This window comes from Pezoporus occidentalis, unplaced genomic scaffold (assembly GCF_034315485.1).
Source record: "Pezoporus occidentalis ecotype Australia unplaced genomic scaffold, CSIRO_AGI_Poc_V1 ctg3, whole genome shotgun sequence".
Classification (NCBI taxonomy): Eukaryota; Metazoa; Chordata; class Aves; order Psittaciformes; family Psittacidae; genus Pezoporus; species Pezoporus occidentalis.
In genome coordinates, this window is record NW_026914940.1 from 13624784 (window position 1) to 13768962 (window position 144179).

At 40.5% G+C, this 144179-nt stretch overlaps 2 protein-coding genes across 2 annotated transcripts; one reads left to right on the top strand and one right to left on the bottom strand.

The window, feature by feature from the left end:
• Nucleotides 1–2477: 2477 nt before the first annotated feature.
• On the bottom strand, nucleotides 2478–6794 carry UTP23 (UTP23 small subunit processome component). The gene is made up of 3 exons (XM_062627135.1): nucleotides 6548–6794; nucleotides 3876–4050; nucleotides 2478–2975 (listed from the first exon to the last, which is right to left on the bottom strand). Exons 1-3 carry the CDS (start codon nucleotides 6733–6735, stop codon nucleotides 2589–2591), a joined length of 750 nt encoding a protein of 249 aa, XP_062483119.1. The 5' UTR covers nucleotides 6736–6794; the 3' UTR covers nucleotides 2478–2588.
• A 13190-nt stretch (nucleotides 6795–19984) lies between these two features.
• Nucleotides 19985–105287, top strand: EIF3H (eukaryotic translation initiation factor 3 subunit H). Its single transcript, XM_062627137.1, has 8 exons — nucleotides 19985–20142; nucleotides 40080–40236; nucleotides 88103–88270; nucleotides 89782–89881; nucleotides 91255–91404; nucleotides 99778–99898; nucleotides 102415–102547; nucleotides 105027–105287. The coding sequence occupies exons 1-8, from the start codon at nucleotides 20023–20025 to the stop codon at nucleotides 105122–105124; spliced, it is 1047 nt and encodes a 348-aa protein (XP_062483121.1). The 5' UTR covers nucleotides 19985–20022; the 3' UTR covers nucleotides 105125–105287.
• Nucleotides 105288–144179: the final 38892 nt, after the last annotated feature.

Below are 144179 nucleotides of genomic sequence, written 5' to 3' on the forward strand. Positions count from 1 at the left end.
GCTGTTTGCAGGCAGCCAGGCTGGTGAGCACCATGTGAGTCCAGCCTGGACAGAGCCAGCACACAGGACTCTCTTAGCATCACTGTTTTAATGATACACATCCACCTGGCAGGTTTGGTGGACTTGTTTTACTTGGAAACCAGGGTGAGGCTTTTCTTCTTCCCAAATTTCAGAGTGGTAACAACACAGGGGTTGATCCCTCTGCTTGTTGCCTGGGCAGAAGCAATCATCTTCCAAAACTGAAAGACAAGTTAGCTACCTCTCTGGAGAAGAACTGCAGCTATGCTGCACACAAATTCCACAGCTTTTCTCTTAAGAGCTCACTCCCTTTGCATTCCAGTTCTTCGCAATGGCAAAACTATGACTCAGTTTGTGTTAGCAAAATACTAAGGAAACATGAATAAATATTGTCTTAAATTCCTTAAGGTGGGAGTCATTAGAGGACTGCTAAAATATTTCTTTTTTTTTTTGCAGTAATTAGTTTTTGTCTGTCTGTAGTCTTCAAAAAAAGTTTATTTAAGATTTTTGTTTCAATGGCACTGAAAGAAACCATTGTAAATAATTAGGGTGTGTTTTCTCCTCATTTTAAAACCAATGTTTTAAGTAAAGTTACTGGGTTTTAATACACTTTTGACTCAGAATGAGATTTTGATGATGAACCATCTCTGCTGTCTGCTCCAAGCTTTACTTACAGCAGTGCCTTCTGTGGGTGGGTTTGGTGAGGGGGAGGAAGTACAGGGAATATTTTAGAGGGAATGCAAAGCAAAACTACATTAAAATGCGACTGTGCCCAAATAAATGAAGGAGAAGGGAATATGACAGCTTGAGAAAGGGGTTATACATTAATCATATATACTGCAGAATTTCTAGGATTTGTTAAAGTTCTCCTCAGGACTCACTATGAGCAATCAATATAGGAACAATACCATGATGAGAATGACTGGCTTAACTAAAGCTTTCATCTTCAGTACAGCACCCTTCCTTCCTACTTCCCTCTCTCGTGGTCTGCTCCCAAGGTGCATGAGGTCTCTCATATGCAACAATGAAGGCACAGCCCACTCCTAACATCTGTACTGCAAGAACAGCTTTGACCCAGGCCACAGCAGCAGTGTACTATGCTTCAAGCACTTTTAAATCATTGTATCCTGGGATTTGAGTTGCATGTCATGAGAATTGTTATAGCAAGAACCACCTGAAGCAATGGAGTAGAACCCTTACTTGGGGTAAGCAGCGCAGGTGCAGCAGTGACCCAGCTGAGCTGGTTTGCTGCCCAGTAATGCCACACAACAAACCACCTCTCCTGTCCCGTGGGACCACCATTACAGATGGAACCCAAAGCCATGGGCTAGATTAATTCAGAGGACATTTTGTGGACATTTTACAGATTTCTTATAGAGGTGGCCCATCAACTTAGGGAATCGTATCTGTGTATTATATCAAAGGATGGGAAGGATGGTGGCAGTGTTTAATGAGGATGCGTTGGATAACGTGGGACCTGAGCGTGATACAAATGGCATGAATTAAGGGGTGGAGAATGTGCTTGTCTGGGATAAGAGTTAATTTTCTTTACACTCTCTGGTATGGGGCTGTGTTTTGGATTTGTGCTGAAAACAGTGCAATATCAGAGACGTTTTAGTCACTGCTGAGCAGTGCTTACACAGGGTCAAGGCCTTTTCTGCTCCTCATCCCACCAGTGTGCAGGCTGGGGTGCACAAGAACCTGGGAGGGGACACAGCCAGGACAGCTGACCCCAACTGATCGAAGGGATATTCCACACCGGCATGTGAAACAGGGGGAAGATGAAGGAAGGGAGGACATTCAGAGTGATGGTGTTTGTCTTCCCAAGTAACTGTGACACATCACAGAGCCCTGCTTTCCTGGAGATGGCTGAACATCCGCCTACCCATTGGAAGTGATGGATGAATTCCTTGTTTTGCTTTGCCTGCGTGCAAACTAAAGATAAACTAGATACACTAGAGATACTATTATAATGTCAGGAGTATGAACCCAATTCCATGCCCTCTGGATCTTCTTAATAACAAAGATCATAAACAACAGACATACCGGTTCACATGGAATTTACACAGTAACTTAGACTGGAAGGGACTTCTTGAGAGCATCTGATCACTTTGCAGAAGGGTTAACTTTTCTATTAAAACAACAGAGATAAAGAAGATACTCTGCTCTTTTATGTCAGTTTCACATTCTATACCAAAACAAGCGTCAGATCTAGTTTTAGTGTGAATAGCAACGTAGATTTAGGAAGAAGTCTAGTATCCCACCAAAATCCATATGGAACACAATTCTAAAGAATTCTCATTGATCACATGAGCTCTCTTGACAGGAATCAGGATGCTGAAGAGAATAATGAAATATGAGAGTTCCTAAATATTTTGTCAGAAACCCAGTTACTAAACAACAGAATAAATTGCAGGGACAACCACCCACAGAGATGCAGTAATGAGCTGTACCACCTAATAAAAATAAGTTTTAATATTCACAACTTAATTTCACATGAGTGCATATTAACCTTTCTTTTTGCAAAGTTCAAACAAGGTTCAAGTCCTGCATTGTTTACAAAGCTGGGGTTACTCTTCTTCATTCTTCTGCACTGACTGCACAGCTTCTGCTTTAACTCTATTTCGTTTTCTTTTTCTTCTTTTCTTCTTCTCAGAAGAAGGCTCCTGACCCTCCTGTGTTTTCTTCTTTTTCTTCTTCAGACAGCTGAGGGGATTCGGGCCGCCTGCCCTTTTACGTTTTCTTCTCTTTTCACCCCCTTGCTTTGCTAGTCCTTCTTGCTCTTTAAGCTGCACAATACTTTGTTTTTGGTGCTCTGGAACAAGCTGATTGGTCTGCAACTTTTGAACAACTGCCAAAGATTTAGTAGAAGGTTTGTCTAGCACCATGGTGTTCTGAATAATAAAGAGGAGAGGAACGCCAGCCTTCTTTTTCACCTTGTTTGCTAAATCCTGGTCCTGCAAAATTAAATACTTTAGTCAATATTTTAGGATTAAATGATATTTGCAATTCAAATGCACCTACTTTCAATACAAAACTATGAAGATAAATTACATTATGAAAAAGATAAGAAACTTAATCTATCAGATATACATGGCAGTGCATTTCAGAGCAATTTAAATTTCGATTTCTCTCCTTCTGATAAGCTGTCCTTCTGATGGAAAATTTATTAACATTTCCTTTTTTCATGCATGTGTAAGCATACGTGCATTTTCTGAGGAAGAAGTACCAGTTCATTGGTATGCGCTCCACCACTTCACAAGAAGTAACATCATTACTCATATAACAAGAATTTTAGATTCCTTGTGTCTTACGTAAGTATACAGCATTCTACTGTAAACCATTATATACATATTGTATATAAGTTAGACATACAGTCCTAGTAACAGACCCAAGAAAAAAATCTGCCCATCTTATTTGTACACAATTTCTACCTTTATTCTTATTTAAAATGTCCCAAGTTTCTTAAAATGAAAGTTATATGGTCATTTAACACTTTATTTTCAGACTACTGTGCAAAACAGGGGCAGGGAATGCACACACAAGCAATATGTAAAGTAACATTCATCAATTGTTTGCTTACATGTCAATAGGTAGTCAGCATGCTTTCTACACCTGCTAAAGTAAGCAATATCCTTCTAGGGTAAAAAAACCTAATTTTTCAAGTAGACGAAAGATTCCCTACTTCATAGTTAACAAACACATTAAAAGCCAGTAAGGCTTTACAGCTTTACAAGATTAATTCCCATAAGCTATTTAGAAGTCTCATAATGGAGGTTTCTTTTAAGTTTCCTTATCCTTATGTATCAAAGGATCACCTGAAATGAAACAAAGTTACGTTCTCCATGAGCATTTACCTGTGTAGCAATAAAGAAGTGATGAGGGTTGCCTTCTTCAATCATGGAAAGTAAACAGCCCGAACCACTGACAGGATCCTTGTGGTGAGAACAGTTTCGAACTTGAAAACTTTGGGCAATTAATTTTGCTCCATAAAGAGCTTTTCCCAATGACTGCAGTTCTTTTAGAACACATCTGAAAACCAAAAGCATCAAATTTAATATGAAAGAGAAAATAACTACACATTTTTTACAACAGCAGAAGGTTGACATGAGTTAATTAGGAACAAGCAATGCCTAGTTGTTCAGGCTTTACGATTTATAAATGGCACCCAGTAATCTGAAAGGAGTAGCCCATCTGAAGACGTCAGCAAGATTTTTTTGGTTCCAAACAAGATTAAGAAGCAACAAGTTATATTAAATGATTTAAAAATATTTCCTATCAGTGGCAATGCTGAGTCCTGACATTTATGTTTAGATATCACCCAGCATAGGAACTAGTACTTAACAAATAAAATTACTTGAATTAGCAAAAACTGATTAATCACTGCATACCAGTTAAATTATTAGTGTCCACCACCCTGCTTCAAACTTGCTATCAGAATCCAACTGACTCAAGCAGAAGAAGAGACTGTCCGTCTAATTAAAAATCTGGAAGCTTATGGCTCCACAACATTCCAAATAGACAGTAAGATGCAAACCCAAACCCCTCCTCTCAGCAGAGATGAGCAGATGTTCAGAAGTAGCAGTCTAGGAGGATGCTGCCTTCAGGATATTCAGAAATGAACAAGGGATGAAACCCAACTTACTCCTGCCATCGAGTCTTACTATTAAATATGGCCAGTGGTAGGAATGTATGGCCTTAAAAAAACAACTTCAAGGATATGGTAACAACTGTTTTTCTTTCCAGAGAAGAAAGGTTAGCCTTTGAGGACAGTCTTTGTGGAGATCTGAGCCTGTTCTTTTTGCAAAGACTCTCACAGTGAGACAGCTCATTTCCGCAGGGAACCTCTGGTCATGCCACTTGAGGTGCTGCCTCACCAACTTAGCATTCTGACAGCAGAGAAAATGAGTCCATTCAGCTGCCCTACGTGAAAACAGGTCAAAAAGATGAACAGATACTGCTGAAAGAAGGAAGCAAGAAAGGTCATTTAGACATGACTGCAATACAGTTTGGATCAATGTGATTCACAAAAATTTCACAGCTAAGGTCATGATCTGATACTTTGTACTGTTTAGAAGTAGAGACCAGTTCTGTATGCTTTGCAAGATGGCTCAATGTTCAATTTTTGTAGCCTAGGGTATACATCTTCATCTTTTCAGTACTTGCCTCCATGATGGGCAGTTGGCTGTTCTGTCATTGCAGAAATCCAAGTGAGGGAAATCTTACCATATGCAATATGGAAAGTAAAGTACAAACAAACGCAACTTCAAGGCAACTTAGGTATTTAGTGTGCATGCTTTACTTCCTCACCTTTGTCTAGCATACCCTTGCTCTCCCTTGAGAACAGCTACTTTGGAAACAATCCCTTACTGGCAGGCTGAAACTCCAGACAGGCAGCAATTCCCTCCATGCACAGGAGATCTGACCTTGCCTCTGTTCTTCTCACTTAGCCAAGAAACTGGGAGTGGGAAGAGGCCACTCCAGATGTCCCTCACTCACTGTGGTTACTTCTTGCCCCACCACCACATTCAGCTCTGAGGCCCCAATGCGAGAAGGACATGGACGTGTTGGTGCAGGTCCTGAGGAGGCCATGAAGATGCTCCGAGGGCTGGAGCACCTCTGCTACAGAGACAGGCTTAGAGAGCTGGGCTTGTTCAGCCTGAAGAAATCTCCAGAGACCTTAGAGCAGTCTTCAGTACCTGACAGGAGCCAACAAGAAATCTGGAGAGGGACCTCTTACAAGTGCATGTAGGGATTAGACAAGAGAGAATGGCTTTAAACTGACCATAGGACAACACTGACTTTAGGACAAGAGCTAACAGCCTCAAGCTGCACCAGGGGAGGTTTAGATCGGATATTAGGAAAACTTTCTTCACAGAGAGGGTGCTCAGGCATTGGAACAGGCTGCCCAGGGCAGTGCTGGAATCACCGTCCCTGGAAGTGTTCAAAACCCGTGTAGGTGAGGTCCTCAGTGACATGGGTTAGTGGTGGTCTTGGCAGTCCTGTGGTAATGGTTGGATCTGATGATCTTAAAGGTCTTTTCCAACCTCACTGAGTCTATGATTCTATGGCAGAGGGTAGATTTAGGTTGGCTAATGGGAAGAAATTCTTCACTATGAAGGTGCTGAGGCGCTGGCATAGGCTGCCCAGAGAAGCTGTGGCTGCCCCAGTGACCTGGTCCATTGGAAGGCGTCCCTGCCCGTGGCAGGGGGTTCGAACTGGACCAGCGTTAAGGTCCCTTCCAACCCAAACCACCCTGTGATTCTGTAACAGTTTGTCCCATCTTCACAAGGGCAGCCGGTACCGAGTGCAGCTCCCGTCCCCCTCCAGGTTAACCACAGCGCTGCCTCCCCTCCACAGCCACCGCTCCCGCCTGGCACCGCGGCCACGCAAACCATCCCCTACCCCCCCACTGCCTCCCACCTCCGGCGGTGCCCAAGGGGCGGCTGAGGGAGAGGACCCGCCCCGCCGCGCATGCGCACGGCAGCTGCCCGCCGGGCCCCCAGTGTCGGCGGCGGTCCCGCAGTACCGTGTGGTGCAGAGCTGCACGGCGCCGCCGAGGTAGCCCGGCAGCTGCTCGCGGATCTGGATCTTGTTGCGGAGCGCGGCCTGGCAGAAGGTGCCGTCCAGCAGCACCTGGAACGGCTCGCGGAAGCTGAAGTTGTTCTTGTAGAAGCCCATGTTCTTCTTGGCATGCTTCTGCCGCGTCAGCTTCATGGCGCCGCCGCCCGCACGGAGCCACCGGCTCACCCGGAAGCTCAGCGGGGCGGGGCCTTGGGGCCTTCCGCCCCCTCCGGTCTAAGGAAGCGGGGGAGTGGTGAGGAAGGTGCTGGGGGTGTCCAGTGCGTGGCTGCTCCTGCCTCACCGCCAGGCTGCGGCCGCCTCTCCTGAGCGCCACCCGGGAGGCTGGGTGCTGCTCGCCTGGCGCAGGTGAGGCCAGCGAGGGCTCTCCCACTGATTAACTGAAGGCTAGTCCATTACCCTGTGTTTGCAGTGCTGTGCTAGCTCCTGTCTTTGCTGAGATCAGAAACACAGTTTTAGTTTGTCTAATTCACCTGGGGGAACTGGGGTTGTTTAGTCTGGAGAAGGCTCAGGGGAGACGTTACTGTTATGACTACGTGAAAGGAGGATGGACAGAGGAGGTGGCTGGTCTCTACCCAAGACGAGTGGTAGGACAAGAGGAAACAGCCTCAAGCTGCACCAGGGGAGGTTTAGATCGGATATTAGGAAAACTTTCTTCACCGAGAGGGTGGTCAGGCATTGGAACAGGCTGCCCAGGGCAGTGGTGTAATCACCATCCCTTGGAGTGTTAAAAAACTGCGTAGATGAGGCCCTCAGTGACATGGTTTAGTGGTGGTCTTGGCAGTGCTGAGATAATGGTTGGACTTGATGATCTTACAGGTCTTTTCTCACCTGGTTGATTCTATGATACTATGCTGATTAAATTACAGTTACTGTCCCAAAGACTGTAGTTTAATCATGGATTGACATAGTTCTCTTAGGAAGTCTTATTCAATGCCTAGTTATGTTTGCGTGTATTGGCTACATTAGTGTAAACTCTGTATGCACAGAATTGAAGTTCCAAAGCATATATTCTACATTTTAATTATACTTTTTCCATGACCAATAGAAAAATCAGTTTCACTGTAGTCTGGAGAAATGACTGTCATTCAGAAACCTAGACTACACAAACCCTTGTCCAACAGAATACATGAGCACATCAGACATTTGGCAGCTAAACTGAACCTAATGCCTGTATTTTAGGCAGCAAAGGGATGTGGTACCTTAACATGATCAGATATGGAGACATCTGTCTTAGTATGCAGGTATTGTGGGGAGACATCTTTCTGCCAGGGACAACCGTCTTGCAAGCAAAAAGTTGCTGGTACCTTCCAGTTAGCTGTAATCAGTCAGAATACTCTAAAGTCTAATTTAAGCAAACATTCGCCTGTAATATTGCTCTTTTTGGTAGCAATTTGGTTGGAAAATATCTGCTTCCAGCAGGTTAGTTAGTGATAAGAGAAATTGACAAATATTGCATTTAACTACTATTCTAGAAATTCAAATGTTTAAATGGGAGTGATGCAGAGGGTTGACCAATGTACAAGGGGGTTGTACAAGGGGCTTGTTTGTACAAGGGGGTTAGATGAATTCGATTGCTTAAACAACTATTGCCTGTACCTGTCATGCCTACTAAGCAGAACAAAGGCACTAACTATTGATAAGGAAAAGCAGACACCTGGTTCTATTGACAAGGAAAAGCAGACGCCTGATTCTGCTCATAAGCAGCTATTGATAAGGAAAAGCAGATGCCTGAAGGGGGTGAAGCAGATGGTTTATGGCTGGGACACTGACCAAACCCTAAGGCCATACATGAAGACTAAAAGATGGAAAGTTCAAGAAGAGGAAGACTCATTTACTTCATCTGAAGACCCCTACCCACAGGAGGAAGACTCATTTACTTCATCTTGAGACCCCTGCCCATGACCAGAGGGGGTACTGCGCAGGCGCAAAGGACCTTCTAGCTCATTATAATACGAAGTGGGGATAGGACGTGAATATGTATAGGCGTATTGTGCAACCTTATGAATATATATAATTTTAGAGAATAAATATAGAGAGAAACAACACTGAGGCACGCATGACTTTGAGGAATTATCCCCGTGCGTCTCAGCGCTGAATAAAAGCATACCTACTTTACAGCTTTTAACCAGTTGTGGAGTATATCCGTGTATCAGAAGGATATTTAAAAGTACTTACAGGATGAAAAGTGTGAAGAATGAGTGATTCAGAGTATTTCCATGGGATCTCACACTGTTAACAGTATTTTTCTGTCATTAAAACCTTTCCAGCTGCCTTCAGGGGACAGTTGTGTGTGTTTATGAGTATCACAGACATAGGTGGCCACAGGCCTGTGAGCCAAGTGATACACTGAATTCATTGGTCTTTATTAACCTTCCGTCCCATGGCCAGTGTATTCACGCAGTAGTGTGGAGTCCCACTTCCTCCATCTAACTCTTAACTATAATTAATAGTTTTAATTATTTAAAAAAATAGACAGGAATACTTAGCAAGAGGAAAACTTTAGTAGATTAATTATTTTTTCTTCATGTAGTTTTTTTCTTTTTTAGGAGGGAGCGGTGGCAACTGATTAAGTGCCCAAAGACAGGCAGTTATTCCTTATTAAGAACTCTTTCCACATCTCACAGCTAGAATGGGGAGTCTGCAGTGATAACAGCAGCTATTGCAGATTGGAGATAAAAAGGACAAAAAAAAGTAAGTGAGAGCTTGAACTAGCCATCATTTGAACTAATTGCAAAGTAAGAGATAATCCAGAGCAGGGTGTCAAATACCGCTGTGAGGAGATAACTCTTTTCCTGTTCAGCTGGTAAATAATACCATCACAGACAAGTTGTAATGCAATTGGCATGGTAAAATAAGTTCAGGAGGCTGGCCAGAAGACAAAATGACAGCACAGACTTCTCCTTCTTCATCATACTGAAGACAGCATTAACTGTAGGATAAACTACTTGCAGTACCATTCTGTAGATTGTATTTCACTTCTGTACAATTCTTTTAAATTATGTTAAATAATTTTTAAATGTTAAAAGAATCCCGTCACAGTATAGAGAAGTACAGGTTTTTTTTTTGGCATTTTCTTTGATACTTTGTCAGTATTTTGCATATAATAAAATTTGCCATATTCCTTTCAAGTTCAGTTCTTTTGCTATTCCTATGATCCATCTGTAAAGTGGACTTTTTAACAATAAGCCTAAGGATCTCATGGGAGCTGCTGGATCCAGTAGTCTCTGGGACCTGGGGATTGCTGCTTCAGGCTGCAGAAGTCCATCTACTTATGCTGTTTGGATTTGGGAGGGTTCCTCAGCTCGTGTGTCCTGGATAAGTGTCTGCATATGCAAGCATGCATGGAGGACACTAACACAGCCAGCCATGCACACCACAACAGCACATACAACTCTACCAGAAATCATGTACAGGGTAAGCATGGATAGTGCAGTCCTGCTCCCCTCTCCAGCTGATCAGCACTGAAATTCCCAGGTGACTTCTCACATGCCCTTAACTCCCTACACTCACCAGCACACCCGCATTAGACGTCAGCATGGCCCCTCGGTCTGTGTGATACCCATGTCTGGACCTTGGGTTCCTGAACTCCTGCTAACTGTCTTGGCCAACTTAAGTCTGCTAATGGATTACACATCCACAGGATTAAAGTCACTGGGGAAAGATAACTAATTAAGGAGGGTAACTAATCAAGAAAGGGGCTTAATAAGAAGACAGGATAGGCTGCTGTGCTCAGGCAGAGAGCTCAGCCAGGCAACTGTACTGACTGCTGCCGGCTCATATGTGAGACTCCCTCCACCCCATTTTCCCACTCATCCTCCTAGATCCACCCTGGTCCTTCCCTACCTTTGGCCAGTTCCATGTACATTCCATACAAAGTTTTGCATAGTCCCACAAGCCCATGCAGATATCCCAGAAAATGTTTTGCACAGTTCCATCTGCCTCCTCAAATACTCGCAATAATTGTGTTTCCCCCTTCTGACCAGAGACAAAGCCTGGTTGACCCCTTCAGGGTGGCTTTCTGGGCATCTTCTTTAATGGCCTGGAGAGTTCTGCTCTTCACTCTTGTCTTTGTTACCACCTGCTTATCTGGCAAGTTTTGTGTGTTTAATATATCACTTCCTTTCTCATTTCTAATTTCTTTCATACTGAATAGTCTTTAACCAGATGACTTAATGAACCAAATGCTCTCATATTCCACATACTCTTACAGAAACTGTCTGTAGCACAGCAAAGCTTGTCATAAAGCTCAGAGAAAGATACATTTTTGAAATTACTTGTTATTATATTTTTAATGAATTCATTTTCATCATGTGGCTGCACCATTAAAAGACTTTGGGTTTTTTTTTAAGCGAGCATTTTTTTGAAGAACTAAGAAACCACTTGCATTATCAGCAGATTGCCTGCCAGCAGTGTCACTGTGGAAGTGAGCTCAAGGAGGCGTGGAAGTTGTTGAAGCACCACTTTTGTTAATGTGACTTGTTTTTTCCAAAGGTATTTGAACTGGGGAGCTTCTTTTTCTGAAACAGAAGTCCTTGATTGCTGCTGGACGGGATACAGGTCTAGGGTTCAGTTCTGACCTAACAAAACTATTCCTCTGACTTTATCCATAATGTTAATACCTTGTGTGTAAATATACAGTATTTATGGAAAGGTGTCACTGAAGGAGACCTTCTGTATATCCAAAGTGGGAGGAAAGCTTCATGCTGCACTTCTCATACCTGCACAGAGATAAGCCAGGCACTACAAGAACTTGGGCTTCCCCAGTCACATTGCACATGAAACCTGCTCCAGCAGAGTATAGCTGTTTGCAGAGAAGACTGTCTCTTGGCCTGTGAGTTCAGCTCTGTTTTTGAGATGCTAGGTGATGCAGAAGTAGAATTAAGTAACATGAAATTGCTGTGACATGTGGATTACTTGAAGTGAAAGCCGTTCTTTATCAAGAGCTTTGATGAAGGCCTGGTAACAAAAATTTCCCTTAATAGCTGGCACTTGGTAAATGCTTGTAGCTTGGCAAGAAAAACATCTCAGCTCTCGATTATCCCAAAGTTGTCCTCTGTCAGACCTTTTTAATCTGAATGTGTTGCTTTTGGCCAAATCTTATGCTCTGTGGTTATCTGCAAAAAGTCTTAGCACCAGACACGCTTAAATTTGAAAAAATGAACTGATTTAAAAGGAAGGGTAGGGTTTTCAATTACAAGATTTGGAAACAAACATATAATAAACACAAGACAGTAACACCCCGTTAGAGTGTGTCTCAAAATACTTTTCTAGGTGTAGTTTTGAAATTTTCTGAGCTATGTATAGGCCACAGAAGCATTTAATATGCTAAATTATATTTGTCAGAATGTTTATTGTTCATTGCTGCCCCTTCCTTTCATTGTCTGGTTTTGAGCTTTTGAATTTTAGCCTTCACCATGTATGTTCATCTTTTACAGCACCTGCTTTTCTGGCATCTCTTAAGAATGTGGCAGCTGAATGTATAATGAACATGGCTGTGACAAGCTCTGTTCTTTATGGATTGGTATGAACTCAGCAGGTGAGAATTTTGTATGTGATAAAGCTTTCTGCACCTTTCTGGCTCTCCTGTTATCATACTCCTTAGTTAGAAAATTACTTCTGGCTTAAATACCATAACTGCCCATCACAGTATGTCCCATAATAACTATCTTTTAAATTGTATATTGTAAGAAGAACACATTTAATGTAGAGGTTAGGATGCTTAGTTTTGCTACACACTGGTGGCTTTTATGGGTAAGAAATAGAATACAGGAGATACCTATACAGGCTTTTAAGTGACTGCTTATAGTAGCAAATACTTTGAGATTTGCAGGCAACTTCAGGTTTCTTACTAGAGCTGAAATAAATTATAAGGCTGAAAATAATCAGTGGGATTCTCAAATGTTATACCAGCTTTTCTCTCTTTTTTGTCCTCAAGGACAAAATTCACATGAATGATGAACAAAATGAGATCTTACCTAATTTAACTAAATCTTTTCTCTTGCTGAATAAACACACTGATACACATTATTTAGTTTATGCAGCATTTTTGGTTGATGCAGCTCTAAGAAACGCATGTTAAACAACTAGTTTCATGCTGCTGTAAGGACACACAATGGCACTCTTTAGGAGCAGTCTTTCCTCCCTGCACTGTTCATCAAGATCTGCACTCGTTAGTTGCCATCTGCACATGTAACATGCTGCAGTACTGCTCCCTCTGTACTTGCAGAGCTTGTAGAAGCTCCTGAGTGATGCAAGAGTGCCATAATCTAGGAAAATAGGAAGTATTTGCAGAGTTCCCAGGACTGGAATTGTAATTTCAATCTGGGGAGTGGGAAGAACACAGAAGACAAGAAGATATCTTGCCAAACACTGATTATGTGGTAGTTGATGTGCTAGGTAGATAGAGGGGAAGAATGGAGTGATGCTTCACATCTTGTCTCCTATTATGCCTATGGAAGTATCTGTATTGTGTTTTTGTGGCAAGGTTTTGGTAGTGGGGGGCCACAGGGGTGGCTGTTGTGAGATGTCCAACAGAGCCAGTATCAGGCAGCTTCAAAACAGACCCACTCATGGCCAAGGTTGAGCTCATCAGCAACAGGGGTAGATCCTTTGGGATAACTTAGTTGAGAAGGGAGAAAAACTGCTGTGCAGCATCAGCTGGAAGAGAGGAGTGAGAATATGTGAGAGCAAGAGCTCTGCAGACGCTAGATCGGTGCAGAAGGAGATCAGGAGGGGCAGAAGGTGCTCCAGGTGCTGGAGCAGATACTTCCTGTAGCCTGTGGTGCAGCCTGTGGTGCAGCCCATGGAGGCAGGCTGTGCCCCAGCAGCTGGTGGAGGTCCATGGAGAGGACATCTCCACCTGCAGCCTGGGGAGGACCCCACGCTGGAGCGGGCGGATGCCCAAAGAAGGCTGTGACCCCATGGGCAGCCCACGCTGGAGCAGGTTCCTGGCAGGACTTGTGGCCTCGCTGGAGAGAGGAGCCCATGCTGGAGCAGGTTTGCGACAGGAGCTGTGACCCTGCAGGAGACCTGCGTTGGAGCAGTCTGTTCCTGAAGGACTGCACCCCATGGAAGGGACCCACACTGGAGCAGCCTATTCAGGAAGGATGCACCCCATGGAAGGGACCGATGCTGGAGCAGTCTGTTCCTGAAGGGCTGCACCCCCACTCCCTGTCCCCCTGTGCCACTAGGGGAGGAGGCAGAGAAAATCAGGAGAGAAGTTGAGCCTAGGAAGAAGGGAGGGTGGGAGGAACGGGGAAGGTGTTTTAAGATCAGATTTTATTTCTCATTACCCTGCTCTAATTTGATTGGTATTAAATGAAACTGATTTCTGCAAGTCAAGTCTGTTTTGCCTGTGACAGTAACTGGTGAGTGATCTCTCCCTGTCCTTATTTCTCTCCCCTGTCCAGCTGAGGAGAGCAGTTACAGAGCAGCTTCAGTGGGCACCTGGCATCCAAGGTCAACCCACCACACTAGCCATTGCTTTTTTTTGAACAGAACATCCCTCTCCCCCTTTTAATATTTCTAAGTAAATATATCAGGTCTATTTTAGTTCTTTTAAACAACTACATGGTTTTACTTTGGAGATCACAGGAAGAAGACAAAACGGTTTGGATTTTTGGTATGCTTACTTTATTTGTTTCTCCTTAGAGAAGGTTGTTATATTCAGCATGTGATACATTCAGCATGATTGTGCATCATCAAGAATCAGAAGATGCATTAGTTGATAATGAAGATAAGGCTGAACAAATTGACATCAAAAGAAAAATGACATGGGAAGCTATCTCTGACAAGGAATTAACTTCATGGCCAACATTCTGATTTGTGCAAGAGAATTCAGTTCAGTAGCCTGAGATGTGTCTTTTGTGTCTTTACACCCTTTCACTGATTTCAGGGAGAAGTCAGTTAACTGGGAGTAGACAAGTGGAATCTTTACACTGTAGTGATAAAATGATAATCTACTCTCTATGCTTACGTAATTTTCTAACTTGATACTATAGGAAGAGACTGGCTTTGCTTAAAAGCATACCATAACTCTGGGCAAATAACTTTTCTTAGAAGTTTCACAGGCCAAAATTAGCACTTAAAATGCCAGTCTTTTTCATCAAATGCATTTTCAATTAGGCAATTTTATTGCAGTTCCTCTTTTTTTTTGTGCCAGTTAGTTGTATCCTGAAGGTTTTGACGTGCTGTAGTAAATGATCCATTAATAATAAAAATACCTATAAGCACCAGGAATGTAAAAAGAGTGGATAAACTACAAACATGCATTGGAAAACAGTTACTGAAGAAAGCCATGAAAAAGTTAAGCACTGGAAAAAAACAAGCCCACCCTTCCCATGAGGAGAGCTTACATTTTTAAGTATCTCCTTCATGTGCAGAAATACCTTATTATGATACTGTCCAGGATACCTGTTCCGTTTTTTAATATAATGCTTTTACATGTAGTCAAGCAATTGCTAAAAGGTTGCCTGTCTCAGTGCATGGCTGAAACCACGCATGGCCTCTGAAACCTCCATTCTTAACAGAAAAGAAATTGAATTTTCCAAGCTCACATTCTGGTCCTGTAGCTACTTTATTGCATTTGATGTTTGTCCCTGGGGGTTTTTCTATGCTGTTGCAGCTCCCACCTTTACCATTCTTCTATCACTCCCGCACCTTATTACTTTCAGTTTCTTATTTCAAATAAAAGAAAAACCAAAACCATAAAACCAGTCTCCTCACTTTGATTCTCTTGAAGAAAATTAGAAAAAAATGTGGAACGGAATTCAGTATTGGAACCAGTAACTTCCAAAATCACAATTAGCCTCATGAGAAATACTAGTAGTTAAAAAGACTTTGGCACAAAATGCCTGCAGTTATGTAGCCTGATCTTATGTCCTCACATTGAGCTCCTCTGTGGAAAGTAAGATGGATGCAGTGGATTAAAGCACTGGATGAATATTTGACACTTCAGAAGATTATTATTTATCAGTAAAACAGAATGTTGTATGTGCTGTAGAAAGAAGTGCACAAAGGGCCTTACTTTAGTGACTTGCATTTGATGATCAGTGGTATCTGAACACAGTGGGTGTACAGTGTGACCTCATTTATAAGGAAGGACCTTTGCTAACGTGGGTTGATAGGCCAGGGGATATTTCATTTCCTTTTGGCTAACAGTGCTGTGGTCAGCAGAACACAAATGGCTGAGATCCTTGAATAACACAAGGCTTACACAGAACACTGCTTCCTGAAGCTGTAGTGAGTATTACGAATTGCCTGTGCAGGGCACACTGCTACTGAAGATGATCACAGTTAACAGTTGTATATAGTTATTCAAGTGTGCACTTAGCAAAACTGTCTGCTGGAGAGACCTGAGGGTTCCTGTTATATCTTCTTCTGACCCCCTTGTTTTTGGGGCATAGATGCACAAAAGAAATAAAAGAATGAGTATTTAAGAGATTGCATCTGTTCCATTGCTTCTGAAATGTGATGCACAAGTCTTCTCACTATCATTCTGTTTTCTCTCCATCCTGTGCAATGGGAGTGAACAAGAGGTGAAATAGGGGCTTGGCTATGGGCTGGGGTCAGTCCACCACATACCTTCACAGATAAACACAGGGACCTTGTTATCAGGACTTTCACTCTCCCTATGGGATATGAGAGTGGGATGTGAGAGGCTACTATTAAAGATATCCTGTGAATAAGAAAGTAATTTCAAAAGGAGCAAAGAGGCCATGCCATGTGTGGAATCACACAGAGTAAGCTTTTACTCGAACACAGGGATTAAGTACAGCCTTGTATTCACTATCACAGTACACAGTATGCTAGAGACTGGAAGGGACCTCAAAAGATCATCTAGTCCAATCCCCCTGCCGGAGCAGGAACACCTAGATAATGTTACACAGGAATGTGTCCAGGCGGGTTTTGAATGTCTCCAGGGAAGGAGACTCCACAACCTCCCTGGGCAGCCTGTTCCAGTGTTCTGTCACCCTCACTGAGAAGAAGTTTCTTCTCAAGTTTAAGTGGAACCTCTTGTGTTCCAGTTTGTACCCATTACCCCTTGTCCTATCATAGTTTGCCACTGAGTAGAGCCTGGCTCCATCCTCATGACACTCCCCCTTTATATATTTATATACACTAATAAGGTCACCCCTCAGTCTCCTCTTCTCTGAACTATAAGGACCCAGCTCCCTCAGTCTTTCCTCATAAGGGAGATGCTCCACTCCCTTAATCATCTTAGTTGCCCTGCGCTGGACTCTCTCCAGCAGCTCCCTGTCCTTCTTGAACTGAGGGGCCCAGAACTGGACACAATATTCCAGATGCGGTCTCACCAGGGCAGAATAGAGGGGAAGGAGGACCTCTCTCGACCTACTAACCACCCCCCTTCTAATACACCCCAGGATGCCCTTGGCCTTCTTGGCCACAAGGGCACAGTGTTGGCCCATGGTCATCCTGTCATCCACTAGGACCCCCAGGTCCCTCTCCCCTACACTGCTCTCTAACAGGTCGTTCCCCAACCTATACTGGAACCTGGGGTTGTTCCTGCCCAGATGCAGTACTCGACACTTTCCCTTGTTATAGTTCATCAAGTTATTCCCTGCCCAACTCTCCAGCCTGTCCAGGTCTCGCTGGATAGCAGCACAGCCTTCTGGCGTGTCAGCCACCCACTATAGTTCCCCCAAACACTATAGTTCCCCCAAACACAAGCCTTACTTTACACAGAAAAGATACTAGATTCTTGCTTCGTTTTTAAGCAATGCACCTGCCTGCTAAACCAGAATAGGTACACTGCATGTAATGGCACCTGGAAAAATGTCAGTGACGCATTCATATGGCAATGGGCCACATGCCTGTGTTTCTTGCTGTTTGAAAGTTTAAGCCTGAATATTTCATGTCTTTGAGAAAACTGAACTTTTCTGAGCCTGACACTTGTAAGGGCGTGGGATATTACAAAGGCAATTTAAAGTTTGTGTTAGGAGAATCTGCTGCCACTGGAGTTTTGGAGATTATTTTACTGGAAACAGTTTTTTTTTGTAGATAATTAATGTTGGTTTAGGCAGCTGTAGTTATTACTGCAAGTCTGCATTTGGGGCGGTCTGTCTCAGTGCAAGTAGAGACTGTTATATGTGTATCCTAAGTGATTCTTCCCTATTCCTCTACACTCTGTGATAATAAAATTAAGGTATTCATTATGGTTAGAAATATTTGGAATTGCTGAGAGGGTAGGGAGGAAAAACACAGAATTAAGACATGACCCATTTACCAAGTGGTAACAAGTCACTGCAGGTTAGCCCATCTCTGGTAACTATTCATGTGCATGGTCTTAGCCTGCAGCATACACAAACAAAATTCAAGTTGGTTTAGCCCTTAAGGTAAAGACAGTCTGACAATTTGGAAGGAATTACATCTTTGAACTCTCAATCAGACGATTTCCACTTAGCAACACTAGTTCTGCTCATAGCACTGACATGGAGCAGTGGCGCTGTGGAGGGAAATAACACATCTCAGTTACAGCAAGCTTTTTACTTAGGCAGATCTTGGGAGTAAAAGGGTTTTGTTTGGCTCCAGCTGTCTTTTTAGAGTATAATTTAAAAATGATTAATGGAGTTTGTGTGCTGCTTGAATTTTTAAAGTATTTTGATGGAATTCTTCAGTTTTGTGGTTTTCCGGAGTAGCTTGGGCAATGCTCTTAAAATTCTTCAGTCTGACATCCTTTTTATGGCCTCCTTTTCAAGAATTCAGTATTTTCAATGCTGAATTTCTGTACGACCTCTTGCCTACAGTGATCTGTTGAGTTCTGTAAAGTAGAAAGTTGGTATTTGTGTTTTGTCTTTCATGTTAATAATAATTAACCAAATTCACTGAATTATTCTGGCAGTGCATTAAGTAATGTGAGCCCTGTGCCAGTCCCTTGAATAGGGCTATTTTGGGTGCCCACAGCAACCTCTTTGAACATGCTGATGTTCTGTGCTGTAGCTACTTGTTGGTTTGGGATTTTTTCCCCATCTCTTTTAAAATTACATTGAGTTTCTGTTCAAAAGCTGATAGGCAGGAATAGTGTATCACATTGGTCTGTCTCATTCCTTTTATCCCTATTTCATTCCTTTTCAGCTACCAAAGAATTTGCCAGTGGTAAAGCATTGTGCATTTACAGACAGAAGGTTATGTTTTTTTTCTATTTAAATACCTTTCAGCAGTATCTTCGAAGCAGCCCACAGATCTCCAGTTGAAAACCACTGTATTACCATAATACTGTTTCCTAATCTTATTTTTCTTTAATTAAAGCTATTTGATTATATTTGTAAATTAAAATATGTAAATAACAGAAAAGTGAAATACTAACGTTGAATCAAGCAACTGTGTTCTCTAGAAAAACTTCAAAAGGCAGTGACGGGGTGGGGGGGGAGTGCAACATTAACTCATGGAAACCCGCCAAGGGTAGGACTCAAGTTTGCAACACAAACATGATGGCAGAGCTCACTGACCACAGCATGCTGCCCTGAAACTTGGGGTTGTTACTGCATCTGCCTCCCTCCAAACTTACGTTTCACATCAGTGCCCTAATCCTGTTGCATATGCACACTTCAGTCCGTTTGGGGCACAAGGCATGTCTGACATCAGCTATGCTGCAATTCCGAACTTTCCCTTTAATTTCCATTTGACTTCCCCCCTGCCCCCCTCCCCCGGGAAAATGAAAGTGGGATGTATCTCATAGAATTATAGAATCACAGAATGGTTTGGGTTGGAAGGGACCTTAAAGCTCATCCAGTTCCAACCCACTACCACAGGCAGGGACACCTCATGCTAGACCATGCTGCTCCAAGCAGTGCCTCACCACCCTCATAGTGAAGAATGTCGGCCTTACCATCTATCGTAAGTCTCCCCTCTGTCAATTTAAAGCCATTTCTTCTTGTCCTGTCACTATCAGCCTCTGTCAAAAGCCCCTCTCCAGATTTCTTGGTGGCTCCTTTAGGTACTGAGAGCTGCTCTAAGCTCTCCCCAGAGCCTTCTATTCTCCAGGTTGAACAACTCCAACTCTCTCAGCTTGTTTTTAGGCTGAGGCCCTCTCATCATCTTCGTGGCCTCCTCTGGGCTCACTCCAACAGCACAGGGCAGTGTGCTTTTTTAAAGGTAAAACCCAACACTCTTAGATCTGTTCTCTCCTGGAAATGTTTCTCTGTGTTGAGCTGGTTTATAAGGTGCCAATGCTCCGTGAGCTGAGCCTCCCTCAGCCCTGACAGCAAACCCTCTCTGCAACCACTCTGACCCCGAAGTATGGCGGTGATGCACATGCCCGCGAGGACCTGAACCGCCACGGGACGCCATGAAACTTCCACTCCGCGTTTCCGCCCGGAGCCGTTACCCATCGGACCGCCGCGGCCGCGCCGCCGCTTCCGGTGTTTCGCTTTTTTCTTTCCGGTCGGTGCGAGGGGAAAGATGGCGTCGCGCAAGGAGAGCTCCGGGGCTGCCGGCAGTGGGTTCGGCGCCTCGAAAGGCAAAGGCAAGGCCGCCGCCACGGGTGACTCGGCCGTCAAGCAAGTGCAGATAGACGGGCTGGTGAGCGGAGGGGTCGGGGCGGCTGCTGGCGGAGGGCGGGCGGGGAGGGGCGGCCGCGTGGAGCCGCCGGCGGAGCTGCCTCCGTGTGTGGGGCGGTGTCGCGGCCGGGAGCCGTGTCCGTTCTGGGGCTGGGGCTGCACTGGCTTCCCGAGGGGCAGGAGCGGTTCCGTAGGGTCACGGAGTGGTTTGGGTTGGAAGGGACCTTTAAGATCATCCAGTTCCAACCTCCTGTCACGGGCAGGGACACTTTCCACTAGAGCAGGTTGCTCCAAGCCCTATCCAGCCTGGCCTTGAACACTGCCAGGGATGGGGCAGCCGCAGCTTCTGTGGGCATCCTGTGCCAGTGTCTCACCACCCTCACAATTTCGCCCTCCTCTCAACCTTCCTGACTCATGCTCATCTCTGGGGAGGGAAGCAACTTGTACCCTTCAGCAAGTGAAGGCTGGGTCAGGGCAGAAAAGAATTGCTTTTAAATATTCCCTTTCATTCTTCAGTTCCACTGCTGTGTTGCCCAGATGTTCTCTTTCGGGCTTTCATACATCAAGCTGGTGAAAGCTACACAGGTGTAAGAGATGGCGAGCATAGTGGGTTTTCCCCTTATCTGTTGCACTTTTTCCCTTCTTTGCGCTGCCCACAACTATTTTGTTTTCTTAATAAATAAACTGACGAATGGACTTAGCAGAGAATGGGGGCACCCTAATAAAGGCAGTCCATGCAGACTTTTAATGGAAGAGCGTCTGCTAAACTTGATTCTTGGCTTTACTGCTGTTTCTTTGTGTTAGTATACATCTTATGCAGTTGGTAATGTTCATAATGACACAGAGTGGGAAAAGACATGGCTACTTAAACTTCTTAAGGGTAGAAGCATTGTTTGTTGCCTCATTATTTTTGGCAAGTGTCACCAGAACACTGTCCAGCTGAAGCATGAAGGAGAATGGATATACTGGTGATGAGAAGGAAGAGCATAATTTTGAGTGAAGCTTTGAAGCTTGCTTGGCATTTATTAGTCATAGTCCACAGTCATTATCCTGGAGTTACACAGTATAGTAAATACTTGTGAAGAGGAAGAATAACTTATTTATGTGTAGTGGTTCTTATGAAAGACTCCAACTCAGATTCTCTCTTTCTGCAATACTCTGTTCAGCAGTCTGTGTATCTGTGGTTTTCATGCACATAGTGTCTTCAAAGAGTGGTGAAAAATGACCAGTTGTGAAATGTAGCCGTGAAAATATGGCAGCTGACAGCAGCCTGCTGCTGTTGCAAGGTGGGTAGTGCCAGATGGACAGTGGTGTATGTGTGTGTGTGGCTTTTTAATAGCGGGATTGAGGGAATAATGAAAAAGTGAATAGTTAAGAGCAGGATACAGGTTAGCACCATTAATTTGATTTCTCTGGGTGTAAAACCTATCAGATTTGGACTTAACAACTGTTACATTTGATTTCTTTGTTTTTCTTTTAATGAAATAAAAAGAACAGGTGTTTTAAAACTGTTCTCCATTAGATGTGTAATCGTCTTTGTGAACTGCTATGAGTTATGAGTAGCTCTGATGGTCAGCTTCCTTTTGCTTTATGCTTCTGGTTTTCTACCCTGTCCTTGTGTAATCTCCTGGTACAGCACAGTGGTGCCTCTTGCATGGAGTCTGTGTGGAGGAAGGTGACTTACTGGAAACAGTTGAAAGCTTTCACCTTTCCACCTGCTGAAGATGTCTCCCAGTGGGTCTTATACAACGTGTTCTCAGGGCACTAACAATATGGTTCACAAACTTCCATGACACCTGTGGTGAAGAGAAGCATTGGCATAAATTTGCTTCATTTGTAAACAAAGTGACTCCTATTGGAAGTCCTGGAATTCTGCTAAAACATTTCTAATATCTTCCTGATGTAAATGTGTGGTCTGTGCTCTCACAAAGTAACAAGACTTTGTCAGTCGTCTTGGTGATAACAGGGTGATTATGTGCCAAAATCTGGGGTGGATTTTGGTGGGTGTCAGGGAAGTTGGTGATCTCTTTCCACTGGTGCCTTGTCTCCTGGCAGTGGCACAAGTAACCCTTACAAACGAGGCTGTTTTGAAGGCAAAGGAAGGGTATGTAGGTTGCTTTTGGATGTGTGTATGCAGAGCAGAAGATGCATCAGTCTTCTCTGTATGTGCAGATGTGAAAGTAATTTTGGAAAGCTTGTTATTTCAGAGGACCAGTAAAGTAAAAGAAAACAATATTGGTAAGGAAGAGAAGTTCTAAATATCAGTATGTTGCCTTAAAATACATAATGATGTAGGAATACCTACTTTTATGGCCTCCTTTTTAATTTTGGTACAAGTAGAGCAACCTGTAGTTAACTTCTTTCATATTTTAATCTGATTAAGTCCTTATTTTGTTATGTAATGGTGTAATTTGAGTTTAGATCAAGTTAGTTGTATTTCAGGTAACACTATAATAAATTATAAAGTGCTGCCATGGCAGGAGTAAAAGCTAACAATGAAACCTGAACTAATAGGATGGACTAAAATCACATAACTTGTTAAAATGTTAATACTGTTAGAGTATTCCACAAAAATAATAGCACCAAAATTTGGGAAGACGGGGGATGAACTGTGTCACATCGTAGACACTTGATAACTTGATTGAGCTACCTGAATACTTATTTATAAAATGCTTCTGAAATGAAGAGTGAATGTAGATTTCCAATCTTCACAGTTTGACAAAAGGAGAAGAAAAATCCAAGTCTGTACTTTTCCTATGAGCTTTCCTGCTAGATACTGAGGTCTCAGTCCTCAAATTATATGTGTGCCTAGCTACTGTATCGGCATGATCATGAGATTCCAAGTATTTTATTCTGTTTTTAATAGCTTGAGCATGGTTTTGTTTTCTGATACATTTTTGAAAGGTTTGCAGCAGACAGGTATTATATATCATATGGTTATATTGGCAGTTTTGAATTAAGAATGTCTTTTGTAAGGTGTGATAAGCAAAAGCGGGTGGTATTATTCATCCAGCTCAGGAATACAAGGAATGACTGCAGTATCAAAGAAAATCGACTCTATCCAGTTGCTTTTACAGCACAGTGAAAGACACTGATTGCACGTGGATTCAGAGCCACTGATGTTGAGGAGGCTTATTAAGGCATCTTTGACGTGCTGTCTTTTCGAACTTGTCACCTCCTGTATTTTTAATTGAATGGGTATTGTGGTTTTGGCTATATGCTGAGTAGAAATGTGAGATTTCTGTTACTCCTTTGAAGACGATACTGTGATTTTCTTTGGGTTTATTTAGCTTAAAGATTGTGGCAGTATGTGCTTGTTTTACAGATCACTGCATTTTAACTCATCCCTAGTGAGAAGATATGTGTAGTCTATGTAAGAACTTGTGTAACTCTAGGGGATAACACAGTTGTTGCATGCCGTGGAAAGTCCTAATATGTCACTGCTTTATGCCATCATGAAGTGCTTGGACTGATTCAGCAAACAGACTATGCTGTGTGTTTAAGTTTTTACCTGGAGATTTTGTTGATACAGCAGTGTGTTGGAAAAATTACAGGCTTGATGAATAAATCTGTAGTGAAAGCAGTTTACGATGTAGGTAGTCTAGTCTAAGAAATTAGAAATGGCAGGGAAAAAAACAACCCTCCAGAAACCTGGGTTTATAATGTGCATTTTCTTTCAGATAAGAAAAAGATCAGCAGTTGAGTGCAGTACATCACATTTTGTTGTCTTTGCTTCCTGTTGTAGAAATCTGAATAAAAATTCCATTGTGTTCTCTCCAGTCAAGTAGTCCAAAGAAAACTTGTGTTCACAGTAGCTTTTAATATAAGAGCTGAAAGAGGAGGGATGAGGGAAAAAGCATGATTGGTTTTTTGCAGCTTGGTTTGCAGTAGGCTTTTGGACCTAATTAGAGCTCACACCTTCTTAAAGCTGTGTGTTCATTTGGAGTACCATAAGCTTTTTAGCTTGTGTGAATTGCTTTGTAAAGGCATTTTTTAGAAGGTGAGTGAGCTTATTCTTCAAATAGTCTTTTTACTCTGGTCAGATATATACTTGCATGGAGTCCATAGGAAGGAGAGCTTTCTTGAAGAAGTAGGTTTAGTTTCTGAAGTTTAGCAGTATCAGCAGCAGCTTTGGAAATATAAGTGGAAGACCATGGACATGATTAAAGTTTTCCTTCTGTAGAAGAGAACTAGACTAACAATTCTACTGACTCAGTGTTTTCTCTTATTGAAATGTATCTGATGTGGTGGCCTCAACTGTTTTGTAGTTGTGTTTTAAAAGAAGTACAGATCACCTTATGATCATCTGTTGGTATTTGAGAATGTGTAAACAGTGTTCAGACATATAAAGACTAAAAATGACTTTGGTTTATTATTAACTCTGGGGTCCCACATACTCTCACCTTTCTGGTGGTATATCAGGGCAGCTAGTTTCAGGTGTACTGGATGCAGTCACAGTTGATTGCAACTGTATTTAACTGCAGGGACACCACTTGGAGATCAGAAAACTCTGACCAGACATCCAGGAATCCCTCCTTGTAGATAAGTAAATGTTGTCTCTATTCACTTTTTCATTGAAATAGAGGATACATAAGACATGAGTTTTCTAAGCTTTATATGTGGAGGAGAAAGGGTAGCACAGCTCTGATGTGTGTGTGCAAGGAATGCATGTAAGGAAAGAACATAATCTTTCTTCTCCGTTGCTCCTGTGGCACAGATTGTCCGATCCCTTTTTCCTGCTGAATGGGGAATTAGCAGCAGATACAACAAATACTGTAATTTGTAGCTCTTACTACATGTGCTGGAGAGGTCCTTCTGATTTTCTGTGTAACTAATGGATTAATGCTAAAGATACTTGGACTTTAAGTAAGAGCCACTATAATTGTAGAAGCAAGTATAATGAGCAATTCTGATCACTTGCATTCTCTTGCGTTTATTATCTATTACAGTTTGGTGTTTGTTTGGTTTCCCCCAAGTTACTATTCTGCTGTTGCAATTTTTATTTGGCCTCTTACATCTGCACTGGATTATAGCCTTTAACTGTGACAGCTCTGCTCTGTAGTACCTTTGCATCCTTCATCTCACACAGCAGAGTGAGTAAATGGACAGAGAAACTGGTGCTGAAGTAATTGTGCTGTGTCTGTGAGAGCAGATGGAGTCAGTTAGTTTGTCACTGAAGTGTCTCGCTTCCAGTTTGTTGCATTATTACAGTGGAAGCTGCAGGGTAACCTTGTTTCATGTTTGTAGCAACTCTTCAGCTTTTGCTTTTGCAATATTAGTGTTCTCTTCAACAAAGCCACCGTATGCATGGTAGTGTTATTAGGCTCAGTATCACACTGCTTTACTGGAAGTAGCAGGTTGATGGCTGCAGGGTGTTATGAGACTGATAGTTCTTCATTTACAGGCTCATTTCCCATTGCTGTGTAGCCTAATCTTGCAAACTTGTGCTCATGGGTAAACTTATTCCTGGGAAACCTGGAAGTTTAGTTTTGTGTAAGGAAGCAGTGTTAAGATTCTCCAGTTTCTAAATTGTCTACAGCTGGTAGTACTGGGAAATGGTGTAGTTCTATTAAGAGATTCTGAATTTCCATCAAAGCTTGGAGACTTTGCTAGACTGTTGTTCGGTGAAACTTCTAACCCTGCTCAATTGATACGAGTGATATCAGGCAAGATATAAAGCTGTGAAAGCAGAGATGAACTGATGCATCACTCGGAGATGTAAGGTCAGGCAGGGTAAGTAACATTTTTAGTAGATGAGCATGAAAGCTTATGTAATACAGAAATTGAACTAATATTAAGAAACAGAGTTACTCCATGTGGTAGACTGTGGGTTGTGTCTGACCACTGGTATGTAGATAATGGATATATGGAAACTTTCTTCTGGGAAAATAACAGCTGTGGGTTGGGAGATGGGGATTTTGTAGCAAGGCAAGTGTGCTGCCTGCTAGGCCAAATAAGTGTTTCTTATTAATCAGGTTTGCCTTCAGAGTAGTCACAAGGAAATATGTTGTTAATGGGAAGCTGTTTACGTTCTTTGCAAATCTTTTGCATGAGGATACTCTAGGAAGGAGTGTAAAAGTAAAGGAAAATGATTCTCATCTAATTAAATTCTTAAGCACTGATATGACTTTTTTTTTTTTTAAATCCTAATCTTTTGAATTTGTGTATACATTCAGAAAATTATAGCCATAAACACTTTTGTTGAGAGTCAAGTTTTCTTATAGCTTATTCTTGTATAATGATACAGCTGGAGCCTTAGCAATACACTAAAGCATTAATATGCACATTGCTCTTAGTATTTCATTAGTGGGAATGATGTTTCCATTTTTATTAAATCTCTGTATGAATTCTTTTTACACTTATGCAATATTTCTACAGCATTTTGTATGTTTTAGATGTTAGCAAAAGTTATGTAGGCTTCTCAAAACAACTGTAAATTTCTGTTCCTTTATCTTCATAGCTGCTAATGTGGAAAGATGCAATAGTAGTAACAAATTGCCATTCTGTAGTTAATGAATATTGCAAGAGCTTTCAACAGAAGCCTTCATGGATAGCAGTGGGTGAGGGATACCTGAGTCCTTATGCTGTCAGACTCTGACGTGAGGGTTAGAGGCCATGGTACTACTGAAGGTGTTTTTCTAATGCCAGGTGATGTTCGAGCTACTTAATTCTATAAATCTTTGAATATATATATATATACACATATATATATGTGTGTGTGTATACTTCCTAAGGTTTGTATAGAACTTAAACTAAACCCTAAGACATCCTCGTTGATGTGTTGAATATAAACATACATTGGCTAAAGCATATGTCAAGAAGATGGTTAGAAGTTGTAGGCCTTTTCTGCATTTGTGTTTACACCAGTATGGCTATAGTGCAGATATTTCTCTTGTGTCAGATATGACTGATTTAATCAAAGATTGTTACTTTAAACTTCATTATATCATCCTTGGTTTGGTGATGGTAAAGTCTGTGTAATTGTATTCTCATCTATGGTATGTGTAAAGTTTATTTATTTATTTTAAACATAGATGAAACCACATAAATTTACGTTTTTTTAAACACTCTAAGGTTACTGGATTGTTTTTAGATAGTTACTCTGCTCATAGTTGTGGTATTTAAGTTGTCTGTGTCTTGTATTCTTTACCAGCCATTTTTGCCCTGAAGGTGTAGGATAGACAGGATTGTATCCCCAGCTGTTAATAGGGAAAGTCTAGTTAGTTTCTTGGGTGAGGAGTTCTTTAGGTTGATAGGTTTGATCATAGTAATTGAAACAAGATACCATGTTTACTGAAAATCAATTTTTGAGATTCATCTTACAAATGTTTGTTTAAGCACTTTTTAAAATGACAGCTTTTGACAGTCTTGGAAAGGAAGCAATCCACTTCTGTAGTATTGAGTAATTTGTAGTAACAGTGAAGCCTGTATTGAACTGGCTAAAAGTCTTTCACGTTTCTTAAATTGTGAAGATTGTGCTTTTCCTAGCTTCTGTTGTGGTTTCTTCCCTCCTTTATTACCCTTTTTGAAGGCTTTGCATGAGTGCCCAGACTGTGTGTTCTGCCTGCTGTTCTCTGTACAGCTTCCTGACATTGCAGAGCTGTAGAATGGGGTTTTCCAACATAATGTCCTTCAGGCTCTATTTTGTTTTGTGTGTCCTCCAGAGGAGTTCAGATGGAATTTTGAGTTTTAATCTTTTCCTTGATCTTTTTCCCTAAAAATTTAGATCATATTATGCTGGCACGGGGTTAGTGTGTGAATTGAATACTGGCTTGATGTGGTGTTCATGGATACCTTAAACCATGGAGAAGACAGAAGTGTTTTATGTTACTTAGGTGATATGCATATACTTTCTATTAATTTTCAGGTACAGTGAGTTGCATGAATCTGACCCAGAGGGGAACTTCTGACATATAATCCATGCTTACATTCAGAAGAGGAAGCATTGATATGTACTAGCAAGTTGAAAGGGCAAGAACCTCCTTGTAGTATAACACTTTTCATGCTCAGTGCATATTCCTTTGCCTGAAATGGGTAAAGTACCCACATTGTGGTGGTCTGGGGATTAAAATTCTGGTGTGTTTTGTCAATGAATAGCAGGTATACTTGCTAACAGAGCACAAACTTCAGATAATTTATAAGGGTGCATTGGTGCACTCAGCATCTACTAAGTGTCGTGGTAAGTATACTCTAGTGAGGCATTTAAAACTAGAACATCTGGTATCACTTCATACCGTGAAACTTGTGTGCTGTCAAAAGGAGTTAATCTAACTGTGGAGGTGACTTAAATGTGTTGAGCAGCATTATACTTCAAAACTTGAAGGGAAAAAAATTATTTCAAAACAGCCTTTTTTTTTTTTTTGTGCTGTGTGCAAGGAGAAATAATGTGTTGCATTCTGCACTACTGCTATTAACAGTTAAACTTCCTGTTTGTTTGTTTGTGTTATGTGCATATTAAACTATTCTTTTGCCTTGTACTATCTATGTGTAGCTGTTGAAAGCAGTAAGTCATGCTCTTGTGATACCTATTTGGCCGTTAATGCCAAGAAAAAAGAGCATTTCCACCAAATACCTGTTGAGTAACGCACTACATTTTAATGATTAAAATACTACATGAGAAACAAAACAAGATAATAAGTGTTACTTTTGCTATTCAGGTGTTAATTTCGACTCTAGTATCTATAAGTGGGGAAGGTGGCAGTTGCTGGCTTTGTTGCAGAGACAATGCATTATGTCCCCTGCACACTGAAACATTCTTAAATATTCTCCTTTGGTTTTCAGTTTATTGTAACAGAATTAGACCTGTGCAGCTGACATGCAGCATGATGTAGTTTAGGGAGGCATACAAGACACAGCAAGCCATGGACAGAAAGCCAGCACATAGAGATGCTGAAAGGCCCTTTGTGGTATGTATAAAATGAGCATCTTTTATGCCTTATTATGTGTTAGGACCTCCACCTTTTAAATCTTACAGACCTTATAAGAGACTTTGTAAGAAGAGGAACAAGACTTGTCCAACAGCCCTAGTGGATTTTCAGGTTATTGTTGCTATAATATTTTTTTATTAATCTGTCCTTGTCAGAGACTGTTTTTGGATATGATTACTTTGTGTGCTATTTTTCTATGTATACACACATGCTCAAAATACATTCTCAGTGATGGTACAGTTTTGAGCGTGCTGTTCTTTCATATTCTTTTTTGATCTTCAGGTAGCGTTAAGATTGCAGAGATACGATGCTTGCTCCAACAGCAGTGCTTAGCAGTTTGATTATGTTAGCACATAGCATAACGGTATAATCTTAAAGGAAAGTAAATATATTGTTAATGTAATAAATTGGAAAATTTCTTGTATAATTGTATACAAGCTTGTATAATTAAGTATTCTTGTTAGTATTTTGTAAGATAAGTCAATCTAAAATCAAGAGGGCAAAACGAAGACAATATAACTTATTTGACTTTGATAATATCTTTTGTAACATGCATACACGGGATTCTCTAGGCATAAGAGTGGGAATATTCTTTGGTGGCTTTTATGTTGATACTTATTTCAGATAAGCATTTTATTAACTTCTTTTGGCTTAATCTAATTTCCAAGTTAATGGAGAGGCTTATTTACTTACTGGAGTTTGAAGATGCACCTGAATTTTGCTGCATGCATACAATAATAGGCTAATTCTTTTATAAATATTTGATCTTTTACTGGAAAGAGGGTCAGGATTTTGCTTTGAGCATACAAGGCTTGTCAGTCTACCTTTGTTCTGCTTAAACATTGTATCCTGCTTTGCAGCCCATTTGCTTTACATCCTCTCCATTCCATGGAGCCCTGTATCAGTGCAATACATATGTACTTATTGGTGTTAAGCAAGTGTTATACCCATTTGGCATTTAGGAATTAGTTGGAAGTGTCAGTTCTTGCCAATGTTTGGGGGTTTCTTATGCAGATCTGAGGAAAATAAGCAATCTTGTTGCCAAAATTCCTCATTAACATAGAGCCGAGTTTTCTGCATTTAGGACTCAGTTATTTTTTTAATATTACATTATTTTCAATGCAAAAAAATAAACTTTTAAGGCTTTTTAAACTTCAGATGACATACAGTGTATTTACTGCAGCTACCATGTCACTTGTTGGGAGCAACCTGAAAGTGTATTGTTTTATCTATTGGTGCTCTCAGTGATAAAATTAGAATGGTGGTTTTTAATCTTACTGTTACAGCAGCTATTACTAGAAATGGAGCTCTTCTGGAAGTGATTTCACATGGCCATGTTCAGATGGTGATACCAAGACAAGTCCTATCCCTGTCTGAAAGATAGGGAAGCTGAAGATTATCACCAGCAATTGACTTTCATTCGCTTTCCTGAATTTTATACTTTAAGCAGGAAAACTGAGATTCAGCCCAGGCTTGGTTCTTTGAATTGCACTGCCTGTTACTAGGAGGATCTGTCCCTTAGCACATAACCGAGCATTTGCCAGAGAGGGTAAGTGCTTGAATGTGGAAAAAATTATTGCACAAAAGCTCATAAATCATGAAAATGACGTGGAAGTCATGTCCAGTAGGGATTTTACTGATTACTTGTAAGCATCTGTTGAATGCATATGGAAGTCATGATTTTTTAAGACACACCCTTAAGTAGTATATGTGTTCCAGTTCTGCTGTGCAGGGTATGGCCTTTGAAAAGGATCAGTAGTCTCAGATGAGCCCCCACTCCCTCCTCCCCTCATATCTGTGCCCTGTTTTACTAATTTCTGAAGGTCAAATAGATAAGGGTTATTGTCTTGCAGTTTTTCTTCAAAATGGTAAGTTTGGCACAATCTGATTAAAATATAGGCTGTTAAATAAAATTTGCTGCTGCTGCTTTTGGTGGTCATCTTTAAATCTATTTATAGGAAGCTGCTAGAAGTTGATGCTCAAGAGAAATCCTTTTATGTGCAAATACGCTACCAGCTCAATGAGCCATGTGGATATGTGAACGATGGTGACTCACTAATACATAGAACATACATATCAACTGTGTGTTGGAGTACAGTATAGAGCGGAAAATATTGAAACAGTGCCTGCCTTTACTTCTTCTATGTAATTTCCTTATGTTGTACTCTACTAAAGGAGTATATTCATCAGCTTGCGTTCTTGAAGTGATGGTTAGGTATTGAATTCATTAAAAATAACAAATATAAATTGTATTTGCAGTTTGCAAAAATTGTCCGAAGCACTGAATGTGTTCAGAAAAGATTTGAGTTCCGTGAGATTTGTGAAATAGGAGAAATAATACACTAAGTAGTCCTGGGGAAATGCTCCATCCCACTTGTAAGTAGCAGTATTTCGGACGTTAATCTTATTACAGCCCTATTGCTGCTTCCTAACAGTGTGCTAATAGCAGCTAATGCCCTGCTGCTTGCATGATTGAAATCCTGGGGCTGCCTTACAGAAATGGTTCTACAAGGAAGTGATTCTGCAGTGCCTGTGGCCCTGTTGGTTTCCATGGCAATGAGCATGAGTCCGTGTACTGTGAAATGCGTTATGAAACTTTGTACTGGGGAGAAATACGTTATTCCAATGTGCGAACAGGGCAATGGAGAATTTAAATACACAAATGTAACTGTTCGTTTTTACTGATACTGGGGCAGTATTTGAAGCGTACTAGTGGCTTGAGAACAATCATGGAGATGGTTGTTAACCTGACCTGTTGTGCAGTCCTAAAAAACCCAAACAAATGAAAACGTAGCAGAGCAAAAATCAGGAAGAGATTTTGTTCCATTTGGTAAAACGCACCTTAATATTTGATGGTTTTCTGTGTTTTAATAAGCTTTGCTTTTCTCCACTGTTTAATGACTCTTTCCTTTGCACGAACAAGCAGCTCACTTGGACAAGCTTAATAAATGACTTGAACAGATGTTTCGTGGTACCTACAAGACATTAGCTGATTGACTCTGTCAGGAACTTATGTTAAGGAAAACCAAAGCCTATGAAAAACCAGCAGGCCTCTAGGCCTCTAACCAAACTCCAGTAATCTACCCTTCTAGTGTTGTGTTTGTACAGATACAGGCTTACTGTATCTACTATTTCAGTTCTTCAGGCTGAATTCCACCTTCTGATTTATGTCAGTCGCAGAACCTTTTTTATTATATATATTTTTAGGTAAGATATTTACCAGTTTTAATTCTGGGTATTAACTAATGGCTTATTCCATTTCTGTGTTTATTTTTATATAAAAGCAGTGATTTTTATAATTTGGAATAGTTTTGTTTGTGTTTTTTTTCATAGGCTTAATGTTTTTGTTAAATCCCTCCAGCTTGTGAAGTATCCCGGTAATAGAATGAGGAGCTAACCCATGCATGCAGCATCTGGGTGTGCTTCCAGTAAATATGGTGTGGGTGTCAATCACTTGGCAGTGCCTTTAGTGAGCCTGGACTCTCACTGTGTGAACGACCACTGTTACTGGAAGACTGAGACTGTTAGAAGGTGCAGACAGGCTGTAGAGAAATGCCCTGGTCTTGTTAGACTGGGTTTCCCTTTTGTTTGAAGGGCAGCTGTAGAGCTGCTGAATTACAGTAGTGTGGAGGTGGTTCTTAGAGAAATAACAAAATAACAAAAGAGTGGATGCTTATGAAGTATGTTATGTGGTCATTTCCTAGTGGTTGTTTAAGCTCTGCATTTTTTTTACATTGCATGGGTCGCTGAGGTACGCATAGTCTGTGTAACAGTTACAGAAAGTGAAAAATGAACTGAATGTCTTCTTCAGGGTAAGTAAGGTGCAGCTCTTCTGGCCATGCCCCAGAAACTGCACATTACCAGTTAATGTTCAGGAAGGAGGGACAAAATGCTGCTTGGCCTGTCACTGGCTTTGAGTTGTGCTTTGAGTCAACCACTTGCTGAGATAGTCAAAGCGGCAAGGTATATTATAGCCAGCTTAATGCTGTGTATGGATATTATCACTTTCTTTGTCCTGTTGGGGGAGACCCCACCAAAAAAGCCAAACCCTCCAAACCCCACAGGAAAACGTTGTTAGATGGCTGTAAGTACTTTATGAGGCACGGGATAATACTGTAAACCACTTAGATCCCTATAATTACAGGGTAATATGTTTCCTAAGCCAAGTAGAAGTGATAGAAAATACTATGAAAATAGTCAGTGACCTGTTATGATTGTTTTAGTTTTCTTCAGCCTAGCTTACATATTGTGGAGCTGCATACTTTTTGAAGTTTACTGATGTTCTCTTTTGTAGTTAAATCTTGGGCTTTACAGACTAAGCAGGTGACGTGTTACCAAGTGATGCAGTAAGTCACCCAGGGAACAAAAAGCTTTGGTTGGTTTTCATATGCTTCCTTCTATTCAAAAGTATTTAAATAGTACTGAAGCATGTAATGTCCCCATCCCATTTTCCCCCAATCCCTACAGTTCAGGATGTAGTATCTTCCCTTCAGTTTAACATGGATTGCCAAAGTGATTTGGTAATCACCTTAGACCTGCATGAGACAAAACCAACAAAATCCTTTGATTTCCAATTTCTGTGTGAAATTCTATGTAGTATCCCCTGCTTGAGGATCTCAGATCAACATGCCTTGATTACTCATAATAGTTGAATTTGGGCTCAGCTCCAGGAAACTTCCACTCTCGTGTCAGAAAGAGATTTTGATATTTGCATCTGACTGGGTTGATATGAAATGTCGTGTATCATTCTGGTATGCCTCCTATATAATTATTGTTTTTTAAGCCCAAATTTTCTGTCAAGTTCAGATTTTAACTGAATCAAATATGATTTTAACATTGGGTGTTTATTAGCTGTTGAGTGACATAAAATGTAAGCTTACTATTCCAAGAATTGTATTTTCAATGTTGGTGTTAGGGCTCTAGCCAGTCAAGATAAAGGTAAAATATTGTGGGTGTTTGAGGTCTTCTGTCCAACTTGCTAGACAGAAGAGTGAGGCCTAAGACTTGCTGTTTCTGAACAGCAAGTTCAGAAATCACGTTCTTCTGGAGTTACCTTGCTTTCAGGTCTATTCAGTCTTGGCCTTTTGGCCTTAGATTTTGAACAGTATGTTCAGATTAAGTATCCTTTTGGTTACTTGTCAGGGAATCAAAATAAGTTGCTTTTTTTTTTTTTTTTGGCCACCAGTCATACTTCGGATTGAAGGTATCTGTCAAAACAGTTCCTTTAAAATGTTGAAGGTCTTAATGGAAAACACTGGTGTTTTTTTTTGTTGTTGTTGCGTCTTCTTTTTCCTCACAAGATAAAATGGATCTAACAGTTGTAAGAGTTTTTATTCCAAAGTTCAGCATAAGGAAGAAAAGAATAAATGTTTAGACATCAGTCATATCAGGAATGGTCAAAAAATCAGCAGTGTTAAATAGGAGAATCTAGAAAATCCTCACAGTTGGGCTGGGATATGCACATAAGTGAATTCAGTGTTTGACTCTAGAGATTGTCACATTTCTCAAGATTAGTACATAATGAAAAACTAAGTTTCACCTCAGATCTTCAATTCACTCATGCCACAACTTTCTGTGGTGGCAGTCTTGTGCTATAAAGCTTCATATCCAGCACCTAAAAGACTAGGGCATCAACCTGTTGATGTCGTGCTTTTGACACATAATCTGTCAGACAGTGCTTTCTTTCTAGAACATGTTTCTGTGGACTGCTCTGATTAGGTTGGAATTTTTCATGTGTGTCTCTAAACATCTGTCTCCTTAATCATCTGGAGGAGAGTGTTATGTGTATTAGGCACACGTTTTCTTACTCTCAACCACTGCAGTGGTATCTCTAATTTGCTTCAGAGTTCCTTTTCTCCTGGCAGGAAAGTTGAGAGACTTTGTTACCATCTTAACCAAGTGCTGTAGCCAGGAGACAAGGCAGCTGAAGGCAAGTTTTTGCTTGGTCAGCTTCCAGAACATGTCTTTGTAACTGTAGGATAAGCACTTATCTGTAGTGTGTAAAAACCTCATCTGGAACTATTAAAAAATGTTAACATTGCTGGTGTCTCACTGTATACTGCTCTAGTTTTCTCTTTTTTTTTTTGAAGTTTCTGTTTAAAACCAAAGCCGTTCAGTGGTTACCTGAGGATTTCAGACCTGTGTAACTAAATTCCATTTTTGTGTAGCTAATAGGTTAAGTTTCAGCATGATACAGGTTGTACATTTGCTTTTGGTGTAGTGCGAGTTGGGGAAGCAGGCAGGGCCACTAACTTAGTATAAAATTTGATGTATAATGTTTACTATGGTTTTGGATATTATTAAAGAGATTAACACTTTTTCCAGAGGTGACACGTACACATTTTATGTGTATCCAATAGATGTTTTGATTCTAGGCATCCTTGAGGTTAGCACAATTCAAGCTCAATTGCGTGCCTCATTGTTAGTAGTAGTTAATACCTATGCATTTACAAAACAACATTACCATTTCTCTCTTGAACTTTGTCTGTACTAAGAATTGAAGTAAAGTTGCTTATGCTGTAACACTTTAAAGTTCATGGTTTGAGTTTTAAAAATACATATGGAGAAGGCACCATATGCAGTAGGGATGTATTCAGAATGTATCAGACACTATTAGTGATAATAACTTTCAAGACTCTTTTACCAAGATAAATATTGATCAGAGTTTCATTAGTGTTAAATATTGAGAGGATGTGGGTGTTGTGGCACCTTCCACATTTGGTGCCCTTGTTGGGTTTGCGAATGCCTACATAGCAGTGTTACTCTCTCTGTAGATGCTGGTAGTTGGTGCTAGTGGTTGTGCCCACAAAGCTTTCTTGGGTGGGAAAAAATGTTAAGCATTCCTAAATAATTAAATGTTTTATTTAGGACTTTAAATCGGCTTGTTGCATCATGTATCCAGTGGGCTAACAGAAGCTCTCTTTTGTCTGATATCCCATCTGTAAGACACAGCACAGGTACTGGAAACCTGGTTTCAATGCGGCAACTCTCAGCTCTCTGGAACACAATCATAAATGAAGCTTCAGTGCTTTGGTTTGCTATTGTCTCTCTTCGGAGAGATACAGAAACATGCATCTTGGCATGTTCACGTCCCTGCAGCAGAATCTTCCCAAGGCTCCCCAAGGTTTACAATACTTCAGCTGGTGGTTCATGTTACAGGTATTTCTGTAATGAAATACAAAAAATGATGTCGGGATGTAGCCAAGGTTAGAATTTGGCACTACACTCCTGCAGCTAAAATATGTATCTTTAAAGTTTTTAATAGTTTCAGAATGGTTCTTTTTTGTAGTATGACTTAATTCTTAATGTCTGAGCAGTGCTTTGAAGTTCTTAAGATTAGAAGCACTTCTGAATTAATGACCATTAAAATCTGACAAGTGGCTACTTTGGTATTCTGAGCACTAAATTTACAAGGCTGTAAGACTCTTGAGTTTTATTTAGGAATTATTTGTATATCCTTTAGAGTCTTAGTGTACCTGAATATTTCTTACATACTAATTGTATTTACTAGATCCAAGCTGCATGCAGTTATTGTCTTGCGTGTTCAGAGGATCAGAATTTAGAAGTCAAATTACTTGATACATTTTTCTACTTGAGTACGTAGCCTTTCTTGGTTGGACAGCAGCATTACTTAACAAGAATAGTTGGAATGTGGTTTGGTTACTCTTAATTTCATATAGCAGTGGTACAGCAGTGAAGGATGAAGGATGGGTTAGATGGTGTTTATTTAGATTTCCTTGGGATTTTTCTTTTCCTGTGTCATTTTGAAAAATTGTTTTGTATTTCTCTGTGTTGTTACTTGCATTATTTATAGTAAACTTTCTTACCTTTATTTTCAGAACAGTAAAAGTATTCTGATGCTGTTATGATGCTTCATAAACATAACGTCTTTTTGAGGAAATGTCTAAATACAAGCTAGTGTTCATTTTTTGGCTGTGTGTGTGGTTTAGTCAGTATGAAATATCGATTTGTGTAGTCAAATGCCATGGTGTTGTCATGTTGTTGTATAGTGACCAGCCCTTCTTGCTGTATCTAGACTAGCAAATAAATGGAAATGACGTTTTTAATGTTTGAAACTGGTCTTGTTATTGCCAGAGAAATAGTTCTACTTCACAGCTGAAGGTCTCCTTTTTAGTACTGAAATGCAAGCTCCAGTGCACATTTCCCTCGTAGTCATATGGTAGTTTTTTGATAACAGGTTTTTCAATCCATGTTTAAGAGCCTGCTATACTTGTGTGTTATGTGCTAAATAGAACAAAGAACAAGCAGCCTTCCAGTATCTGAAGGGGGCCTATAGGGATGTTGGAGAGGGACTCTTCATTAGAGACTGTAGTGATAGGACAAGGGGTAACGGGTTAAAACTTAAACAGGGGAAGTTTAGATTGGATATAAGGAAGAAATTCTTTCCTGTTAGGGTGGTGAGGCACTGGAATGGGTTGCCCAGGGAGGTTGTGAATGCTCCATCCCTGGCAGTGTTCAAGACCAGGTTGGACAAGGCCTTGGGTGATATGATTTATCGTAAGGTGTCCCTGCCCACGGCAGGGTGGTTGGAACTAGATGATCTTAAAGTCCTTTCCAACCCTAACTATTCTATGATTCTATGAAAATGTAAAACAAGAATGGTGTTTCAGTGGGTGCATTTCTCAGACTTGTTAATTTATCTTTTTATAAATTATTTTGGTGGCTAATGCATTTTTCAGTTCAGTCATAAACCTCAACTTCAGCAGCTTGCTAATGGGTGTGAAATAGAGAGTTCCTGACCTTCTCTGCTACCTTTCTCAGACTCCGTTAGAAACAAAGCTTGCAGGTAGGCCCAAATACGGGTCTGTACCTCCCTGAATAACAACTGTGGTGGTCTTCAGGCTGGAGATTGAAAACTGCGGACTTGTGTAATAACTTCTTTGTACATTGGGGTATTTGATTAGCATTTAAGAGTTTTGAAGTCCTGGTTTTATCTCCCTGAAAAATCACTAATACTTTATGACGGCCGATGCTCATTTCATTTGCATCTGCCTTCTGTGAGCAGTTATCATCAGAAATGCTGCAATAAAATTGATGCCATGTCACAAATCTCCTAGAGTGGAATTAGAGGCAAACAGGATTCACGGTAACAAGGACAGTCAGTGTGCATGGAAAACTCAAGAGCAGATGAGGAGAAAAATACAGGAGAAGGTAAGGCTTACACAAATATGAAGAGGTGAGAATAGTTATATAGTAGGTTGAGAGTATGCTGTGCTGTAATCTTTCCAGTTATGGATTCCTTAACTGTGCAAGACAGAGCCCATGGCAATAATATGGTAAACCTTAATTTTATACTAGATTCAGGTTGAATATTATTTATGTTCTGGCTATATGGTGGAAGACATCCCTCTTCTACATCCAGGTGATCTCAAACTGGTGTTTGCTCTATAGTCTTCAGCACTGTTAAATTTTACTTCACTGTCTGATCTTAATTTCCTTACTATATTCCCATGAAATGAGATTTATATCACCAAAGTGTGTCTTTGTCTCTCTGCTCTATAAATTTGCTTTAATAAATTGGATAAAAAAGTAGAGCTTCAAAAGTCTTGAGGGACAGATGTGAATGTGTATTGGGGTGAAATGGCGTTACCCGTCCGAGATTGAGGAGCCCTCAGTGCAATTGTATTTAGGTGCAAGGGAAAGTTTAAGTGAGTGATGCTGTGAATAAACAAGAAATCAAGTGGGTTTTAGTTCTGTTTGATACTTACATCCAGCTTTGTTGGGGAAAGGTATTTCTTTTCCATTCTCTGACACTTGTCATCTTCCAGCAGGTGGAAGGTCTTGGTTTTCCCATTTTAGCCCAAGAAGACAATGTATTTGTAAAAAGTTTATTTTCTAGTCACCTTTTCTTCCTTTTAACCTACATAGTGGTGCTTTAATTCACTGACAGTATTTTTAAAATTGTGACATAAAGTTCTGTGAAACAACCAATGGGAAAGCTAAGGCCAAGTATGTGTTCCTGATGTGTGAATATGAACTTCACGTTATTTTCCTGCCTCTCTCCCCTGTAGAATGTTTAATAAATGCGAGCGTTTGTACAAAATCTGTTCTCAGGGTGGTTGAGCTGTAATCTATTAGGCTAGTCTGTTTGCCAATAGACATTAAAGTAGTATTGCTTTAATGACAATGTAGTAATCAGATGATTGCTTGCTGGCTGGATTAAGTATTAGTGAAATAAAACCTGCTTAAGCTGGACAAGGTGTAAGTTCTTTCAAGTCTGTGTTTGTGGTTAGTGTCTTAGCTTGTTCTGGTTCTTATTGTTAAGCATAAAATGTTGTTTAAGTATAAAGTATTTCTAGCAAATGACTGACTATTTTTAAGGGGTTTTGTTCATACTATTCCAGTTTACAGTATCACCTCATTAGAATTATTCATTGTAGAGTGCAGATTTAGGGAAGGAAGTTAGAATTACTTTATTAAAAATATAATGAGTAATTTGTGCTTCTTTTACCATTATTCTGAAGTATCCTATGACACAGTTTACAAAATATAAACTGTCACCTGAAGTAAAACTGCAATGAGATGTAATTTTCAAGGTTGATGCAACTGAAACTTGGTGTATTTTGTACCTTTTAAAAACTTCCTACCAGTTTCAACGTAGTTACTTTTAAAGTGTTTTGTTAGTTTCTTGTGCAGTGTTTCCCTCAGGAGGGAGCTTACTGCCCCTGCAAAATAGCTTTTAACAGTTACAGCAACAAGGTAAAGTAAAAAAAATCAATATCTCATTTTACAAGGGTGTTTCAGCAAATTGGTTTAGAGCTGTTTTGACCTGTTTTGATGTTTTAGAACATTTTGACCATTCATGTAGTTGTCTCTTTTTTAATTCTCCTGTAATATTAGAATGGCTACATGTTCTTCAACTTGCATTAAAATTGGTGGTGTTTAAGCCAGTAGCTGTCTTGGTTTGCAGCTCTAATTTATGCAGTGCTTAAACAAATTCCAAATTCCGGATACGTAGTTTGAGGACAAAAAAAAACATTGCATGTTATGATTTACTTGTTTTGTGTTCTAGGTTGTGTTAAAGATCATTAAACATTACCAAGAAGAAGGCCAGGGGAATGAAGTAGTCCAAGGAGTACTGCTGGGTCTTGTGGTGGATGACAGACTTGAAATCACAAATTGCTTCCCTTTCCCTCAGCATACAGAAGATGATGCAGACTTCGATGAAGGTAATGGCTACAGTGTTGAAAAACTTTAAAAGAATATAAAATCCATATGTGCAAAAAATGATTTATTTTTTTCCACAGTGGCTAAGAACCTTGTATATGATCAGAGAGTGTTTTTGTTTGACTTGAGGCACCAGTGGGTTGCTTGCTATGCCATACTGAGTATCCAGCTGAAAGCTTGTCTGTATAAGGAAAGTTGTACAGATAAATACTGTATTATGTGGACACACTTAACTTTGGATTAAGACTGTCCACGCAGGAAGTTGCATTAGTCTCCAGTCTGTAATTCATACAGACTTTAAAGCTTTTTATGAAAATGGCTTTGTGTGTGTGTGTCTATATGCATACATACACCTATGTACATTGTCAGGTATATAGATTGCCTCTCTGTGGATTTATTTGTGTTAAGTACTCATTGAAAGCCTGGAGAGCAGAGCTTTGTCAATTTAATAGTCTCTGGTTAACTTGAAATCTGGGTGATCTTTTCTCCAAGGAAGCTGGAAGTAGCATCAGTGGTTTCTGTCTTGGTGTTTCCTTGCTGATCCTAGTGATATTTTGTTAGTGCCATTAAGTCAGTATAATTGGCTTGAAACAGAATGATACAAAATTTATAAAGACTTTCAGTTCTAATCTTTGTAATGTAGATGTGTGTTAATGATGCTAGTAGAAGTGCTTCTTTGTTAGGGCTTGAAGAGAGTTTAACTTCAAGAGTAACTAAAGAGACAATATAGTCAAAATAGTTGTGGTTGGAAGCTTGGTTCGATCTAATTTTGGTAATTCAGTTTGAGCAAGATTACTTAATCTTTAAATATAAACTGCCTTTTCTTGCTTATAATGAGATTAGATATTGTTCAATTAATATCTTATTACAAAAGAATCTTCGGCCCTGCCTTTTAAAAGAGAGACTATTTTAAGAATTCTTTGCAACTCGGTAAGGTTTCTGAGCTGTTTATTGCTTCTGTTGTGGGATTATACAATTTGCTATATGGAAAAAAAAGGCAAAACACAAGGGAATCTGAATTGTCTTAACGTTAATATGGTGCTTGAGTCAGAGCTATATTTTATTAAAGCCTAAAATATGTTTTAAAGATTCATTCTTTTCTGGAGCTCTTCAAAGGGTTGGAATAATGTAAATTTTTAATTATAGCCCATGCTTCAGTTCTTCCTGTAGAAAATGGCTGAATTATTTCCATGTAGCTGATAAGCAAGCAAGGAGTGAATTAAGTTTTTCAGAGGTGGATTCATCTCACCGTATGGGGATTACCATGCTGAAGCTGTAAGTCTGTGATCTGGTATGCAGGGTTCAGCTGTTCCTGCTTGGGAAGAAACTTTATTCTGGGAAAGAGGCCTTTGTTACTGCTCTTTGTTTTTCCCTTTTTAGCAAGTAGGCAATAATCTTATTGTTAATAATGTGCAAAAGGCAATGCTTGTGGAGATTCTCTCACCTGGATGGTATGCTAGAGGCATGCATCAGTGTCACTATGCTAGTTTCACTTCTGCTCTGGCTAGGGTTTGCTCTTCTTTCTGTGCCTTCATCTTCCCCAGAGGTGTTCTTTCTGTATTTTTCTCAGTGAAATACAGTTAAACAGGCTGAACCATTTGGAAAATACACCAAATCTTCATTCTGCTTTTTCTTTACTTTGGTCAAAGGGCTGAATAGGCCCTATGTAATAGAGGCTAGGGAAGATGAAAACCCAAATAAAATGGCTCTTGAGGTTGCCAGCTTGAGCATTAGATACCTTTTTAGGCTGTATATGGAGTTGTTTTCTGTCTTGCCAATGTGAGAAACAATGTTTTAAAAATGCTTCTTGTTTGTTTTCCCTGGAGCCATGTTTCCCTATGCAAGCGTCCTGCCAGATTTTCAAAAGCTTCTTTTTTTCTTCTAGATACAGGTATTCCAGTTGAGAAATCTTTTGTTACATGCCAGAACTTTCAAATTCAGGATGTTAAAAACCAAACCAAGCAAGGCGTCTCCCTCCCTGCAAGACTTATATGTTATATCAGTATCATAACTGGCTTTATATATTTGCACAAATTCAGATGTAGAGATGTGGAAAGAAAGTATAAGGGTGTGACACTTCAGTGCCTCTGTCACCCAGAATGATGCTTAATGTTGTTGTCATTGGTCAGAAGAACATTGTATCGGCATCTTCCTTAGTGTATTCCCCCTCTGCCTTGTCAAAAATTCTGGAATACGAACGATCCTGTTGAGATTCCAAGTTTTTGGGCCTGCAGGAAGCATTTTGCAGCAGGCTTTGGGCATACCTGATATTATGTTAATGCAGGGACTGTTGTATTGGCTGAGGGGCCACACTACCCCAGCTGCCCTTCTCCTGAAGGGAGGAAACGGTGAGCGACTGTGGTATGGTTGTCTATTGGCAAACTCCTAATCTGCTGCACTGAGAACTGAATGGATAGACCCCAAAAAAGCATTTCTTCCATATCATTTTGCAAGAACTCTAGGAACAGGTCACCCAAAAATATTTGTTTGCCTTGTGGTCTCGAGGTGATCATTGTTAAGAGAATTGAGCTTACGTTCTGGAGAGTGTTATTTGAGCAAGCAAACTGTTGAATAATTGGCAAGATGCATTTAAGCTAATGCTTTCGTTTTTCAAACTGAGCAAATCTAATATAAACCACATTTTTGAGAGTGCTGAGAAAATATCCTTAATTTGAACTTGAACTAGGTATGCATGACATTTAAGAATCAGTTTGATAAACATGCATTTTTAACTTGTTAGCAGCAACCATTTCTTCTGATATGCTTAGATATGCTTCTGTTAGGATCCCATTTTGTCTCACTGCTAATGTCTGAGGTAATATTAATTTTGACTACTTGCTGGAACAAAATTGCTTCAAAAATTAAATTTTTGATTAAGCCCCCCCCCCCCCAAAAAAAAAAAAAACACCCAGACTTGTTCTTTTAACTCAGGAACATTTTTTAGTGTACTTTGAATTGGACTATATCTAGAAACTGCAAAAAACATGAAATACTTTTTTTTAGCTTCAAGTAATTCTCATTACAAATCTGGGAGGATTGTCTACCATTTATGTGAATCCACAGGTGTTTTTCATCTTACAAAGTTTCTCCTACAGTGTTGTCTTCTTATGATCCTTTTTACAAAGTGTCATTGTTTGGTAAGCTTTTGCTGTCAGGGAAGTCTTAAAACACTTTGGCCTGTTGCAGCATGAGATTTTTGGAGAGGGTGAGAAGGTTCAACCCAGCTTTCTGTGTTAGAAATCTGTAGGTGAAATTTGGTTGATGATGTGTGAGCTAATGGAGGAAAATCACAGAACAGGGGTATGTTGTTGAGTCTTCAGCAAAAGATGCTTCAGCACAAATGTTTTGGGGCTTCACTCTGGGCTTTTGTCAGACATGTGTTTTTCAGATAACTGTGTTTCCTTATTACTAGTGCACTTAAATCTTCATAGGTATCAAATTTATTTCTCAAAACACAGGTATTTTATTTTAAGGACATACTCTGTTATGTACAGATACAGTCCCTATTCCCATGCACCTCCCTCCCATCCTCCAGCTGATGGATTCAGCTCTTGTTTACGGAAAGTTGAGTTTCTGCTGTAAGGATTTTTGGCTTAGGCATTTCTGTGAAATGATGCAGTACCCCAGTTCTGGTGGTAGTTTTCTGAGAATTGCTTTCACTTCAGGATGCTTGTAAGCTTTTTCTGAGCATAGTTTTGCTTTCTTTCAGTTGAGGTTTACATAAAAGGTGTAATGCATGAGGTCTCTTTTCTGTCTAAGAAATAAAATGTATTATTCTTGACTGTAAATTTTGTATCTAAGTGACAGGTGAAGTTCAATCCTTTGCACTTTGTTGTTTCTATCTTCAGTGCTGTTCACTGAGTAGCTCTTCTCCCTACTTAATGGAAATTTATATTCCTTTCATGGAAAGCAACTGTTAAAAATGGAATATACATATTGTAATTCATTATAGATCTTGAGACATTATTTTGATAAAGTATTTCAAAACAGATTTTATATCAAGCTAATATGTTTTAGAACCTTACTTAGAAAGCTGAGATAATAAATTAAGTGCTGCGGTAATTATGCCAATAGAAACTTTGAGATGGCTGTGTAATTATACATCAGAATAAGTTCTAGAAGGTTGTAACTTTTTCTTCTTTTACAACTATGCAGAGTTTTCATTACATTCACTCTGAAATGCTATGGATGAAAAGATGAGTCCACTTTCTACATACCTCCCCCAGCCCCCAACATGATTTTTATCTTCTTACCTGAGAAGGTTAATTTTTCAGTTTTCAGGTTAGAAGTATCTAGATGATTAAAGACTCCAGTGTCTGCATTTTTCTGTGCTGTAGGCTGTATTTAGTTGTATTGTCAGTCTAGCATCTAGAAGTAACATAATGCAACATTTCCACAAAACCACCGTTTTCTTTACCCTCAAATGCAGTTGCATATGGAAAAACATGTCATAGCTCTTATATAGTACTTTTACATGGGTTTCATTGGCAAGGGGTAGTAACAGCTACGTTATACTGCTGAGCCTTGCCTCTGGTGTTGTCAGTACAGTGACTTGTGATATATGGCCCTTGCAAAAGCAGAAGGCTTCAGGTAGCTAAAAGGAACATGCTTAGAAAAGTTAATTTAAGGTAGAGCAATGAACTGAACGTGTCCTTTTGATCTGCTGCTTGTTGCAGTGAGAACTCAGCAGGTGTTGGCTGTGTTGAAGCCTCTTCTGTTTTATTGGAGGCCTTGTTCTTGGATATGTTTCTTGAAGCTGGTGGTTTGCACCGGTTTGGCATTATAGGGACTTAGGACCTCAGTCACATGAGTTCTTATGTTCCCAGCATACTGTGTCTCAGTGCAGAGGTGTGGTGGTGTTTACAGGACTGTTTTGGCTTTTAAAAACATCGTCAGAAAACAGACTTCAGTCTTGTGGACCCACATTTTTGCTTTAATAGTTAATAGTGTAGCTCCACAAACAGCCTTGTGAGTACAACCAGAGAGGTAGTTTGAAACCCCTATATGGTCAAACCAGGATCTCTGAGACAATGCGTAGGCTGATTTCTTTTGCTAGCATTGCTGTAGAAGTCCTGATGTCATTAGATCACAGCCCCCTATTTCTGTTGATTCATGTCCTTTCTGTAAAGGCTTCTATCAAGGCTAAATTCTGCCAGTTTTTCTTGGGAAAACAACTTTCAGTTATTCCCATTTTAAATCTGCTAGTGTAACTCAAAGCTTTATCATTGTAGGCAGGTCTTTTATTTCTCTCATACTGTTTCAGGACAGAACTTGCTGTAACTGTTCTGAATAGGCAGATGCAATTTCAGCTGACAAATTCCTTGCTGTTTTCTTTTGTTCAGGTTTATTCTCTTTAGGTATCACAGTTGGCTAAAATAGAGGTGGTCATGTGTATTGCCTGCTATTGTAGGAAAATGGAATGTTTATGATTTGCAGAAATCCAGTTATATGAAATCAAAGTTTTATTTCACTAGGACTGGAACAGATGATCCAAAAGCACCTAAATCACAGCCTTGGTTCTGGCTCGAGTTATAGTCCGTTTATCTGAAGTCTTCACCTGTATTTTTCCTACGTTCCTGTAATAACTTAGGAAAAAAAACATACTACATAAATGTTGACTTATCAGTTGCAAAGTGCTGGCAAAAGCCCATCAGGTTTGTGTGTGCATTTATGTGTTTCACTTTGTGCTATATGTAAAAAGGACATTGAATTCCAAGTCGTTTTTTTTTTTTTTAATTTATCATTTGTGTGTAAGGAATTAATGAAGTAGTCTGTAGACTTGGTGAGGATTAATTTGTGTGAGGAATTCAGGTGGTTGTGGCAGAAGGTGGGTGGTCATTTGCTAGACACTCGGAATTGTCTCATCTAGTCTTCCATGTTTTGGGTTTGTTTTTTTTTTAATGTGAGCGGCCAGAACTGATACTGGAAAATACTGATTGGCAGAGAGTTTGGTTATTACGTGTGCTTAATTGTCGTGTTATAAGATGTATCATATAACCAAGGTTCTTTAATAAAGCTGCTAATCACACCTTTCTGCTTTACCTGTCACTAGTGCGAGTTCTTGATTTGTTTCCTAAAGGGAAGCTAATATCGGCACTGTTTGCATAATTGTAATGGTTCAGTGGAGTAGCAGGCATGCAGCATGGTCATGTTTTGTTAAGTTTTCATATTGTGCTGACTTATCTCTACTGGGTTTGTCTTTATTGGGCAAAGAAGAATAAATTCAGATAAAAGGCTAATTTTCAGGGCACAATCTAAAGTGCCCTGTATGTACAGATACTTGGACGTGTCTGCGTCACAAGCAGCAATATACTCCAAAGTATGCTTTTGTGATAAAGCTCTAGGAAAAAGTGTTTTTAATTATCTTGAATATGACAGAGAAAGGTGAAGAGTACGTGTGTGCATCCTCATCTCCATTTTAAAGCTCTTAACTCAGCCTGTGGACTGGTAGCAGGCAGTCTGGAAGGAGCCCCCGTTAGAGGGCACTCGTACCCAGCATACCAGCTCCGGCTGGCTGCTGTTGAGCCAGGGGACCTGGGGCTTGCAGGCAGGAGGGGGATAAAAATCATTTTCATCTGATAAGGTTCATATAATCTTTTATACAAGTGAATTCCGAAAATATGTTACAAAGTGCATTGAATTAAATACAGCTCTACTGACTCGGTAGTGTTTTGTTTCTGAAATCAGCCTAAATGTGCTGCATGTTCTAAGGAACCGTATAGGTAGCTAGAATTGGACTCAAACTTTTGTATATGTACCTAAAAGCAGAACAGGAGCTTTCTTGTTTTGGAAGTTCTGTCCTTCGTGTCCCAGTTCTACCACCTGTAACTAAGGAAGAGGAGATAGCACTTGTGGTGGAACTTCTTGAGGTTATTTAAGAGGGGTTATACTACTGAACTGTGCAGACGTTCCGAGGATGTATATAAACTATTCCTTTTCTGACAGTATTGCACGAAATGCCTGAAATGCTGTGTTTATTGCATTTCTGGATTTTGAAGTTAATTTTTTACTATAGAGGCAATGCTTTAAAATGGTAGGTAAATCCCATCATTCAACATCTAATTTTGAATAAGAAAAAGAGAAATAATTTTGCTCTTTAAAGCACCAGGCATATTGATGTTTTATTTAAATTCAATTCCATTAAAATTTTGTTGCAAAAGGAGTTTGTGTTATTGGCTTTTAAGTGCAAAACTTTACTATGTGGTGTTTTTTATTTTTTTTAAAGGAAAATATATTTTTATATTTAAAGGAAAATGGCATTTTTACTTGAGTAGTTTTAAACATAAAAATCTTATGGTTGCCTAGATTCGGATAAATCCAGGCATAGTTTGTTTGATTATTATATTTTTTTAATAATCCACAATTGCAATGGATATTATTGCCGTATCTAATAACTTCCATGCTGAAGTTTACTGAAAATTATGCTTAAGAATACTTGTTTAGTAATTCTAAAAATGAAGTTAGACAAGCATCTATTTTCAGTGGTAGGTAGTTCGCTGTATGTAACTGTCTTCTGTCGGCATTGGAATGAGCTGGAACATTGTATCCAGCTCAGTTTTGCATTTAACTATTTCACTTTTTGCAAGTTTTGCCGTTGAAGCTGGGAGATTTTCACTTCAGAGTTTGTGCTCTACCTTAGTTGTGTTCTTTATTTATAATCATGATATATGATCATTTAGTTTGCTACATGAGTATTTCATATAGTTTTGTAACACTTGCAGGAACTCATTAATTTTTATGTAATCAGCAATATGAAAGGCCAATTTATTTTACCTGCAATTTGGGTAAAATATTACAAATGAGCTATTCTGAATTTGATTTTTTTTTGCTAATATAATGAGTTCAACTTTGACTGAAGACAAAAGTGTATAGAAGAGGAAAACCAATTAAATAATAAAGTATGTTCAGATGTTTAATATTTGTTCTTTGATTTCATGCATCAGTCTGAATTTTATGCCTCTATTACAGTTTGTGATTTGAAAACCTTAAGCCTTATGCTTATTGTTTCTTAGGGGAGAGAAAATGTTCAGGTCATGTACCCCAAGTAGTCAAAAGTTTTAAAAATAATTGTTAATGAGTTACAAAAAATCTGAAGGTTATTTGTTTTTTTACAGATTCATTTAATGTTTAATTTGCTCCATTTCGGGAATATGCAAGAACCCTGACATATGAAAATATTTTGTATTCCCCCACACTTTAAATCACACAGATGCAAATGACCGTGTGTTTTTATTTTATCATCAACTTGTGGAAATATTATGGTAAACACTGTCTAATGTGCTAGTTCCTGTTAAAAGCAGAGACTCCCAAGTAATTCTTTTAGCTGTTCTACTACAGATTAGTTTATGAGACGGTATTGCTGTGAGCATATGGCAAAGATGAAATCTGCTGGCTTCCTCCCTCCCCTCCCCAGATGTAATGTATCTTTAACTTAGCATTTCAGTTTTACTGTACTGCAGTTCAGGAAAGAAGTCAGGGTATAACTGTTTGTATATTAAGGAAACAAAGTTTTTTCAGGCAATTACTATTACATTTAATAGATATCATGGTAGATCCTGTATCCATCTTACCCAACCGAGATAGGTGTTGCCTTGGGTGCCTGAGTTAGAAAAGTAGTAGCTTTACACTGCTTTGGAGGAAATAAACCTTCATCGAGAAGGAAGCTCAGACCACGTAAAGATGGTTCTGTCAACTCTGCTAAGTTTTCATCTCTGGTTATGGTTCTTCGGTGTCAGACAACATGCTACAAGAGTAGACATTTCCATTGGGCTGCCTGGGTCACTCTCACAGTGCTTTTTGCATGTCTTGTTTTGACCTGTTTTCTTAAGAGACTGATTGCTTGTGGTTCCTCTCTTCCCCCAAAGCTTTGGCCAGTTATTTTGCCTCTGCACTTGTTTGCTCTTTTGGTAAGACTTCTCCCAGTGTGACTGGATCAAGAGGAAGAGAATCTTCTTTAAACACCTTCTTACTACCTCTTTTCATTCCCCGTCTTTTGCTTTTAGCTAATGCAAGTATGTAGCCATTTCCTTCCCTGAAGAATGCTGCAATAAACTTGAGGGAGCTGTAGAAAAGCATGGCAAAATGAGGAAATCCTACATGCTGGTATTTTTTTTTCTGAGAGCCAAAATGAAGGAAATGCCTATAGTCCTATTGAACAAGTCAAATCCATACATCTGGGTGAAAACTTATATAAACTGGTTGAAATAAGTAATAGTAGTAAATGTAGAAAAATATTTTTGGTTCTTGTTTCTTGCTCCATAATGTTATGTTCTCCACTGCATAGTCTGGAAAAATTATGGACCAGTGTTCTCTTCTGGAAGAAAATGCTACATACTAGAGGTATAGAACACAATAAACCTAAGCAACTTTTGTGTTTATAGCATTTATTTTCTTGATTGAAAGACAGATATGTTATTGGTCCAAGGTTCTGTACTGAATATTGAATTGAATACTTAAGAAACAGACTTGAAATCCATTTTGCTAACAGGAAACCAACTGCAGCACTGCAGTAGAAGGGATAAGAAATTGATTCTCAAAGATTACTAAGCAGAAGGGATTTTGTAGAGAAATACTAGTCTTTGATAGAAAAGAGAAAAATCCTTAGTGAATTTTAAGTTGATGTCTATATTTTAGCATTACTTACGATGAATATATGTTAACTCCAGTGTTGTCATAAAAATATATGAAGAAACTGCAAAAGCTCAAGCTGAGCAGATCATGCATTTTGCTGTAGTCTGATAAGCAAGTGTATTGAATCTTAACAGAGGCAAAATGGAAATAACTTCTTTAAAGCTCTACTGAAGATGAGCAGGGTGTATGTAGCTGCACATGCCATAGTGCATAGTAGCTTAAATTTATGAAACTCCTTATTGACTGTACCTACATATGTATTTATTGCAGATAAGATTGTTCTCACCCATCTAACTTAAAGGCATTTACTATATTTTGGTTTGTGGTGTGTTGGTTGAAAAGTTGCTGTAGTTTGCAGCACTTTTGTTTCACTGTTTGCTGAATACACAGTTATTGGATTACATGCTTCAGTTCAGTGTAAATTCATGCAGTAGGAAAATACACATTAAAATAGATTATTTACTTTTCAGTAGAATACTTGTATGTTTTTGTAGGTTTAGTATGATAAATCCTTGACGCATGTATTTGTAGCCAACATGAAGATGCAGCATTGGGGAGTCAGTAATAGAAAAGGGAAGATTTAAAACTTGTTTAGAAAACAAGATAGGCATGTTCTGTGTGTGATATATTTAGGTCAGAAGGGACATCTGCTAAGGATAATTTTTTAACACTTGCTAACAATCCTAATATAACATGGTCTATTCATCAGTCATATTGTTCCTGAATTGGCTAGTGTGGATTTTAGTGATTCCCGATGTGCATTCAGACTCTCTTAATTGCTCGTTTCTTGCTGTTCTATCTTATTGTTTTGTAGGACAATGCATAAGCGGGCACAGAGTAATCAAAATGGTTTCCCTGGCCATATTAGGCACCTAACAGGGATATATTTGCTCTGCAGTGTGTGCATGTTTTTTGCAAGTGGAAGTCTCATAGAAACAAAATAAATCTTAACAGGGAAGCAATTCAACAAGGCTTGAACATGCTATTCAGTATGTGTCTGTGAATATATATATTAAAAATATATATTTATACTTATACATGTGTGTGTATGTATATATTTATATATAAAAGCCTAATCTGTGTGATGTATCTTGGAGCTTTTATAGTGTGCATTTATGCAGCAGAGAAATTTAGAGGGGGACGTTAGGGAGACACTGCAGGCACTGAACATCACAATTTCAGATTTCTCGATAAAACTGTTGAATTGTGCCAGTTTTGTGCCTTTGGTTGCAAAAGGAAAGCTGGTTCAGAGATATTTGCCGTGTAACTGAGATCTAATCTTTCACGTTCACACGAAGTCAGAATTTCATTTAGCTGTAAGGCATTTGACTCCTGGAGAGGTGCATGTAATGTTCCTTGAACTAGCATATGCAAGGCAGATAGCAAGAAAGATGGGCACTGCTAGACTTTGTTGTTTGAGGGGAGAGGGGTTATGGTGGGTGTTAGATTTTGGTATTACTGAAACAGGAAAACTGACCAGCTGAAATCTGGCAAAATTACTGAAAAGGGTATTCGCAATTTGACTTCCATGTTTAAATGTAAACAGTTTTGTTCCCCCCACCCATGTTGTTGTTGTTTTTTTTCTTTTTTAATTTTTAACAGTTTTTACTGCTCCATATTGCGTTCTTACCTACTGGTAGTTTAATAGCTGGTTAATGCTTTAGGATAATCATTCTAATCATTAAGTGGTTTAGTGCAGTTATGCAACTCTGATTTGTTTCTGATAGTGGAATAAAAAAAAGAAAGTAGAAATAGTAGCTTTTATAGCAGGTTGGGAGAAGCTTACTTTAAGGCTTACTCCAGGTGCTGAATCTTGTTTAAACCTAAGTCTTATCCTTCTGATAATTTTGGGAGGAAACAAAAGGACTTTATTTGCTAGATTTGTTACTCTTATGTTCACTCAGTTGTCTTAGCCAAGCACAACAGATGATCTTTTAAGTCCTGCGTAGCTGCAAAACATGAATATAGGGACTTTTTTTCCCTAATTCTTTAAGTGATTTTTAGTTCTCCTCCAGCAAGGCATATTTAGGAAAACTGGCTTGGGCTATTAAAGCATTACCAATGATTGGGAATAAATCAGCTTGTGGCTGTTAAGTCAGTTGTTGAGTACAGCTGAAAGACCATAGTCTACACAAATGTTGATTTCATTCAGAGTTTAAATGCGTAGATGTATGGCTTAATTGAAGTATTTTATTGGACTTGATCGTTGTTCTCCGCATTAAATAGTTGAAAACTTGATTCATCTATGCACTGTTGATTAAAACAGTTTGGCAAAAGCTTTATGTAAAGTGCTTTACTTAAAGTATGCTTTTTGAAATGTACAGTTTAAACATAGAGCCGCTGATTTTCTGTGGCTGAAGCCTGGGAGGAAGGAATGAGGGAAGATCGTTTGAAAAGGGAATTGAAGACACTGTTGTAAGGATGCAGTTTGGACACTGGGTGCCACTCCTGGTACACAGTGAGGCTCGAAAGCCTTTCTCACGCAGTGGAGCAACAAGCACTCTTAAAAATGGAGGTCTTTGTTACTTGGGAAATTCTGAAGGTCTTCGTCCCCTGAGCCTACTGGCTCTTACAAGGAATAACTAATGCTACAAGGGTAGGATTTTTTTAAATTCTGTTATTATATTATGAGGATAATTTACTAGACTTGATGTGTTGCTCTCTGGTTATGTAGCTCCCATCACATACATAAAGGACAAATTCGCAGTGCCAGTTGCTCAGGAACTGGATCAAACATTGCAGTTCTCAGGAATAGGAAGAATAATTGCAAAGCAAAACAGGAATGAAGTGTCTCCCTGGAAGTGCTTCTTTTTTTCTTGTAGCTTGTTAGGATAGTGCAGTATTAAAATCATTGGGTAGTGTGTTAACTAATGGAAGACTAGAGGAAGGGACTGTTGAGGATTGGTTTGGGATTAATCAAGTTATTGAAACTGGAATTGAAAACATAGCGATAATTTCCAGTGGGCACCAAGTGCTGAAGATAAGAGGAATACTGAGGTGATGGAGCGAGGAGTGGGCATAAGAAAGGCTTAAATGTAAACTGGAAAAAGGTTAGTGTTCCCATCCTGAAAGCTGTGTAGGCCTCAAACTAGGACGCGCAACCTGATTTATACGTTACTCTGCTCATGCCCAGAGGCGTCAGCTGGCTCTGGTTGTCCTAAACATTGTACAAATACATACTTGCTTAAAGAGTTTAGACACAGCACAGGAGTTTGGGTGTCCAGGTCTTAATGGCTTTCAATGGAATATTGGCATCTCTACTTGCCTAATTTTGAAACTGAAATTACAGTTACAACTGAAAGGCAAACGGGGGTTTGGAAGGCTAAATGCCATAGCATTTTAAAAATCTAAAACGGATTTCCATGCAAAAATTTTATCCATTCATTTGTTTGAAAAGGAATTGAAATAGTGAATATTGAATAGGTGAGAAACGAAAATGCACTTGGAGGGGAGGGAAAGCAAGACACTGCTTGAAATAATGGATGGCAGGGTGAGGGATGAGGGAGTCCCTTCTAAAATCTGACTTTGATGCAGTGGTGTACAGTTAAAAGCAAAAAGTCCCTCTGTCCTCAAATGTAGGAATTCAAGCTCTTGGTTTTACTTTTAAAAATGACATTTGCAAACGGGTTCCTGTTATTCACAGTGCTCTGTTCTGTGATGCTTGACTGAATCTTCCAAGCCATTTTTCTTATAAGGACGTTTCGAGCAAAAACTTAATTGATGTATTTGGATGCATAAAGCACAAAGTTAAAATGAAGAATAAATGTCAAATAAGCATTTTTTTTTTTTATCTGTTTACTGTCAGAGCTTATACTCCTTTTAAATGTAAAGACTTCCAAAAGTAGTTAAAAATATTAACTGTCGTTTTAATTAAAACTTTCAGCTTAAGTGTCTTAAAGTTACCATTAATTTTTTTTACTTTCCAGGACAAACACATTGGCCCACAGAAAACTATGGCAAACATGAGTCATTTGGTATCTCTTTTGTAATTAACTAAGCTTTGTGTAGACAGTGAATAATACAAAGCCACACTGGTTTCTGTGGTTTTGCCAACTGTGGCAAAAAGCCTGTCTCCTCAAATAAGTATTTTTTAACTTTTTTTTTTTTCTTTTTGAAATTACACCTTCTTATCAGAAGGTGCCAGATACATAAGCAGAGCCAGAAATGAAAGAACTGGCAACAAAAGGTTTGTTGCCACCTGGAAATCTATTAAATGGGCCACTTGAAATAATAAATGTGGCATGTGATAAGCTGGAGCCACCTGGGTTTTATTAGGCTACTTGATGCTTTGATCACAACTTTATTTCAAGAGATATCTGTTTATAGTGTCAGTACATCACCGTGATTTAGATTTTAATCTGCCACAGTACAAAGGGATTGCAAAAACCAAGACAGTACTCAAATCAGAAATTAGTATGGGAGAGATGCTGGTTCAGTGTGTCAGAGTTGGAACAAAAGCACCTGTTAAACAAGACCTGTAATCTGAAAGAGCAATAGATGGTTTTCAGCAGATGTGAGACATCTGCATCACGCCATGGAGAGCAATGGCGACACCTCAGGTGTGCTGGGAGCAGGCAGAAGAGTTCACAGGGAGCAATGCGCTGCTGTCTCGGGTGGAGGGATCAGGGCGGACATCATTAAGGATGTGTGTATGTTGACATGCTGCAGCCATGTCCCTTAGGAGCTTGTGTCAAGACTGTAGGTCATGTGCACAGGTCTACATTGCACTATGAAACACCTGAGTTTGGTCCAGCTTCGGGCTCCCAGTGCTGCTCTCTATGATGCAGATGCACTCTTTATGGTTTTCCTTTGCTTTCCCTTCCTGCATTTAAGTGGTACTTCAACATGAAAGAAGGAACACGTAGGTCAGTCCTCTGATCCTGCTCATTGTTGTTGATAAATTAATAAAATCTAATCCATCTTAACTTGAATATACTTTGTTCTTAATAAAACGGTGTGGTTTTGCAGACATGAAATAAAATTATCACTACATACAAAATGCCTAGGTTGTAACTTCCTGAGGCTTTGCTGATTGGCAGAGTTAAGAGAGCTGCTTGTTTCATGGCATCTGTGCATTTGGTTTGATCATGGATAATTCAGCATATCATTTATCCTCTAACAATGCTACTTCTCTTGCTTACTTACCTGCTACTGAAAATTCACCCATCCCATCCTTTTTTTCCCCACCAGTATATAACAGAGTAGTGCTTAATAATAAGGATAGTCATAGTTCTTAATTGGGGTTGTCTTTGTTTTTGGACGTGTTTGGGGTTTTTTAGAGTCATTGGGGTGAAGGGACATTTGATTAAATCTTCATTAAGAGAAAAGGTTTCTGCAAAAGAAGAAGAAAGTATTTTTTTCCGGTGTCCCATCTGGCTGCAAGAAACAGCAGTTTATCAGGGTGAGTCCTGAGGAAAAACACTGTGAGTGAGGGTGGTGGTACGCTATGGCAGGTTGAGGGGAAGTCCGAGGAGGGCTCGAAGGACACGTTAGCCAAATGTTTGCCACAAACAACGTATAATAGGAGGAAATGGCTATCAAATGACTTTCAGCTCTGTTCCTATGATTTTGATATCCAATTTATCCTGAATTTGAAAGAAACTTTTAAATTACTGCAATGTATGCATTTCAACATCTCTAATTCGATCAACTTGGTTGTTAATATTTTCCACATCCCTCCCTATACGTGGAAGTCATCATTTGTGCAGGGATTGATGTGAAGGTGGTTTGATTTCACTGAGAGTATTTAGGGTTATGAAATGGAAAACTGGAGTTTGCTTGAAAACATCTCAAATGCTGTAGTTCAGGTATCTCAGAATAGAAGAAATAATGGTTTACTTTTATTGTTTAGCAATTTACTCAGTTGTATGTGTTGCAGTTTTTTCTCTTTAGACGCAGAGGAAGGTAGTTGATACGAACGCATTATACACAATATAATGTCCAAATGTCTTTGACATTGTAAAATGAAACAGGTCATCTGGGGAGGATTATTGGGGTGGAAGTGAGGGAAATAAGGCAAATCTTCCCCACTTTTAAACATTTGATTATTATTTTTTCCAGATTACATATGAAACTTAAAGCTTACTTGTAAGTTATGGTTTATGTGCGCTGTTATTCCATAGGGATCTGTAGCTGAGCCCTTGCTTGTACAGGTGTGAACTGGAAAGTGCCATAGAAATGGGGATAGATCTGGGACTGCTTGAGGTTATCTGGTCCTAGCCCAGATATTTAAGGGACTTCCACATACCTTTTACAGCGAGTCTGTTTCTGTCAGGATCAGTTCTCAAATGTGGTACTGAGCTTAATGGTAAAAAAGGTATTGGCCAAAAAAACCAAATGGTAGCGGTCATTTTTATATTCAAGTGTCAAAGTATATCATTAACGTACACTCCCAGTCCCATTAACTCTTCTTTAAAGTTTGCTAAAATAGTGCCGAAACTTCCACCATACTCTAATTCTTTCTGCCAAATATGTGTGTGTTTAAGTATGGAAACTAATTGATCAAATGATTTGTTTATTGTAAAGCTGGGTAAAAATAGTGGTAGTTACTTTTAACTTTAACTTTGTATAAGCTGTTGTAGGCTGCTAAATTCTGGGCCTTCAGCTCAGGTGGACTTTCTTGTTTTCATTTCCTAGTCAGGCCTTGGCAGATCTTTGGCTTGGTTAAAGGCCCATCCTCACTTTCTTGAAAACTACAGGAAAGTGTTACGGGAATGTGATTCTATGATTCTGTGAATAAAGTAATACAGGTTCCCCTCTCATGAAAGATCCCTATCATATCTTGATAGAAAAAAGAACACCATTCTGGGTTTATCAAGAAATGGCTACAAGCATTCAGAGAACTGTGTATGTGGCTAAATAACTAAAGTTTTCACTGAATTTATTTATTAATACTAAATGAGTTTTGTCTATGAATCCATTCAAACTCTTGGAAGTTAATGAAACCCCCCATTTTGTTATGTAGGAATAGAATTAATATGTCATGACATGAACAACATAATTGATTAGGTGTTTTTAAACATTTCAGCAGCCTTGTAATTTAAAAAGCGTTAAATATGTAGAAGTGCCATTGGTATTTTTCTTCCCAGGATACTTTACTTCTCCAGTCAGGACCTCAGTAAATGGATATGCGTGCTTTTTCTCTCCATATAGCAGAAAGGTGTATAGTGCACTGCACATCTATAAAACGCTATTGCTGTTGGCGCTGTGAAAAGGGAAAAATACTCAAAAGAGACTTGGAAGAAAAGAATGGAAAGGGACCTCAGTTTCAGGCCTGGGGAACTGCAAAGCACTTCTGAGCTGCTGGAAGGAAAGAAAAGGCTTTGTTTATGCTAGTAAATCATAACTAGAAGCTATAGTGAATGCAGAACTAAAGTGTATTTAGCCAGTGTTGTGTAACTTTGATCATCATTATGGTTTGTTTTGCATTTCCTTTGCAGTGTCCCACCAGGCTGTCTTTGAATCGGCTTTGTTGTCATCATGTCATCCACACGTGCAGACTCCAAAACTGCTATTCTTCCGTCCTATCTGGAATCTTGCAAATGCTGTATTTTCTTTAACTTTCTGAAGTGTTTTGCTTTTTCTTCCATCTTTTTGTATGGAGTATTGCTTTATGATAAATTAATTTTTACTGTTACCTCTTTTTCTAAAGTCTTTCCCTTCTCCCACCAGATTATGGCATTAGAGTAACAGTTGATTTACGGCTGTTTTCATCTCTCTCCTTGATCTTTCTCTTTCCTTCCCCCAGCTTGTCCTGTTAACATAGAGCAGATCTGCCCTTGCTCCCTCCACTGCTCTTTTTCCTTATACTTCCTGCTTTGAAACCTTTTCTCTACTTGATCTTCTGACCTGCAGACCAGACTGATAAAAGCACTATCTCTTTGCTTCACTGTTCTTTTTGCTGCCTTTGCTGGAGCCACATCACTGGTGAATCATGCCTGTGATTTTTTTTCCAGTGTTCGTGTTACTGCCTGCTCCAAACTTAAGATCGTTTTACTAGTTTACAAGGAAGTCTTCATTTAATATATTATTTAAATAGCATTATGATGAGTCAAGTGTAAACATTTTGGCTGGTTATAGAACCAATGCATGTTTTGAAAAGTATGCAATTAAAAGTTAAATTTACAAAGATGGCCAGTTTTCCTTTTGCTCCCTGTATGCTACTGCTCTTTATGCAAGTTAGATGGTATGTGGCAACATGTGTTACATGCAGCTGACAGGAGTTCTATGGATCTTGTAGTACTTGCAGCCAAAACCTCTCTCTCTGTATGCAGCTCGCAGGCTGTGTATTTGGGCAGTCTACCTGAAGCTGCAGATGTCCTGAACCAAATTCCCTGTTTTATGCAGGAAAGTGTAGGTAGCTGAACCACAAAAGTGTACTGTGTAAGATGTCTGCTCTAGGGAACTTAGCCAACATATGTAGCAGGGAGTTTTGGTGGTTGTAAAGCTGCCAACACTAGGTGGAAGGTGGGATAAGAGAATGATTTGTACCTAGAGTGTGAGATTAATACCCTGCACTTGCATAGCACCTTTCATTTGAGGATCTTGGCACACTTTATGATCAGTTAATTGCCTCATAACCTCTCTGTGAGGTAAACTATCACTAGTTTACAGTTAAAGAAACTGATACATAGAATAGTTTCAGTGAATTCTTTGGGATGCCTGGGTAGCTGTGGGAGAAACACATGGTTTCTCATGCTAATTTTGAGATGTCTAACATCACAGCAGTTAATTTCCCTAAACAAAAGTCAAGAAGTGATTCTCACTCTTTCTTGCTTCTCCAGCTTCTCAGTTGTGTGGGTTCCTTTCCTGTGTTTTTCTCCTGTGGTCCTTTGAACTGTAGTCTTACAGGTGGTAGCTGTAGGGAGCTGTTGGAACGGGAAATGAAGTGCTCTTTTACTTGTGAGTTGCAAGCACTGCAACTTGTCCATCTTTGTTAGATGCTGAAGCGCAGAGTTTTACCGTGAAAGGTTTTGACTTTCTTCCCATTTTCCTCAACATAGAGCTGTCTTCAATCTCCTCCCTGTGTTCCCCATTGCTCTTGTCCTTTAGAGAAATCATAAACTGTTAATCCTGTAGCGCCTGAGGTACCATGCTCCTTCGATAAATTCCTGGTGATGTTCTAGCCATGCTGCGTGAGCCAGACACTACTAACTAGTAGTGCTCATGTTAAGGCCTGGCTTTATCTCTGTTAGAACATACAAGCATTAAATAAAATTGCATTTCTGTTTTAGTGTATGAATGTACCTCTCTGCCCCAAAGAAAGCGTTTATACTTTATTCCTAATTGGCCTGTTTTCATGTTAGGAATAAAATAATCAGAGCTATCTTTTTAATTGTTTTGACTATGTCTGTATAAAATTCTTGCTTGTCTATACTGGTTATAAAGACAGGAGTAAGTAGAAGTTAATATGTGCCGGGAGAGGATACGTTGGGTATTTGGTTGAGGAGGTGTTAGAATATGAAAATTTATCTTTCAGGAAGACACTGCTACACCAGGCTGCATCCTTTGTGGTAGGATGTATGTAAAGTTAGCTCTAGAGAGGTGACTGAGATTAGTAAGTAATTCTAAAGATTGAAAAGTACTTCAAGATTTCTTGGATCTGTGAAAATTTTTATTCTGATTTGAAGCACACAAGGATAAAAATGGACACTGCATATACACCCTACCCCCCACCCCCCAGCACTTAATGAAACTCGATTTCCTTATTACGTGTATTGGCTCATGTTAATAGTGACTTCCTTCTGGTTTTAAGACACTGGACAGTGAGATGTGGTGAAAGAAAGCTGGTATTAGCCATGTGCTCAATAACCAAAACACATTTTTTTGACCTTGGCTTTGGAGAAGAAAAAGAAGAAAGTAAACAGGATTTTCCTTTAAGATACTGCAGACTTGACAAGACTGATAATTGGTTTTAATCTTTCATTTCAGCTGTTGTTGCCTCATGAGATATTTTTTCTTCTCCTTCTTGAAAGGCAATAATGCATCTCATGCTGCAAGGCAGAATCATAAGGTCAAGTAATCAAGATAGATGAAAATTGGTATTTACATAGTTTTTATCCCAAACCTACTGTTTAATTGTTCAACTTTTCTGATCTGCATCTCATTTAACAAAGCTGTGCAGTACTTCTTCCTTAAAATAAGAACAGCTAGAGCTGAACATCGTTTGACTAGTTTCTTAGCCATCTTTTGAAACAGATGGACAAAGCTTGTCTTTGTTATACGAGGCAATTTTAGAAACTTTTTAGATGGCACAAGGATGACTGTTGTGATGGGAAAGGTAATGGATCGTTTCCAGGGAGGAAACTTTAAGTTCAGAAAACAAGCTGAGTGGTTTTGAGCTAGATACATCTGCTGATTCTGTTTTTAAAAATGATGCTTTTACTCCTGTCATGTATTGCACACGTGTAATGTTAACCAGCTCTCTCTAGCTTATCGTAACTCGAAGAGAGTTAATTATGATCACACTAGGTATGTTACAAATTTCAGAGATTTATACTGGTAAGTGTTTGAACTTGCATGATGATAACTGAGCAGAATGAATCCCTTGTTATATAAGGGTACCTGGAAACCTTCTGACTATAGCTGTTTTCTCGTAGTGTTTAATGGTACTTAGTCTGCATTTGGGGTGTAATTAAAGAGTACGCATTACTGGAGTACCTGTTGCTTTAGCCTTAGTAAAGTTATGGTGGTCTTGAAGAAAAACAAACACCTTTGGTTGTTTCTCTTCTAAGTATGGTATAGTGGGGGTTTTATTAATTTACATACTCCTCTTGTGTGGCGTTTCTCTCCTGCCTGGCCTGTATGCATTTTTCATTGTGGAAATGGTACTGGTGCATCGCCCATTTTCAGTGCTCAGTTAATTTGTCATACAGAAGATAACTGACTCTGCTGGCCATAAAATCTGTTTTATTGCCAATACATTCAAACACTTCTGATTAACTTTACTGGGGTCATTTTATTAAATTTGATACCTGCGAGTATCATGCTGAGGTAAAGATTGCTACTTCAGATGCCACAAATTTATTAAATTGTTATCTGAGAGCATGGTGGTTCTTTGTTCCTGGCCTGGACATCAAGTTGATTGGGAATCTGGCAAAAGAACATGTTGTTTCCTTCTTTTAAATTGGTATCATGCGAAATAGGAGGGCCTCCCAAATGCTTTACACAATTATTTTTAAAAGATGCAGAAAAGCCCAGAAATACAAAGAGACTTCTTTTAGAGAAAATTGGATGGCTCATTTGAAGGACAGATTTATTTGCTTTGCCTCTTCTACAGAAGGGTGCACAAAATAATAATGCCCAGAAAAACGTACCTCTTTGCAGGTAGTTTTATTGTCTTTACAGAAAATAATCCAGCTGACCTACTCGAAACACATACTTGATGTTACCCTTCACAGTGGGCTGGAAATGAAGTTTTTAGTATTTAGTGATTCAACCCTCGAGATCTGTTTTTTTTTTTTGTTTGGTGTTTTTTTGTTTGTTTGTTTGTTTTTAACTGAACTGACTACTTTTAGTGCAAGTTGATTATACTCCTAAGAAGAGTAAGACAGTAGTGATCTCACCTGCAGCTCAACATAGATTTGAAGATTGTTTTGTTAATTTAGACTTTAAAAATATATTTTCATTATTTAAGAAACACTGCTGTGAGAAGTAGATGTTCTTATTTTTATTGAAAAGAAATATTTTCTATATAACATAATCGTTGCAATGAGGTTATATGATTCCATATCATGAAGACTTTATGTGGTAATTAATTGATATTATAACAAATAATATTACAGATCCATTCTGCTGAGGAATAGAGGTGTGCCAAACAGTTGCATACTGTGACTTGAACAGGCCAAGTAAGTTATTAATTTTAAGTAGTAGGCAAACATTATCTAGTAGCCTATTTACAATTTATACTGGGAAAAAGAATGTGTTTAATAGGCTTTCAGATAAAATTTTAGATAGATTAGCCCTGGTCCCCAGCAGTAAATAGAAAGGCAAAGAAGGATTAGCAAAACATACTGGAGAGTAATGCTTAAAAGAAATGCAGATGATGATAGCTTACTACTTTTATGTTTGCGAGATGATAATTTACTACTTTTGTATTTACTCAGTGGGGATTGCGTAAGTAAACAGGCAAGGCTTAAGCAGCAGGGACAACGGAAAGAAATATGGGCATTAAATTGACTAAGATCACAGCAATAAGTGGAGAGAGAGACTGGGAAAGAGGAGGAGAGTTTATACGTGAAGAAATAATGTGTTTATTGTGGTGTGAGTTGTAATTTGGTATTACTTGGAGTGAAATGGTGGTGGGAAGTAGAAGTAACAGAGCAAAGTATTGGTCTGTCTTTCTGAGCGTAGTCTCTCTTTTCATACAGATAAGGCTAAAATGGGTGAGTTTATTTCCTACATTGTAAAAAATCCAAGTATTTGATTCAGTGCATAAAACCAGCATTTGCAAAATTTGATGAACTGTGTGCTAAGTGATTATTTTACCTCCAGGAGAGACCTGAAGACCTTCGAGTTTTTGACACTGAGGGAAATGTGCAATTCTTTAAAATAACTCCTGCTGCTAACTTAAGTAAAGAGAGAACTTTTGCATGGAAGCCTAGCATGTGTTCCCTTAGTTATGCCAGTAATACAGATAGGGTGTTTCATGTAGGCTTTGCTGTGGCTCCCAGTAACACAACTGCTGAACATCTGACAGTAATGAATGTACTTTACCATAAATTGGTAATAATCTGTTCTTTGGATGAGAAGAGGATGGTAATCTTTTGCCTTGTGTCACCTCATCTGATTTTCAGTTACATAAACACTACAAAATCAAAGTGTGGGCCTCAGTTCTAGAACATTTGGTGATTTCTTTTCGTAATAGTAATTTCTGTTTTCAGTTTGGCTTCTGTTTAAAAAAGATTTTTTTAAATTTTAGTTTTCCTCAGTCTTTCATGGACTGATCTTCTCACTTGATGTTAAATCATGTCTTTGCTGTTCTAAAAACGAAGAAATACCTCCGAAACATCTAATTTCTTGAGTATTTATTAGTTGTTCTTCATATGAAGAGCTAAAGCATACCAGCTCCCTCCCTTCTTTTCAGAGGAACATTCTTTGTTTGCTTTCTAAAAATTGCTAAAAATACTTTATCATTGTGTGCTTCATCGTAGTAGACAGTATGTCATGATAAAAACATATAAGGCACAGATTACAAGAAGTTAGTGTACTGTATAGATGTTATGGAAGGTGATCTATCTACATACTAGGAAAGATGTTTGCTTCTACTCAACAAAACCAGATTATTTTCTTAAGCAAGAGATCTGTTTATACAAAATATTGTCACTTGAGTATACACACAAAGTTAATGACTAGATGAATCTGTTTGAGGTGCCATCAGATGGTGGTATGTGTTTTTGGCATGCCATACTTAGTCGTATTCTCATGTTTTGGGCCAGATTTTATTTTAAACATAATTTATCTGAAAACTGGGCATGTAAATAGTGCTCTCCCTTCCCCCTGACAGAAACACACTTCTCAAAAATCACCCAGGATGTTTAACTGTGTCATTGTGAACCCAGCTGCTGAACAAGACCTGAACAGATACCAGAGTCATGGCAGTTGAAGCTTGCTCTGCCTGCTGGTTTTTGTAGGAGTATTTTTAATTCACAAGTAAGAAGAAATAAATTGCAGCAAATGACTATAGCTGGATGGCCTTCATGGATGTTGAAAAAGAAAGAAAAACAGTTGACTTGCTAATAGATTGTATAATTTGTTACTGAAAAAAGGATCCTTCACAGCTATTAGAAGACAGTGGACAATACTCTAAGCAGCTAGAAGAAAATGGGTTGTAAGTCATTCAAAATAAATACAGTTTGTGGTTCTTACTATGATACTGAAGGGGAGGAAGAAGTAAAATTTGTAGAAATATTTTAATGTTCTGTTTTTGTAAGTGTAATTAATTAATGACTCCAAAGTTTTTTCAGTTTAATTTGTGTAAGTCAATTTTGACTAATGGAAGTGGGGGAGGGAAAAAAAAACAACAGATTTTCAGTTATTTTAAATAAATTTCCACAAAAGGTGATGAACAAAGCCTGGTGGCTGCACTGTTCCTTGCAGTGGGCAGATTGAGCAAGATTTTTTAAGCATCTCTTTAGAGTAAGACAGCTGCCTACCCAGTTCTGAAAATTTTAATAGATAATTGAGAGAAACAACACTGACAAATTGCGTTGACCCTGATCTGCTCACATTCAACACTTAACACTTTGGACAGAAGGAATCCTGTTTCTTAGACTCCTTTTTGACTTTCTTAAATTACATGAAAGTATCATGTAGTTTCTTCTCATACTTCTAGTGTTTTGGGTATCTTGGTGGCTGTAGTTGCCATGGAAGCGGTGGGCAATTGCAGACAAAGGGAACAGCTCACAGAGGTGGAGGAAAGATGGGGTAGTAGCTTGCTAAAGTCCCTTGACAATGTCTCAGAGGTCAAATTTGACACAGATCTTCCTAGTCTGACTCTTCATTTCTGTGACGGAGAAGCTCAAAAGGAGTACCTGATTTGGTGGCAGGAAAGATCTCAACTGACATTTCACTCCAAAATGAGGAGGTATCTGTGATCTGGCCATAACAAAGGCGCATCAATGAATGGAACTGAGCAACAAATCGTAAAAATAAATATTTGAATCAGTGCATAACTAAGCTGTTAAATGTTGAAAGTACTTACTGAAAGAGGTAATTTTTCATTCCGAGTTTATAAGGCAGTACTATGTTACACCCTCACAGAAACACCCAAGTGAAGAGAGGATAAGGTGAGATATCCTGTATTTTACTAGAGACAGAATTACTTTTCAAGGTATATAAAACAAATGGTGTTTCAGTGTAACACCATTTGTTTTAAAAGAAGGTACTAGCTTTTAATCCGTTTTTTTTTTCTCCTGTGCTTTAGCTGATACATGTTGATTTTTTTTTTTTAAAACCCATCATGAGTTCTTTGTTTAAGCGCATTCTAAACTGTAATTGAACTTAATGTTCTGGTGAGATGGAGGGGACTGTATCTGTGAGTGTTTTTTTTAATTTTATACTGGATCAGTTCTTAAAAAAATATTCTACCATTTGTGTCCTTTTGGTACCTCAGCCTTCCTAGTATGCAGTTTAATGAGCTGTCTCTGTTCAAACACAAGCATGTTTCTTACGTGCCTAAAAGCTGAGTGTCTCAGAGGATTTTGAGTCATTCAGAAGCTGCTCACTATTTTTTCACCCAATTCCCGTAAATTACATTTAAATGGCTCAGAAGTTGTAAATGGGTCCTCGGTTCCTAAATGTATAGGAGTGTCCTCCTCCCTGCAGCGTTCATTTGGTGGTGTAGCAGTTAAATCCTGTATTAGAAAAGAGGGCCCAAAGGGATTGCTACATGTTTGCTTATTTATGTGAAAATATTTATCAAACCAAAATGTGGTCACCTTGCACTAGTGGGATGCATAAACTCCCATGTTTACCTGCTTGGAAGTGTCAGCAACCTGAGCGTGGCTATTAAAATAGAACTGATAAATTAATAGACTTCTTTTGAGTTTTCTTAACCTTCCTGACAGAGGAGTGGTTTCTCAAAGAGTAATGAGAAGGATTTGCGGCTCTTCATAAGCAAAAAGGGCAGTGTTTGTGCATTTCTTAAGTTTTAATTAACTACTGCAAAAAGTAAATGGGGATGGGGATGGGTTGTGGGAATAGTGAAAAGGAAATGAGCCTTTCATTCTTTGTTGAATAGAATTTTACATGCACAAAATGGGAAGGCAGACAAAAGCCTTAAAAGTGGAGAGATCAACTTACATTTGTTGTAACTAACATCTCTTCCTTTCTGTTCCAGTTGTCTTTATATACTGCATTAGAGTGGAGTAAAGGAGTTGTATAGAACTATCTGTATCAGCTTGTGAATTGATATGAAGAAAGTATTAGTATTCTGGTAAAAGCAAATGTGAGATGCACAGAATGGCTGTGTTTTAAGTTGTGATTGACTTCCTTGCGGAAGGGTCTAGGATAGAACTTGAGAGGATCTTCACGTGCTGCCTGTATGAAGTATATTTACTGAGCTTTATGTGTCAATAAAAGTAGATGGTATTCCAAGGTGGGATTTTCTATGCAAAATAAAGTGGGCTTGGATTGACAAGAAAATGAGCCTTAGGGAATGTCAAACTAAGGAAGAAGGCCAGCTAGAAAGAAGAAGAAAATACACTGTCTAGTTGTTATCAGCTTTCCTATTTAGAGATGAAATTGAGAGGTTTTGAGGAATGGGGATAAGGTGATTCAGACTGTTGGTATAAAGCCCGAACTGGTGAAGTAACATTCATTCAATATGAAGATACTCAAATATGTCACTTCTCTAGAAAGGGCATGGATGTGTTAGCTGGTGCGGTGGGAAAACTCAGCTGTTGTGATCTAATCCGAAGGATCAAACTTAATTTGGGGGCTTGATCCTGCATTTGCTGCAAAATTGAACATATGCTTCAGTCCTTTTAATTGCATCAGTCTCCCAAGAATAGAAATCACTCTTCTTTCTCTTTCTCACAAGAAATGCAATTCACAGTTGGAATGTGAATAATGGTCTTTGTGATTCATCTTGTCTGTATAGAGTTCTGCAGAGGGAAAGACATTCCTTTGATGGTTCCCATCTTGACTAATTTCATGTAATTGGTAATTGATCATAGAGTGAAATACAATATGTACCATTGCATCGTCTGCACAATTTGATCCTGCTTGACCTGCTGACAGCACCACAAAGCTATGTGTATGCGGGAAGCGGTTTGCATGCACTGCAGGATGGGCAGAAGAATATAGAATGACTTAAAGCAAGATATGTCAATGTTTCCAAGACCTATAACTCTACTTGGTGATACAACTTTTCAGAGACTATTTCCAAATAATGTAATTTTGTATAAAAATACTCAAATCAGTAATTCTAACTCCAAGCAGACAGGCGACCTTGAGTATTAACAGTTTTCTGTTGCATGTTTTTTCTATTTCTAACTGTTTTGGAGTTTTCCTTTATTATTAGAGTACTTTCTGTATTGATACATACTACCACCAAAATACCTGTTCTGGCTGATGAAGCAAATGCTTATGCTTCAGACAGCTTTTTACACAGACTTTTTTTTTTTTTTTAAAGAAAAGATTTATTGTTTTGGAATTCCAACACTCCTTTTTTTAACCATTTGCTGCATAAATCCTGTTTCCATAAGCAGGGTAGTCTGAATATGCATTTGTCCAATGTTAGTGAATTGAAGTTTCCAGTTAATGTCATAGGGCTTTTGTCTTTGAGTTTTGCAATCATTTTTTGGTTTCTCAGAAGTGAAAAACAAAGTAAAGCATATATATTATTTGATAAATCCTGTAAGTTCTGATTGGCTTTAATCATTTTAATGCTGTTTAAGTTTCTTGTGATACTCCTAATGAGTTTTAGCTCTTGTTAGGGCACGCATTACTAGGAGCAGACCATTTCATTGCACTGCCATTTCTGAAGCAAATGATGGTTGTTACAGGGAGACCTTTGGAGGTAGTGTTTAATTCAAGTATATTCTTACAGTGGTCTCTTGGCTGTTAGATTTTGTAATTCAAGCATCTGTCATTTGGAGCTCACTCCCTGGCAAAGCAAATCTTAGGTAACAGAGGCATTTATATTGCGGCCTGGAAGCAGCAGTGTATTGATTAGGTTGGATGGTTTCAAGAATGGTAAATTAACTGTAACATGTAATTTACCCCTTCTTTGTTATTTTATTAGGACACGTTTTAGATGATGTATTAAAAAAGAAAAAGAATTGATTGGGTGTTTCTAGTTACAATACTGTTCATTCTAGCAGGAGTGATTTGTTGTCTGCAGGTGAACTTTCATAATATGTGCAATCAAAGCTAACAGCCAAGGGATGGGAGGGGTCCCGGCTGTTTCTCTGTGCGCTTGGCTGCGTGTTTCTGCCTCCTCCCTTGCAATTGCATGGCCACAAAGTGATTCAGATTAGTTTGTTGGTCCACTAGAGAGTGAATCCAACAAGTTGATGCAGCTCACGGAGCTGGAGGAAGAAGGGGAGGGACCACCTGTTTCAGCAGCAATTCGGGGAAAAGGATTGAGTGTAACATACAACAGTATCATTTTTGTTCTTATTTCTGTTGTCTGTTAACACACTGGAGTTTATTTTATCATCAAATGATCAAGAGTGTGAGCATTATGGAGGTGAATTGTTTTACTCTTTGCGGAATATCTAGATAACATGTCAGATACAGTAATTCTGAAATAAACCTGAGCAAAACATTATCTGTCTCACAGCTTACGTGTGAAATTGTGTGAAAAGCTGAGTAACTGTTGTGTCTATCATTAAGGGAAGAACTACTTTTGAGCTCACAAAGAACGGGTAGCTAGGGGTTTATTTTTAAAGGATGCTTTACTTTAGATTCCTCCAAAGGGCTGTATGTGGACAAGGTAGTGTAAACAGATAATGATTTATAGACCCTAGCATACAGATATCATAGGGCTATCCATGTCAGAATCATGTTTTGGTGATTTGCACTGGTTTTGTTTTTTGAGCGTTTAGGGTGGTTTTTTGGGTTCCCCCCCGCCACCTTCCCCAGCTGATTTGAGTTATGAAAGCCTTTTGCATCACACTTACATTCAAAGCATTTCAAAATTACATTGCAAGGTAGATTATTCCAGCAGTTATTTGGAACAGAAATTGAAGCTTGCTTGCTTTTTCTTAACAGCAAACAAGCACAAGTGCCCCCCCCCTTCAGGTTTTCATTATGTCACAGGTGGTCTCTTTCTTTATCCATTCTTCTCCTGGACCTTTCGTCACTTTTCTGCAGGGTGTCAAGGGGCAGGACACAAGCTGAACATCAGCACCTAATAATTTGGTATGCTTGGTATCGCAGTTCTATCTCTGCATGATAGATTCTTGGTATCATGCATGATTTATATCATGACATGATTCCCTTAACTTTCATGACCAGCTCTTAATCTGTTTCCCTCAGTTGACCACTTTGCATTCATCTGTTCCCTGTTTTTGCCTCATGTCTTGCATTAAGTTCATGTCAAGTGTTTTTTGTTATAGTAATAAAGGCTATTATGCAAAGGTAGGTGGGAGAAAAGGCCTTTGTACTGAGAGAGTTCTCTGCAGCACAGTTGATGCTAACATGTGGTCTATTGAAAAAGTCTCTGTTCCTATGATGGCATTAAACATTTTACTCAGTTCTACTATGAAATTTGTATCTGAGAAAAGTGAGTTTGGGTCTGGATATCACATCTTTGTCTTCCAAGTTTGAAAAGTCAAATGCCCACAAAGGGTATTTATTCTTTCTATTTTTGTACCAAATTTGATGTCAGAATTCCAGAGTGTCAAGAGTGACCAGTTCTCTTGGTCACTAACCATTGTTTAGTGACTAGTTTTGTTTCTACTGTCAGTAATGTTCCTACTATTTATAACACTTTGTAAAATCCAGCCTCTCTTTCATCAGTGCTAATGGAAGTGAATGATAGGATGAGGTGATGGAAACATTTTATTTCCTAAACACTTCTTGGTTTGCCATTGATTTCAGTTACTCTGGAGGACTGATCTTTCACAGCTGTTGCAAAATGTAAGTGGATTTTTTTCCCTGCTGTGCAGATATCTTCTTTTTTCTAAACTCTCCCTGGCACAAAAGGGTCTTTTAAAAATGTCACAAATACAAAACAATTTATGTTGGCATTAAATGTAAACATTTTGCTGTCATTGTTTATGGAAGAAATTGAAAGTTTAGGAATGAATGGGTAAAAAATAAGATAAATACTGAGCAACCTTCTTATAGAAACAGGAATGCAAGTTTTATAGAAACAGGAATGCAAGTTACACATAGTTTATTCCTTAGAAAATATCTTAGATACAGTTTTATCAGTTACTACTTGAGAGTACTTGGGTGTTCGCTTTTCTGTAATTATAGTAATTAAGCCTTTTGTTCTTTCCGAATAAGATTTGTCAAATGCAATGGCATATGATGAATTAATTGTAAGTTTGCTTGTGGTCTAAGTCTAGTGAAAACTATATATACGTATGTAGATCTCATTTTACGTAGGTCGCATTCATCTGTATATCTGTATATAAATGTGTCTAGGTAAATGGTTGTACATGCATAAAACTGTCTAAGCCCCCCAGTGACATAAAATAGTAGGGTAGGTTTTAAATGGGACAACTCTGATTTTGGAAATTATTTTCTGCTGAGGGTTAGTGCTGGACATTAGCGCATACATATGGAAGCACAATGTTGATACAGATGGAAGAGGAAATATCAATTTAGATTGAGGAATGTGTTCCCTATAATCCTCCCTGTTCTCAGTTATTCTTCTAGAGCTTTGCATAGAGCTTGTAGCTATGGTGCGGGAATACTAACTTCAGTAGCAGATGTGAGCCTGAAGCTTATTACATATTTCACCAGATGTTTCATTTATCTTTAGGGCAACCTTCTGGTTTGTTTTTTATATCAAACACTGTAAGAAATGAAATTCAGAATGTATTTTAAACATGTTATGGACATTTGGAGATAAAGGAATCCTTTTATAACCTGGAGAAGCATTGTAATGTCTCACATTAAGTATATTTTCTTTTAAACTTTTAAATATAAAGTTCTTTTAAACTTTATTTCAACAAGGCACTTTATAGTATCATGTATTGATCCAATTTGATTTACACTAAGCTTGTTTGTAAAGATAATGTAGCCCTAAACTGAGCAGATTTTGTTCATTTGTGTAAGCTCATTGTCTATTTTTAAATTTCTTTGTTAATAGCTTATGTGATTTAATATCTAACGTATTTGCTGTTAAAATTCATTTACAGCTTAAAATAAACTTTTGGTTGAAGAAGCTTCAGTATTTATTTTCAGCAATAATTGCGAGTGTCAAAAAGAGATCCCTCAGAGAGGGTAGTTGTAGAAGAAAATTGATCCTTGGGACCCTTCTGTGTTTCCCTGTCTGTGTCTTTGCACAGTCACCTCTGTGCCTGACAGGGTGTTAGAAATTCATCTTCTGTGTGCCTCCACCCTCTCACATGCCCGTGAAGCGCATGGAGTAAAAACGTGTGCTGTCCTTGCCATGTGCGAGTTACCAGATTGTCCTAAAGCTGATGCATGTTTGATGTCTGATAAAAAGTTTAGTACTTGTTACTCATGGTTCAGGAATATTAACAGAACCACATTTTGGAAACTTTTATCAGTGAAAATTGTAGAGGATGTTAAGTTTAATGTCTGTAAAGTCTGTTTAGTGATTTTTTGTTCACAAAGCACATTTAATGGCATTGCTCATTGGGCACTATCTCTGCTTTCTGCTTTTTCTTTCATTGTATCAGTTCCATGAAAAAGAAATACTGTGTTCACAAACTTAAAAAGGAAACCTCAGGGTGAATTGTAAGTCTCCTTCAAGTAGAAGGTCAGTAGGAACCAAGTAAACACTTAAATCTGACCCTGTTCCGTAGACCTGAATATGACGCTTGAGTTCTGTAGAAAAGTTGTCAGACTTTGCATCGAGTGCAGTTCTTGTACTTGCAGTACTGGAAAAGAATTCTTTATTGCTCTTGTCCTTGAGAGGAGAAGTAAGAGAGAGACATTTTTAAAATCACTTTGGATCAAGAGTTTGTGAACTCTTGTGTAACATGGAGCAGGACTTAACAAAAGGCTCTTCTATGTACACGCTCCTCCGTCTGTGGATCTCTCCTTTGTGGCTGTGCAAGTGTCTCTCCCCTTTGGGACTTAATTACATAGCCTCCTTGTGACAGCTACAATTGCTTACATAAAGTAGTATCAGGAGAGTATTTCATGTATTTATAGCTATCTTTTAAAACAACAGCTGGCTACCAGAGCCAGCGTGATGTGATCAGCATTTCTCTCCAAAATAGAATTTGGAAGTCTATCTTAAAAGCAAGTTGGCATGTCATGAAGTCTGGGGTAGTATTTTTGTTCTTCCTCATGCTTCCAACGTAATGCCTAAGAAAGGAGGCCTTGAGGATAGACTTTCATTGCCACATGGCTGTGTGGCAGTAGAGGAGCAGAGAACAGCCTGGGCTCTACTTCTCCTTTAAAAGACAACAGTGGAATAGGCAAATTTTCAGCTGTGTTGAAGTGATCATATCAGTAGTTTAGACAGTTGCCAAAAAAATCTCACTGAAGGATTGTCCATTGCAAATGCGGTGTGGTTTACCATGGACTGGGTTATGCTGAGTCTCTAGCGGAAACCTTGATTTGTGGAATCATTTTGGATTCAGCTCTCCCACACTGAGGTTTTGGTAGTGCAATTGTCAGTTTATTGAGTGTTTCTAACACACAGGATTCTGGTGAGACCATTTTTCACACAGAATCTTCTTTTTCACCAGCCAGAGGAGTGGGACATGGTTTCCAACTCCCTTCAACTCTTAGGTGTAAAAACTCAAGAAAGATTATTTGTAGGAAGTGTGGTAGACTCTTAAGCTAAGCAGTAACTGAAACAACTTACTAGGTGGAAAAAAACCTTTTTTGTTGTACAGCGCTGTGGCTTGCAGTCTTCCTACAGAAAGAAGATTGGGTTATTTACTTTCAGCTTCATTGAATATATTCCTATGATAAAACATGAAGGAGGTGTTGGAAACACAAATTGCACTTTTATGTGGCTGGTTGGTGATTCTGAGAATGTTATAAACATATTTCTTCTGAGGCAGAGAAAACTTCTGACAAAGATTGCAGTATTTCCTGCTGGCACCTGGTACTATGATTGTGATATATAAAATACATTGAGAAGTTAAAAATAGTTATTATAAGTAAACAAAAATTGAGCTTACTTTAATTGAATTATCACCTTCCAGATACCTCAGAGTTGTCACTGCCAGCTCATTAAATTTCTGTTATTCTGAACTGTTTTCTGATAGGAATGTATAACTGTGGTTTTCAGTGAAATACTTCAGAAAATATCATTCTTTGTAATATCTTACAGAGGGATCTTCAGCAGTTTGTCTAGGATTTTTTTCTGATTAAATTATTATTGAGGAGAATTTACCGACTTTGCTGTTGATGGCTGCAACAGTATTTCTCAATTTTCTTGATTTAAATGTAGTTTTAAACAGAGGTGATCATGGTCAGTGTGCTAAGATGCTTTTTAATCTGTATTTCTTTCTGCCATGGTTCCCCATCTGTTGAATAAAACGAATTCTCTAGGCCTCTCTTTTCAAGTCCTCTTGACATAGCAGTTCAGTGTTATTCAGTCCTTGGCTTTGTTTCCTTTCTGTCCTTTGACAGTTCTGTATTTTCATGTTTACTTACTATATTGAGCGGCAGTTGCAAATCTAAGCACAGTTTGTGAAGCAAAATATTTTTGGACTGGCTTACCCTTGTTAATTTTTTGAATCCATTTGTGCTACATTTTTAACATTCAATGAGAGTGGGTAAAATAAATATAGTCTGTGGCCGTTAACCAGAAATTTTGTACCTATTGTAACTAGTATCTTGTTTGCATTTGAAAAAGTATTTAGGCTGAATCCTTTGAGAATTTATATACTGCTCTGCATAATTGCTTTTAACGTTTTCAATAACTAACAAAAAGATGAATGCAGAATGAAAATACTTTTCAAACACAAAAAGTCTCCTTTGGTGAAATTTCACACTATGGTTGGTTGTTTCTAAAAGCGTGTATTTACTCAAACCAAACTCAGAGTATTTAGATTGCCATAATTTTTCTTTAGTATTTAGCAGAACTTTTGTTATCTTGGCCCTTTTCAAAGAATAATCAACAATGCCTTATGTGACTTGAATTAAGGTTTGGTGGGGTTTTTTTTAGTTTTTTTTTTCTCTTTTAGTTTACTGTGTTCTAATTTACTAAGCCATCTTTTCTAATCATAGAATCATTGAATAGCTGAGGTTGGAAGGGATGTCTAGAAGTCTGTGGTCCAGTCCCACTGCTCAAGGCAGGGTCAGCTAGAACAGGTTGTTCACTTGGCCTTTGATCATCTCTGAGGATGGAGGCTTTACAGCTTCAGTCTCCAGTCATCTTCAAGAACCTGTCCCATCACTCTCTCCAGTAAGCCCGTGGTTCTCTTGAACTGGGGAGTCTGTCATGGGATGCAGCACTCCTGATGTGTCTCACTGTTGCTGAGCAGAGGGAGGGGTCACCTTCCTCAGCCTGCTGGCAGTACTCTGCTTATTGCAGCCCAGGAGGCTGCTGGCCTTCATCGCTCCAAGGGGACATTGCAGGCTCCACCAGGACCCCAGAACTTTTATGCAGTTTCTTTACAGCTGGTCAGCTTCAGCATGTTCTGGTGCCTCAGGTTATTCCTCCTGAGGGGCAGGACTTCGTGCTTCCCTTCACTGAACTTTGAGATTCCTGTTGGCCCATTTCTCCGCCCTGTTGAAGTCGCTGTGGATGGCGATACAGATCTCTGGTGTAACAACTAGTCCTCTTAGTTTTGTGTCATTGCAGACTAGATGAGGGCATACTCTGTGCCATCATCCAGGTAACTAATCATAGAATAGTTAGGGCTGGAAACAACCTTAAGATCATTTAGGTCCAACCCCCCTGCCATGGGCAGGGACACTTCACACTAGACTGTGTTCCCCAAGGCGCTGTCCAACCTGGCCTTGAACGTTGCCAGGGATGGAGCATTTACCACTTCTTTGGGCAACTTGTTCCTGTGCCTTACCACCCTCACAGTAAAGACCTTCTTCCTTATATCTGACCTTCTTCCTTATATCTGACCTTCTTCCTTATATCTGACCTTCTTCCTTATATCTGACCTTCTTCCTTATATCTGACCTTCTTCCTTATATCTGACCTTCTTCCTTATATCTGACCTTCTTCCTTATATCTGACCTTCTTCCTTATATCTAGTCTAACCTTCTTCCTCATATCTAACATCTTCTGTTTTAGTTTAAACCCATTACTCCTTGTCCTGTCGCTATAGTCCCTGATGAAGAGTCCCTTTCCTGCATCCTTATAGACCCCTTCAGATACTGGAAGGCTTCTATTGGGTCTCCACACAGCCTTCTCTTCTCCAGGCTGAGATGACTAATGAATATGACAGAGTATTGGACCCAGTATTGGCCCCTGGGACATATCACTAGTGACTGGCCTCCAGCTGGACTTTGTGCAGCTGATCACAACCATGACATTGTCACTGTGTCTTTTATCTGAAGTCTGTTTGGATAGCGTTAATCTTGATGAACTTATTTTTCCTCCAGCTATAACTCAGACTTGTAAATATAATTTATTTACAAAAGCATTTTGGCAGTCAGTGAAACAGATAGGTAGAACCAACTGATCCAGTGATTCATGTTTTTCTCAAACAAGGCTATTTTGCTTTGGGGCTGTGTTCAGAGTAAATGGTGAATGCTGTCCCAAGGGTTTATAAGCTTCAGAGAAGATGCAAGAATGGAAAGAATTGACTTGTCCAGCCCCCCAACAGAGTCCTTCAGCCGAGCGAGCAGCAGAACCGCAGCCTCCTGCCTCCAGCTCTGATGCACTTTACACTGTGCTTTTCCTCTTGGTAGAGAATTGATTGGACTGGATCTGCCCCTCTGCTTCCCAGCTCATTTCCCATGTAGAAAACCTACTTGAAGTTTAAAACTTCCTCCTTGGCACAGAGCACTTTTTCTGCCTGTTTAAACAGGGTGTGAGTTTAGTTCTTGGCTACTTTAAAAGAACAAGCCACACTTCAGTATAGAAGTTGCAAGTGCTGTGTTGCTGAAATACTGGCTTTGGCTTGCAGACTCCTGCCATATGATGTTACAAGCCCTTGAAAGGGGAGAATTTCACCCCAACTTTTGTCTTGTGTAGCTTGATCTAAAAACCATGAGCTTTTATTTTCCAAATTTAATGTTCTGAAACTGTTGTGGGTTTTAGTTTTCTTTAAATTAACTGGTATCTTTTGTATTTGAACATAGTGCATGATCTTAAGTTGTTAAGATGCCAAAGGCTGCTTGTGAGAAGGCATGACTGTCTTCCACCTCAAGTATCTAACCACTCCTGGTTTTATTATTGATCTTACTGTGCGATGGGAAAGACTTTTTGAAGCTGGTCTGAATTCATTGTTTCTTTGAGGACACATTGAAGAAGTTATATTAATGACAAGTATTGCTTGTGTTAGCCTGGGCCTTAGAAACTCAACTGAGTAATAGCAGTAGTAATGCCATTCAGTAGATACTGTGCAGTGCTATAGCTCCTAACTGCAGCACTAGTGCACAATGAAATTGTTTGAGTTGCCTTGGTCTGGATTCCCTGTCAGGTTATTATCTGGGCAGTGGTGTGAAATCATAAACTGGATTCTTCTTTTGGTTGGTTGGTTGTTTTTGTTGAGGAGGGGGTTAGAGATTAACCTTGTAATACTGCAAAGAAACATGCTGTGAGGCTTCTGTGTCTTGTTTGTTGCTGAGAAGTTGCCTTTCCATTACTTGTTGCTGAACTTGCTTACAACATCCTTTTTCCAAGTATATGAAAGTGGCCATGTGTGTTAACATTTACCATTGTGTCCACCTTGATTCTTAGTTAAATGTGTGCTTAATATGGGGGGAGTATACTCCCTCCCCCACTACCTCCCATGCCATATTTATTTGTGTATATGTACATACACATACACACGTGAAAATAAAGAAGCAGTAAGTGATTATGATAAATCTGATTTCCTTGGGAAGAAGGAGTATGATAATCTGATAGCTAATTATTCAGCTCGGAAGTCTGATATAGAAATAGTTTGGGGATTAGGAGAATGCTTATGCGGCAACACAGTTGGGCTGGATCTGTCTCAGCCACTTGAAATGTCACTTAGTTGTACCAGGTTTACCGGGTTTACTTTTCACACCCATGTGGAAAGCCTTTGAAGACTGAACCATGCTTGTTTAAATACTTCTGTAGATTCTTGTATGTTAAAATAAGGACTGGGTTCCCCCCCTTCAAATATGACATGCTAAATTGTGGTTGTCTTCCCCCAGTTAAGGAGTGAGCATTCTGGTAGAAAGATGGCGAGAACTGGAAAAAATGACTTTCATGGTTCTTACATCAGAAAGGCTCACTGGCAGCAGCTACACCATTCAAAACTACCTCCTGGCTTTCCGTGGCTAACCCTGTGTTAAAGCATCGTATTGGAACTGTTTAGAAATCTGTATTGTTATGCCTGAAACTGTATGCTTTTAAAGTGTTAAGTACCTTAAGACTGTTTCACTAATTGAATGTTTCACATGCTACTTAATTGATAGCTGTTGTGGCAGCAGTCACAAGGAGACAGTGCAACGGTATAGCAGTGATGTTCTTGATCATCTCTGTGTTGGAATTTGCAGAAGACCCGATGTTGCACCTAATGAAGCATAACACACTTCTTAGTTGATCAGCTCCAAAATTCTTCACACATTGTTTTTCTTCTGACATCGGTGCTTAACTGTATGGAATGAGATGTGTTCAAAATTTGGTTGCCATCAGTTCTGGATGATGATTTTCTGGTCAGAATGTCATGTCTCTCATCACTGGGAGCTCTGGCTGCCTGCTAACACCCATGATCACTGAATAACTATGTGCATCTCCAGTACCATGCTAATGCTATTGCCTGTCCCGGTGACATTTACATAGTACTGTTTGGCTTCAGGAGTTGAAGGAGGCTAGTTTTTACATGCAGGAAGGGACTGCCTGTATCGGAATTTGATTTAAAATGCTGTTTCTTGGTGTAGCCAGCAGTTTCCAAAATGATTGTGCCATGGCCTTTGACACAGGTAACTTAATAAAAAGGCATAGGTTTCATGAGATGTGAAAGTGTGTCATCATGTAATTGCAATAACTCAGGAGTCTTTCAAGCCAATTCTCTCACAAGCTCTGAACCACTGGTCATATTCTTCCTTCAAAATTGTGTATTTCAAGCACTGTGGGAAATATTAACCAAGATCTTTTACTCTTGGGCCCACCTACAATCAGTTTCCTTGATGCTGTTTCACAAACTCTGAACTACCCTAAGTGAGAATTGAGAACAGCTCTTGGTAACCTTCATACTGCAGTAAAATAGCAGTGTAACATGTATCCTCGTGAATATTTTAATATATATCTAAATATAAAAGGAACAATTATTTCAGATAGTTCTGGCTGTCATTAGTCATCAGCTAAGTGTGGATCCACAGATTCCACATGTGCCACACAAGCCTTTCACTTTGTCTATAGAAATGTTTAGGTGGAGGGGTGGTTTATTTATCCTTTTGGAAACCTGCATGTTAAGAACTTTTTGTATTAGCACTTGGATAGTAAAAGCTGATTCCCCCCCCCCCCTTTTTAAAAAGTTGCCCAGTGGTGAGAAGTAATGTTGAATATGTCTGTCTCCTGTGCAGTTGGATCTGTAGCTCAAGAGCTAAACCAGCAGGGAACCCCTCACTCTCAGATCTTTCTGTCTGCAAACTAAAGAAAGACAAAGATGTTTATTATGGAAAAGATTGCAAGCAAGAGGGCTTGAGTAAGTTTATATGAAAGTCAGTGCTTGGTAAAGCGAATGTCTTACCCTGGGTCTCATAGTGGAGAGATGTTTTCTCATCCATCTACTGGGTAGGACTTTGCCTGGATTCTTACTCGTACCTTGTGTGAATTAAAGTTATGTTGCTGCTCATGGCTTGAGGACCTTGCTGACAGCGGTGAGGAGTGCACACGGACGGTACTACAGCTGAGATCTGTGGAGCTGCTCTTGATTGGAGGTTTCATACGGTTTAATCATTGCTCTTTAAGCTAGTTGATGGTATGTCTCAGGCTTTCTTTATGTCATGGACAGTTAAATGGCTCCCTGCTCAATGGGGATGTGTTACAGAAAAATGTCAGGTGGTGTTTTAAGAGTGTTGCAAGAGATACACTGAAATGTCCTTGTGACATTTTGTTCATCTAGGTATTATACAAAAGTCCTAGTTATTGCTTTAAATGAGGGGTGAGAGTTAAGTGTTTTTTTTTTTTTACTGAAAAGAAAGAAGTGAACATGACATTTTACTTCTGTTTGATCAGTGAGTAACAGCACCTGGGCTAGATAAAACTGGTAGACTTTATAAAACCAATGTGAATTTTGAGGATTATGTGGGGTCCTCCTTGCTTCCATAAAGGAGTTGTAGATGTTAACTGCTTCAAGCCTTGCTGGTGCGTAGGGAGATCCTGCTCTGCACAGATAGGCCCTCAGTGAAAGAAGCTGGAAGCCTGAGGCTCAAAACACACTCGTCTTTTTTCCAAGTGCATGTAACACATTTGACAGCTATATGCCTGTGTAATTTTGATTCAAAAGATGTGTTTATGGGGGTAGCTACCATGTTGTTGTTCTGTTTTGCCAAAAAGTAGAACTTTTCTTGGTGATTCTCCCTGCCAAATGTTTAGCAGTGTTATCCCTACATGATGGACTGATGCAGGTCACAGAAAACAAATAGCTTGTGTAACTTTAAACTGAAGAAGCAGTCTGTAGCAATGATTTTTCTTTTAATGAATCCTGATTTACCATAAGGACTATTCAGGAAAACTGTTGTATGTTGGCTATGTCTGCTACAGAGTATAGACCACATTTTTGTGAGCTTGAAACTAAAGAATAGTGTGAGAGATTCTTCAAAACAGACGTGTGGATATTTAATACTAAAGCATCAGAAAACCACTCACTATTATATGTGGTAACAGAAGATGGGTGTTTTGGCTTTAAGTAAGCTGTTGAATATGTCCCTCCTCTTCCCTCTGCCCTTTGAATTTTTGCAATGCAAACACTCAAGAGTGGTACAAGATACCCAAATTTTGAAGCTTTACAAAAATCCTTTTTCTGCTTTTCAAGGGGAACTGAGCATTTAAAAGCCCCCAAACCTCTTCTGTGAAGTTGTTATTGTTTTTCTTCACTTACTGAAAAGTTATTGACACAATGAAACTGACCTCCTTGTAGTATGTACTGTATGATACTGATTTTCAAAGCGCAGTGGTTGCTGGGCTGTTTCCATTTCAGTGCTTGTCTCCATTCTGCTTTCAGATTGTTTAGAATATGAAAATCTGTGTTAAATTAAAATAGCAAAAATGACCATGTAATTTGTTAATCTTTAAACATTTCCCAATTTTTTCTAGATAATTTAATAACTTCTCCGAGCATTTATGTAATATAAAATGCCATAAAAATACATTAATCTGATTAACATTTATGTAGGAAAGTAATTAGATTTTCACTATATATTTTTGTGTTAGTGTATGTTTGATTGCTTTGTAATGTGTAGCATTAAGGTAGATACTTTGTAAAGAAAGAGCTTTTATCTTTTGATGTAGCCTCACATTGTAGAGTAAACAAGAAAAAAATCAATGGCCACTGAAGAAACTTAAGGAAATATTACTAAATTTTTGAAAATATATTTCTTTTTAAGGAGGTGCTTGGTCAGATATGAGGTTACTTTAACATATAGTTGGATTTTAACCGTGCCGATTCCTATTCATGCCTTTAATCCTGCTTTGTAATGACATTTATTGGACAAAAATTGTGTAAGTAGAGGCTTCAAGGTGCTGAAGTTCATGGGAATGCATTCCTAATAGAAAACATTTGATGCTTTCATTAGGCAGTTGATATTTATTATGAAATGAGATAGTCTCTTCTTGCTGTTTTAAAAGGAAAGCAAGAATTAATTTGCTCAGATGGCATTTTTAGTGATACCATCCACTGCTGTCGTGACAATGTAGGCTGGCTGGAAGTTTTTTTTCCTTTATAAAGATTTTGATTTTGTATCAAATCCATCTTCAGTCAACATTAAAATAGCACTGTAGTAAGCCAAATGAGTGCTTAGATATGGGTGATGTTTACCTGCAGTGTAGGAGGAGATTGAGGATTAAGTGATGAGTTTTTGTAAGGTACTGTGAAGATGGAGCTTTCTATATAAGTGCCAAGAAAACTCCTCCAAATAGATGGCAGAAAACCCTCAAAATAGGTTGCGTTCTCTTCTGGCAGTTGCTTCTTGAAGATCATTGTCAACCAAACAGGGAAATGACATCGCTTGGTTTCTACTTCAGTTTCAAGATTTTAGTTTAAAATGGATTTCTGAGTTAAAAAATGCTTTAGAAGACTCCAGGCTTATAATATTTTTTTAAGATAGTATTAAAATGCTTTTATCCTTTGCAATAATGTTGCATGCCTTAGAAGGCAATTTTGCAAGTTACCTTGACTGTCCTCTTTAGACTATTATTGAAGCTCCAGTGTTTTGTTTAAGAACAGCTCAAGTTTCCATTATCTTGAGTTGCATAGAGAATTGTGTGGTCAGCAAATTTTATTTAGTCTGCCAAAGACTCATTGGTATGTTTTGCTCAGGTGTTAATAAAATGATACGATAGCTTGATTGGTTTGATTGCCTCCTAATTCAGTGGTTATGTGCTTAGACCAGAGCCCTAAGCTTGCTGTCAGAAAACACTGGGCGAGTGCCAGCACATGTGCAGGAAGTGGTGTGCAGGAAGTGGTGTGCTTCCCGTTGTCCTGTCACGCACATCCCCATGCTACCTCGTCCCTTGCTTTACTCCTTACCTCTGAAAACTTGTCTTCACCCTCACTAGTGAGAGAGCTACCTCCTTGCCCTGCTCTGGAAGGAGATATGTCCTGAGGCTGGCCCATGTCTTGGAGCCCCCTCTGTAAAGCAACAAGGAAGTGATGGGCAGTTACCACATGCAATAGTGTGGTTTCATGTCCCAGATGTGAAGACAGTTGTCTGCCTGGACTTGCCAAGCTTCTACCCATCAACTCTGGTGGATCTTATGCAGGGGCAACTGCTGCCTGAATTGGTAATAAATAACAGTCTGGAGATACATGCTTACGTCTTGGGCAAGTGTCTCCAGACAGAAGCACTCCAAACATGTTTTTATTATGTTGCTGTTATTTTTCACCATTCACCTGCTGATAGTGATACCCCCTCTGGGTGTCCCATACCTTTTTCTGCAGAGCACAATTAATACCACACAGTGCTGTAGTAAAACTAGTCTTGAATTGTGATCAAGGTTAAAAATGAGTGAGTTCATTGAACCTACACAAGGAGTAGTTACTTTAGAGTTTTCCCTTTTCTGTTTCTCCCCTTCTCTCTCATAAAATGAAGGACTTTTTCCTTTAGAAAGCATCAGGGCACTAGCAAAGCCTCAGTCATGGAAGACTGTTGGCTTCAGTCAGGACATCAGTACTGACTACAGCAGTAGCATCAGTAGCCTAACTGAAGGTGATTTAGTAAAGCATGGTTTTCGGATGGTGTGCAGTTTTTCCACCAGAGTGGCTAACTTATTAAAATAGAACAATTCCTTAAGAAAATTCATGTACTTTGGACAAATATGTTCTGCCCTTTTTTAAATCCTTGAATTTAGCGATTAAAATGGAGTTGAATTAAGTCTTTTGACTTTTTTGGTTTTGTGGTCTTATGACTGACTATGGCTCTTGGAATTCTGCCTATTTTCAAGTGATTTTTTTTTTTTTTTTTTTTTTCCCCCCCCCCCATCCAGCTACTTACAGGCCCTGGTCTGCTTAGCCTCCAAGTTTAGAGGAGATCAGGTGCTTTCAGCCCAGTACAGCAGAAGTGCATAAAATAGAGTACTGTTTTGTAACCCTGACTCGATATTTCAGAGAAGGAAATGAATATTATTGAGGAAGGCAATATTTACTTTTAATTTTTTTCTCCCTGAATAGGAGAATTGTTGAGTTCCTGAGCTTGTGCATTTGTCTCGGTAGAAGTGTGTGGGGGTTTGGATATAGATAAAAATCTGCAAATATGTGCATGCCTTTGTTCTGCACACTTAAGGCTTAAGAAATATATTTCAGCAGTATCTAAAGTCTTTTTGAGATAAAATATTGCTTTTGCCAGAATTATCTCTGGATTCTTATTTCTTTTTGCCCATCCTTTTAACTTTTTAATCAGATAAGTTGGTTGTGGTAGTAATTATATTTGTATCCTCACAATTGGAATTGTTATCAATAGATGCAGTCATGATGGTTCACAATTTTTTAGGCAATTAATTGAGATTGTGTCTATGGAGGGAAATGAATGAATCTGTTGTCTCCATAATTCTCTGTGTTTAATTAAATAAATTGATTTTCCATCTTTTCAAATGCATATGCTGGTTCCTTGAACTAGCATCTGCTAACTTGTTCTCGTCATTGAAGATACTGTCTGAAGCATACATGTGGTTTGGCAAAGCTTAATATGTATAGAAGACCAGAATTTTTTGTGCTAAGTGTATCGCACTTGTTCAGTACGCATGCTACCACATGGTAGCACTTCAAAAGAAAGAAATTATTGCCTTAAAAATACTATCCACATTAGTAGTGTTGCCATACAAAGAATATTTTGGCTGTTTTTCAGTATAGTTTCACCAGAAAACCTGAAATTTGTGATGTTCATGTTGCCAGTTAAATTCAGGCAATTGCTAGCATGGAGGCTGGATGTTTCTTCTGATGGACTTTTGTGTCCCTTGGAAAACACGCACAGTCTTGGGTAAATTTTATTTGGTGACAACCCTAAGTTTTAGTTTATCTGTCTTCTGCATGCCCAGGGTTCTGCAAGGAAACACAGCTACTCCAAAGAATCTTTTTGAGGAGGCTGCTGTGGGTGAGGGAGCAGTAAAGGTCTGCCTTGTTCTTGAATCAGTGACTTGCCTTATGAAGACACGTGTAACTCCTGGTTGAGCTCATAGTTAAACGACAAATTTGTGAACTGTGAGTCAAGACAAACACTTCACTGTGAAATCCAGACTGAAGGCTATGCAGATGTTAGTGGTTCCTAGCATAGAGTTGTTCATTACCTCCTTTGGCAGTGCTGCCTGTGTCCACCATAGGCTGCAGTGAGCTGGGTGAGCAGCAAGGTAAAGCCAGGCTATGGCATATGGTACTGGGCATGAAGTTCTTCCACTTTGATGGGGCTTGGCTTTTTAGGAGCTGTGTTAGTTGCTGCTCTTAAAACCAGATTTCTTAAAACATACCAATTTAAAACACATTTTGAAAATTAATGACTTGAGCATCTGAGGTGCCATCGACCATATTGCTTCCAAGCCATCTTCAATCAGGGATTCATATATCATAATATTTACTAGCAGTCTCAATGAGCCAGGCTGAACTGTGTCTCACCTGGTGGTAATGACAACTATTTAAGGACTAAATTTCAGCAACATGTACATTGATATGTGACCTCCTGGGAGCTGGATTTTATGACTTGTTTATAAAGAAATACAGATAATACAGTTTTAATGACAAATAAACTTGCAGCATTTATCAGGTTGGTACAAGAGCACTTGCTTTGGAAGTGTTTCAGAAATAAACTGTAACTTCAAGCAGGATGTGAATTTGCCAGTTGTTTGTAGGCTCTGGTGTCTTAGATTTGCATTTTGAAATCATCACGTGGACCTTGTTTCTGTTTTTCAGTGTCTCAGTTGATTTGACCAATTATTAAAATAGGTTTTCAAATAGTGAAGTTATTCACTGAGGATATCTTGAGGTACTTGGAGAACATGGCTGAGTTGTCGCATTGTTGAATGGGTCATCACATTAGTGTTCAGTTCTTGGCCTTGTCTCTGATTTATTATGTAATTTTGGGTATGTTATTTTCTTACTGGTAAGGTAGGGTATATACGTCCTTTATGTTAAAGCCCAGATAAAGTTTCTAATGTTGCCAGTGCTTTTTGCAGAAGGAAGATGTTTTTACATTATTTTAATGTTTTCTTTAATCTTTTCCAAGTTTGTTAAAATGTAGCTGGATTCAGGGGAAAAATATCCACCAAGTTATTGTAACAGGTTTTACTGTTTTCAGTCAAGGGATTCTATTAGTACAAATTCACACAAATCAGTCATATTCAAGCAAAACACTCATACTGTATAGTTTTGCACTTTATCTGCTTTAGACAAGTTATAGTAACACTTTCTAGCCTCATTAATTCCACCCCCACCCCCATCTGTTTGCAGACTAACAAAAAAATTGCCCTTTTAGAGGCAGGATTTTTATTTTATTTTATTTTTATATTTTAATAATAGCAAAAGAGAGAATCTTCTGTTTAAAAAGAAAAAAAAAAAGCCCCTGAGAGATGTTCAGGAGATGATGATGGCCCAGGAGACAGAGGCTGTACATTCTCAGTGCTGGAAGCACACTAAAGAGAGCAAGCATGGCTGTTGGTTTTCCTCATCATAAGGACACTCCTGAACAAATAGCTTGCTTAAAAATGAAGGTACTGTCTAAATGATAGGGAGAGGAGAGAAGCTTCCTAATGTGGCTCTTCTCCTGCCTTTTGCCTTTCTAACCTCTGTTCTGGGCGCTGTCAGGTTTAGTGGCACTGTTCGGTTGCACCTTTGCAGTGTGGCTTGGAAAGGGCTATTATTGAGTCAGTGAAGCCTAGTTAGAAGCACATGACTCTCTCAAGTCCTAACAGATTGAGGGATCTGTAGGAGAGCGCCCTTGCCTAGTCTGTGCTAAACTCTAGGTAAAAACGTGTTCTGTAGATTGGGCAACAGCTGTAAAGAAACAGTGGTAACGATATCAATAAAAGCAGCTTGGGGGCTGTTACCATTTGTGCAAGTTGGCAGCTTGTTGGAGCTATCTAGCTACTAATATATGTTATAAAATATGTATGTTTGGTTAAAAGAGTTTCCATTTCTCCCTGGTGGGGACTGCATCATGTTCTAATTTCTGCAGTTGTTTTCCCAAGGCAGAGATGTTGGCTTTTGATGCTTTATTGGTTCTTTGAGATTTTTTCCGCTAGTGCCTTCATTATCATCTAACTGCTAACAGTCATGAGAGGAGGAATTGCTGACTTGAAATCTGGATGGTTTTCAGTGAGTCCTTTTTCTTCTGGACAATATCACTTACATTTATGTTCAGTTACATATTGCTGCTTATTCCATATTAAAGAAAATAAGTTGTCCTGGAACTTGGTTATCAGTTACCTCTCGGATGAACACTTTCAAGAGCATGATATACCTTTGTTCGAGTTTGTAAAAGATCTGGATGTAATCTTTGGCTATTTCCTCTCTTTAACATTACATCTCTTAAGGGAGAAATTATCTGAATGGGTCAATCACTTGATTTCATAGGAATCTAGATGTGTCTTTTTCCCAGTATTACATGACTACCTCTACTTTGACAGTATCCTCTATTATAAGAGAATTTCCACTGCAAGGAGCAGTCTAGCCTCAGCCATCTAAAATTCACATTTAAATTAATTCTCAAAAAAATCTTTTGTCTCTTTCAGTTCCTTTTGAAAATCCCTTTCTAGTTTTTCCTTTTCATAGCTTCATTTGGCTTGAAAGGATCTAGCCATAATTTCATGTTTTAGCATGTCGTGAAAGCAAGTCTTTCTTTCTTTCAGAGATATCTCTGAAAAGCTTCTTTAAACCTAAATAGTTTATTCTGCCTACATTTAATAAGTAGATCATATGCTTTTTCAATTCAAAATTGTGGTCACAGCAGGAGGCTTTTAGTTTGTTCTGGGGAGGTCTTTGTTCTTTGTTTTCTGTTTTAATTGTAAAATTCAGTAACTTAGCATCTTCTCTCTCCCCCCCCCCCCAAAAAAAAACAAACAGCAAAATCTTCAAGTTTGAGGACTGAGCTTCTTTGACAAGCTAGATCCTAGTTTTGCTGTTGTGAGCAACATTGGGGTGCTACCTGCTTGAGTATAGGGGTTGCTGTGTAAAGAGCGTGCTTGCAACACCAAAATGTGTTTCTGAAAGTTGTGCAATAAAAGCAGGCTTAAGATTTATTTTGATGTGGCAAGGGGGAAGGTTTTCATACTGACTTCAGAACAGCTGATTGACCAGTTCTGCCACCTGGCTGTCCTGAAGTGTGCAGTGGCATCTTTAGGTTTGCCCAAATGGTGCAGGTCTTCTCTTTTCGTTGCTGTGTGTAACAGGATTTCAGACTGTAGCCTGGATGGATTTGCTGTATTAGTTTTGGGGCACTGTATTAGCATGGTGTTCTGGATGAAACACAAATTGCAAGTCATTTCCATCAAGATACTGTGAACTAGAATACAAGCACCAACATTTGCTGGTGGAAAAAGTCTGCAAGGGTTTGTATAAGTGTGCATAGATTACTTTAAAAATACAGTCAGTAAGATATGGCAGTTAAATGAAAAGGGCCAGCAGGCTGCAGAATGTAGATTGTGCTGAAAGGGTGATAAGCTGGAAAAATATTTGCTCAATCTTGAAAAATGTCTCCTCATATCTTTATGGAATATGGTTGGATTTTTATTTTGCTCTTGAAAGGATATGAAGTGGGGGTCTGAAAATGTAGCGTGTTCTGTCCCTTAATTTATGTTGCTTTCTTTTATAATGGGTATCATGTTTGCAGCAGCAGACAAAATTTAAGGATTGTGCAGTGTTATTGCATATGATTTCCTGTCACTTGAGCGTTGCTTCATCTGATAATCGCACTGCAATCTGTTTTCTTAAATTTAACTAGCAGGCACAGTGTCTTGTCTGTTTAAAAGGTCTGGTAAGTGATAAGGTTGCTGATCTGCTTAGTGGGATTATGCTAAACATTCCTGAATAGAATTCTGTTCCATCAAGGCAATCTGTTTGAATGAAGCATTTAGTAGAAATAGGATTTATGTGTTGGTACAGTGAAACATTACAGCTGTTGGTATAAAAAGCATGACAAAAAAATATTCCCTGCAGTCTAAGGTACCTTAGTGTATATAAATATGCATGCCTGTTATGTAGGATATATACATACATGCAAACTTATGTATTTATATACATCTAAAAAGAGGAAACTGTGTTGAAAAATTGCAGATAAATGCAGTCAAAACTATCTGACAGCTATAGCTGGTCCCCTAAACTCTAATACCAAAATGTAGTTTTACATTGTGAAAAAGACATAAATAGTTTATCTTCTATATCACATACTCACTACATAATTTGCCTTTGGATTCAAAAAGCTATTTTAATTCCAGACAGTATTTCAACTTAAATCACAGTATTTCTTTGTCGCTGAATGGTAAAATGTTAGTGCTTAATGGAACCCAGTATCCAAATTATTTTTTTTTTTATGAATGAGCAAGGTAATGCACATTGTAAATGACGTGTAACAGTTTGTTGATCACTTCAGCAATTAACTGCAGCTGAAAAAAGTCTGCTTACTCATTCTTAGTCTTACTCTAATTCTCTGAGGAAGCTCTGGATTTTAATGAAGACAGTCCAGCAGTGAATAAACAAACTTAAAGGCTTTTGCAAAAATGAAACCAAAATAGAATACAATTTACTCATTTAATATCAAGCTGTCTCTCAAAATAGTACAGATTGTGTAATTTTACTTTTTAACCATACGTTTTATTTAACCTAGTTCAATACCAGATGGAAATGATGCGAAGCCTTCGCCATGTAAACATTGATCATCTTCACGTTGGCTGGTACCAGTCCACATACTATGGCTCTTTTGTCACTCGTGCCCTCCTGGACTCCCAGTTCAGTTACCAGCACGCAATTGAGGAGTCTGTAGTTCTCATTTACGGTTAGTATGAGGTTTCCTTTATTATTCTTTTCCCCTCTTAATATTATTACTACTATTTTTGTATTCTGTCTTTTGCCTGTAAGAGTAGCCTGGCAGGCCTTTTCAAGTAAATACCAACCCTGTGTCTACGGCAGCCTCAGCAGCAGCTAAGTCTAGACAGGGTTTCCTTCTTTCTGTTTATTTTTCTTGCTATCAGAGCCCTGATGTGTACGTTTTGGAATGCTGGAGTAGCTGCTTCATTTTTATTCCTTCATCTCCCCTCCCTCGTTGAAGGGGCTGGTGGAACCCGACCAGATGTCTAACAAACCCCGCTTGCTAGCGTGTCTGGCTCTGTACGTGACTGACCAATCATCACACGAATTGCCAAGTTTTTTTTATACCTCTGACAGAAGCATACAAAACCTGGACTGTTTCTTAGCACAAAGATTTTTTTCTTTTCTGCCTATTTAATGGTGTTTCCTCAAGCTCTCCAGACCAGATGTTCTGTGCTGTATCAGAACCGTAGGCAATTTAACAGCTTTATAGCCTCCCCCTCCCCAAACACTCACAGTTTGCCATATCTGGCAGACTTGCATATAGTTTCCAGCTGAGAAGTAAATGTAACGTCCTGAGTATCTGTCAGAAAAAATACTAATGAATACGATCAATCTTATGAGCTGCCCCAAAATTGTTTCAGTATGTTAACAATTGGATTACAGTAAAGAACAAGTTGTTAAAGTATACTTATATTGGCTGGAAACATTGCATCATCAGACCTTGATGAATTTTCCACTTGTTTCAGTCTATTTTGGTTTTCATTTTATCACCGATTGCTAAAAGTTTTACTATGTTAAGTTTCAGACAACATGAATGTTAACACAGCTTTTATTCTCATGTTGGCATGCTACAGCCGTTATCATGCTGCAAGTGTTAAGCTTCTTTGTCCTAGGAATGTAACAGTTTGTTTAGAAAATTTCCCCCTAAATTCAGTAGAGTTTGTCAAGGCAAAGCTAACCTTTTTATACACCAGTTACATTGTTATGCACAAAGCACCAGGGCAACTTGATCTGAATTAGCTTATTGCTACTCTAAAATCACAGTTTTTTTGGTATAGAGTTTAATGATTATTATAATTTAGTGCATAATGACTGGAGGGAAAAGTCTGTATTTAGATGAAGTAGCTCTTACGTAAGTTTGTGGAGAGTTCATATTAAGAAAAGAAAATGTGAATTAGACCTTTAATAGGGAAATAATGTTGCAAGTAGAATGGGTCTAGATGCCCCCATGTTCTCCAACTTATGTTTATTAGTTATCTTCACTGTGTGTAATTGGATGTATTTTATGTTCCAGCGCAATAGGTTTACTTCTGCTGTAGTGGCTTTTCTGCGCTGCTTGTCTGAATTTTTTTTAATAGGACTACTCAGATATTTTCCTCCTGTTTATGTCATTTAGATATTAAAAAAAAAAAAACAAAACTAAACCAAACCAATCTGGGGTTAGTAATAATGCACTTCCTCTATTTAAAATTACAGATCCCATTAAGACTGCCCAAGGGTCGTTGTCACTGAAGGCATATAGGCTGACTCCTAAACTGATGGAAGTTTGCAAAGAAAAAGACTTCTCTCCAGAAGCGTAAGTGACTTAAAAGAATGTTTTCTCGTCGGTTTTGCTGGATAATTTGAGAGGCAGAGGGGTACAGAGGGTGGTGAAATACTGTATTTTAAAATCCCATGTGCCTGGAAAACTGGCTATATATGGGTACCGACAGATGTGCACTGATACAGTGGGCTACCAAGGCATGAACGTCTGTCTAGGCATCTGAATAAGAGCTGAAGTGATGGAACTTGAACTGATTTTGGAGGTGGTCAGTGGACTGGCTATAAAGACCATGGTGAAAATGGCTGTATCTGGGAACAGGGTCAAGAATATAAAAACAGAAATGGAGAAGGAAATAGCTGGTCTGTCTTTAAAGCTCTTTTCTTTTTCCAGAAGGAAAATTGAACAGGTATTCTGGAATAGCTCCTGTTCTGTATTTATTCCAAATTAACTCCCCCGTGTGGACAGAAGCTTCTGGAGTAAAGTAGAATAATTAGTCTGTTATAAAAGATTAGCCACTTACAATAGATGTAGGCCTGAGTAGTCTTTTTCCTCAAACAGCTTGGTGTTCAACAGCAAAAGCACTTGTTAAACATTCTTTGTTGAGGAAAGATGGAAACATTTCATTGCTTGGAGTAAAAATACAGCATTTCCATGATAAACAAATCTGTGCTTAGTCAAAAAAAAAGGCCGAGGGGGGGAGCAGGGAATGAAAAGCATAAAACCAATATGCATACAAAGAAGTTAAGAATATATTTCCTTAAAAACGTACAGATCATGCTTGCATTTCCAGATTTTTATGAAAGGTCTACTTTATTATAAAGCACTAATAGTAGTTTTTATGTGTATATTGTTAAAAAAATATACTCTGGAAATTTGTATTAATATCCACCATGGAATTTAGTTATTCCAGAGCACACACAGTTTTATTTTGCCAATCTAATTTTTGGTCAGTAAAAATTTTAATTATTCAGCTGTTGGGGAAATTGTTTTTCATTGTAGTAGTTACGATTTTAAAGGTATATCAGTGTCATGTGGTAACTAACTGCTTACTTCTGTTTGAGAAACCCTGATGGCAGGGAGATCAGTGAAATATTTGGAAGGGGCAGAGTTAATCCTGTTAGTACAGTCTTTTGCTGGAGGCTTTTTCATGTAACTGATGTATTAGCAAGCAAAGCGGCTGCGTGACTTCTGAGAGTTTTTCCTAGAGCAGCTTTTCCTAGTCTTTGTAAATGTGAGATTTTGCCATGCAGATGCTCTCTTACCAAAACTTGACTCTTGCTTGATTATGGAACTATGAAAATCAAGAGTTTTTACAAAATTGACAATTGTTGTAACAGCAATTCAACAAAAAGAACAAGGAAGCTACTGGTTATATTAATAAATAGTTTTTAAACTTTTTTTCACAGCTTGAAAAAGGCAAATATTGCTTATGAAAACATGTTTGAAGAAGTGCCCATTGTAATTAAGAATTCATACCTGATCAATGTGATGTTGTGGGAACTGGAAAAGAAATCTGCAGTAGCCGATAGACATGAATTGCTCAGTCTGGCTAGCAGGTAAGTACTTGTTACAATAATGGATGTATTTTTATTCACTTTCCCAAACCACAGTTTAACACCTTGGGTGAAATCCCAGTCTCATTACAGTCCATGGAAGCTTTGCCTTGACTTTTAGTGGGGTTAAGACTTTACCCTTCATGTTCTTTTGCTGAAGGAAGAAACTGTGATAAAACTATAGCTTTAGATTGAAGGGCTAATTCAGTCTGTAATCTGTATATACCTGTACTGCTTGAAGTGTGTAATGTTTTCAGAAGTGTATGTTTCTTCAAGAAAATACTGACCTTGATAATTCAGGCAAATAGATCTGGAAATAAAAGTTGCTTTTAAAAAAATATTCCTTAAGTAATTCTAGAAATTGTTTTAATAAAAAATAAAGCACATTTGTTCTACTTTGGTAGCAGGATGCATTTGAAACTAAACTAACATAATAAAGTGTCTATCTGAGAAACTGGCAAAAATGCTCAGACTGATTGTCATGACAGCCAGCATTCATGATGTCAGAAATTGGTTTTAAGAGTTTTTGGAATGATCTTCTCATAACTTTATGTAAGAATAACTTTTTGTTCCTGTAGTATTTTTCCCCTGAAAATACATTTATGATAACAGAATAGGCATGACCTGTAGCAGTATGATTAGAAGTTTGGTGGTACTTAAATCTTACACAACACAGTATAGTTAATTGTATTATTATTGGGCTGACCAAAATAACCAGATGCACAAAATGATGCAATGTCTTGCTGAATGTGGAAACTGGGATGTAGTCACCAATAGGTTTTTGGGGTGTAACACTTCTTTTTATGTCAAGGCATTGTCTGCCAAGATTCTGATCCCCTCTGACTCTGACAACCAAGCTAGCTGAATACTAGTGGCCTCTTTAATTTTTCCTTTTTTCCACTCCCCTCTCCCCCTTCACATGTAAGGTTAATACTGGTTAATGGACCAGGAGTGCTAGTGGTCCATATGTTGCCTGAGTTAGCAGAAATTTTCTACTCTCTTTACTCGAGCTTATGTGGATGTATTGAGGGATCTGATAGCTTTTAGAGAAATTGGTCAAGAGAGAGCAGAGATAGTGTTGAATGCTGCCAGGGAATTCACAAATTGCCAGAAGAGGTACTTACTCCCTAATTTTGTCCAGTCAAATTGTGACTTTGCACCTTGGAATTAACAATGTCGATAATTTTTTTCTGACGTGCTCAGTCTGCTTGACTTTTCAGGTTTTCTGTCAGGTTCTTTCCTTGGTCAAAGATCACAAAGCTTTCTCCATCTGAGGAGAGGGTGGGCACTGGATCTAAGAGATGACAGTGACTCCTAATGAATTCTACCACTTTACTGTGAAGAGGAGGATGGTGCTGAGCAAGTTTCCAGGTGACCTGACAGCATTTCCCTGGATTGTTCCTATGGGTTTGCTCCTGTAAAATAGGTTGGGGCTACCCAGCAGCCTGGATCCTAGCACAGGCTGTTGCTAGTTATGCAGTACAGTTTTGGAAATGGAAATTAATTTGAACAGATCACAAAGCACATTTGAAGTTTTTCATTTGCTTTACATCTTACATAGTAACTGTTCCGTAGCACTGCCCTGACTCAAGATAAAAGGTAAGAGCTGTACAAATTAATTTCCTTTCTGAAATGATGGTGTTAATAGGCTCGTGCAAGACAGGCTTTTATGTTGGTCCTTATGTACGTAAACAGGATGAGAAGTTAACAGGAAAAACACAAGCCCCAAAGAAAAAGGAAACATCGTCGTTTGTGTGTAGGAATCCTTCACAACAGGAAAAAAAAGTGATAACTTTTTTCTTAGTGAATCAGATTTTCTTTTCAGTGGCTGTTTTTTGGAGCAGTGCAGTGCTGTTGTTGACAATGACACAAGTGAAATGGGATTCTTCATAAACCTGGTTAAAAGTGCCTTTTCAATTAAGTGTGTTTCTTTGAACTTAACCAGTTACTATCCCATATACTGGCAGCATTTTCTTGAGCTTATTGAAGTCTAGAATTTCCCACTAATGGGGAATTAATTCAACACATTCATCAGTTTTCAGAGGTGTTTTCTGCATTATGTCTCCTGAACTGATTTTCCTGGCAGAATTCTTCTGGCTTACCTGGTCTGTTTGAGGAACTTAAGGTGCTTAGTTTAGTTTGAAGGAGAGAAAACTTTGGGAATTACCCCAGTGGGTTTATTTCGAGGTTTTTATATGGGTCCTTTTTATATTCATTTATTATTAATATTTGATAACTGCTTTTAGGTACTGGGCAGATTACATTCAGTAATATCTTGCAGTGGTATAACTCAGCAGCTGGCAGATTAAAACATTTTAATGCTTGTTTATTCAAGGTAGAGTGACTTGTACTGCCTGTTGAAATACTTAACTAGTTTTTACTTGAATTCAACTACGAAGATTTCTCTATCAGAGCATATATTGCCTGAAGTAGCGGAGTTCAAACCCTTACTGTTTTGGAATTTTATTTTCGCTTTGTATTTCCTTATTTTTGTCTTTGAAGGGTTGTGTCTAAAACACTTCAGATACCAACTTTTAATTTTGGTGCATATCTTCCTCCCTTACCTTTGCTATTGTAGAAGTATTTGGCAGTAGCTTTAAGGCTACTTTTATTTTTGTCTGTTCTTTTTTTTTTTTTTTTTCCTTTTCTAGGGTTTGGGTTTGGTTGGGCTTTTTTGGGGTTTGGTTGTGGGATTTTTTTTGTCTTTTGTGAGCATCCCTGAACCTTTTTTAATCTTCTGAAGCAATGGTTTTGGCAATGAGATTATTTACCCATAGTTCTTCTCTGGAGAGTTTGTTTCATCAAGATTCTCATGTGTTCAGCCACCCACCTTGTCTGAGTTTGAAGCTGTACCCATTTGAGGTACTTTGTCTGCATCTTAATATGTTTCTTCTTTTGAAGTACATTTTGATAATTGTATAAAGCAGTTTACTTTTGGGGGCATAAATTTGTGTTTCTCTTGTGAAATCTGAATTAACTGGAATATTCTGGGGAAAGAAGTTGAAGGCAGAATAGCACAAGACTAGCAAGTAATAGCAAGCAAAGGCCTTTTGCTCAAACTGTTATCCTCCTGCTACCCTTAAGGACCAAAATGTCTTGAAGACCTTGGAGTACTGCCAGTCTTTTGATAGAAACTCAAGAATTAAAATCCTGTCAGATAATGTTCCAGATCTTCAGAGAAATAATTACAACCAACTTTCCCATTCTCATCCATCTCTTCCCTATTCTACTGATGATGTAGCTTAAATTAAAAAAAGCTTTTTTGTGGTCTAGCTTCATAATAGGGTTGTTCTATAATATCTCAATTTGTCTCAAGCAATTTTTCTAATAGTGTGCGTCAGTGGAAGCAAACATGTGCTGAACATTTACTGCAGCAACATCTACTTGGCAGATACATTTTTTAAACATCAGACACAGTACATTTGCGAAAGTGACATAAGGAGGGTTCCTTTGGCTTTTGAAAACAATATTAACCTTTATACATTGTACTGCTTATTCAGAAATCTCAATGTGCTTAACGGATTATTAAGATAATTATGAAAATCTCTAATTTGCAGGTGGGGGAAGCTGACACAGAGAGGGTAAATGTGTTGCCCAAAGGCACACATCAAAGTCAGAGTAGAAAAGGGAATGGAACTCGAGACTCCTGACTTACATATCTCATTCAAACAAAATCCTCTTAAAAAGAGCACAGGTTGAACTCGGCCTGAAATGCTGAGATGTAAACAAGTTCTGCTAAGCAGTAGGAATGTTCCTTAGAAATACTTAATAAAAAAGATGTGCTTTGCCCAGCAGTACCTCTCTAATCCACCCAAAACTGTTCCCACCAGGAGGAGAAATACTGCACAGGGTGGCACCTTTCCCAAAAAACAGCGACTCTGAGAGGAACTTTGATGGAAAGTAGCAAAAATGAGCAGTAAATGCAGCATTTTCTTGTTTCCTCCTGCTGCTTCTTGCTCTCATCTTCCTTGGTCAGGGTGTGAGCAAAATAAAATGAAATCAGTGAGGGAATTAATTTATGGCAATTGTAGGCAAGTTTAGGGGGACCATTGTTTTTTGGATACCTCCAGCTTCAGAATTGTTATACCCGAAAGTTAGGTGCCTGGGTGCAGCAGTGATTCAGATTTTAGAGGCTGGGTGCCTCTGCTCCCTCCCAGGCCAGTGCAGGTAGGTGGGCAGAGTGTGAGCTGGGGCTCATCAGCTGTGTGTAGTAACAGTTATGAGTAGGACATGGCAAACTTAGCATGCTGTGAATTGCTGCCTTTCTTCGAAGATCTTGTGTCTGACTGGAGGCCACGTTTTGGGTATTTCAGGCCTTTAGCGAGTGTGTGTCTGGAGTCCTTTCCTGATTAAAGATGCTGAAGTAAATGTGGGCTTCATGTGTAGTTCCCCATTATGAATCCTACAGAAGCAGAGCCAGTTTGAGGTTATAGCCCCAGCTGCTTGCATCATTTCTCCCCACTACCCTCATTTCATCTCTACACCCCTCCCACCCTCAAAGATTTTTATTCCCTCATCTGTTTCAGAGTATGGCTGTACAGGTAGCTTCATGGAATAGTCTGGTGGAAAAAGTCAGGGTCCCACTCTTCCCTTCCAGCCTTTCCCTCAGCCTCACTAAAAAAAAGAAACCCCAACAGAGGGTGTTTTCGCATTTACAGTAGGCTGTTTCACTGAGAGGGTTTGAAGTGTGCCCACGCAAACAGCTGAATCCATACAGCTGAGAGTGCTGTAATCCTTGGGCAAAGAGGGAGGGAGAGGCAGGAAGATGCTGATGCTGGAACCTCTTAAACTGGTCTGCTGGCAACATCAGGTTGCACCTTTGCTCTCCCTTCCCTCAGGAAGGGGGACAAATGCATTCAGGTCCCTTAGCCAGATCCATATGCTAACAGGATGCCCCCACATAGTGAGTGATCCGTGCATGTAGTTAATGTACAGTTGTCACCCTCTCCTTCTGCGGATGCTAGACCGTAACACCACCAAATGCAAGGCTTGCCAGCGGGAAGAAGAAGATGGAAAGGGTAGTGGCTGTTACCTGCAGATGAGGCTACTCTGCTTGCAGGTTTCTACTTCTCACCATCAGAATTATTTGACCTTTGATAACTGCTAAACAAGGAGTCAAAGTAAACCATGTATCAAGGAGTCAAGTTCATATCTGCCCTTTTGGGTGAAGGATTGTAGCTCATCAAATATAAGGTTGTTACAGCAAAAATTCACAGCATGAGAAATTGCTTTGCAGGTTATACTCTCTAGCCTGTTTTGTTTTGGGTTTTTGCTAAACAGACTTGAACAGTTTCCCTTTGACAGTTTGTATTGTTTGTCTGTTTTTGGCATTTTTGATTGTGTCATCCAAGCTGTATAGATAAGGCTCAAATGATAAACTTATGGAAGTTTTACATGTCACTCACTGCAGGTAAGTGTTCCTAATAATTCTGGTGAAGGAGTTCTCTCACATTACATTATTTCTTCATTAGATGTGTAAGAATCCGTATAATGTATTTTTTGACTGTCCTAACTGCAGGAAAAGCTCCCTTCTAGTTTTTTTCTCCTTTTGTTATCTACAGTTCTCCCCAAATAAGAACACAGTCCCCATGTGTTGGACTTCCTGTTGCTTATGATATCAGGTCTGCAGCTGATATTTTTCTCCCAGGAAGGCTCACTGATACCTGAGGTTTGGTGGTGTCCTGGTGCTATGTTAAGGTGGAACTTTTAGTTCAGCTCAGGACTGTGCTCTGATCATCATCACTGGCTGATCTCAGACCTGACTTGTTTCAGATGAAACTAAACTGGAAATATAGGCTTTAGCCACTGAAAAGGCTTAAGATCACTGGACCACATCCAGTGGACACATGTGGTGTGGACATTGGTTTCTTAGCACAGCTGTTCTGCTTCATAGATCTGTTCCTGTTGCTTCACACTACTCACTAATCTAAATGTAAACTTGATTTAATTGACTGTTTCACTGCATCAGCTGACTGAAATGCCTCCATTGGAAATGCATGACTTTATTGCCAGTGCCTCAGAACAACTAATGAGGTGCTGATCTCCACCTCTGTATGTGACTATCATGGAGACCTGTAGGAAAATGGGCCTTGATGGGGATGTGAGCAGGATTTACTGGCACTCCCCTCCCCTTCTTTTTTTTTTATTTTTTTTACTTGTTTTCAGTTGCATTTACACATAGGGGGCATTTAGGTACCTGGCAGTGACATTTTTGAGGTCTGCTTTAGGGGATTGCACAAGGTAAGGATGTGCCTAAAAGAGCCTTTGGTCTAAATAAGTGCATGATGAGTCTCATGGGCTGGAGCAATGCAATTTAATTTCCTGAATCTCACCAGAATAAGCTTCAGCTGAACAAAACTTGCTTAAACATCATATCTATGTGTTTTTACAAATTACTTCCTATCGGGCTTTCTATTTTTTAAGAGATGAAGCAAGAAAGGGTATCAGTGACTTGAGAACTGAAGAAAAAACTGGTCCTGTATTTGCAGCATACTTATCACTTCATGTCTCAGTTCACATCTGTTTAAGTTATCTGGTTTTAGCTTTTTGTTTCCCTGGCAATGAGAGCAAACACTACACTACTGCTACTTCTAACAATAACTCTCTGTTTCTGTATTCTGCTGTACTAAGCTGGTCCCAAGGATATTCACATAAAATTATTCTTTGTAACCAGCTATATTTCATATGAACACTATCTGTAAAATAATTATGTATTCCTGATGTCCACATACTCTACAAGGCTATTGGTGTGTACCTACATAAGCATTGCTGATAATATCCAGTTCTAACATTAACTCTGTATAATATAAACTCTATAAAAACCTGAAAATATGCACACCCCTAGCCAGGGCAGTAATCCATAGTTCTAAATATTGTGTGCTTGAAACACTCAACCAAAAAAACCCAAGAAGTTTAAAAATAATTATTATAGTGGCGCCTTTCTTGCTGCTGTGTAGCTGAAGTCCTCCTCACCATCTGCCTCTGTATGCAACTGAGATTTAAAGCTCTGGCTTGTGAATAAATTGTAGTCTGAAGTTACTGATACAGCCTTTTGTTCAGTGAGCTGACAGCTCAGACAGTGAAGTAGCTGTCCTAGTTCTTGGATATAGGGGTGTCTTTAGGTGCGTTCTCAGCAGGTAACCTCTAGTGCCTTAGTACGTTAGGAGCTTCTGTCTCCAGCTGTGGCTTCTATGGATTTGGTTAATAACTCAGACTTTAAAAGTGATGTGCGTGGTACTACATGTGTGGTTCCATTTTCACTTTATGCCTCTCTTCCAGTTAGTTTCTCCAGTGCATAGGCTGTAGGATGGGGTAGGAATGCATTGCAAACAATAGAAAGAATTTCAGATAACCTGGAGGAGCAGTGACTAAAGGGTATTGCTCTGACAGAGAAGTGCACCAGATTTCTTAGTTGAAAGAAACTCTTGTGAATAGTAGTGGATTTCGGCAGAGGAGGAGAAAGATGGAGTTTAGCTTTTGAGTCACTGGTCTTTAGCCAAGTAGGACTTAAATCAGAGCCAACAAAGTAGGTTCTGATCAAAGGGATCAACAGAGAGCAGTAAGTATCCTTCTTTTACTGCACTGCCCTCTGAACACAGTTTAGGATGAATACTGTCTCCATGGGCACCAACCTAGAAACTTCCAAAACTTTGACTTGGAAGGTATACCTTAAGTTGAACATTCCTGCAAAATACTGAATCCATTGCTAAAAATGGTTACAATAAAAGTTGTTTAACAGACAGCATTTGTCTGGCCAAGGCAGTAGATCGCATAACTGGAGCGGGACGCGCCCAGCCTAGCTGCTTCCATGTTGCCTATGGTATGGAATGTCAAGCTGGCTGGACTGGATGCAACACTTCACTCCCTCTCAACAGCTAAGATCAAGCGATGTCTGCAGAAACTTCCAGGCGTGGTTTGATAGACCAGTTAATGAGATTGAGTTCTGAAGAATATTTAACTATCCCTGCAGAGGGGTAGTTAAATATCTGTGAAAGAGCTAGCAGTAACTTGAAACCAAACTCTTTGAACACATCTCCTGGAACCAGGGTTGCATGTCACAAAAACATCAAGCTTTTCCTTTTAAGCATTTTACCTGCATCTGTAATACCAGTAAATCCATGCAAGGTGATGTTTTAACTATGAGGTTCCCTGCAGAGACTGAAAGACTTAATTATGGCATTTGCAGTGTGGCAAAGTTGCTAGAGGATGTGCCATGTAAAGTATCATCAAATAAATATGTGAACAAAGATAACCAGGATCTTAAAAATTCGCAAACTGTGCCATTAGTGCAGAAATGCTGGTCAAGTGACTTGAAATGGATTTTAAATTTAAAATCTTTATTAAAAAATTTAATCTTTCATAAATGTTGTATTTCAGTAATCACCTAGGGAAGAGTCTGCAGCTGCTGATGGACAGAGTGGACGAGATGAGCCAAGACATTGTTAAATACAATACCTACCTGAGGAATGTAAGCAAACAGCAGCAGCAGAAACACCAGGTCAGTTACATGGAAAACCTGAATGAGAAGATTTTTTCTGGCAGAATATGGTTTGGCTGGTGTTACGTAAGACAGATGAATTTGGATTTAAGCAAGATAAAATTCTCACAGAAACGTATCTATTAAGTAGCTCTATAAAATGTGCTAGTCCGTGGGGAATGAATTCACTTCTGCTGACATGTAATGTGGATTGGTCTTCTTTTGCTGTTTTACATGTTTGTTAGTAATTTATGATAAACCAGAATCATTGATAAATATGCTGTGGGCACAGGGATTAAGGGTTTAGTAAATGAAATGAAAGAGCTGAAACTACAAGTGAACTGTTCCAAAATAAACTGTTTTAATACCATCACATATAGTTGTGCATCTAGAGATAAAGAAACAGTCTGTATTTAAAGGACAGCAGACTGTTCTCTGATTAGAAATGACATTTTAGTCATGTTTTGTATCATTAGATAGTGATACCGATCAGGTGATGCCAGTTTATAATTCCTGATGCTTTAAGGGCCTTTTTAAAATGCAAAGTAGTATGAATAGAGAATACTAAGAATGGAGACCGGCTCTGGGTGGCCCTGCTTGAGCAGAGGAATTGGACAAGGTGACCTCCAAAGGTCCCTTCCACCCTCAACTATTCTATGCTTTGGAGATGGTGTTACTTTATTTGCTGTTGCTGCATTTGATAAAGCAATACTGTGCCTAATTATGGAAGAATGCTGGTAAATTGGAAAAAAGCACTATCAGAGTGATTTAAAAGCTTGGAAAGCAGATCTTAGTGAATGCAATTCACTTCACATAATAAATTAAGTTAATGAGTGACTTGCTTACTCAAGAAGTACCTGCATGAAAAATAAATTGAACTCTTTAATCTTGCAGACAGAGATATGACAAGATTCAGTATTGGCCAACTGAAAATGGGCCAGGCCACTTTAAAGATAAAATATTGCAGGTATTGCTACACAAAGTAGCTAATTATTAAAAAGAGCACTGTGGTTCATGTGAAGTGCTTCATCACTGACTATTTTAAAATCAAAATTGGCTTTTCCCACTTAAGTGAAGCTCGAACAAGGAGTATTAGGAAAGCAACAGTGGTCAGTGGTCTCTTCTGGCTTTGTATTTCCTGAGGACATAAAAGTTCCATGGTTATCTTCAGAACATTTATTTTCCTTTGCTGCCTAATTTTAATAGAAAGATGGCATTCACTTCAAAGGCTTTTGCTAACAACAAGGGGGTCTATTTATTTTAAAGAGCAGAGCAAAGTAGGTTCCATGGTGTCTCACTTAATTTCTTTACTAACTATAGCTGCTTTAGTAGTGGCTCATTGTAGCATAGTTAGTGGTCTTAACTTCATTTTTAAAACAGAGCAACTGTGATTAACAGCAAGCTGTTTCAATAGCGAATAATAGGCAGACTGCTGAGAAGTGAATGGGGTAATGCAAAGAAAGAAGAAACTACATGCAATTCACATACAAATATGGGCATTTAAGATTTTATTTTTAACGCTGTCCAAAAACATGTATTTGTCACTACTACTGGAAAAAGAATTACTTCATTTGAGTATGCCACCAAGTATGCCATGAACTGTTTTCAGGCTCTTATGCACAGATATATTTAAGTAAGTGAGAGAAAATACCTTGTACTCTTTGGCCTGTTTATTTTAAAGATATTTTTTCTGTGTGTTAAATATGAGGCCTTTGATAGACAAACCTTGCAACTGATTCCTGGCTGTGACGTACGGTACAGAATCTCACATACGTGTTTTTGAATGTGAGAAACTTCTGAAAGAACAAATCTGTACCCGATAGCTGAGGAAACGGTCTGCTTTAATTTTTATGAAGTTTGAGTAATCTACGTGGCAAAGGGAAGCACCGGAGACAGAGTAATTTCTGCAAGCTGCTACTGTAGTGTATCTTCTGGTAACCCACGAAGAAATGACATCAGAGTGGCAGAATAACTAAATAACTGGAATGGAGAAATGAACCATTATGCTTTGTTTCAGCCAGCGCTTTGTTCTCAGTTTAGAGTTAATATTTTGTGGCTTAAAATACCTTGTTTAATGAGGTTCTCTTCCCCTTTCGCACTAATATTGTTTTGACCTTTAATTGGCATAAAAGTGAGTATTTCTGGTCTGTATAACTGTTTGAGGTAATGGCTTCTCATACCTACATATTCCAACCTTGTTTTCCTTTCTGTGTGGGGAAATAGAGGCCTTCATCTATCATGCTGTATTCTTTCCATAACCTACAGTATTTATCTCAATGAAAAACAGTTTACAAATGAACCCTACATCTTCAGAACCACAGTTGTTTAAGGTGCCAGCTTGGGGAGGAAATGCCTGTTACCAGTGAATTAAAATCAGTTGTGAATTGCATTTGCATTATTTGAAATAAACTGAGTTGTATTGAATAAGCATAATTTTAAAATCATACTTCCTAGTTAGACAAGGAGCATCTGAAGAGAAAAGCTTTTTGCTGCTGTGGAAGTCCTGTTGCATTCTGTTTCTGTCGCTTTATTTTCAGTACCAGCAGAGACGTCAGCAAGAAAATATACAGCGTCAAAGCCGAGGAGAAGCCCCTCTTCCTGAGGAGGACATAAACAAACTCTTTAAACCACCACAGCCACCTCCAAGAATGGAGTCACTCCTTATTGCAGGTAATGTTCTAGCAGCTTCTTCAACTTGTTGTTTCATATATGAATTTTAGCTTGGGAAAAAGTGCACTTGTTGCTTTAGAAAGCATCTTAATTTTTTCATTACCTTTGCCATTATGGTGTGATATTTTGGCATTGGCAGTATTTCAAATACCACCTTTTGTTTAGGCAAAGGCAGTGATTTTAACCTGTGGTATGCAGCCTAGTGTCCGAAAAATTAAATAAAGAAGCTAAGAACAACGTTATTGGTAGTAGGCAGCCCATGCCTCTGTTAGGAAGTAAGCTTCCAGACACAGTAGAATTTTTAACCATCCAGGTAAGTAACAGAGGCATTTTACTCATGCATGTGTGGGAATATGTAATTTTTTGAAAGCAGTCCACTGTGTTTAACCAGAATGGCTGCATAAAGCTTTAAATTTTATATATGGACGCTTTCTCCCTTTTATTTTACCATGGTACCTAGCTCCTGCTTGACCATCTGTGCCTCCTGGGTTGATGGGAAAGGGCAGGAGAAGCAGCCAGACTCTCTTCCCAGCTCCATTCTGAGAGGGTGAAGTAGGATTGTAAAGGAAAGCTGGAGAAGTGCCCCATGGAGCAGGTTTTCTGCACAAATGGGTATAGCAATTACTGAAGTCAGTATGCTGCTCCCTGCACTTACACCCCAGCTTGTCCCTCAACTCCAGAAGTCGGGCTGTACAGACAAGAGGCAGGAATAAGCTGTTTGGACTGTAATTACTGATTGAAAGCAGAGCAGTTGTCTGCAGCCCTAAGTTACTGGTAACATCCCCAGGTGTTGAACTGAATCCCCAGCTTAGATTTTACTTTTAGTTTTTACTTTTAGTTACTTTTAGTTTGTTAGATTTTACTGACTTGGGGTATTTTGTTTAATTTCTATGACCAGAGTTTTAGGGAAACTATCCCCATCTTTCTGCACCCCAAGGGAAATGGAAGAATATAAGTGGAATAAAGCATAGGAATAGGTGTTTCCACCACCACCACCCAGTTTCTTCAGTTTACTGCTATGATGCAGGATGTAGCCACAGTTTGGTACAAAAGCCAGTGCCTGTCCTGTGCCTCCTGCAAGGGTGAAAATATCTGGGACCTCACAATGGCAGCAGAGAGCAGTAACCCGGGATGCCCTGCTCAGTAATCTAAATTTGGAAAATGTCATTAGAAACCAAATTGTTTAACTATAGCAGGCTTTTTGGGTCAGTTAGCTGTTATCTTGTTTTGCACCGAGAGAAAATTAAACTCCTGTCATTTGCTGTACAGAAAAGAGTGCTTTGGCATTAAAAAAACAGTGCATTTGGAGTAACCAAGAGATGATTATTTTAATATTAATACTGTTTCATACTGCTAAGAAGTTCTGCTTTTAGAAGAAATGAGGTTCTTGATTTATTGTTCCTTTCAGAGTCTTTCAAAAACCCTACTGTTTTGTTAGTTTTTACCAGTTAATGAATCCTAGCAGCACTGAAGTATTTAAACATTCAGCTTTAGCATAGCTTAAAAATGCAACAGAAGTGTGTATGTGTGTACACGTTTGTTTTATGAAAGTGATAGTTTAGGATGAATCATCTCTTATAAGAAGAGGAATTGAAAACTATTATACTTAAAAGAAAGAACAGTTTTCAGCCAAAGCACTCTCTCTGTTCTATTACCATAGTCAGGGGAAGAATTGAAAGCATCCAGTTCAACTTAGATGAAGTAAAGTTTGTGGATAAAGAATAAAACTTAGCTCTTTTGTCTCTGAGGCATTTACAAACTTTTCAAATGGAGCATTAAATTGAGAGTTTATTGGCCTTCTAAACAGCCTTAATTTTGATTAAACTGGCTTCATGTTTTGCTATTCCTAGCTAACAAGGGAAATAACTTGTAGCAGTACGTGTATAAAAATGTTTTGATGGGCACAATTGATTTGTAAAGCACTGACAAGTCTTCATACCCTGATGATTCTTGAAATAGCTAATAAAGTGAAATATTAGGTGGAATAAAAGGCTAGGAAAATACCAAACAGGAGTACCACAATTCTCAAATCTGCTACTGAAAAATCTTTGTTACAGATATTTTAAGAGGGACCATAGATGCATAAGAGGAGAACTCAAAATCAGTCTTGTAGTATTTTTAGAGCAACTACGTTGAACTGTTAATGTGATTAAGCTTCTAATACTGCAGCAAGAATTGTTTATTCTTTTTATTGTCATGGATCTTTTCAGAACTTGTACGTAATAGAATAATAGGGAAATCAAGGGGATTTTGAACATACCAGCTTACCTATCCTGCTAATTTAGTTTCTTCTTCCCAAACCTATTCAGGAATACTGAAAATGAAAAATTTCCATGTGTAGAGTAGTTGAGCTGTTTTGGTTGCTTCTCTCTATAATCCTGAATGATTCATGCACGTTTGGCTCTCTAAAATTTATGTTCTAGGACATCTTTCTGAATTTGAATGTTGACAAGGGTTTCCTCCTCTTTCCTGTTGACAGGTCAAATTAATACCTACTGCCAGAATATTAAGGAGTTCAATGCGCAGAACCTGGGCAAGCTTTTCATGGCTCAAGCTCTCCAAGATTACAACAACTGAAGAAACTTTGCTGTTGCCCTCAACAGGAAAAGTTATTTACAGTTTTATACTGCTCATGATCCTCTTGAAAATTCAGTATATTGGGAAAAGAGTCTTGTAAAACAGTCACCTTGGTCTGTGTAGAATTCTGCTGTAAGAAAAATAAAGGCAAATTTTAATGATATTTTAGTATTTCCTTATTTGTAGGCCCTATTGGACTGGAATTTTCTGTGGTCACTCAGGTTTTCTAAGTGTTTGGCAGTTAATTCATGTTTAGTCATAGCAAATAATACAGGTTTTATTTAACTTGGAATCTGAAATGAAAACAAATTATTACAAATGTTCGGTATAGATGACTTCACAGAAGAAACCTGTGAAGATTTCCCAGTTTTGGTTGAGAACTTACAACCATAATGTGCCAGTCACTTGGAGCAGTTGCTTGTTTTTATTTTAATCTGTTTGGACAGTCTGGTGTGATGGACCTTCCATATTTCATAGGCTTCACATTTGGAACATACAAAACTAGTTTTATGTGGAGAGTGATCCCCAAGCTGGTTAACAGTTGGACTCAGTCTTAAAGATCTTTTCCAACCTAAATGATTCTGTGAAATCCAGTGGTGCTACTGAAGTCTTCATGACAGAAACTAGAGAAGTAGCTAACCTGGAACAGCTAGTGTGGTACTTATGGACACTGTGCCTACTCTGCATTAACTTTGCCATCTGGAGGTGGCTTTATTCCTGAAGTGAGGCTACTTATCACTTTAACAAGAATGTTAGTTTAAAGGTTTAACATGTGGCATCTCATGTGTGACTGTCATTGATTTCTTTTTTCTTCTTTTTTGAGTTCTTTTTTGCATCTCATCGTATGATGAGTTCTGAGAGCCTAAAATGGCTGAAGGACTGTGGTTTGGTCTCTTCAAATAAATAATATCCTCTAAATGCTGTCCTCTCATGGGGTATTTCAGACTCTAAGGTGAATGTTTTGAAAAGGCAGAAGTATGTGAAAACTGGGGCTTAGACATAGAACTTATTATTTCCAGTCTAAACTATAGTGATCGCAGTATTTATGTAAATATGGGTGCAGATTTTGTTCAGACCTTGCATATCTTGTAAATTGCCAGTCTGACCTTTTGCCTTGGAAACTTCAGGCACCTGTGTGTTAGCTTTCATACAGTGAACATCTCTGAGGTGAAAGATTAGTTAAGGGTCCTGCTACAGTGCCACATGATTGAGTTTCATTTGCTATACAAATAACATTCAGTGTGAATTTTGTAGCTTTCTGAAGGACCAAAATAACCACCAGGGAACAGAAGCGGGAGCAGATAATTAGACTAAGATGAAACATCTGAGATAGAAAATCATCTGGATAACTGGGAATAGAAGACTGACTCTGTAGTGTACAGAAGAAAGCAGCAATAACATTATATATACTAGAAGGTGTTAGCAAAATAAATACTTGGAATAGGTTAAAAACAAGCTGTGTGTTTTGAATTAGTTCTTTAAGATTGAGGATATAAATGCAAGAAAAAAGGCAGTAATATTCTAGAGTTTAACAAGATGGGTGAATTTTATACAGCTAGGTTGAATGGGCTGAGTGTCAGTTAAAGTCCATGAGGAAATATGGAAGACTTCAGTAGAGATTCATGGTTTCTAAAGGCATGGACCCAAGTCAGACAGGGGAATGAGATACAAAAGTAGGTGAGATGTAAGTAGACTTTGAAGATTATTTGACTATTCTGTTTTGAATCACGCTTTAGTCTTCTGTCATGGTGGAAATAATTGGAGGACTTGTCACTCTCCCTGAGTGAGTGAGGGAGGTGGAGTCAGTTGAAGATGTTGCTCTAAAAATGGCCTGTGGAGATTAGGAATTAAAAGGGGCTGGGGCTGTGTCTTTGTGCTGGGTTCACTGTCTTTATATTCCTGGAACTTTGCTTTTATGTGTTCCTTCCCCAGTGTAAGTGAGCTGGCAGTTCATTCACCGTAAGACATGTCCTTCCCATTTCTAATTATCATAGCCCTGCCTATTTCTTCTTCTTCCTTGGCTGTGAAGGGCTTTTCTGCATATTAATAAAAATGTAGTGACATGGGAGTCTTTAAAAATCACCTGTAAAGAACCTAGCACTGTTTTTGGTTGGCGATCCTGTTGGCCTTGCAGAGGCAAGAAAGGCCTCTCTCCTGTGGTTCCATCTCCATCGTGTATCCGAAGGTAACGTTATGCACACAGGAGGCAAAATGTGCATGTAAGGGAAAACTGTCCCTGCAGTCGTTATACACACAGTCCAGATCAAGCCATTGTCTCTTCTGTCACACTCCTGACCATGGAGGTGTGTGTTGAGATAAGCAGCTTGTAGTTGGTTTTTATTTGTGCAGAACTATAACCTTTGTAAGAGAAAATGTTAATTTAGAATCCAGCCCCAATGGGTGTGAGTCTTACAGACAAGTCTCCTAAGCTGAAAAGTGAGGTTTGAAAAGAGGAAAAAAAGGGGGTGATTATTTTAATTTTGATGCTGAAGAAAAACAGTATTTTAGTTGGTCGATACTTGGGATCTTCACAAGGATAGGTTCAGTTTTGTTGTAACATTTACTGCCTGTAATCCAAGCGTACTTGGTGTGCCCTTATCTCAACATCAAGATACAACACGCTATTTCCGTTTTCCTTTCTGTGTTCTCAAAGTTGGACCAAGCTCCATCTGATCGGGGACTGGAGCACCTCCCGTATGAAGACAGGCTGAGGAAGTTGGGGCTGTTCAGCCTGGAGAAGAGAAGGCTGTGTGGAGACCTCATAGCAGCCTTCCAGTATCTGAAGGGGGCCTATAGGGATGCTGGAGAGGGACTCTTCATTAGAGACTGTAGTGACAGGACAAGGGGTAACGGGTTAAAACTTAAACAGGGGAAGTTTAGGTTGGGTATAAGAAGGAAATTCTTTCCTGTTAGGGTGGTGAAGCACTGGAATAGGTTGCCCAGGGAGGTTGTGAATGCTCCATCCTTGGCAGTGTTCAAGACCAGGTTGGACGAGGCCTTGGGTGATATGATTTAGCGTAAGGTGTCCCTGCCCACTGCAGGGGGTTGGAACTAGATGATCTTAAGGTCCTTTCCAACCCTAACGATTCTATGATTCTATGATTCTGTTGGTGACTGACTGCACGGAGTAAGCCTAGGGTGCTCTCCCTCCTTCTCCACAGGTTAGCACGGACTTTTTCTTCTCAGCTTCATGTGATGTTCACCCAAATAATTAAACATTGTGGAAGCTAATTTTCTACTCCACTGCATCTTGTCAGAGTTTAGACATCTGTGCAGAGCTGAACAGTGCGAGTGTAAGAATGGGTGTGTTTGTGCAGATGTAAACAACTGCACAGAGCAATGAAGGTCTGGGTGCGCTTGCAGATGTCCTTTCGGGTGCTAATGAAGATGTTGGATGGGATTGGCACTTGAAAAGAACATCTGACATCTTCACATTCATCCTTTTTATGCTTTGCACATTTCTGAGCACAGTCATTTATTAATGTTCTTGTATTGCCTCATTTTTTGCCTTCTGATGAATCTCTGATATGACAAATCACTGGTGACAATCTGAGACATCTTTAAGAAGTAAGTGCTATTTAATGGTTCTCACTTGATACTCAAAGGACTCCTGGTGCTCTGTTCAGAAGTCATTAGGAGCTGGTGATGCAAATAATATCCCCAGCCAAAATATGTGCAATGTGTGCAGCAAGAGGAGTTGAATTGCTCTCTGTAGAACTGCTTCTCATCCAGTTTGCCAGCCCTGGGGCGAGAGATATGTCCCTCATGATTTTCTGTGCCTGTGCATTTTCTTTCCCTGGATTTTATGCCTCCTTTTAATTTTCTTCAGATTTTGCCCACAGCTTGTTGATTTTTAAGCAAAAAGAGCATACTGCTCCTTATCCGGTGCCATCTGTCATTGTGTGCTTTATTTTTCTGTGAATTTCTCTGGAAGGCTTTGTCTGCAGTTGGAAATATGCTATAAATTTTGTGATCTGAACGTCAAATTCATGGTGGAAGTAACAGTCACTTGAGTGTCAGGTATGGTCCTGAGTTCAACTTTATTGCACCCCTCGTCTTCAGGTGCAGGGGACTGAAGGAGGTGGTGGTGCTGCTTCATGGGACTTGTGCAGAGGCAGTGATTCAGGAGTTTTTCATACCGACTTTACAACTGGAAGGCAGTTTATATAAAGCTGGGCCTGTGTTTTATTTTTTGATCTTTTAATTGACAGAGCAGATTGCTGTTGACACAACTCATTGTATGCTGAGCAGTAGTGAATTGCACAGAGCCGTAAAGGATGTCTTTAAAAACAACAGCTTTGGCAAAAGGCTCCTTAGCGGAAGAAAAGTTAATGTCTTATTTCAATTAAAGCAAACATTTATATGTGAGGAAAAATGGCCAGATCCATTTTACAATGATATTAAAAGACATTAAGAGTGTCAGTAAAATAAACAAGGAAGGGTAGCAATGTATTTATCCAGCAGAAACACAGCTAAAATTTTCAAAAGCTGTATGAGACGAAAATGTGTGCAACAAGGACTTCCATTCTGGTTTATATGATTGATTTATTAATCTCACTGAGGGTGGTGTTCCTTAAGTACTGTATGGTACATCAGGCTTTTGATCTTATCTTTCCTCCTTATGGATTTGAGCAATATGCAATTGTGTATCCTGTTTTCATCATTTTCATCATTCAGTGTGTAATTTCATCTCTTGTATCTCAGTAGAACCATTGGAGAGTCATATCCAACAGGGCAGAAAGTTGAAAGCTGCTCAAAAGATTCAGGGCCTCATCCCACATCCCATGTTGGGTGATACGGTTAGTGTGAGGTGTCCCTGCCCATGGCAGGGGGGTTGGAACTTGATGATCTTAAGGCCCTTTCCAACCCTAACTATTCTATGATTCTGTGTTTTCTTTCTTGCCTATCCTGATGTTGAAACCAGAGGATTTGAAGTAGATTTTGTCTGTCACAGAATTGGTTAACTTTTTTGTTCCTGAATCTTTTGCTTGGCTTCTTGAACATTAGCAGATTCAATTATTAGCTTGCAGATTGCATCTAAGGCAGGAAAACACATTATACAACTGGAATGCTCCAGTTGCAACAGACTTGCCTGTTTCAAGATGTGGTAATAAATAAGCCTAAAAGTGAAGTCTAATAATGACCAATTTATATATTTTAGGAGAAGTACTAAGCAATGTGATGATCAAGGCTCGTCTGTCTTGGAATAGACTGTAACACTTGAGCAGTTTCTGCTTTGGACCAAATGTGTGACTTCACACATTTATTTTGGTGTTTTAGCAAAAAAAGCATAGTCACATTAATTGCCGTAACATTTAACACAACACAGTAGTCAGGCAAACCCCTTGTTTGTAGCTGTGGAAAAACTAGTTTCCAAAAGGATTAGCAGTTACGAGCTTTGATGATGTTAGCAGCTGGTTTACACGGACTACAAGGTCATGTTCCGTTTAATTTGTTTTTAACATGACTCCTGAAGTCATGTTCTAAGGCTATCTGGGTTTCTAGTACAGCCGAGGGGTGGGGGGAAAATCAGTTTGTACAGTGATGTATGTGAGCACAAGCAGTGGTGGACATGGTTTCTTGTGGCTTTTTGGTCGCTTTAGTTCAACCACAAATAGCTGTTCACAATGACTCCTACGCACAACAGCCACATTGTATCTTCAGCTCCCTCCAGCAGTTTCTTACTGCCTGCTCCTAGCTCTGCCTGGGGTGTGTGTTGTGCAGCTCTGCTCTGGGACCTCGGTGCCTCAGCCCACCCATCTTGTTGCACTTGACCAATGAGTTTGGAAGTTGTCAGAGAGGAATTAAGAGGCTGTATAAGGTCTGCTTCTTTAGAAAAGCTCAACATTAATGCACCGAGTTCTGTCCAGGGACAGATGACAAGCGAGTTGAGAGTCTGTGGGTGAGAATTAAGGGGCAGGCTGGCAGGGGCGATACTGCTGTGGGTGTCTGTTACAGGCCACCAGATCAGGGTGAGGAAGTTGACGAGGCCTTCTGCAGGCAGCTGAGAGCGGCCTCACAGTCACAGGCCGTGGTCGTCATGGGGGATTTTAACTTCCCTGATGTTTGCTGGAAGGACCACTCGGCAACCCAGCCGCAGTCCAGGAGGTTCCTCCAGTGTATGGATGATAACTTCCTCATGCAAATGGTGGATGAGCCGACCAGGAGAGGAGCGCTGCTGGATCTCATCCTCACTAACAAGGAGGGTCTGGTCGAAGCAGTAAGGGTTGAGGGCTGCCTTGGTTGCAGCGACCATAAGATGGTGAAGTTCAGGGTCTTGTGAGGTAGGACCAGTAGAATAGCAAGTAGAATTGCAACCCGGGACTTTAGCAGGGCAAACTTCGGCCTTTTCAAGCAATTGCTAGGGGAAATCCCATGGGCAAGGCTGCTTGAAGGTAAAGGGGCCCAAGGTAGTTGGTTGGCATTCAAGGACTGCTTTTTCCAAGCTCAAGATTGGAGCATCCCGACACGTAGGAAGTCAAGGAAGAGGGCCAGGAGACCTGCATGGCTAAATAGGGAATTGCTGGGTATGCTCAAGTGGAAGAGGAGAGTTTACAGGTCATGGAAGGAGGGGCTGGCCACTTGGGAGGCTGCTGCTAGAGGATGTAGGAAGGCAGCTAGGATGACTAAGGCCTCCTTAGAATTAAACCTGGCAAGAAGGGTCAAGGACAGCAAAAAGAGCTTTTTCAAATACATGGCAGATAAAACTAACACCAGAGGCAATGTAGGCCCACTGATGAACGGGATGGGTGCCCTGGTGACAGAAGATGCAGAGATGGCAGAGTTACTGAATGCCTTCTTTGTCTATTCTGCTGCAGGCAGTCCTGAAGAGCCCTGTACCCCTGAGACCTTAGATGAAGTCAGGTCAATGGAGCGGTTTGCCTTAGTCGATGAGGAATGGGTTAGAGATCAGTTGAGCAATCTGGACATCCATAAATCCATGGGTCCAGATGGGATGCACCCGCGGGTGCTGAGGGAACTGGCGGAAGTCATTGCTAGACCACTCTCCATCATCTTTACCAAGTCTTGGGAAACGGGAGAGGTGCCTGAGGACTGGAGGAAAGCAAATGTCACTCCAGTCTTCAAAAAGGGCAAGAAGGAGGACCCGGGTAACTATAGACCGGTCAGCCTCACCTCCATCCCTGGGAAAGTGATGGAGCACCTTATCCTTGGTGCCATCTTAAGGCATATCAAGGATAAGAGGGTTATGAGGGGCAGTCAACATGGCTTCACCAAGGGGGAAATCATGTTTGACCAATCTCTTAGCCTTTTATGAGGAAATAACGCGGTGGATGGATGATGGCAGAGCGGTGGATGTGGTCTACCTTGACTTCAGCAAAGCATTTGACACAGTCTCCCACAGCGTCCTCACAGCTAAATTGAGGAAGTGTGGTCTGGATGATCAGGTAGTGAGGTGGACTGCGAACTGGCTGAAGGAGAGAAGCCAGAGAGTTGTAGTCTATGGGGCGGAGTCTAGTTGGAGGCCTGTAACTAGTGGAGTGCCTCAAGGGTCAGTACTGGGACCGGTATTATTTAATATATTCATCAACGATTTAGATGAGGGAATTGAGTGTACTATCAGCAAGTTTGCTGATGACACTAAGCTGGGAGGAGTGGCTGACACGCCAGAAGGCTGTGCTGCCATCCAGCGAGACCTGGACAGGCTGGAGAGTTGGGCAGGGAATAACTGGATGAAATATAACAAGGGAAAGTGTAGAGTCCTGCATCTGGGCAGGAACAACCCCAGGTTCCAGTATAGGTTGGGGAACGACCTGTTAGAGAGCAGTGTAGGGGAGAGGGACCTGGGGGTCCTAGTGGACGACAGGATGACCATGAGCCAACACTGCCCTTGTGGCCAAGAAGGCCAAGGGCATCCTGGGTTGTATTAGAAGGGGGTGGTTAGTAGGTCGAGAGAGGTCCTCCTTCCCCTCTACTCTGCCCTGGTGAGACCGCATCTGGAATATTGTGTCCAGTTCTGGGCCCCTCAGTTCAAGAAGGACAGGGAGCTGCTGGAGAGAGTCCAGCGCAGGGCAACAAAGATGATTAAGGGAGTGGAGCATCTCCCTTATGAGGAAAGACTGAGGGAGCTGGGTCTCTATAGTTCAGAGAAGAGGAGGCTGAGGGGTGACCTTATTAGTGTCTATAAATATATAAAGGGGGAGTGTCACGAGGATGGAGCCAGGCTCTACTCAGTGGCAAACAATGATAGGACAAGGGGTAATGGCTACAAACTGGAACACAAGAGGTTCCACTTAAACTTGAGAAGAAACTTCTTCTCAGTGAGGGTGACAGAACACTGGAACAGGCTGCCCAGGGAGGTTGTGGAGTCTCCTTCCCTGGAGACATTCAAAACCTGCCTGGACACATTCCTGTGTAACATTATCTAGGTGTTCCTGCTCCGGCAGGGGGATTGGACTAGATGATCTTTTGAGGTCCCTTCCAATCTCTAGCATACTGTGTACTGTGAACATACCCCATCATTTATGCTGGTTTCACTGGCTGTGGATGGTATAGGCTGTGTGCATGAGGAGGAAGCTGTGCAGATCTGGGTTCTCAGGGACCACCAGCATCTGTGCTGGGCTGGATAACCAGCTGCAATCGAACAAGCTACTTGAAATGAAAAACTTTCCCATTTACTATTGATTTTCATAAGATTTCAATGAAATTTCTACCTGGGGAGGATATCTAGAGATTTTATGTATCTGTGAAAGGGAAATAAGGTGATTTATAAGAAGAGAGGCTTCTGAATTGAGCACTTAAACTGGTCATGAAGTGACTGGATGGTGGCTGCAAATTGTACACACTGGCATAAACATCAAATCCTATATCATTTGTTGATGTGACTATTTCTTAAGGTATTTTTCAGCTATCTTAAATGACTGAAGAGGTACACATAGGCATCTATCTGAATTTTCTGGTCTGTTTTGTAGGCAGCTGCTGTTTCTTCTCTTGGGACAACCAAAGCTTTGCTTCTCTCCAGCAAAATGTAGGAGGGCTTTCCTCACTGCAAGAGGTGAAAGGGGACCTGGGCTATGGGCTGAGCAGTCCCAAAGGAGAAAGCCACCATGCCTAGTGAAACTCATCCCTGTCTTGTGGCCCATTAGCCACGAGCTCTCCTTGCCACCTCCTCTGCCTGCCACCCAGGCAATATCTGGGAATTTACCACTCCTGTTACTAGAGTGAGTAGTGCTGTTGGTAGACACAGGTGAGTAATGTCCTTATTACATAACAGGAACAGCTCTTCTTGATATGAGACATGAGCTGCTTCACTGTTCACAACTGCCTGCCAATGTAGATGTGAGCCTAGTGGGAATCCTTTGTCTAAACTTGGATACAGTAGGTCCAGATAAATACCCTGAGCAGGTCCTGGAATCCCAGTGCTTCCTTCTCCAATGCAATAAGCAATGATTCTTTCTCTTGTATTTTCAGAGTGTGAGCTCCTTAAGACGGATGCTGTCAGTCATGGGCATTTAAAGTGCTTCATGTGCTCAATCCAGCCCATGCTCAGCAGGTCCTTGATATGATTTTGGAGTATAATTACCTGATTATTACATCTTATGGAGAAAATAGTACATGATTAGGCCATTAAAAGGTTGTGTGCTAAGAAACTGGATGAAGGTTGCACTGACAATTCAAGTTCTTCCTGTCTCTGGATATCTCAGATTTCCAAAGTTAGTAAAGATTTTACTTTATGAATCTGTGTAGACTGTCATGCCAGCGGTATTCTGAGGTTGTATTGGAAGGACAGCTATCCTGTCGGAGCCAAGAGAATGGAAAGCAGCAGCACAATGCAACTACTTGCTGTATGTACCTGACAGCAGAGAGCTGTTAATGGGCTTCTTTGCCACTTGCCAGACAGCAAAGCAGTGTTCAGGCCAAAATATGTAGATGTAACCCTACCAGCCAAATAAGGCTGTTCCGCCTAGCCTCTTCTTAGCACCTGCTTTTCATTTCTTATGTCTCTTAATTCTGTAACTAGCTCATCACATTCATTTTCAGCCCTCCTCTGTGCTCATTTTCAGCCTTCATCCATGGTCATTCTTTGAGCTGTCAGCAGGGTGATGATCAGAACTCTGGTAGGGCTCTATGGAAGCACCGCAGCCTTTCACATAAAACTGTAGTTTTCCTCCCTTTTTTTTCCTCTTCTTTTCTGTAACCTCAGTCTTGGAAATAGCTGAATCCCTTGAGCAAAAGCTTCCCAAAAAAGATCCTATTAGTCAGACAGCTAACATCAGGAATGTTGAGCCTGAATTGTTCAAAGTTATCCTGAAGCGGAGTATTACAATGGAAAATGTTAAGTAGCCTCCACATAAATGTGGCCACTTGTGCTGCCATTAATAACCTTGGCCTTGTAGAGAATGTTCTTGTGTTAGCTAAATTAGATTAGTGAGTAAATTTTCTCCATCTTTAATGTCTATCAGATTTAAGACTTGTGGGCTTAAGGCTGCTGCCACTAAAGCTGATGGTAAAACTGTTGGATTCTGTGTGAACATGGACTTTACAGGAATAATGCCTGAATCTTGCACTGTTGAAATCTGTGAGCATTAAGAATACAAGGATACAGACATTACAATGCAAAACTGAGGTTATCAGCTTTCAGACCAGACTTAAGTGCAAACATTGCGTGGCATTTGAGTCAGTTTTAACATTAGCTTGTAAAAACCTGTAAGAACATAGGAGTCCCCATTGTTTCTGGTAAAATTACATTTTTAATATTGTAGGGGGAAAAAAAAGTGTGATGAAGGGTTCAATTCCATTTTTCTGAATGCTTCATATATCTGGAGATTTACAACTCTCAGGAGAGCATAATATAATATCCAAAGTCATATTGGTATTTAATGTTTTATCATTGTAGTTCTGCTTGCAGCCTCTGCACCTTATTCCATCACCCTCAGATATGCTGTGGTGTTACCCAGATTTAAGTAGCTTTTACCACTCTCTGTCAAGAAAGCCATTCCAGAGATATTGCTTGCATTGCTTGCTAAAAAACCTGGTAATTCAAGCTGCTGCCCTTTTCAGCTGGTGATCACTGCCACTATTAAATAGCAGGTAAACAAGCAGCATCCCAAGGTCTCAGCTGGCACATTGTCACTTAGGCATAGCAATATGTGCTCTGCTCCTAAGTACAGGTGAGACATACAGAGATCTAAAATACTGAGCTGTTTTGTCCTGCGTTTTGTATGCGCAAGGCAATTTTTTGTCCCCATGCAAGTCTGCAGTACCTTCAATGCTGTTTCATGTTCGGTTTCAGTTCCCAGAGGGGTATTTGTCAGAGCTCAGTACTGCTACATGAGGGCATGGGGCAGAGCAGAGCTGGCTTTGGGAGGAAGCAGTTCTCTTTGCCTGAGAGAACTCTCCTCCTGGCCTGCTGTGATAACCCAGCTAGCTGAAGTGTTTTCTCACTGCACTGCCATGCACAGTACATAGTCTGAGAGCCCTGCAGGGCAAACATGCTGTACCTGTGAGCTGAGCCACTCTGCTCAGCCTGTACTTCATCCCTCACAATGTGCAAGGGAGCAGACAGGGAGATGAGAGGATTCTGTGTCACCACAATGGGAAAGTCTGTGCTGCCTCTTTCCCAGTTTGAAAGCAAGAGGGGATGGTGACTGAAGCCAAGGGTTTTACTGAGCATTCCTGGAGCCTGTTCCCAGCAGAGTGGAGCTGATGTCCCATGAAATGTGCAGAGACAGGCCTAACATCTGACCCCCAAAACACAGACTATCCACCAGCTCGTATCCACCACAGAGATCTCACAGCGAGTTCTCTTATTTTACCACCTTGCAAAGTGATCAGATCAGCTACAAATGAGCATCTCTTTTGGATTGCTCTGCTGAGCTACTAAAAGGGAGAATATCTCTGAACCTTGTTTGTGGCTGATTTTAATAGCAGCAGCATCAGCATCTTGGTGTGTGGGGTTTTAATTGTGCACGTCCCATTAGTGCTAATAGAGTTACACACCTGAAGTCCTGTGCATGGAGATGAGACTATCAATCCAGGGTTACAACCTCATTAAAGTTGTTTATTTCATGTGTAATAGCCTTTTTGCCACCAGGATACTTTAATTCATGATTTTATTTGTCCCTTTGAATGAAGTCTTCTCATCTCAAGATCATAACTGCTTCTTCTCACTGTGCCCTGAGATGACCACTCGTACTTTTCTCCATCTCTATTGCTCAACATGGCAATAAAAAGCCAGGACACATCTCCTGAGAGCTATTGGGACCCTTACACAAAGAATCTACATTATTTCTCTATCTTTTAGGCCTCACAAATTCTGTATTATTTTTCATTAGGAGTGCTGGAAGGTGCTGCCTAAGTGATGCCATTTCCCAGCACAATCTTGGTTTTGGAAATCCAGCTGTACTCCACACTTCCCTATGGGCAGTGAGCACAGGGTGCAGTGGAAGCAGTATGCAGCAGCAGCTAGGCTCATGCTAGAGAAGGTACATGTGCCCATTAAGGAATGAGGTTTTGTCGCCCATGGGGCCTGGTAAAGGCTCTTGGAGCAGGGGAGAAAGAGAAGGTGGGAAAGCCAGGGGAGGATTTGTGCTTTCAGAATCAGAGGGAGCTTGCTTTCCTGAAGAGCAAGTGCCAGCAGCACATGGGATAAGAAGATGGGTTTCCCCAAGTGTCAGAAGTGGGCTCAGGTGAGGCCATCTGTAAAAAGGGGTGGTATGTGAAGAGATGGAGTGTGCTGATGCAAGCATCCCATGAGGACCAGCGGGCAGAGGACATGGCTGCTCCAGTCCCACAGGAGAAGACACTTCTGACAAGGAGGTACCTCTTCCCTTGTGCCCATCTTAGGAAGATGGATGCCTTTGTCTTCTGCTGTCTTGTGGCCTTTTCAGCCATGAGCAGTGTTTGGCTCTGAAGGGTGATACATACAGGAATAACAGGGCCTTTTCCAATCTGTCACACAGAGCAGGTGACAAAAAGAGAAAAGCTGCATTCTAATGGCCTTTGTTTTAAACTTGTTTTGTTTCAGCACAAGTGATTTTGTTCATAGTGGTCATGAAGAGTTTTGCCATCTCCCAGCCAAGACTTTCTTCAGCCCTGAATGCCCATCACAGACTGGTTTGCCAAAGACATGAAGTCTGAACTCTCTTTAGAGAGTATAAGAAGTTTGATGGTTATTTGAGAGTATTGATCTTTTCTGGCATAGAAGGGTTGAAAAACCTGCTCTAGGCCTTTGTTTCTCAATTTGGGTTTTCATGAGTGTTGTGCTTTTGGCAGGAGAACACTGAGGTTACCGGGGGGGTTGTGGGAAGTGAGTGCCTGTGTTTTGGCCAGCCCAGTATGCTGGGATCAGCTTGGAAACGGGTGATGTTTCACAAACACAGGTAGGAAGGTGATCATTAACAGGATATTCAAAGGGTGGATCATATAGAAAAGTCTTGGTGGGGGAGAGGAAAGGGGAGCAATTAGGAAGACACAGAGCTATTTCCCTGCCCTAGCAAACTAGCTGGCTTGAAGAAATACCCATGTGTGAGGAAGCCATTAAAGTCAGATGCAAATGTGGGTTTTCATATTACTGAGTGGGAAGAGTGCCGCATGGAGAAAGCTGAAACTCCATAGAAAAATCATGAATGGGAGCAGACTGGAGCCAATGATGAGCAGTGGGCTGGGATGACAGTGAGCTGGGAAGAGAAAGTAGAGATTTGAGTAGAGGCAAAGCTAAATAGAAGTGAAATTGGCAGAAAAGGAAACTTTCTTAAGTATTAATTGTTCTCAGGTATTAGTTCACAGTTGACTCTTTCTTCTGGAGAACTGGTGTGTGTCCTTGCCAGTTAGCCCTTCACCAAAGCTCCTGTCCTCATTGCATCCCCCAGCACTGTCCTGTGTTGTCCAGTGATTGCAGTTTCTGTTCATGGTTTCTCTCTTTAGGAATAAACTTTAACAGCATTGCAGAGCTTCCATTTCACTTTTGCATTCAGTTTTCACTATGCAGCCCTCTATGTTAATTCACAAGGGTAGTTATCATGGTTTGAAATACCTCATTTGGGGATGGATCCAGATGAGACAGCAGCAAATATAAAACTCCATGTTGTGCATCAAAATAATAACCAAAATGGAACTTCTTTAACTTGTTCTTTCCATTTCCATTTTATTTTCTTATTCATTTAAGTGAATAATTCAGATAAGGTTGCCCCCAAGCACTTGCTTCACCTGAGGTTGCATGGTGCCCTGGACCCACAAAAGCCACCTTAAAGGTGTCTAGATTATGATTATTAGAGAATGCTTTGAATTCATTCAAAGACTCAGTAATCTGAGATAGCTCTGAGATTTCAGGTGTACTGAATGTTTTTGTCTGCTCCACCATATTGAGCAGCTACAGCTGCCATAGGCACGTGTTCAAGCTACAGCCCTGCACACACAGCCGGTATCCAGCTCTCCCCCTCCATAACCAAGGCCATCATTTCTCAGCCATCCCTTGGTGCCCTGCAGGCAGATGAGCCTGCCCTTGCATTCAGTTGTGTGGAAGCTGATGGAGAGCAAGGACCCTTCAGTGAAACTGCTGGCTCTACCCCTTTTGTGATAATCACAGACATTTATCTATTAAAAGAAACAAATCCAGTCTGTGCTGACATGTTGTTCTTCGGTGCTGACCTGGTTGGTCGTTCCAGAGCTGTGCCAGTTTTTGTTGTTTTTCAGGGGTTTTATTTTTGACCAAATCAGCACAAAGTAGTAGTGGCAGTAAAAATCAGGCCATTTTACTTTAACATCTGTCTCTAAGCCATGTGTGACATTGGCAGGAATACACAAAGGGATTCTGCTGTTTCCCTGTGAAAAGAGATTTTACTTTTTCCTGGGCACTTAGGTGTGTGCTGTGCTCACAGAAAGTCCATCCCATAGTTCCTCTTGAAACTTTCCTAATCATGGGCTGGGTAGGATAAATGTTTGGCAATTGACTTGGAGCCACCACCCAGGGAGCACCCCACCAGCTACTGCTAGACCAGATCCAGCAGTACTGGCACCACCAGGATCCAGGCTGCCATGCCACCTGTGTAAGCCCTTTGATGAGGCCACACAAGCTGGCTTTCATCTAGAGGCTACCGCCTGCAAAGGGCTTTTGAGTATTGTTCACCCACAACTTGATTCATCAGCTGGCTTCTGCTGCCTGTGTTGGACCTGATCTTCTGGGCACCTCTCAGGGCAGTGTGTGATGATCAGGGCACCAGATGTCAGCACCTCTTTCAGATGAGATGTTTGTGCCCTGAGCTCTGCTGACTGCAGAGAAGGCACAAGGTTACCTGCTCAGGGGCGCACAGACTGTCAGCCAGATGAACATAGCCCCTGGTACCTCCGGTGAGAACACTTTAGGATTAAGGGTCCCACCTTGTTTGTCATGGCTCATCCATGTCTTCTGCATGCCCTTTGTACGTAGCTCACAGAATCATAGAATCCATAGGTTTGGATTGGAAGGGAGCTTAAAGCTCATCCAGTTCCAATGCCCTGCCATGGGCAGGGATACCTTCCACTAGACCAGGTTGCTCAAAGCCCCATCCAACCTGGCCTTGAACACTGCTAGGGATGGGGCAGCCGCAGCTTCTCTGGGCACCCTGTGCCAGTGCCTCACCACCCTCACAAGGAAGAACTTCTTCCTCATATCTAATCTAGATTTCCCTTAGCCATCCTCTTTCAGTTTAAAGCCATTTGTCCTTGACCCATCCCTACATGTACTTGTATAAAGTCCCTCTCCAGATTTCTTGTAGCCCCCCTCTAGGTACTGAAGGCTGCTCTAAGGTCTCCTTGGAGCCTTCGCCAGGCTGCAGAACCCCACCTCTCTCATCCTGTTTTCATAGAAGTGCTTCCGTCCCCTGCTCATCCTCGTGGCCTCCTCTGGACCTGTTCCAACAGTTCCATATCCTTCTTACATTGAGGGCCTCAGAGCTGAGCACAACACTTCAAGTGAGGTCTCACAAGAGCAGAGTAGAGGGGCAGGATCACCTCCTTCAACTTGCTGGTCACGCTCCTTTTGATGCAGCCCAGGATACGGTTGGCTTTCTAGGCTGTGAGCACACACTGCCAGGTCATGTTCAGCACCCTACATCCTTCTCTGCAGGGCTGCTCTGAATCTCTTCTCTACCCAGTCTGTATCTCTGCTTGGGGTTGCCTTGACTCCGGTGCAGGACCTGCACCAGTAGACAAGATCCATCTCTTCATCTTGTGCATGTGCGACTCTGAACTTCTACCTGGAAGTGGGACGGGAACTCCAGAGTGTCCTTGCTCAGCTAGGCCACCTTCAGCTCTATCAGCAGGTTCTTTGCGTGTGAGCTCCTGCATGCACTGATTTCCCACTGGTAATCGTGCTTTGAAATACAGTACGTGCTTGTCTGAGTGGGACAGTCATGCTGGTTACATGCAGCGTATCGTGTTGCCGGCTTTGTCGATATTTTTGCATAGCTACAAATATTTCCTATCAAGTTTTATTAAGTGAGACCCACATACTTCTTCCAGCTGTGACTGTGCGGTCTGTTCCTACATAGCTGTTCACCCCGCCCTTGCTCAGCAACACTCCGCAGTCATGCTGTGGTGCAGATGAAGAATTTGGGTTTGAAGTTGGCAATCTGATTCCCATTAAGGCTGTATGGAAATTTGCCACACACCTGCCTAGGAAGCTGGAATAAATAATTCAGTGCTGCACAGTGATACCTAATGGCAAACAGATAACTTGAATAACCTTGTACTGGGTTAAGCTCCTCAGTGCTCTGTCCTTTCAGGACAAGAGAAAGGGGAAAAACCCAAGACAGACATGGAGAGGTTAGAAAGGGCTGTGAACTTTCTCTCTCTCTGAATGCTCTTTCAGCCCTTCTGAAAGGAAGGGACTGACATCTGGTACATCTGAGGAATGCAGCAAGGAGAGCAAGCTCCGAGACCCAGCGTTGCTTGCTGGGGACAGCAGCAATGAGAACGCAGCCGAGTTAATTGCTATGTGTTAATAACCATACAAGGCAAAAAAAGAGCATGTAAATCTTTGTGTCTGACTCCCATTTTGGGAAACACCTTTGGTCTTTAGGACCAAGTGCCGTAAGTAGAATTTAGAATCTAAATTGCATGGATCAGTTTCGCAGGGAAGGGCATCTCCATTACATACATCTATTAACCATTAACTGTGGGAGCAGTTCTTCCACAAGTGGGACTAATTTACTCTCTCTTGAATGCAGCTAGGCATGCAGGAGCTGTGCGAAGAAGCTTCTAGGTTTAGGTCCTGTGCTGCTTAGGAAGTCAGTTGGTTGCACTGGTTTCCTAGTGCTTCCTCACTTTTTTTGCTACCTACATGCTTATGGACACCTGGTGATTGGTATCTGGAGTTAACATTGTTGATATAACTGCTGTTGTTTCATTTCAAATTTTATAGCTGTGAAAGGCTGGGCATCTTGCATAAGAGGAGAATGTTTTCTTTCAGAGTTCACAAGCTAATCCATGACAAAATATTCTTAACAAATAGTGGTTTACATTTAAAAAACCTTGATTTGCATAAAATCATATTATCCTTTTGTCTGCAAAATCTTTTAAGTATAATTTTTCCTTATTCTTGAAAGTGATATAATCCCTGCCTCCAGGCTGCTGCTGATCTGTAAGTTACATTGAAGATAACATATCCCACTCAGCAAGGATGATGCACTAACTCCAATACATGGTGCAGCCTGTTAAAAAAACATAATCTAATCTTCCTAAATATATGCATAGATTAAGAATGCAGTAACTTGAACAACTGACCTTTGTGGCTCTGGGATCATGACAGCTCTCTCCCCTGACGTTTGTGGCTCTGGGATCACAACAGCTCTCTCCCTCCTGCCCTCTTGCCAAGAGAGCAACTACAACTGCCCCTCGTGCACAGCAGATTGCTTCTGCTCTTTCTCACTAAACCCTAAGCCGTATCAGCTGCATAAAGATACCTGTTAATCCTCAGCAGTTCTTTTATCTACAGAATTGCCGTTGCAGGCCTCATCTTGAATAGGGGATGGGAAATAAATCTTGGATGGCATCAGATATGTCAACCCAAGCTGAAGATGTGCCTCATTGCAGACTGTCCTACCCCAGTGGTGGTGGGCTCCTGTCCCCATTGTGATGCTCCAGGTCCCTTGCAGGGAACAACCCCCTGGGTGGAAAAATCTGCTGTAGCTCTGAACACAGCCTTGCTTTCAAAGCAAGCAGAACAACTGTAGCTGCAGACAGGGAGAACTGCTGCACAGGAAGGTGTCACTCTCATAGCATCGCTTTCCAGAGCAGTGAATTCTGGGCTCATGTAAATAATATCAGTGAATTAAACAGAAGTGGTTTCTACTCTTACATAGTTATTGTAATTATTTCCAAGTTGTATGGCAAAGAGATTTTACCGGCATGTCTGTACTCAGAGGGAAACTGTAGGTAGGTCTGTGCGCTCTATTTCAGCATTTAATCTTGGGACAAGTCGGTTAACAAGTAGTCAGTATATTGTGTTTACGACGTCAAACTAAGGCCATTCTGATTTTTTGACTTCAATAAAACACCCTATATACTATACTAGGAAATAGTCACTTTTTTACATATGATGTGCCAGGTTGGTATAGCGAGACAGTTTTGGTACATTTCCAAAGAAACTAGACTTCTGGGATATTTTTTATTTCATTCCGCCCAATGCAATCTGATCTACTGCTGGTCCCATGTGAAGCCAGTTTATGTACCTTTGGCCACACAGCCCCACATGATTACTAGCTGACTTTCTTGGCTCTTACGAAAACTGTCAGGCAATTTTTTGATGTTGGCTCCAAACAAGCAGGAACAGGGAGCTTGCTGGTGCTGGTTCTGCACATAAACGGTGGGGAAAAATCCACATCTTTTATTTAAATATGAGGTAATTAAATAATATCCCTGAACAACATTTTTATTATGAGATACTGGTTTCTCTGCTGGGGAGAAACAACAGTTTCATACGTCTAAACAGGTCTCGAAACAGAAAAATTTGCCTTGCTAATAAAATCCATCAATCAGCTAAACATGTATACCCAGTAACTCCTATCAGGCCATGCTAACTGCTCACTGGAAAGTGATGGGGTCTGTAGTACCTGAAAATCTTTTTTATATGCTATGATTTCTCAATCTTTGTTTTCATTTGGTGAAAACAAAGGTAAATAATGGGGTCCTTTCACCTTTTATTTAACTACTGGATGAGCTGCATGCCTCCGGCTGCAGCTATGGTTTATCTCCATTGCACTGGAGACCCTTTGGGGTCAGGCATTTCTCATCCTGCTCCCCGACCAGGGACCATGGTGGGTTGCAAGTGTGAAGCTGAAGTCACAGCTCTGTCCTGTTTCATAGAAGCTAAACAAACATTTCTCAATCTTTTAAAATCAAAGGACCTCCGAGTCCTCTTTGATGTGAACACCAGCAGCCAGGGAGTGATCGGTGCCTGTAGGCAGGCGCTGACATAAGCTCCTGCCAACCGCGTGGGATGGCGTGTGTGTGTTTTGGTTTGGTTTCTTAATTATACTTTTGCAATCAGTTCATGGACCACCTTCTGGTGCCTTATGGATTGCGGGTTGCCCATGGGCCCCACGGAGCAATGCTGAGCTGGATGACTATTGCTTATGAACTTAGGCTGCACTGGAGGCATTATAGATGAAGGATTTATGTGCTGTTACATATATTCCCTGAAATAATCACCTGTCTCAGGTACATTGATACTGACAAGCAACTGAGGTACAATCTGTGTTCCTATCTAGTCCTACATGCCTTGTTTTGAAATTATCCACCTTCACTGCTGTCCTCATATAGGCTTAAGTTTAGCAATTATTTCTTTGCAATGCTCTACATTAATTCAGACGTTGCATCCAAGGGTTTAATCTAATGTGTGCGTTTCAGGTGAAACATTAGAAACCTTCCAGCCTCTGTAATAATAATTTCTGTATTAAATGAAGGAATTTTTTAATTTAACATTTAAAAAAATACACTTAAATAATATGAGCCAACATCAAAGTGCCTGCAGACAGGAAATTGGAAGGTGGATGCTCTCCTTTTAGCCCATCTGAACATAAAAATAAAGTGCCACAGGAGCTGGGCTTCCAGGCCAGCTCAGTGTGGTCTTGGTTTGCTGAGCTTGCTGCTTCACAGGGAACATGAGGTGCTTCCTGGGGATGAATGAAACTCTGGCAGGAGACTGGCATGAGTTGTGTGCTGCCCTGTGCAGCCCACCTTGGCTGGGTCCTTCTGGGGAAATTTTTAATGCTGTGTCAAATCGGAGCCTGTGGACATTGGAGTCAGTAGGTGTTAGCTGGTGGCCAGCAGCTTAAACTGAAAATCATCTCTTCCCTGAGGAGGAGTTGACAGATGCAGTGGGGGTCTGGCAGGAGAATGCACGGCCGCAACAGAGAGTGGGAAGTGCCTGATTTATACCACTGCATTAACTGCCATTAATCCCTGTGACCGAGGCTTCGGGTAAACACTAAGAAAAAGCTGCTCTTGCCTCAAAAAGACACCATGTACTAGTGTTTAATGCACAGTTTGTGACTTCAGGCTGAGACATATGGTGGTCCTGTAACAATGGTGGGTTCCACTCCTCGCATCCACCTACATGTGGGGCAGTTCCCACAGCAATAAAGGGTGAAGATAGCCCAGGAAAGGCAGGTAATGATATGATAATGATAAAGAACAGGTAAATCAATTATTATGTGTGAAAAGGTTAATAGGCAGGCAGGTCACAGCTTAGCAGCTGGGCTTTCAATCTGCGTGGTCAGGCCGAGGTTTTTGGGAGCGGCTGATAGGCTGTACTACTTGATCTCTTGGGTACATACATCTCATTCTGTGGGTAACTGGCTGAAGTGATAAATCTGGCTACACCGCAGTAGAGCTCAACCCTGCTTCTGAACAGCCACTGTAAAACACTTGGGGCATGTGCTGCATTTTAGGCATTGAAGTTGTGGCTGGTTTTGTTGCTGTTTCAAAACACTGGAAGAGAAAAGCCAACAGGATAATATAGTTCTCCGGCTCTCTTTTGCTTGTTCCTAATTTTAAAGTGATTTTTTTTTCAGTCATAAATAGCATTCTTTTCATTTTCTTCTAATTTTGTCTGCCGCTTTGGATGTCAGATCTCATTTATATACTCAGCGTAAACACACATTCCTTAAAATAGAGGGATCCTGCTATTTTGCCTCAGGCACTTTGCAGCCCATTCCTGGTTATAGGAACAGCAAATCTACTTGAAGAGCAATACCCTGCTGCCCTGCCGAGTACATGACCTGCAGCAGAGCTGGTGCAGGCAGCACTGGACTATGCTGTCCTTGTACCTTGCGTGTATGTACCTAAGGAGAACCAAATAGAAATTTTTTGGCCAAAAGAGGGGATGGGGAGGGGAAGCTTCCTCACCTGCCCTGTAGGAACATGGACGCTCCTGTAGTCAGTTGGAAAAATGATGGTGCAGCAATTTTCTTGCATGGCTCTTGATGCAGATTATTTTCTTTAAGCATCATTTCCTGTGGGTGCAGAAGAAACTCCTGGCAATTTTCTAAGTAATGTTTTGAGTTTGTGGAAGAAAAGCTCAAGAGGAAAACTTCAAGGCTTAAAACCCAAAAGGTGAACAAGAAGAAACCCACGGGGTATTATTATTAAGACAAACAAACAAGCTAACCAGCCAACCAACCCAGCAAATAGAGGCTGTCTGGCCTGGTTTCTGAACAGGGCTGGCAGTGGTGTGCACGTCTGTCTCTTGTGCTGACGCTGTCAATACTCCCTCTGTTCCTCCTCCTCCTCCTTGTCTTCTAAATTTGTGAATGATATTTTTATAACTGCCTCTTCTTGGATGTGTTTGGTGAAGGTAGAGATGAGGAGAACACCATCATCCGACCCGCCCTGGGCTCGGCTGCGTTTCTCTGTGCATGGTTCTTGCTTGCTGTCCATGCTGCATGCCTCCCTGATTGCCTCTGTTCTGGGTCAGTGGGTGTCAGTGGCTTGGGAGGGTGCCAGGTCCTCTTAGGGCTGCTCTGCCTGGGCAGGACACTTCCACATATGTCTTACATCGATCTAATTGTCATCTGCCCCAGCAGAGCTGACAGCCTGCAGACCTCCCAGGGTGTCCACTTCCTTGCTCTGTGGCTTTCCTTCCATCATTTCCTATACCATGTCTATCTCTTTCACTGCTAGAAGAGCTCAGGACGGAGTTGGAAATGGAGATACTGTGGCTTTATTAAGAGGATCTGGTATTGTTATTTACTTTCCCCATGGCTCCTATACTAACGGCTGTCGCAGCTCATGTTTTATTTCAGTCTGACATTTGACAATTTATTTAAGAATAATGGATGTTTAATTTCAGACTTTGCCTGAAAATATCCACAAGGTCTGTCTACGTTAGAGTTGCCAAAACCAGTAGCCCCATGGAAGGGAGGCTGCTGCAGCTCCTTGTCCCACATACGTATGTACAAAGCCTAAAAGTAACACCAAGTAAAGCAGATAGAAATATGCAAACACAGATAGCACAAATGACCTAATCCTGTCCCCTTGTCTGGCTCAGCAGGATTTGAGGTCCATTAGTGGGAATATATAGATATACATATATACAAGATGGACCCATCCAGCAGCTGGGCTCAGACCGGATCTCAGCCTCCCTAGTTGCTGGCATCTGCACATGTGAGGTCCAAAGACCACAGCCCCACTCCAGTTGCTGTGCTCAGACCCCCTTGCACACACGTGCACACAGAAGAAAGAGTCCCACACCAGTAAGAGAGTTAGAAATGGAGTTGTGTAGGAAGATAGGACAGACTGCTGTATGGCCAGACAAACATATTGACCAGACACCTTTTTATGTGCAGCCCCTTCAATGCCCTTTTCCCTCTGTTTTCCCATATCTGTTCCTCCACAAAGCACACTAATCCCTCCCTTTCTCAGTCTTTGGTTCCTCCTTAAACATCTCATAATAAGTCTTGCACAATGCCAGCATGCTTTTCCCCTGCATCTCATAATGAGCACTGTCTCCCCAGAGCAGGGACCCCCCAGTCTGTGCAGTACCCCAGACAGCTTCCTCCATGGACACACAGTGCTGGGTCTCACCTAACCCATGGGGCTGATGCTCCCCTGGGACAGCACTGGGTGCCTGGAAGAGGATATTGTGTCTCTGACCAGGGCTTCCCCACTGCCTCTGTGCTCTTTGGTGTGGGTGGGGTGAGCCTTTCACCATATCCAGAAACATGAGAGATTAGCCCTGGGTCAGCCATGACTAAGGCATGTTCAGAAATGCCTGCGTGACTTAGCAGCCTTGTGTCCATCCTTGATACTTAGGAACATAAACTCACAAAAAAATGGTTGCTGTTTGTGGTTCCAAGTTGCTTCCCAACAGGGGGCTGAGGTTTTCTCTGCATTATTTATTCCTGGTATTGTACAAGCCATCAATATTGTACTATGAAAACTGCTCCCCACATAACAATTTATGGTGAAACTGCAGCACAAAGAATTGTAGAATGGTTAGGGTTAGAAAGGACCACTTATTTTAGAAAGATAGAGAATTTGAGTCAAGATTTGATAAATAATGGAAAATACATCACACCATTTAGAAACTTGTTCCAATAGCAACTTTGTTCTAACAGACAGTGATTTGTCAAAACCCACTGTCTAAAACCTGATTGAAATGGGTTGCGCTGATCGACAGAGTTGTAGTCAACAACATTCAACGTAGAAATAAGAGGATATTTTCTTCCCTGTGTGCATGTTAGATTAAAGAGCTCTCAAGGATCAGAAGAAGTGTCTCTGTCTAAGGAACAGAGGCATCTGTGAATAGTAGGGGTGTAATTTTCTACCTACCTCCAGTTACGCTCTCTTGTGATCCATCTGTCTGGAAAGCTAGCAGGAATTGTGTTTCATAATTACTGCTTGTTAAAAATATCATCTTCTTTGGAAGTTTAAAAAAGGAAATCTCAAAAGGCCCTCAGAAATGAAAGCAAAGCTACCTTTAGAAAAACTTTTAATGAGAAGAAGATTAAAAATGGGAACACTTTACACAAGGAATTGATTTGAAAGAAAAAAACAACCCCAAACAACTCATGTAAAGCATTTAAATGATAAAAGAAATGTGCATACTTATGAAAATGTTTTCTGTCAAGAAAGTGCATTAAATGTTTAGGTGAATATGTCTCAGTATAGTTGCAGGTTTGCGTACAGAGGTGTCCTTTGCCTGTTCAGGTGCAAGAGTGGACTCCAAGTTTGACCTTCAAGGTAACAGCTGTGCTCAGCTCCCTTCATCTGTGAGCAAAGCGGTGCATCTAATTGACAGGAAAGATGGATGGATTTGCTAATGGGATATGGGTCTCCTTAAATAAGTGCCTAATTTCCTCATAGAGCTGGATTTAGGCAGGAAGAACAGGTGTCTCACAGTCCCAGTTTTCCCTTTGGCCAGGTGAGAAGGGACATGACTACCCCCCTTGCAATCTGCATACCTGGATTTCCCTCCCACAGGAAGAATAGGTTGTGGCTGAGTTACATGTCTGGACCTAGGACCTGGAAGCTGTTCCTTGGCTCCTGCTATGGATATAGCCAGGACTCACATTCTGGATTTCTCTGAAGGCACTTCATTTCCATAATAAATATGTAAGGAATTAGGAGAACCATTGCAATATGCACTATAGAAGCCTTAATTATGTGGATTTGATCCCACCTCTATCAGTCTTCACCTCAGTGCCACTGTGAAATATTTAAGCAAGAAAGAGCATTATCAGGTAGCAGGGACTGAAATCTCATGTTCTTAGTGATTGCAGTGGCACAACTCAGTATACATGTTGATTTAACATCAGAATTTGTCCTCTATTTATTGATGAAGTTATGGTATTTTGATACATATCCTGTTCCTTATCCTTGTTCTGATAATCACCATTTACTTCTATGAAAACCTAGGTGGCCCCAGCCCAGTTGAACCGTATGTTTGGGAAAACTGATTCAGTTGATACTGTCTACTTTTCTCAGTTTATTCCTAGTTGCTTCACCTTTCCTTTCTTGGCTTCTGGTCACTCAGATTAGGAATTGGTCATTGTGAGTTGCAGAATTACAACCTTTTTGTGTGCCTTCTGTTGCAGGATCTGACCCATCTATACCAATAACAGCCTGAGAAGCCACTTAAATCCAGTTGGACTTGCCCCTTCTTGTGGTGTTACATGCCAAAGACGCTCTTTGGGGTGAGGAAGCTCACACTTCATGTCCAGGCATATACAGATAGACTGGCAGATGCTGGGTTGGCATACATTGCACCACTGCAGAGGTCTGGATTAATGCAACCAAAAATGGGAGACACAAAAGTGAAATGACCATGGGCTAATTGTTGGTTTTAAACTAAGGTCACAAAAGCCCTGATGTTGCATGTCTTCAGCATGGCACCTTCAATGAAGCTGTACAAATTTCCATGGCCTAACGATGTAGTCTAGTAACTGCATGGTTATTCCTTGCTCTGCAGATGGTCAACATGGGAGGGAAAAAAGGTGGATTGGGTGGATTGGAACTGGAACAGGTTGCCAAAAGAAGTGGTAAGTGCTCCATCCCTGGCAGTGTTCAAGACCAGGCTGGACAGAGCCTTGGGTGAGGTGGTTTAGCGGGAGGTGTCCCTGGCCCATGGCAGGGGAGTTGGAACTTGATGATCTTAAGCTCCTTTCCAACCCCTAACTATTCTATGGTTCTATGATTGTAAGATTTTCAGACCAGAGTTCAAGTTGGCATGTCAGCATTAAAAAGAATAACCTGAAGCCTGCATAGGCAGGGAAAGAGTTAAAAGCCGGAATTCCACTTTAGACATTGACAGAAATCAGGGCTTTTACTACATCCTTCTGCCCAGCAAGTATAGTAACAAACTGGGTGGATGAGGATCTCTCTCTGTTTGTAGAGACTGAAAATTATTGTATTTGCACAGCAATAAACTGCTGTGGAAGTAAAAACAGCTCTCAGATGTTTACTGCTGGCAAACAGGGGGATCCTGAAAAAAAGGATCACATAAGGATTTATGCTTTGTGGTGGACATACTGACAGTAAAATGTATTTTTAAGAAGGCCACTATTCTTACCTGATTCCACGGGCAGGCTGTGCTTCATGCTTTCACCCGCTGGACTGTATTTCATGGTCTCTGCAGAGGCAGTGCACTTTCTTTGCAGAATGAGAGCATGACAACTTCTGTCTCATCCTCTGCCTTGGTGGTTCATTAAAAGGAAGAAGAAGAAGTACATCTGGAAAGTGACTGGCTAAATCAGCCAGGAGCCGAAGAATTGGGGGTGAGGGGTTGTGGTAAAGTACAACTTGTGGGTTACTTTACTAATATCTCTAATTGCTCGTCTCATCCCAGTTATGATGGAGTAACAAGAAGGGTACTCCACTTTTAGACACAATTCAGGTGTCACCCCTGGGGATCCCTGTGCACTGAATGGGCTGTCTTTCCTAAGGAAAGTCTATAATTAAATAGTCCTTATGCTGTCCTATATGTTTCTTGAGTCCCTGGGGAGCCTCCAGAGGCAAGTGTCCGACTGTAACACTCTTGGGATTTCCTCCTCTGGGCCATGAGCACGTGTTTCTCCCAGGGCTCTATGTGGTTTTTCAGGCTGTGAGGGTGTGGGATGATGGGAATGGGCACGCTGCCCTGTGGGGACACTGAGCACAGCATGGCCCACAGCTGCCAAGCCTTTCTGGTGGTCAGGGTGCCCGAGGAGGGGCTGTAAGACCTCCCTGTGGCAGTGGCTGGAAGCAGAGGGGCAATTTCTGCATCCAGAAGGGAGACAGCTTTGCACAAGGAAATAATCTCGTACGACAGAGTGATGAATTTGTGTGTATGTGTATCCCTGCTCGCTGCTGGAGGCAGTCCAAGCTACGTGTCTGTGTGCCATAGGCCCTTTGCGGCTCAGAGCAAACAGAAGATCCCTTTCAGCATATGTGGTAGGGAACCGTCCTCCTGGCATGAGGCATCCCCAGGTCATGGGTTGTTTCCCAAGCTAGGTGTTTTGACTTAAGAAAGCTTAGGAACGAGACTTTGATTTTTGCTGTTTTAAGCTAGCAAAAGCTCTGGAGAAGAAATAGTTTATTTTGTGCTGTTGTGCTAAATTAATTCAATTAGCTAATGTCAGAGCTTTATTGGTGAAAGCCCTCTTTTTCTAGTGTAACCCAGGCAACCTGCCTGTGCTGCTCTCATCTAGCAAGCTTCCTTCTACACAAGTGAGACCTGATGTGAAGGGGTGCTCAGGATCCATCCGGTGCCTTCTGCTCTTGCATGGAGGGGTCTGGCAGAATATATCCATGTGCTTCAGCCCAGGGATGTGCTGCAATGAGAAACAGATCAGGAGCATGTGGGTGACCATGCCAGCACCATGTGCAGCAGGGGTGAAGCTGTTTGCCCCAAGCAGGCAGCAGGAATAGAGCGGCTCCCCACAGGAGAGCTGCTGTGGGGCAGTGGGACAGACTGAGCCATCTCTGTTCCCCACACCGCGGCCACCCCAGCCTCTCTCTTTCCCAGTAGTTACGTCAGAGCCTGTGCACTTTGCCAGTAGGTTTGATAGGGCTGACTAAAAGCACCATTTTCCTGGTAAAACAAACACAGACTCCTTTTTAAAAACACCTTTTGATACTTTATGAGTGGGGCTGGTATATGTAACCTATCAAGCCCAACATATGGCTTATTATGACATTTAGCTGATTAAAATAGTCTAGACATAAACTTGAGATTTCAGAAATGTTTAAGCTAAGTCCGAAATACATTTTAATGTACAGTAGATGTATACTGCAATTTGGGCCACCTGTGTCCCTGTAGGAATTATGGAGCAGGAAGTACTTTTGACTCAAGAAGTGTGTCTGAAAATTGAGGCTGTAAATTAACAACAGCTTGTCTATTAGATTATTTCACCCATAAAAGAGTCTGTATATTTCTAAATGCCTCATGATTTTCAATACCTTGCTGTTGTTGCTTTTATTAAAGAAGGAGTTTGGCAACAGTCCGGGCTTCTAGGTTGGGGCACATTTTTAGAGTATTGTGGAATAAATAGCAGCCAGACAGTGGTGAAGCATACCTGTGGCTGCAACAGGAGGAAACCCCAGGTTGGTCTGTTAGTGGGCACAGTGGTGCCAGAGTCCCCTGGTACCCAGGAGACTCAGCCCGGCTCACTTCAGACTCTGGGTCTCCTGCTTGTTGGCCATTTCAAAGCTGAAGGCAGGGCACGGTGTGTACATTGCTGTTAGCCATGCCTGCAAAAGGCCACATAATTTACCTCTTTGTCAGCTTCCTGGTCATGCTGCATAACTTCACGTCATCAGCTTACTCAACCTGGATTTCTTCTTTATTTTAACACTCTTCCAAGAGTTCAGTCTATTTATGGTTGTTCGGTTGTCTCTGGAAAGGCCAGAATGGGAAACCTAGGCAAAAAAAAGTAAGAATCCTGCCACACGATCTGTCCCAAGCTTCCCTGCAGTAGTTCTCAAAGAGGGGGGAGTAATGAATCTTGGAGGCTGTGGATAGGGAGACATCTGTGCAGACTCTTAGCAAGGGGCATGAGAGTAAGGCTGAATAGAACATTGGCAGTGGGGAGACAGGGCTGGGGCAGAGGGAGAAATGCCTACAGGGAAATTTCCATGAGAAGGAAGTTGTCGGACAGAATATGCATCCTAGCCCCCATAAATTGCTATGTAATTCCCATTTTGCTGAGCAGTTCTGCCACATAAGTTAGGCTTAATGACTTGCACAGAGCATGAGAGAGTGGCCTACATGGGGGTGATTATTTTGGCAAAGAGCTGTGTTATGTTTAGGCTGGTCATTATGGAGAAGGCTAGATACATTACCCCTCTGTGGTTCATCCTCGGGAGAGGTCTGTACCCCCTGCTTGGACATCCCCCTCCTGCTGAATGAATAACACATTGGCTGAGGTACAAGATCCTGTGACACGAACAAATGTTTGGTCCACAAGAAAAATGAAACCTTGGGTGACAACTCATGGAAACTCTTGGAAAGCAGAGGTCTGTGATTTAGTAGCTAGTACTCTCATGGTCCTGAAGTGACCTATCTGCAAGGTGGGTCAGCAGGCAATGAGCAATTGGAGGTGGCGGAGGATGTGTCCTTGCTCTGGACCAGGGCTAAGGTACAAGTATCATTAATCCAGCCAGTGTTACCTGATGGTGGAAGGGTCTTGCCTGCCTGCAAAGAGGTCTCCCTGTTGCATTAGAGTTAGTGACTGCCTACAACACGGGCATCTTGCCCAGCAGCCCTTCCAATATGCACGAGTATGCTGAGTGCAGAACCCCGGTTATCTGAGGGGCTGCGGACAGAAACCTACTGCAAGCTGAGTCATGGCAGACACACATGCACAAACTCAAATCTCAATCTCCCCTCCTCTTCCCTGGTTTCTCCCTTTTGCAATCCCCTTGCCTTGCTGGCTTGGCGTTGCCCCCATCCTTGCTCTTCTAGGCTTGGTCCATCTGGCATGCTGGTTGCTAAATCACTGGTGGGCAGGCTTGCCAGGACGCCTGGCTCCGGCTGCCTGCCTGAAGGCCTCTTGCTTGCCTTTTAATCCATGAATGAAAGCGAGCCAGGCAGAGGGGAATATTCTGGCTTTGCTGCAGGGTGCTTGGTGTGCCTGTGTCAAGCACATAACATAGTTCCTTCTTTGCACGTGCAGAGTTGGGTCAAACGGGCCGCTGCAGGCTGCATCCGGAGCCTGCTCGAGCCATGATCCTGGTGGGATGGGGCCACCAGGCAGGCAAAGGACCCCCATGCCAGGGGTGAGGCTGGGGAGCGGGGCAGCACTGGGGAGAGGGAGCAGTTGTCACTCTGGATCAGCTTCTCCTGTCCCAGAATGCAGCATATTAAAGCAATTAAGAAAAGCTCTGCTCAATGTGGGGATTTTGAGGGGAAATATGAATGTAAGGATACAGCATTCCTCGATCAGAGGGGAGAAATAGCAGAGGGTAAATTAAACACAGCTGGAAGGAGCATAAGAAATAGATTAATTCCAAGAGAATTTTTTTCTTTCCGTTCTTTACAAATTATAGGAGCTAGGAAAACTAGCACTTCTTAATTCCACTTGGTATGCAACCCTTTAATCCTCTAGCCTGCCAGCCAGCATGCACCGCATTCAAGTGCAAGCCATTCACCCCACAAACCCTTAACTGGGGACATCTCTGCTCTCCCCTATGGCCCCTGCACATATCCTTCTCACCTCCTCTTGTGCTGCAGTGAGAACAAATACTGTGGGCAGGAGAACACTGGAAAATATTATCAGGAAATTATATTGCTGGTAATGTCGTGACACTGGTTCAGCGCAATGAACAGTGCTTATTTGCAACAGCAAAGCCAGATTTTCCTTCAAATATGCTTGTCAGAGTGAGGATTGTCCCTCAGTTCTGATGCTTCACAGCGCCTGACAAAACAGTGCGTTGGTGCATGGCACAATGAGGTGTTGGTCTGTGGCTCAGGTTTAGTTTCATGCAATATATATGATAAATAATAGTGGGGTTTGCGGACTGAGGCTTGCAAGCTGCTGGTGCTGTGGCGTGTGCTCCGCTCCTCTCGGTTTTGAGCACCTTATAACAAGGTTGTGCAGGACTTGTGAAATCCTGAGCTTTGCATGAGTGCTCCTGGCTTATAGGAGAAGAGAGAAACTAGGGCAAACAGGAAAAATGTAATTGTGTTGGTGCCACTATTGCTTGCTTACTACTTCTGGATACCAAGTGGCTGGGAAAGCCCATCTGACCACTGCTTCAGGAGAGGGAGAAGGTCCCTTCAAGTGCCCTTAGTGTATGCTGGGAGGGTAGCTGAGCCCAGGGATCTGAGTCCAGAGGTGCTGGGAAGAGGTAGCTGGCGCCTGGAGCTGCCCAAGTATGGACATGGTCCCCTGCCCTCTGCATGAGGGCAGCCCTGGGCACGCCCCGGAGCAGAACGCATGGGTCTTCCAGCTCAGCCGAATGCCGGCCCCCATCCTGCTCCTCCATCCCTCCGTCTTCTGGGGGTTTACCTCTCCTGGGAATGTCTGTCCTTGGGTTTGCAGCTGGGCTGTTAGATATTGCCCCACTGCTGTGGGGAGGGTCAGCCCCAAGGCTCTGCCTGTGGCACCCTCCTGGGGACGGCTGGGCTGCAGTGGCTTTGGCTTAAAAAAGATGGAAGATAAAAGAGCCAGGAAGAGGAAACTGCTGGGTGCTTATTGTGGGCACTACAGAAGCAGGAAAGGGTTTGAAAGGACAGATGGAGCCTGTTTCTATAACGTACAAATTGGTACATTAACCAGTGCTGGACAAGAAATGCAAGTTATGGCTGGCACTTGGCTCTTACCTCATATAGCTGCTGGGTAAAAGCATAAAGGATAGCCTTGACTTTGAATCTCTTGGCTTCTTTTAACTTGTATTGCAGCCATTCTATTAAGTAAATACATGTTTTCTTCTGGGAAGATATTTTCCTTTTTTTTTTTTCCTCTGGCAATGACAGTTTTTTTGTTTTTTTGTTTTTTTTTTTTAATTTAATAAAGTAACACATGGCCATAAATTGTGTATCGTTTACCTCAACTACATGGACGACTTTGTTGGAACTTGTCCAGTCGTCAGTTAAAGATATATTTAAGCAGGTTTAAAATACAGTATGTATTTAAAATGAGGTGAATAATCCTTGAGGCATTTTGAAAATGATGTTTAAGAAAAGTCTATTCACAGTGCATTTTGGTACCTTCTCCCTCACCCCACAATTAAGTATAATGTCTTCAGTGATGCGCTGAGGTTATCATAAATGTTAAACTCAGCAGGTATATACAGAGTTCCGTGCAAGAGTACACTGTGGATAAAATGCCCTCTGTGATGTCTGGAGCCACAGCTCATTTCCCAGTGTTCCAGGGCACCTCATGGGCTCTCCTGGTTTTCTGGAGCATCATTTTTGAGCTGTGCTGTGGTATCCAGGCACCCTCATGCTCTCCATGCTGCCCTCTTCATACATGCCTCTCTCCTTCCTTGTCCTTTGCCCTGGCCTTCCCATTACTACTCTCCCTTCCCTCCAGGGCTACTGCCTTAAGAAGGGCAGAGTCATTGCACTATTCCAAGCCAGCTGGCAAGCTGTGTTATGCACGTATACATACAGATGATATTTCCTAGCGGAGGGGCTCTGATGCCTTAAAGCTGTTTTCTGGGTGTTTTTTCCTATCAGCTGAGCAGTATAAAGTAGCATTGAAGGAGGAAAAGAACTGAGACTACACTTCTGGAGTGAATGGATATAAATGTGATGTGATGTAGCAACTGCTGAATCTTGGCATGTTAGACTCTGTCTCTTCCACTTCCCTGAAGATGCTGATTTTGCTGCTTCCTGCTCAGTATGGTGGGAGCCCCAGAACCCTTCCAGAGCAATCAGAGGAAGATTTTGCAAGACCGGCAGGAAGTTTAAATGATGTTCAAAGCATGTATTATGGACTTCAAACAAATCTGTGCAGATAATCTAGGCTGCAGGACTGTAATTAGATAGAGGAAAATGTATGCTGTGATAAACCCAGCTGCTGTTCTCATAGCATGTGATTGATACAATGGGCACAAGACCAGTACCAGAGAAGGTCATAGCCGTGGCTAAAATGCCGCCTTCTAAAATGGATCAGATACGATGGGCTTCTTCAGGATGATGAAACGCTGGTTTGAATTCTCTTCACATTTCATTTGAAGAAGCCAGGGAAGATCTGTCCCAAACAGGTTGCTTGTTTTCCCTGCAAAACCTAGTTAGAGGCTTTCCAAGGCCATGGCTGACTACAAGCTGAGCGAAATATGGGTAAACAGAAGAGGTCCTCATGATATGACCCATTGACAGCAGCATAAATTCTGCATATTTTATCTAAAAAAAAACCTTCTATGGTGGCTAAAATAATTGAATGGATCTTGATCAATAGCACTTCTAAAGCCTGGACCTTGCAACTCCTTCATGACCTTTTTGATATAAAATGGAGACCTCCAAATAGATGGGGTATGTCCAATGTTTAAGACGTACTATAATATACACTCTTGTAAAGAACAGGCAAAAACTCCATCCCTGGCAGGATTTTGGTCTAAAATAAATGTGAGAGTCACAGTGAGATCACTGAGAGATATTCAATTTGAAGATCTTATTTCTCCAGTCAGACTTACGATTGTTGCCAGGTTGCAGTAAAATAGATTAAAAAGAAAAGCTTGACATTTAGCATCAGAACTGAAAATGAAGCAGTCACGGTCTTCTCTTATCTCTGATGTAGGCTTGCCTTGGCAAACTTGACATGTCATCTAGTGTGCTGATGTCTCAGTTTTGCCATGTGCAAAATGGTGATTTCTATTCTGTTTCCTGAAGGGGCATGGGAGATGCACATTAAGCAGCTGATAAATGTAAAATTTGTATTTTGAAAAAAACACATGTTTAATTGCATAAAAATTCAGTGATAAAGCAGTGAATTAAAAAAAATCTGATTACCGGGAAGTCAAGGGCTGTGTGAGACCTGCATGCCTTAGGTCAGCAGTGAAATGAGATGGTAGGACTTTATTTCTGGTTTTAAACTTTTTTTTCCCCCCTTTTCTCCGATACTCTCATTTTTATAAAAAAAACCCTAAATTATATCTTAGGGTTTTGAAATAGCATCAAAGACCTAGCTGGAACACTTATAAATAGCTGTATCTTTTCTTGAAGGTGGTGTCGAAGTTTATTTCAGGTTTTGAGGTAGGGAAGCACTGCAGGCCACAGGCTGTGGATGCTGCATGATCCTGGCTCCTTGGAAGGGTCTGTATTTGTCCTCCTCACTTTCCCACATACCCAGACCCTCCATGGTCACCCCACTTTGTTGTTTCACCCCCTGGTAGCCTATGCTACCCACCCTTGGGATGCTGATGTGTGTTCTGGCTTGTCCCTGTGCCTCACACCTCTGCCAGCCACTGTTTGGTTCCCCAGCCCTCCTCTTGTTACTCCCATTGGACTCTCCCTTTCCCCTGGCTTTAGAGCCACAGGCAGAGCCCAATTCCCTCGCACGTGTCTCCTTAGAAAAGACCTAACCCCTCTGTGGGGGTCTGGGGCCTCCATAACTCCGTGCCTAGGCATCACTGCAAGGGGGGCAGATACCTCTGTGACCAGCACACTGCCTTTGCGCCGCACACAATCTTGCAGCAAGCTATGAGTGGAGGCAGATGTCGTGCCAGACAGCAGGGCAAGGCCTCTCCTTTGAAGAAAAGCACTGGAGAGCCATGGATGTTGATCTGTAGAAGGGCCTTGGATGCTCCCTGTAGCCTGGGGTAAGGCAGGTCCCTGGGGATGGATCAGGAAGAGCAGTGGGATGGCATCTCGTGGTGTGGCAGCACAGCGGACGAGCTGCTGAGACTAAAACCCAGCATTTCTTGGCTCCGAGTTCACGGAATGAACTGTAACCACCAGCCTATAAATGAGAACATCCAAACAAACAAACAGAAATAAAACCAAATGCAAAAAGAAAAAAAAAATATACAGGATGGTGCTGCTTTGACTCTGGGCCCTGTCGTCTTCTAGGACTGATGAAGCGACTGGGTGGTTCTTCAGATTCCTGTGGTCTGAACACACACCCTAGTCATCACTGAGATGAGCTCGGAAAAAACCAGTAATGAAAGAGGGCTCTGATTTATTTCCTGATAAAATAACCTTTGCTCTCAAAGGCTAACATTTCAGCTCCAGCTTGCAGAGAATGATCTTTTATTTCCATCCATCAAAGCCTACGTCGTGCTGGATAGCCAGAGAGTATTCTTCACACACAGCCATGTGTTGGCCAATGAAGGAAAATTACTACCTATAATATTTTTTTTCTCTAAGGGAGGAGAAAAAGGAGGGGGGCTGAAGTTTGTATTAAAGGCTGGAATAATTGCCATCCATTGCAAACTTATGACTACAGTATGAAGAAAATTGCTTAAAAGTACTGTGCAAGCCAAAATTTTTCGCTGCAGTGTAAATAATCTTTGCGGTTTTTGCGGCCTTTGATCTGATTATCATCCAAATAATTCCTTTTTATTTTTGCCCAGGTAGACAACTTGAATGAGTATTCAGGGGCTTTCTGTTCTGCCATTGTGTTAGAGCTATACCAATGTTTTTGCCTATTACAGTTGTCATTTTAGTGTGAGGTAAGAGCCTGCAGTCTTGATTGAGACTGATGAGAGTAAAAGTTGAGATTTTCAGTTCCCATGTGTCGTGGTTTAAACCCAGTCAGGCAACTAGTCCACTCACTCCCCGCCTTCTTTCCCTCCCCCTACTCCCGGAGGGATGGAGAGGAGAATCAAAAAGAGTGCAACTCCTAAGGGTTGAGATAAGAACAGTTTAGTAACTAAGGTATAACACAAATCACTACTGCTACCACCAATAATAACAATGATAAAGGAAATAACAAGGGAAGAGAATACAACATCTCAGCACCAGCTGACCAATAACTCTCCCCACCCCACCAGACCGAGCACCCACTGATACCTCCTCCAACCCCACAGTCTCTAGCCCTTCCGGCTAACTCCCAGTTACCTCCTGGCCATGACGTGCTGTGGTATGGAATACCTCTTTGGTCAGTTTGGGTCAGGTGTCCTGTCTCTGCTTCCTCCCGGCTTCCCCTCCTCCCTGGCAGAGCATGAGACTCACAAAGTCTGTGGCCAGACCAAAACATCACTGTTATCAGCTCTGTTCCCAGGCCGAAAGTCAAAACACAGCTCTGCACCAGCTACCAAGAAGGAGAAAAACAACTGCTACTGCTGAACCCAGGACGGTATGGCAATTTTACATATAGCAAGTGGCTATAGGGAACAGTCAGCATCAGGGAGTTAAAAGCAAGGCAGATATTTATTTGCAATCAAAACCTTAGCTGAGCTTGATACATGAAGACCCAGGGGCACCTGCTCTGTAAAGGAACTGGTTGAAATAATGGTGGTTTTTTTTTCCATGAAAAAGAGCTTGATTAATCTCATTTTTCTGAAAGTATATTTTTTCTATGTCAGTGGTTTAAATACGTACTTAGTATGTACTTAGTATTTAGGTATGACAGAGCAGAGGGTCTTGCAGTTTTATGTGATCACCAGAACTAGCAGTGCTGAGCAGCAAGCCCTAGTGTGTGATGGATCAGCATCGATGTGGCTCGATGCCTCGGTACTCCCTACATGTGAGACAACTGGCTGAGAGTGCCAGCTTACAGCCGACGGTAATGCCAGGGTTTCCTCTGGGTTATGATGGTGGATTTATAGAGGGTTTGGAGCCCTCTGTGATGGCAGATTGCACAGAGTTCTGCTTTGTTAGCCTCAAGTCTTTGCTGGGTTGGCAGAGCCTCTCTGTCACACGGGTTTGCTGGTGTTTACAAAGCTCTGTGAAGAGGCAATGTTGTGAGAAGCAGCTTGTGTGGGTGTGAAAAGCACCAAGGGACTGTTTTGCTGTTAAGGTGGATAGCGGATGTCCATGCATGTGTGCACTGCATTGCCATACAGCATGTACGAACAAATGTTTCTACATACAGAGATCAGCACACAGAAGTGAAAGGCAAGAGGAGTGCAGAGGCCATGACCCAAGTCCCTGGAAATCAGCAGGGATTTCCTTTTTTGCTAGGACCTAATCTTTGCTTTTCCTGGGATAGCTTATGCTATCACAGGCTCACAAAGGAGGTCCAGAAAGGATGGGATGAAGGGGAGGGAAAAGACTTTAGTGCAGATGACTGGAGTGCTGCTTCCACAGGTCATCAGTAGGGACTGACACAGCTGCATACACACACACACTGCAGAAAGCACAAACTTATTTTCTTTGAGTTAAAAAGAGTAGCACTTCAGCATTTCATAGCTGGCATGTATTATAGAGATGTTTCCCATAGGGACCAGCCGCTACAGAGAGGTGATCAGAGTTACTGACTAAAGGTCAGCCTCCTGTGTGGGTGTCTCTAGCAACAGTCAGTGGAAGTTTTAAGGGCTGAGTATCCTGACTGCAGTCAGTTAATGCTTTGATAAGGCAAGCTAATGTTGGTTTTAGTATGAGATAATATAATAACAGAATAGGCCATCCAGCCATTAGTATATCTACTTTGGCTGTAAGGAAACATTCATGGCCCAAAACAGGAGCTGGAAAAGAATTGCAGAACAGCAGTAAAGAGCTATAATTCCCTCATTTTCAAGTTCTGGTGTTAAGGACCTCCAGGATTATTCTCCAATTCTTAGCTAACTAGTCCCCCCAGCTCTTGCTGTAAGCAGTTTTCACATAGCCTGACTTTCCCTCTAAGTGTACCCTTCATCCACAAGGACCCCATAAAAAGTATTAGGCAAAGATTAAACATTATAAGCATATAACCAGCTCATAAAATGAGTTTTAAATGCTAAGCATGAAAGGGTGAATTTGCCTAAGGGGGTTGCTCTGAGCTCCGTTGGCTCAGGGAAACTTGTTTCTCAAGAGACATATTTATCGCTATGGTTTATTTGTATTACAAGAGGCACCACTGGAGACTTCATTGTGTGAAGTGCAGCTCAGCCATCCAGTAGGAAATCAATTGCCCTTGAATACTTATATCAAAACTGATAGGAGAGGCCTAGGCCAATAATAAAGGAAGGCTTTCTATCCCAATTTCACAGCTGGGAAACTCAGGATCTACAGGATGAATGGGTTTGCCCAGTGCATGGTGGTGGTCATGTAAAAGCCAAGGAGCTCAGTCCAACCCTACAGCATGTCCCACTGCCAGCCCTTAGCAGGATCAGCCTCTGATTTGACTTGCAGGTGATCAGTACAAGGCCTGAGCCCTCTGCACTGTTGCCACCATAGCCTTCCTATGACAGACTGCTTCTATGATCTAGATCAAACGCAGACAAGGTAGAATAAAGCTCCTGGAATATATTCTTCCTCCACAAGTGCATCTGATGACCTACCTATTAGCTGGAGAAGCAAAAATGCTGTGGTGTTTGTGTGGTTTACACAGCCTGAAAAGAAAAAAGGCCGCAAAAAGATTACCAGAAGACAATGCATTTTTTTCATGGGTGATTTGAGATCAAGGGGGGGGGGGGGCAGGAGAAAATCCCAAATGGAAAAAGACCTGTTTATAGTCCTTAGTAACTGACCTGATTTTTCAGGCCTGCCCAACATGTGAGAGCTTTCCCAGAATAATTTTTTTTACACCTGACTCCTCAACAAATAGCCTTTATGTCTGTAGCGTTTGCAACCAGAGAAGCACTAAAAACTGCATGTGTCAAAAGAAGAGTTAAATTTTGCATTAAATTTCAAGTCTTTCCTTTCCTCTAGGCGAGCTAACATTTTCTATCTTCATCTAAGCAGAATTTGTTTTCATGTCTCATTTTCTTTTTGTATTGATGTATTAGTCTGGTAGGCTGAGTGTTCTCAGAGGGTGGACTTTGTGCAAGTTTCATTAAAAATATTTCACAATACGTCTCTAGAATGTGATCTGTGCTTTTGTGCTGATTGAAAATGGTACAGCAGCCTGTTAAAGCATATTCTTTTATATTTCATCAGAACTTATATGTTTTAAATGGAAATCTCAACTATTATGTTTCTCTGTGGAGATTAAAGAGAGGGTTTTTCAAACTGTCAGTACAATTGCTTTGTGCCTGCTTCTCTTGTCAGATGTATCTCAGTAAATAAGGAGAAATTCTTCTGAAATCAGTGGAATTATTCCACTGAAAAACTTCAATGCATGATTTAGCAAGGGCCCTTGTTTTTATTATGGATCAACCAGGCTGTCTGAGCTGTCCCAGAGCTGCCCTTTAGTAGCATATATTTAACCAGAATATTAATGAAGGGAAAAGTCTAAGTATTTGCAGCTAATGTGTTTCTTTAAAAATATACAATAGGAAACAACATGTTTCACATTACCGCTTACCTCCTCTAAGGCAAGAGTTGTTCTAATGGGTAGACTGTGTGAGAAATTATGTTACATACCACCACGGAGCCTCATGTATCTTTAAGCAATGTGAAATTCTTTACATGTGCAAAGCAAAATGTTGTGTATTGTAACAAGCTGTGCTGTACCATAGCGACTCCTCTCAAGTCACAAAGAGATGAATAATTCACTAGGGTGTTTTTTAATTTCTAAAATAAATACTTTAGTGCTGTTCATTTTAATAGATATTGCAGAAGATGTTTGGTATCCATGTGTTCTTATCATTGCATCTGAGTAGGTACTTT

Bases quoted from the DNA above. Each gene is read 5' to 3' on its own strand.
- UTP23 (XM_062627135.1), bottom strand. From the start codon at position 6,735: ATGAAGCTGACGCGGCAGAAGCATGCCAAGAAGAACATGGGCTTCTAC. The intron at 4,051-6,547 runs GTACTGCGGGAC...TTTGGTTTTCAG, and splicing joins GTGCAGCTCTGCACCACACG to ATGTGTTCTAAAAGAACTGC. The intron at 2,976-3,875 runs GTAAATGCTCAT...TTAATTTTGCAG, and splicing joins ACTTCTTTATTGCTACACAG to GACCAGGATTTAGCAAACAA.
- EIF3H (XM_062627137.1), top strand. From the start codon at position 20,023: ATGGCGTCGCGCAAGGAGAGCTCCGGGGCTGCCGGCAGTGGGTTCGGC. The intron at 99,899-102,414 runs GTCAGTTACATG...CTTTATTTTCAG, and splicing joins AGCAGCAGCAGAAACACCAG to TACCAGCAGAGACGTCAGCA. The intron at 102,548-105,026 runs GTAATGTTCTAG...TCCTGTTGACAG, and splicing joins GGAGTCACTCCTTATTGCAG to GTCAAATTAATACCTACTGC.